This window comes from Pristiophorus japonicus, chromosome 12 (genome assembly GCF_044704955.1).
Source record: "Pristiophorus japonicus isolate sPriJap1 chromosome 12, sPriJap1.hap1, whole genome shotgun sequence".
Lineage (NCBI taxonomy): Eukaryota > Metazoa > Chordata > Chondrichthyes > Pristiophoridae > Pristiophorus > Pristiophorus japonicus.
In genome coordinates, this window is record NC_091988.1 from 61,692,849 (window position 1) to 61,837,027 (window position 144,179).

The 144,179-nt window shown below is 44.4% G+C and overlaps 3 protein-coding genes and 1 pseudogene across 8 annotated transcripts in view; 3 read left to right on the plus strand and 1 right to left on the minus strand.

Moving 5' to 3' along the window:
- Window positions 1-4,172: 4,172 nt before the first annotated feature.
- On the plus strand, window positions 4,173-67,197 carry LOC139277293 (transforming protein RhoA-like). The gene is made up of 5 exons (XM_070895569.1): window positions 4,173-4,331; window positions 61,065-61,222; window positions 62,068-62,188; window positions 63,232-63,362; window positions 66,027-67,197. Exons 2-5 carry the CDS (start codon window positions 61,067-61,069, stop codon window positions 66,198-66,200), a joined length of 582 nt encoding a protein of 193 aa, XP_070751670.1. The 5' UTR covers window positions 4,173-4,331; window positions 61,065-61,066; the 3' UTR covers window positions 66,201-67,197.
- A 29,698-nt stretch (window positions 67,198-96,895) lies between these two features.
- On the plus strand, window positions 96,896-99,281 carry LOC139277294 (glutathione peroxidase 2-like; annotated as a pseudogene).
- Window positions 99,282-100,157: 876 nt separating this feature from the next.
- LOC139276773 (uncharacterized protein C3orf62 homolog) lies at window positions 100,158-109,104 on the minus strand. Its single transcript, XM_070894778.1, has 4 exons — window positions 108,689-109,104; window positions 107,262-107,365; window positions 103,134-103,232; window positions 100,158-100,411 (listed from the first exon to the last, which is right to left on the minus strand). Exons 1-4 carry the CDS (start codon window positions 109,102-109,104, stop codon window positions 100,158-100,160), a joined length of 873 nt encoding a protein of 290 aa, XP_070750879.1.
- A 23,860-nt stretch (window positions 109,105-132,964) lies between these two features.
- The window catches only part of LOC139277295 (glutathione peroxidase 1-like), a 58,300-nt gene continuing 47,085 nt past the window's right edge, over window positions 132,965-144,179 (plus strand). For 2 of the 6 annotated variants that reach the window (XM_070895574.1, XM_070895575.1), the window contains exon 1: window positions 133,127-133,356. The gene's annotated coding sequence lies outside the window, so the exon portion shown is untranslated. The other 4 variants (XM_070895573.1, XM_070895570.1, XM_070895571.1 and 1 more) reach the window with 4 other exon arrangements.

Here is a 144,179-nt window from a genome sequence, read left to right on the forward strand (position 1 = left end):
TTGGAATGTGGGCAGTCACAGCAGGAGCGGCGAAATCGGGGCGAAGTAGCGGCGAGAGACTGTGGAAGGATGTGATCGGGGCCCAGGAGAGATGTGAGTTCGGGGCCAGGCACCCAGGGGCAGTACAGGCCAGCCCACACTGTGATATGTGTGCGCACTAGATCCATGCAGCAGAGCAGGTCTCCAGTCATCTTGGATAACCCTTGCCACTGGACCAAGACCTAGCTCTGTCAAGCCCGTGTGGTGGCTAGTATGCAACGGTCACCACACGTTAAAACAATTCACGCACAGGCATCTTCCACCCTTCAGGATGTAGTTCAGGACCTGGAATATTAGGTCCTTCATTGAAACATCTGTGAACTCATCCTCATTTCAAGGGACTGCCTATGATGATGATGATGACAAGACAAACAGATAAATTTGACACCGAGCCACAAAAGAAGAAATTAGAACAGATGAATAAATGCTTGGCTAAAGTGGTAGGTTTTAAGGAGCATCTTAAAGGAGGAAAGAGAGGTAGAGAGGCAGAAAGGTTTAGGGAGGGAGTTCCAGAGCTTAGGGTCCAAACAGCTGAAGACACGGCCACCGATGGTTGAGCAGTTATAATGAAGGATGTTCAAGAGGGCAGAATTTGAAGAGCGCGGACATCTAGTGGGGTTGTAAGGCTGAAAAAGATTACAGAGATAGGAAGAGGCAAGGCCATGGAATGATTTGGAAACAAGGATGAGAATTTTGAAATTGAGGCCTTGTTTAACCTGAAGCTAATGTAGGTCAGAAAGCACAGGGGTGATGGGTGATCGTGACTTGGTGCGAGTTAGGACACAGGCTGCTGAGTTTTGGATGACCTCAAGTTTACGTAGTGTAGAATGTGGGAGGCCAGCCAGGAGTGAGTTGGAGTAGTCAAGTCTAGAAGTAACAAAGGCATGAATGAGGGTTTCACCAGCAGAAGAGCTGAGACAGGGGCGGAGACGGGCAATGTTACGGAGATGGAAAAAGCAATTTTAGTTATGCTGCGGATATGTGGCTGGAAACTAATTTCCAAATATGCCACCTAGGTTGCAAACAGTCTTGTTCACCTCAGACTGAAACTTGGGAGAGAGATAGAGTCAGTGGTTAGGGAATGCAGTTTGTGGCGGGGACCAAAGATAATGGCTTCAGTCTTCCCAATATTTAATTAGAGAACCTTTCTGCTCATCCAGTACTGGATGTCGGACAAGCAGTCTGACAATTTAGATACCAAGCATGGGTTGAGAGAAGTGGTGGAGAGGAAGAGCTGGGTGTCGTCAGTGTACATGTGGAAACTGACTCCGTGTTTTCGAATGATATCTCCAAGGGGCAGCATATAGATGAGAAATAAAAGGGGGGCCAAGGACTGATCCTTGAGGTGCCAGAGGTAACGATTGGAAGAGACACCATTGCAGGAGATTTTCTGGCTACGATTAGATGGATAAGAATGGAACCACGCAAGTGCATTCCCACCTAGCTGGATGATGGTTGACGTGGACATGATGGGCCGAAATGGCCTCCTTCTGCACTGTAAATTTCTATGTTTCTATGGTTGAGAAGCATGGGAGGAGGATGGAGTGGTAACTGTGTCAAAGGCTGCAGACAGGTCCAGAAGGACGAGGAGGGATAGTTTACCTTTGTCACACTCACAAAGGATGTCATTTGTGACTTTGATGAGAGCTGTTTCGGTACTGTGGCAGGGGCGAAAACCAGATTGAAGGGATTCAAACATTGAATTCATGGAAAGATGGTCACGGATTTGGGAGGCGACAACACGTTCAAGTACTTTGGACAGGAAAGAGTGGTTGGAGATGGGGCGATAGCTGGCAAGCAAAGTGGGGGTCAAGGGTTGTGTTTTTGAGGAGAGGGGTGATTTGAAGGAGAGGGGAACAGTACCTGAGGAGAGAGAACCGTTAACAATGTCGGCTAACATGGGAGCCAAAAAAGGAAGTTGGGTGGTCAGCAGTTTAGTGGGAATAGGGTCAAGGGAGCAGGAACTGGGTCTCATGGACAAGATGAGTTTGGAGAGATCAAAAGGGGAGATCAAAGAGAAACTCGAGAAAGGTGAAAGTTTAGGACGAGGGCAGGTGGGAGCCTCAGATGAAGTTTGGCCCTGTGGGTTAGGTGAAGGAAGGGAACTCGCAGAGGCAGCTGATCGGATAGTCTCAATCTTTGAGACAAAGAAGTCCATGAGCTCCTCACACTTGTTGTTGGAGGCGTGTGTGGTGGAGACGGGAGAGGGGTTTAAGGAGACGGTTAGCAGTAGAGAATAGTAGCCGAGAGTTATTTTTGCATTCCAGAATGATCCTGGAATAGTGAGCAGTTTTTGTATACAAGAGTAGGAACCGATAATGTTTTGTGTGTTCGAGCCAGATCTGCCGATGAATGATTAAACCATTTGTCTGCCAGATCCGTTCAAGTCTGCGCACTTTTGACTTGAGGGAGCAAAGATGAGGGCTGTACCAGGAGAAATGGCCAGCATGGGAGAGAGTAATCTTTTTAATAGGAACTAGGGCATCAAAGGTGGTGGTGAGGGTGTGGTTGAGCAGATCGGTGGCTGTAGAAATGTCATTGTTAAAAGAGGGCCAAAGGTTGGACAGTTTTGAGTTGATAAGTGCACTTTTAAGTGAGTTTGGCGGGAATGTTTGTCTCACAACTTGAGCCTTCTCTCGGAAATTCCCTACGTGCCAATCCATTCTGCACAGTAGAATTTTCTGTACAAGTTCCTGCTGCACACTCTCTACTTCCTTGTCTACGTCTTCCATCTGGACATGCCTAACGTAACATCTTCCTGGTGAATGGAGGTGAGCATCCCCAATTGAAGGATCCTCCCTGTCACCACTGAGGACCTGGGTGGAGTGTTGCACAGCTCGTTGACCTCCAATATCTATCCGGCCTATTTTACAGATACCCAGGCCGCATGTACCTTTTTCGGCCAGGGTGAGACCAGCTTCCACACACACACACACACACACACACATATATATATATATATATATGCAGTGACAGAGGTTGCAACTCCTCTTCCATTACCTTGAGGGGCTGCTCCTCAATAATTGGCTTAATTTCAGCCTCACACTCCTCATCTTTGATCATCTGGTGCACAGAGGGGCAAGCAGGGATCTCCTGATGAATCTGTTTCCAGCTAAAATCACCGGTGGGAGGGTTACTCCGACTGCTTGTCACTTCTCTGAGACCTTGTGCACGCCCGGGTGACCTTGGAAAGAGATCTCGCAGTGTCCACCGGGTCGCTTGAAGTCTTCTGCAATCGGTGGGAATCACAAGATATTGGTTGAGTCATCAAACAGGAAGATCTAATTTTAATTTAACTCATACAATTTTAATTTAGATAGACCACTCATATTAGTGACATTATCCTCTTGGGGTTAGGGGGGTTGGCACTTCGAGTATGTATTGTAGTTTGGTGGCATTGGGTTGGCCCAGTGTCATTCCATTGATGTATCTGAAATAGTCCTGGGGGCACTCACTGAGTTGAATTTAATTATGTTTTGATGAATGGAACAGAATGAGGATTGAAGCTGGAACCTTCCTGGTGCGTATGACTCAGTTCTACACTACAGAATACATTTACCAACTGAGAGAGCTAATTGCCTCTAGTAGCATATTGGTGATGAATGCGTCGGCGTAAAATTACTTTTGTGATTTATTTCAACCCAGTCATTAAAATAGGCAGAGGAATTTTCTGTAAAACATGTGCAATACCAAAGCAATAAGAAAAAAAAAGAAAGACTTGCATTTATATAGCGCCTTTCATGACCACCGGACGTCTCAAAGGGCTTTACAGCCAATGAAGTACTTTTTGAAGTATAGTCACTGTTGTAATGTAGGAAACGCAGCAGCCAATTTGCGCACAGCAAGCTCCCTTAAAACACCAATGTGATAATGACCAGATAATCTGTTTTTTTTTTAAATGATGTTGATTGAAGGATAAGTATTTGCCAGGACATGGGGGATAACTACCCACTTCTTCGAAATAGCTCCCTCAGTGGGGTGTCAGCCTAAAATTATTTTAAAAAATCACACCTACTCCACCCTATTGCTAAATTCTCTCTCTCTCGCTCTCTGTGCAGTTTCTTCACATGATCCATTAGCAGCCTGCTAAGTAAAAAGAAGGTTGCCTTTGGAGAGAAGGGGCTGCTTGCATTGTTTTGAATTTGTGACTGCCACCCCCTCAGGCGTGGCCACGTTGATCGGGAGCGCGCTGTGTCTGACTGGAACCCAGAGAGAGAAGGGAAGAGAAAAAAAGGAAGCGGCACCGGAGAGAGCGAAAAAAAAACTACCACACACAAATAAAAATCCTGTTGGTAAGTCACCTTCCATCAACCTACCTATCATTCAGGAGATTCTTAAAATGTTTTTAAATAAATAAAAAAGGTCTAAAACCCTTTCTTTTTATCTCGATATCCTCCTTCCCCCTGTTTTTGTTTGGGGCGGGGGGTTCTTTTTTTTAACAAGAAACAGGTTCTGACAGGACATTTTTTGTGTCCTCAATTTAAAATCTTGACAGGATTTCAAGAGGGGGAAAAAAACATTTTTTCATTGTTTTTATATAGATGTTGGACTCTTACCGATGATATATTGTGCGTATTGCTCTCGGTGTTTTATGTATGGATTTTTGAATGTTTTTTTGGCCCATTTTCTCTCTCTTTAATCATCTGTTGCTGGCGGCCGCCATCTTGTGTCTGGAGGAGTTTTTATTTTATGTGGGGTTGACCCAACCCAAAGAAGCATCTTGAAGGCTGCTGGACCCCCTTAACATTGATAGAATAATATATATAAAAAAAAATATATATATAAACCCAAGAGATTTTTAAAACCAGATTAATTAACCCCTATCATCTCCTTCCCTTCAGTGCAAAAGTTGGATGTGGGTGTTTTTCTCCAAGTCAGTGTTGCTTTTCAGCAATTGGGGAGGGAGAAGTTTCTTGCTTAACGTGAAAACTTTTGTTGTTGTTGTGGTTTGTTAATTCCTCAGGTCGAATTGATTTGCTTCAGACTCCACTAGGTCTGAAATTCCAATTGAGAGGGAGGGGAAAAAACACAATTTTAATGACTTTTTTTGGGTTGCGTTGGGGAGTTGGAAACAATATTAAAATCGAGGCCCTTGTGTTTATGAAGGGAGGGGAAACTTTTTAAAACCGAGAAGACGAAGGTGTGTTTTTTTTAATTGTAAAAGCGTTGCGACGTGTCTTTGAAATGCTATCGTGCTTTGCACCTCTGAGGTATTGGCTGAATTTGAAGTATAAACGGTTTTTAAAATATATAAATACTTTTTTAAAAAAAACGGAAATATCAGGACATCTAAAATGAGGTAATCTATTTTAAAATGGCAACCGCCCTAAATTTAGATTTTCTTTGGCTTCAGTGTCTTCTGTGTTTTTGGCACACTGGTCATATTTTTGTTGAGATTTTTCGACCTATATTTGTGTTTTTTTAAAGGGGTGGGGGAGATGAGAGTTTTAATTTTTCTTGTTTTTTTTTGTGTAAAATGTTGCCCAGGTTAGAATAGTTTCTTAGAGAATAAAATGCCTAGCATTTGTTGTATTTGGTCTGTATTGTTTTTATGATTACTTTCTCTTCCCCCCCCCCCAATCCATATAACATCCCCAACAAAAGCGACATGTGAAATGTTAAGGCACTCGTCGTACGTGGTGTCATTTCTCTAGTTTTTAAAAAATCTGTTTGTTCTCGATTTTGAGTAACTAAAGCCATATTGATGCTATTTCATGACTGTAGCCTGTGTGTACCGCCCTTGTTTTGAAATGGCTATGGTGGCTTTTCTGTTTTCAAGCCACGTTGAGCTTTTTTTTAAATGAGACAAATGCTTTCAAAAGGCAATTAGATAAGTACCTGAAGGAAAAAACATTGCAGGGCTACTGGGAAAGGAAGGGGTGGGGGTGAGTGGGACGAACTGAAGTACTCTTGCAGAGAACCAGCACAGGATCAATGGGCCGAATGGCCTCCTTGATCTGTAACCATTCTATGATTTCTAAATAGAAAGATTCTTGAATGTTCATTTTTATAGTTTATAAATCAACAGAAGTAAGGGGGGAAAAAATGCTCAGTAGATACATCCTGGACAGAAATGATGTCTTGGCCAATGCCACATCTCTGGGGATGACATTTTCTCAATGAAGGAAGCTCTTATTGTTTCCCATACGTCGAAAAAGGGGAACTGCTTCTGATTCTATTGGGACGTCAAAAGGCATAATTTCGTGCGTACATAAATGTTGTAAATGTTTTCAGTTTTATTGAAACTGAATTAATGTTACTGATTCTCCAGTGAATTTAAAAAAATGTTGTTACTAAATTAGAAAGCACTGTGTCATCCAGTATTTCAAAATCTATTGTTGCCTTGTATCCTGATACTTCTTTAGGCATTAGTAATGAATTTCAGCAAAACTAATCTGGCCTCCTATAAATCTCAGACAATATGAGGTAAACCAATTTTATTTTTTGGAGGCTTCTCTGATTGCTCTGAGATGGTAATTATCTGAGACTGGGAAGATCCTTGGTTTAATCCTTAGTCTTCGCTGAGTTAGCTGATCTCAGTTGAGGCAGCAGTGGGTGTACAAATGGCTGTAGTGCATCTGGGTTCAGGCAGGGAGAATTGGCCATGGTTCTCGCGCCTGATGGTCATACAGACAATCCTGCTGGGTGTGCATGATGAGTTTAGCTGCGATGTCTTCCATAGTTGGATAGCTTGCTAATATCTGTAGTCAAGGCCTATGCTTGAATAATGGCCACTTTGAGTGTGATATCTGGTGATGTACAACCATACCCTGGTAAGAAATCAATACCTGCAGGAGTGGGAGAAAGTGTAAAAATGGTTTACTGCAAGGAGGCCAGTTACCGCATTCTAAGTTCATGCATCTTCCAGTCAAATTTAAGTGAGATGTAAATATATTACATAATTGTTTTGGTGAAGAAGATGGGCAAGGAAATGTTTAGCAGAATAAGGAATTATGTTGATCCTTCTAAAGATAGGCAGAAAAGTGTCTGATCAAGTTTTTAGTCATCCCTCCTAACAAAATCTCCTTTTGGCTCAGTGTCAATTTATATCAGATTACGCTTATATGAAGCGCCTTGGAATATTTTCCTACGTATATGGGACTATATAAAATTATTTTGCATGGATAACCAGGTGCACAATCCAAGTGAGGAATTCCTGAGGCTATAGACTTGACAACTTCCTGGTTTTAAAGCATGCATTTGCCATTAACTTGGATAAAGCTAATGTTTAACCAGCATCCTGTGTGAAAGGAGCCTTCATCAATATTGTGCCTTGGTTCTGGAAAATGCACAAAATCACCTACTTATCTGTATAATAGCAATGTTCTCACCAGGCATAGAGTATTGGTATCCATACACTACAAGTAAAATCACAATTGACCCTGTAGACTTTAATGTGTGATGTTTTTGGTTCACCTCAAAGTTATTCCCACACTACCACTAGAATTGACAGACCTGTACCTACCAGTTCTTCACCCTAGAGTTGTGTAGCTTAAAGACATAGCCTAAGTTTGGAAGTACAAAATCTGTAGTTGCATTGTTTTTCCACAGTTCAAATGAATATAATGAGAAAATATCCCAAAGAAATAATTCTGCTTATTTAAGTACTACATTACAACAGTGACTACACTCCAAAAGTACTTCATTGACTAAAGCGCTGTGAAATGTCCGGTGGTCTTGAACGGCGCTATATCATTGCAAGTCTTTTACTACAGACAACCAAACTAGGTTTTATAGAACAGTTGCACTTAAAATTGAAGAGGAGGAACAGCCAGAAGAATCTTGCTGTTTGCATTGTGGTGATGGTTTTGTGACTATTTTCAAATCATCACATCGAGAAGCAGTCTATTCAGCAGTTTCCTTTATTAATGATGCTGTGCAACTATGTAATTCCCTGGACTCTAGAAACACATCTATTTCTCTACTGTTTATGATAAAATACTACAAAAACAGGCTAGCTATTTTAAACAGGCCAGGTGCCCCAGTTGGAATGGAAGTGCCCTACATTTTTAAACTAAATGTAAGCAAAGTTATTTTTAAAGCATGCTTACGGTGTAGAATTATATAAATAGAGCAGAGAAGGAGGCTATTCAGATTGTGCCTGTATTCCTGTATAGCTCCAGGGATGCAGGAAGAGAGAGACCTGGGGGTATATATGCACAAATTGTTAAAGGTGGCAGGGCAGGTTGAGAAAGCGTTTAAAAAAGCATATGGGATCCTGGGCTTCATAGATAGAGGCATAGAGTACAAACACTGGTTGTCCCTCAACTGAAGTATTATGTCCAATTCTGGGCACTGCACTTTAGGAATGATGTGAAGGCCTTCAAGAAGGTGCAGAAAAGGTTTATAAGAATGGTTCCAGGGATGAGGGACTTTGGTTACCTGGATAGAATAGAGAAGCTGGGGTTGTTCTCCTTAGAGAAGAGAAAGTTGAGAAGAAATTTGTTTGAGGTATTTAAAATCATGAGGTGTCTGGACAGAGTAGATAGAAACTGTTCGAAGGGTTGAGAACCAGAGGACACAGATTTAAGATGATTGGCAAAGGTGACATGAGGAAAAACATTATTACGCAGCGAGTGGTTAGAATCTGGACCACACTGCCGGAGAGTGTGGTGGAGACAGATTCAATCATGGCTTTCAAAAGGGGATTAGATTAGTACCTGAAGGAAAAACATTTGCAGGGCTATGGGGAATGAGCGGGGGATTAGCTGAGGTGTTCTTGCAGAGAGCTAGCACTGGCTCGACGGGTCGAATGGCAGCCCCCTGTGCTGTAACCATCCTATGATTCAATGAAGAGCTATCACTGTAATCCTATTTCCCTGTATGCTTTTACAATTTTCATTTTCACATACCTATACAATTTCATTTTCAATGACAGTCTCTGCCTTATGTGATGAAGCATTTCAAGTTCTAACTACCTTCGTTTTGGGGCGGGGGGCGTGTAATTTTAACTTCTCTCATTCTTGTGATTATCCTCAGATTATGCCCTCTTCTAATTCCCCAACCAGCAAAAACAACCTTCCACTCAATGTTTCATAATTTTGAAAATTGCAGTTGGGTCCCTTTTAACTTTCCAGTTGGAAAAGCCCCAATTTTCAAGTGGTTCTTCATTACAATAACCACTCTTTTGTCAGGATCATTCTAATGTATCTATAGTATGCCTTTCCCTTGGCTCCCAGAACTGCATGCGGTACTCCAACTGTGGCTGTGAATCTTTGTACAAATTCACTATTACTTTCCTACTTTTATATTGAGTGCCCCTGGATATAAAATTCTGAATTACATTTGCCTTTCTTTGTAGCCTTTTTACCTGCATTCCAACCTTTAAAGATCTATGTATCTGCACCCCTAGATTCCTTGGTTCTTCTGTTCTGTTAAGAATCTTACCATTTAGCGTAATTCCTTTCATAGAATCAATAGAATAGTACAGCACAGAAGGAGGTCGTTCAGTCCAACCACTCCATGTCGGTGTTTATACTCCACTCTAGCCTCCTCCCATCCTTCCTCATCTAACTCTTATCCACATAACACTCTATTTACTTCTCCTTCATATGCTTGTCCAGCTTCCCCTTGAGTGCATCTATATTATCTCGTATTGATGGCCTCTAGTTTTGCTCTTCCATACAAGTGGATAAATAAATACTCTTAAGGTGGGATCCGAACCCATTCTTATGTAGAGAATAGAGCCTAAATCCAACGGCTTAGACTGCTTGATCATGATCATCTTTATCATTGACTCTGTTTATAATGTGACTCAAATTAGGGTATGGCCACTATTCACCAAAATGTTCTATTTGGAGGTTGCCTACTTGTCTGTACACAAGTTGACTGTACGAACTTGAACAAAAATCGCCAACTCATTGTGTATAATCAACCCCCAAAACAACAATAGTCATCTTTGCTCTTTAAACTTTACTTTCTTCCAAAATTCAAAACTCCACCCATTAACCTCCCCCCCCCCCCCCCTGCCAAATCATGTTTAGAATTGCTTGGTTTTCACAAAAATGAGAACGCTGATTGGCTAACTTTTGACTGCAATAGAATTTCTCCAATAAAAGCCAAAAATTCCAGTTTCTGTGTCTTGGGACCACGCTTAGTTTCTCACAAACTAGAACTGTTCTACATTTCAAAACTGTATAATGGTTTTTTGATTATCAAATTTCTGGAATAATTTCCATCCCAAAACAAGGTTGCAATTGTTTTTCTGAAAAATGCAGTATATTAAAAGATTTATTGTGCTGCAAGAATTCTTTTAATTCAGGTTGTTACTGGATAGATCTGATGTCAGCATCGTGGGTCAGTGTAGGCTGGTGGAGAGAAAAGAATCCATACTGGGGAGCAACTTAAAAACAATTTTAAAAAGTTGTAAGAGGGAAGGAAATTAAACCAAAACACACTTTTAATAAGAGTGATCATAAAAACAAAACCCAGAATCTGCTGGTTTTACCATAAATCATGCAGCAAGAAACCTAAAATGGTAAAATACAAAATGGCCCAAACTGTATTTTTAATGTGGGGAGGGGGTGGGGGATGCAGTGTGTACCATCTACAAGAGGCACTGCAGCAACTCGCAAGGCTTCTTCGACAGCACCTCCCAAACCTGTGATTTCTACCACCGAGAAGAACAAGGGCAGCAAGCGCATGGGAACAGCACCACCTCCAAGTTCCCCTCCAATCACACACCATCCTGACTTGGAAATATATCGGCCGTTCCTTCATCGTCGCTGGGTCAAAATCCTGGAACTCCCTCCCTAACAGCACTGTGGGAGTACCTTCACCTCATGGACTGCAGCGATTCACGAAAGCGGCTCACCACCACCTTCTCTAGGGCTATTGGGGATGGGCAATAAATAATGGCCGTGCCAGCGACGCTCACATCCCATGAATGAATTTTTCTTAAAGGAGGAAAAGTAATTCAAATAAATGCAAAATTAACAATGTTTTGCTGGCCCTGGAAACACAGAATGAGCTCTCCAATACAGCGACCCTGATTTAAACTGGCTCCTGTCCCCTGCCCACCCCCCACACCCGGCCCCATTTTCCCATGCCTGAAATTTTAATTTCTCATCCTTGTGTTTAAATCCCTGTATGACCTCACCATTTCTATCCCTCAGCTGGTGAATTAAAGAAATCTGAAATAAAATGCAAGTATCAATAATGGTGACCATGAAACTTGTCGTAAAAACCCATCTGGTTCACTCATGTCCTTTAGGGAAGGAAATCTGCCGTCTTTACCCGATCTGGCCTATATGTGACTCCAGACCCACAGCAGTGTGGTTGACCCTTAACAGCCCTCTGAGTTATACCAAATCACTACAAAGAAGTATCACCACACGGACTGCAGTGGTTCAAGACCACCTTCTCGAGGGCAAGTAGGGATGGGCAATAAATGCTGACCTTACCAGCGAGGCCCACATCTCGTGAACGCACTTTTTAAAAACTCCTCCGGTAGTATGAACTCCAAACTCTTCACTTATCTGACTCTGGTCTTCTATGCTTCCCTCCATTTGACCCAACCATTGGCGGCTCTGCTTTCAGCTGACATGGTCCCACACTCTGGTATTTTCTCCTTGAGAGACAGAGAGGCTTCAATGTCCCCCTCTTCCTTTGAGGCCTTCCTTTAAACCAACCTCATTGACCAAGCTTTTGGTCACCTCTCCCAATACCTACTTCTTCTTCTCAGTGACCATTTTTTCCTTGCACCTCTGAAGCACCTGTGGACATTTTTCTGCATTAAACGTGCTATATAAAACCTGTTGTTACAGATCAGCCAATTTAAGATTACCAATGTTTTCTTGCCACTGATTATATTCCTTTATTTCCTTCATCTCTCTATTTCAAGCTGTAATTGAGTGCTGTAGGGTAGCATTGGCCATATTTCATGGGTTGCAGCAAGGGGAAATGGCATGGATGTAGATAAGAATGACCATCAAGATGAGTTGTGTATATCTGATGCTCAGCTGCCTTTTGGCCGACAAGCATCTCTGCATTGCCTTTGCATCTATATTTTAGTGCTGATTGCTCATTTTACATGAATTGTTGATTAGCAATCTATCCAGGCTGTTATTATTGAACATGAAAGAAAAATGAACATAACATGTTACAAAACTGTAAAAACATCTGTGATGTTCAGATGATGGATTGAACTCACTAAAACTTTAAAACTGAGATGAGAAGGAATTTCTTCTGAGGGTTGTAAATATATGGAATTTTTTGCCCCAGAGAGCTGTGGAGGCTGGGCCATTGTCTATCTCCGCCTTAAATATATTCAGATTTTTGAGTGATAAAGGAATAAAGGGTTATGGGGAGCGGGCAGGGAAGTGGCGCTGAATCCATAAGCAGATCAGCCATAATCTTATTGAATGGCGGAGCAGGCTCGAGGGGTCAAATGACCTACTTCTGCTCCTATTTCTTATGTTCTTATGTAAAAAAAAATATATATATAAATCTTAAATCCCGGGCATACTTACAAATTTGGAATGATTTAAATTTAGCCATTACTTTTCTTCTTGTGTGACTTTTTTGTGGGATAGTAATGATAGTTATCACTGAAATTAAAATAATTTCAACAGTACCAGAACTTCATAGTATGTACTCTGCTGAAAGTTTTTAAAAACACAATTGCAGCATAATTTGATAGAACATTTTGAAGTACTATAATTGGTGGGGCGTTTTGAGTTAAACATTTCTGTGACATCAGTGCAACCCAAGGCTGTGGTATTGCGGTGATGTTTCACATACCTGATTGTCATTGGAATGCACAGATGGTCAACTTTTGCCAATCCATTACATTTACCTTTTATGTTTGTCTAGCAGTGCAGATAAAAGGGTGGATTATTACCTTTTTTTACTCGCAGGTGTGGAACACTCATCACAAGTTTAATCTTGATGAAGATCCTGCAGTGCCTTATAGTACAAATAATCACACCTTTTTGAAGTGCTGCTATGAATGTTTCTTGGGAAGATCCATTTTTTATTTTTTTTAAAGTGTTACAATCTTATGACTGTTACTTCACTGCTACAATGTTTAAAAACCTGATGTGAAGGTGTTCAATGGATACAGTCGTGTACTTTGGTATTATTACAATGTTAGATATTTTATTAGTAAAATGTTATGTTTTTCGTCTTTTGGGTGAGATGTTTCGGTACTTTATTTGTACTTTCTGTCTAGACTACTAGCTTTTAAATTTGAGATTTAGTTTGGAAGAGGTTCATAGACTAGAGTCTCAACAGATTATCTAGTCATTGTCACATTGCTGTTTGTGGGAGCTTGCTATGTGCAAATTAGCTGCCGCGTTTCCTACTTTACAACAGTGACTACATTTTAAAAAGTACTTCAATGACTATAAAGCGCTTCGGGACTTCCGGTGGTTGAGAAAGTTGCTATCTTGGATACTACCAGATATGCAATTGCAAGTCTTTCTCTTTTTTTTTGCTTTCTCAATATATAAAACTTCGATGTATTGCAGTTCTGGTATGGTCCCATTCCCTAAACACCAAATTATATTGAATTTTAACACTCGTATGGCTTGGATGCAAAATCTAGATGTATTAATGTATTTTGTAGCTCCACTTAACCTATCCTAAAAAGACCAAATGAATTGTTATGTATTCAACATGATGTTCTTGGTGCATCCTAGCAGTGCATTGCTTCATTTTTCAGCCATTATATTTCTCAAGACCCTCAATTTCTTGGTGTTCTATTACAAACCTTGCTGCTAAAAGTAGTACCTATGGCCCCAAGTTTCGTGCCACAGTGAAAACGGCGCACCTCCGAGCTGGGCGCCTGTTTTTCGCGCCGAAAACTGCGCCTAAAAAAAAAAATCCGATACTCAAGGAGCTCGATGTCTGCTTGGCGCGGCACACTCTTCGCAGCAGGGGGCGGAGCCTAACACTCGCGCCGATTTTCTAAGCAACAGGAGACGGGTACAATTTAAATTAGCCTTCGTGGTGCTGGCAACCCTGCGCGTGCACGTTGGAGCGTGCGCGCACGCGCAGTCTTACACAAACATTGGCACTCAGCCATTTTTAAAAATACTGCAGAAAAAGTGAAGATTTGTTTCTTGGACCCCTGCAAAGGCTTGTAATTTAATTTTTTTTGATATTTCTGTGTGTGAGGGAGTGCTTTTAGCAGCACTGCTGAATAAATCACCTGCTGAAATCAGTGAGTTCAGCTTTTCACTGCTAAACTTGCAGAACCGGTGCTGCATTGGTGCATGTAAATTAAGGACTGTGTGTTTGGAGAAATAAGAGTGCCAATTCAACTTTGCAATAATACGTGGTGTTGACAATGCAGCACCCATTCTGCAAATTTAAATATAAAACTGTCGATGTGGCTGCCTCTCCCTATCCAAGTGGCCTCAGTCCCCCTCACAGCTAGAAGGCTGCTGCTGTATCTTTGGCTGCTGGCCAGCCACTGACGCCGTTCCTAAAGCGTGGCCGAATGGCCTCAAGAACCTTAATGAGCTGCGTGTGTCCTGCGTTGATTCTTCGGCTGCCGGCCAGCCACTGACGCCGATGCTATCTCATGGCCGAATGGCCTCACATCGGTCCGCTGATTCTTCGGCTGCCGGCCAGCCACTGACGCCGCTGATATCTCATGGCCGAATGGCCTCGGGTCCGTCCGGTGCTGCTTCTTCGCGGCCAGCCACGAAGAGAATGAAGGCCTGCCTCAAGCACTGCAGCTCAGCTCAAAGCTTGCTGCCGCTGCCGTTGAGACACTGACGCCACACCGCTGTCTGTCTCCAACATGAAAGGCCTGCCTGAAGCACTTTCACACAGGTAGGAACATGGTTTATTTAATCTTTTCTTTGCTTATAAATTTTTATTCAGGTTGGATTTATTTGTATAAGTATAACTAAGGATTGATTGTAGAATTTAATGACTTCCCTTCCCCCCCCCCACCCCCCCCCCCCCCATCATTCCCTACGCCTAATTTGTAACCTAGGCTGATTTTCTAAAGTGTAGACAAGGTTTTTTCGAGCGTACAAAAATTTTCACTTACTCCATTCTAAGTTAGTTTGGAGTAAGTTTTCACTCACGAAACTTTGAAATCAGGCATAAGTGGCCGGACACGCCTACTTTTGAAAAAAAATTCTGTTCCAAAGTGAAACTGTTCTACCTGACTAGAACTGGAGCAAACTAAATGTGGAGAATTCCGATTTCTAAGATACTCCGTTCTACACCAGTTGCTCCTAAAAATCAGGAGCAAATCATGTGGAAACTTGGGGCCATATTGCTGTGACTTTACAGCCAGTCTGATTTGGATTGTTTCAGGGTGCTCTGTGAACTGGTTTGAGCCCCTGTGAGCTTGTAAGGCATAGCAAAGCAAAAACAAGTGGATGAAAATTTAAACACAACTAACTGCCACGGGCTTGGTCCGCAACAGTTTCCACAGAAAATGTAAATTTCTCGAGGTATGGTGTGCTGCCGAATGCGCTGTTGACATGGCAGCATGATGAGGCAAAACTGTGCCAGAACAAAGTCTATGTTGACTTCAAGCACGCACATGCAGAAATTAATTTCCATACTGGAAGTAGTACTGGTAAAATAGATTGCACAAATGCAAAATAAGCACTACCCCGTAAGTGTTTTTCTAGTGGAAAACACAGTGGTTTGCTGACTATTTCGAAGGCCATTTTGGTTGGCTTCACAATTTCAGACTGACGTGATAAAGTGTTGAATGTTAAATGTTGAGTCCAAGTCTGTCACATCTGAAATGCCACCATTGTTGGGTGATTGCCTTGCGGAGGATATTTTTGACACACACACGTTTGGACTGTTTTATAAACTCTTGCCAAATACTTGGGTTCAAAGAGGAGACGTGTTCATGGGCTGGGGAGAATATATGCACGCTACCAGGCGGTTGTGCACAAAAGCAACAAAATGGTTTGGATAACACCACAGCCTTTGTCGGAGTGGATCTGGTACTTCAACAGGGACACAGGCAAGGCAGAAGAGAAAGATCATCTACCTGTCTGTGGATCAAGGCATAATTCAAAATTTCAAAAGTGTCAACCTGTAACACATGATGGGCAATATGATTGCATGCATGGGGAAGGGATGAAATTTATTAACATTCACATACTGTAGGCCATGCAGATTGTTTGCCGTGTATAGAATGAGGGGAAGGAGCAGATGAGTACTGCTGAATTGAAGGAGTTAGGGAGAAAGGAAGAGAGACTTGCATTTATATAGCGACTTTCACAACCGTAGGACATCCCAAAGCACTTTACAGCCAATTAAGTACTTCTGAAGTGTACTTACTACTGTAATGTAGGTAGGAAACGTGGGTTTTACACACAGCCAGGTCCCACAAACAGCAATGTGATAATGACCAGATAATTTGTTTTGGTGATTGTGTTAAGGAATGACTATTAGCTAGGACACCGGGGATAACTCCCCAACTCCTCTTTGAAATAGTGCCATGGCATCTATTACATCCATCTGAGAGAGCAGATGGGGCCTCGGTTTCACCTCTCATCCGAAAGACGGCACCTCTGACAGTGCAGCACTCCCTCAGTACTGCAGTGGATTATGTACTCAAGTCACTGGAGTGGGACTTAACCCCACGATTCGGAGGCGAGAATGCTACCACTGAGCTATGGCTGACTTGAGGGAGCAAGGGGGAAAGATTAAATATTTACTATTACACATGTCTAGTGTAGTGAGGAATTATAGCAAAACCAAAAAATACAAAACTATATCAAGAATGTTTCATAAAGTAACTTCTGTGGTTTTACAGTGTAATTGAATAATCTGGCACTCCCTGTGCTAGCACATTATTCAGTCTTGCATCAAAAGCATTTGAGGGGAACAAAAACATAACTAGCCCAATATTTAATGGCGCTTCACTTGGCCATTATTCATCTATAAATCTAATTGGAAGCATCCAAAAGGGAAAATAAAAACTAGTTTAGTTGAACATTGTTAATGCTATTGACTGATTTGTATCTTGAACTCGTTTAGTAAGGTGACCTACAGATGCCCCACTTTCAAGCTCCAGACGTGGCTATAATGTCGATGACTGCCACCTTTTTTGATTGTTGCTATTACTATATTACATTACTATTTGGGATCAAATGAACTTCCAAGATATGTTCCAAAACACCTAGAATACTGCATACAGTTTTTTGTTTTTCATATTTAAGAAAGGATATACTTGCTTTGGAGGCAGTTCAGAGAAGGTGCACTAGGTAGATTCCGGAGATGAGCGGGTTGACTTAGGAAAAAAGGTTGGGCCTCTACTCATTGGAATTCAGAAGAATGAGAGGTGATTTTGTCAAAACATATAGATTATGAGGGGGCTTGACAAGGTGGATGCAGAGAGGATGTTTCCACTGATGGGGAGACTAGAACTAGAGAGCATAATCTTAGAATAAGGGGCCACCCATTTAAAACTGAAATGAAGAGGAATTTCTTCTCAGAGTTGTAAATCTGTGGAATTGCTGCCTCAGAGAGCTGTGGAAACTGGGTCATTGAATAAATTTAAGACAGAAATAGATAGTTTCTTAACCGATTTAAGGGAATAAGGGAGATTATAGGGAGAGGGCAGGCAAGTGGACCTAAGGCCATGATTGGATCGGCCATGATTGTATTGAATGGCGGAGCAGGCTCGAGAGGCCATATGGCCTACTCCTGCTCTTATTTCTTATGTTATGTAAAAGTTGGAAATCAGTACTACTATATTACTATGTAAACAGTAATATCAGAATTCCAGTCAGTTTTTGTTATAAAGCATCTTGAAACTCCATGTTGGGTTTCTACTGCAAATGTGTTTTTTTCAGTTTTCAGAGCAATCCATGAGTAATGAGGGATCCAGCCCAGCATGGATGGAGTGTTGTGTTGCCTTTTGAGTTAATATAATATTTTCGGTCCATCTCAAAATTACATGCTAAGAACAGTTATCTGTCATTTATAGATGTATTAGAGCACCCCACCCTCCAAAAGTGATAGATATTTTGTTGAAGATCTGCTGTACATAATTTGTGACAGGGTTGAAATGACGTAGATAAACCACTTGGCTTCAGTCTTACAATTTTGCATTATTTTAACCGTTCAAATTGCTAGTTTTATAATGTACTTTCAATCTGTTATCTTGTATCTGGTGCTGCGCTTCCCACCATTTTAGCCGTTGCTAATTCCTACATTCACAGTTCTGACTCAAACAGCAAGGGTTAGAGTTCTGATGAAGGGTCATCGACCTGAAACATTAACTCTGTTTCTCAGATGCTGCCTGACCTGCTAAGTATTTCCAGCATTTTCTGTTTTTATTAAGGGGTAGAGTTTCTGCTTTGGACACAATCGGGAAATTGTGCCCATAATGCACTCTAAATTGCACAGGTTCAAGTTTCTGCTAAAAATCATTTGCATAATCACAAACTTAAAATCTTCTATAAACCAATGCATTTGCATAGCGTGAAATTATTTAATTTGGTTCTTTTCTATTTAAGAAGTACTCTATGTATTGAAGAGTGTTAACCTGGTCCACTTTTATTAAAACACAAAAAAATGGGTTTATTACAAAAAATAAGCGTTTTTAATAAGTTTCCAGTCTTCCACCTATGAGTAAACGGATTTAAAATCCACTAAAAATAACTTGAAAAAACTCTAACCTGTACCATTTACTACTTTATTGGTGTACACTAATCAGTTTCTTAGTAAATTGAAAACTTTTTGATATGAATTTTTTTTGGAGGCAGACTCCGTGGCTTTCAAAAAGAAATTGGTTAAGTACCTGAAGAGAAAAAATTTGCAGGGCTACAAGGAAAAGATGGGCGAGTGTGACTAGCTGAAGTGCTCTTGCAGAGAGCCAGCACAGGCTCGATGAGCCAAATGGCCTCCTTCTGCGCTGTAATCATTCTGATTCTGAAATGCGCCTACTAGTACCTGTGTACCTAAGAACATTAGCACAATTTGAAGACCTTCCTGAACCAGCACAATCGGGAGAAGCTCGCAAGGTCGATGTGGAAATGAGGCCAGCCTGATTCCAGCAAATTGAATCTCGAACCGGTGTAAAAGATTACGGCAACTTGAGCACAAGTGTTTTTGGGGTGTAACTCAATTGCGTATTAAATTCCCCACTCTTTTGCACCGGTTCGACTGATATTAATGGCATAAATAAGAGAAAACCCCATGCTGTTTATTTTTAATGGTTTACTCTCCTGCCTTTTCTGATTTCTCCCACCCTTTCTCTTCTGAAGTCTTTAACTGGGGCTCAGTTGTCCTTTAGTATCTTGAGTGGTGGCGTTGAACTATGGAGGATATCGCAGCTTGAGCTGATCTATGGCTTCATCCGCCATGACACATACACTTCCAGCAGAGTTGTCCATAGTGATCATGAGTAAGAATCATGGCCTGTTTCCCACTCCCTAATGTAGGGACTTTGTTGCATTATCACTGCCCTACCTGAGATTAGCTAACTACTTTTCAAGTCTATATAGATCAGAGGTGGTGAATTTATATTTGAATCATAAGCTGAGCATATTGCAAGTATAATAACAGAAAATGCTGGAAATCTCTGAGTGGGTCAGGCAGCATCTGTGGAGAGAAAGAGAGTTAATGTTTCAGGTCGATGACCCTTCGTCAGAATTGGCAAAAGTTTGAAATGTAACAGATTCTTAAGGAGATGCATGGGGCTCTGAAGGGGGCAGGGGAGGAAAGAACAAAAGGGAAGGTCTGTGATAGGTTGGAAGGCAGGAGAGATTTGAGAGACAATGGGCTGAATTGAGATGGTAATGGCACAAGTTAGGAAACAAAAGATGAGTCTAGATAGAATGTGAATGGCAGAATAATTACCAGTTGCCGCGGGAAACCGAGAAAAAAAAAATTGTAAGTATGTTTAGCATTTTGAACATTATAGCATAATGAAGGGTAGGTGGGGGTGTCGACTCGGAACAGAGGAAGGGATGTGTTGAGTTCAGCAAGAAATGGGGTGAGTATATATTGACCTGATGGACTTTTCTTGTCCTAAGTACATAACAATACAGGCACTTTGTCCTGGCCAATATTTATCCCTCAATCAACATCACTGTAATGTCTGTAAGCTTGTAATGTTTGTAGCTCCACACTATGGACGTGATCGTATTGTGTACTGCACTTGCACAGTTAATAATAAACAGAACCAGGCAGATTTCCGAAGGCTTCCGAGAGAGCTGCCTGCCATGTAGGAAGCTGTGTGTGCTTGTGCTCTGAATATATCACATTTGGCTGCGAGATGGGATTTTTTCAGATGATTTAAAGCTTAAATTTTGTTGGGGAAGAATTCAGCCAGCCGACACAGAGACTTTGGAAGTTTCTGTCTTTGGAAAAAGCTACAAAAATCCCAGGTAAAATACAGCACACGATGTGAACAGCTAGAGATTAAAATGGCAGGTGTAATTAGACATTTGGGGGAATATAGACACGACCGGGAACATTTTAAAGCGTATGTGGATCAGCTAGAAATGTATTTCACTGCAAATAACATAAACAAAGTTCCAGACTATGCAGTCCAGTTCTGGGCTGTGTTGGAACGTAAGAAAGCGATCTTCTTATCGGAGGCAGGTCCGACATTGTAGGAGACCCGTGTAAATCTGCTTGTGCCTGACAAGCCAAAGGGCACAATGCTTAGAGATTTTAACGAAGCTGGAGCAGCACTATAACGCCAAACCGTTAGAAATTGCTGAAAGCTATCATTTTTGGGATTTGGAATCAAAAGACTGATGAAAGTATCAGTGATTACATCGTAGCATTAAAAAAGCTATCGATGCACTGTAATTTTGGAAACTTTCAAAACCGAGCATTACGGGATTGTTTTGTTTATGGGGTGAAAAATGTTGCGATCAGAAGGAAGTTATTGACGATGGATGACTTGACTTTTGAGATTGCTTGTCAGACAGTGAGGTCGATGGGCATGGCCGAACAATATTCCCGAGAATTAAATAATAATTGCGGTCATCAGTCAACCGAGGTAAATCACCTGCAGGTTCAAAGTAAAAGACGGTGGGGGCCCAAAGTCTCAGAAACTGGAAATTCTAACAGAGCATCAAAGTCGTGCTATAGGTGCCTGGGACAACACATTGCTAAAAGTTGTCCATATGTGAAGGCAGAGTGTTTCTTCTGCAGAAAGGCTGGGCATCTTGCGAAGGCATGACGACTGAAGAGTAATCCAGCTTTTAAAGCTATGAGTCCAGCGTTCAAAGCTATGAGTAGAAATCCCAAGAGACTACATAGCATGGAAGAACAACAACAGGACGAAGAGATGTTAGATTTACACGTCATCAGGAGCACGAGGTTAACGGACAGCGATTCGGAGAGCATCAAAATCCACATCGATGTTGCGGGATTCAAGATACCAATGGAAATTGACACTGGTGCATCCGTGAGTGCAGTACCGAAGTCGCTGTACCTCGACAAATTGCGTGATTTCCAACTGGAGAAATCCAAGATAGAGCTGCGAGGCTACTCGGGAGAGAAAATTCCTGTGGTAGGTTGTATCACTGTACCGGTGAAATATAAAGATCAATTTCAGAAATTGCCTCGAATAGTAGTGAAAGGAGACAAGTCTGCCTTACTTTGAAGAAATTGGTTGAGCTCACTGAAGCTGGATTGGAGTAAGATTTTCTGAGTGGAAGCAAGATTTTCATCAACGGATGAGGCTATCGAGAAGTAGCCGAAGGTGTTCTGCAAAACGGGCAGTCCGATTCAAGGCGAGTGTCAGGGTACAGAAGGACGCTAGATCGGTTTACGACAAGCCACGTTCCATACCATATGCACTCAAGGAGAAAGTTGAGCAAGAACTCAAAAGACTAGAGACTGAACATTATTTGTAAGATAGATCGATGTAGTTGGGCTACACCCATTGTTTTGTACCTAAGTCCGATGGTAAGGCAAGATTGTGTGGTGATTATAAAGTAACCATAAACCAGGTTCTAGAGGGTAATGTCCCCAATACATTGCTGAATATAGAAGATTTGTTCACAACACTGACAGGTGGTCAGATCTTCTCAAAACTAGATCTTACGAATGCCTACTTACAACTTGAACTAGATGAGGAGTGCAAGTCATGTTTGACTATAAATACTCATCTAGGCCTATATCAATTTAATAGGCTACCGTTTGGAGTGTCTTCCGCCCCTGCCATATTCCAAGGGATGATGAACCAGATTTTGCAAGGTATTGAAGGGGTAGTATGTTATTTGGATGACATACTAATTTCAACACCACATAGGCAAATTCATAATAACATATTGAATGAAGTCCTCAAATGGCTAGAGAAGCACAGAGTATGAGTGTCTGCTTGTAAGTGTGAGTTATTTAAAAACTCAGTGGAGTACTTAGGGTACAGAGTAGACAAAGATGGTTTACATCCAACCATGGAAAAATTGGATGCAATTAGAAATGCACCCACTTCCAGGAATGTCACTGAACTTCGTTCATTCTTGGGTCTTTTGAACTATTATGAAAAGTTCCATACAAATTTGGCTACAGTATTACATCTACTGAATGAACTTTTGAAAAAACAGATCCATTGGAAGTGGTCAAAAGAATGCGATACAGCATTCAAGGAGTGTAAAAGCAAGTTGGTAGAGAGCACCATGTTAGTTCACTATGACATATCTAAGGAGATTAAGCTAGCATGTGATGCCTTTTCGGGTTGGAAATCGGTGGTTAGTGGTGTGCCACAGGGATCGGTGCTGGGACCACAACTGTTTACAATATACATAGATGACCTGGAAGAGGGGACGGAGTGTAGTGTAACAAAATTTGCAGATGACACACAGATTAGTGGGAAAACGGGTTGTGTAGAGGACACAGAGAGGCTGCAAAGGGATTTAGATAGGTTAAGTGAATGGGCTAAGGTTTGGCAGATGGAATACAATGTCGGAAAATGTGAGGTCATCCACCTTGGGGGGGGGGGGGGGAAACAGTAAAAGGGAATATTATTTGAATGGGGAGAAATTACAACATGCTGCGGTGCAGAGGGACCTGGGGGTCCTTGTGCATGAAACCCAAAAAGTTAGTTTGCAGGTGCAGCAGGTAATCAGGAAGGCGAATGGAATGTTGGCCTTCATTGCGAGAGGGATGGAGTACAAAAGCAGGGAGGTCCTGCTACAACTGTAAAGGGTATTGGTGAGGCCGCACCTGGAGTACTGCGTGCAGTTTTGGTCACCTTACTTAAGGAAGGATATACTGGCTTTGGAGGGGGTACAGAGACGATTCACTAGGCTGATTCCGGAGATGAGGGGGTTACCTTATGATGATAGATTGAGTAGACTGGGTCTTTACTCGTTGGAGTTCAGAAGGATGAGGGGTGATCTTATAGAAACATTTAAAATCATGAAAGGGATAGACAAGATAGAGGCAGAGAGGTTGTTTCCACTGGTCGGGGAGACTAGAACTAGGGGGCACAGCCTCAAAATACAGGGGAGCCAATTTAAAACCGAGTTGAGAAGGAATTTCTTCTCCCAGAGGGTTGTGAATCTGTGGAATTCTCTGCCCAAGGAAGCAGTTGAGGCTAGCTCATTGAATGTATTCAAATCACAGATAGATAGATTTTTAACCAATAAGGGAATTAAGGGTTACGGGGAGCGGGCGGATAAGTGGAGCTGAGTCCACGGCCAGATCAGCCATGATCTTGTTGAATGGCGGAGCAGGCTCGAGGGGCTAGATGGCCTACTCCTGTTCCTAATTCTTATGTTCTTATGTTCTCTCCGTATTGAGTTGGGGCAATAATCTCTCATGTATCACGTAGTGGGGAGGAGAGACTAATTGCTTTTGCTTCACGCACTCTCAGTGCCAGTGAGAGTAATTGTGCGCAAATTGAAAGGGAAGCTTTGGCATTAATTTTTGGGGTCAAGAAGTTCCACAAATACTTGTATGGTCGTAAGTTTACCATCGTTACGGACCATAAGCTGCCAACAACAATCCTCCATCCAAAGTCCCCAGTTCCAACATTAGCTGCAGCCCGAGATGGGCTTTGATATTGTCAGCATATACATATGATATTGAATACAGACGATGAGCTGATCACAGTAATGCTGATGCAATGTCTAGATTGCATTCCCCATCACAAGTTACACCAGATAAATTGATGAACTGCCAGTCACAGCTGAAGAGATTGGTAGAGCAACCAAACGTGACCCAGTGATGTCAAAGGTGTATGATTATATTGCAAATGGATGGCCAAACCAGGTAACAAATAAAGATATTCATCCATTCTTCATTCGAAGGAATGAATGATCAGTCGATAAAGATTGTATCATGTGGGGTGCAAGAGTGGTTATAACAAATAAATTCGGGTCCAAATTATTAGGAGACCTCCATGACCAGCACCTGGGAATGTGCTTGACCAAGAGTTTTGAAGACAGTTATTTATGGTGGCCAGGTCTTGATAAAGATATAGAGTACATCGTGAGTCAGTGTATGACATGTCAATCGGTAGGCAATCAACCACCACCAGTACCATTACAGCCATGGAAATGGCCTCCCAGGGTGTGGCAAAGGATATATATTGATTTTGCTGAGTTAGAAGGACAACAATTGTCCATTGTGATTGATAGCCATTCGAAGTGGGTTGAGGTGTTTCCAATGTGGAAAATAACAACAAGTAAAACATTGGACATTTTGAGAAGTTTATTTTCTTCATTTGGCCTCCCCGAAGGGATTGTTTCGGATAAGGGACCATAATTTCGTTCAGAAGAATTTGCACAATTCACGAGCAAAAATGGTGTGAAACATACCAAGGTTCCACCATACCATCCTGCTTTGAATGGTGCAGCAGAGCGCACTGTACAAATTGTAAAACGTGCCCTCATAAAACAAATGTTAGATCCAAATCCAAAGAAACAACGTTTGTCATTGGATCACAAATTGGCTAATTTTTCGATCACATACCGAAATACTCCTCATACAACTACTGGTAGAACATCAGCAGAGTTGTTTCTCAAACAACAGCCACGAACCAGATTCTCGTTAAAACCAAATTTGGCACAGTCTGTAGAAGAGACTCAATTAAGACAGAAAGAGAATCATGATAGAAGTAGAGTAAAAGAGAGAAGTGTGAAATTAAACCAGAAGGTGAGAGTGAAGAACCATCTCCATAACTGGTTAAAGTGGTTACCAGGAAGAATGGTGAAGATATGTGGTCCTCACACATATTTGGTAAAAATGTTTGATAATGGACAGGTTAGGTTTGTTCACATTGATATTTTTCCTACAGACATGGAAGGAGTTGAAGGTGGGAATGATTCAATTATTTCTGACTCATCAAATAGTTTTGATACACCAGTAGCAAACCCTAAATCCAATGTACTGGAAACAAATCCAGGAGAGAATCAGAATGAAAGTCTGAGTCCGAGTCAGGAAAACAAAGAGCCTGAAGTTAGTGAGTTCAAATGAAAATCAAGGAAATTCGGTGGAGGAAAACGTTCATCAGGGTGAGCCTCGAATTAGTTTAGACTCGACGCCATGTTTGGAAGGTTCTGTTCGAGAGCAAAGGTATCCTCTTCGAAACAGAAAACAAGTGGTAAAGTTAAATTTGTAAATATGGAAAAAAAATAAGTTTATATCCTGTTATGTATAAAAATGGACGTTATGTATGATGTTTGTTAAAATAACTTCTTCATTAAGGAGGAAGAAGTGTAATGTCTGTAAGCTTGTAATGTTTGTAGCTCCACCCTATGGATGTAGACGTATTGTGTACTGCAATTGCACATAGAAACATAGAAAATAGGTGCAGGAGTAGGCCATTCGGCCCTTCGAGCCTGCACCGCCATTCAATGAGTTCATGGCTGAACATGCAACTTCAGTACCCCATTTCTGCTTTCTCGCCATACCCCTTGATCCCCCGAGTAGTAAGGACTACATCTAACTCCTTTTTGAATATATTTGGTGAATTGGCCTCAACAACTTTCTGTGGTAGAGAATTCCACAGGTTCACCACTCTCTGGGTGAAGAAGTTTCTCCTCATCTCGGTCCTAAATGGCTTACCCCTTATTCTTGGACTGTGACCCCTGGTTCTGGACTTCCCCAACATTGGGAACATTCTTCCTGCATCTAACCTGTGTAAACCCATCAGAATTTTAAACGTTTCTATGAGATCCCCTCTCATTCTTCTGAACTCCAGTGAATACAAGCCCAGTTGATCCAGTCTTTCTTGATATGTCAGTCCCGCCATCCTGGGAATCAGTCTGGTGAACCTTCGCTGCACTCCCTCAATAGCAAGAATGTCCTTCCTCAAGTTAGGAGACCAAAACTGTACACAATACTCCAGGTGTGGTCTCACCAAGGCCCTGTACAACTGTAGTAACACCTCGCTGCCTCTGTACTCACATCCCCTTGCTATGAAGGCCAACATGCCATTTGCTTTCTTAACTGCCTGCTGTACCTGCATGCCAACCTTCAATGACTGATATACCATGACACCTAGGTCTCGTTGCACCTCCCCTTTTCCTAATCTGTCACCATTCAGATAATAGTCTGTCTCTCTGTTTTTGCCACCAAAGTGGATCACCTCACATTTATCCATATTATACTTCATCTGCCATGCATTTGCCCACTCACCTAACCTATCCAAGTCACTCTGCAGCCTCATAGCATCCGCCTCGCAGCTCACACTGCCACCCAACTTAGTGTCATCCGCAAATTTGGAGATACTACATTTAATCCCCTCGTCTAAATCATTAATGTACAATGTAAAGAGCAGGGGCCCCAGCACAGAACCTTGCGGTACCTCACTAGTCACTGCCTGCCATTCTGAAAAGTACCCATTTACTCCAATGCTTTGCTTTCTGTCTGCCAACCAGTTCTCAATCCACGTCAGCACACTACCCCAATCCCATGTACTTTAACTTTGCACATTAATCTCTTGTGTGGAACCTTGTCGAAAGCCTTCTGAAAGTTCAAATACACCACATCAACTGGCTCTCCCTTGTCCACTCTACTGGAAACATCCTCAAAAAATTCCAGAAGATTTGTCAAGCATGATTTCCCTTTCACAAATCCATGCTGACTTGGACCTATCATGTCACCTCTTTCCAAATGCGCTGCTATGACATCCTTAATAATTGGTTCCATCATTTTACCCAGACCGATGTCAGGCCGACCGGTCTATAATTCCCTGTTTTCTCTCTCCCTCCTTTTTTAAAAAATGGGGTTACATTGGCTACCCTCCACTCTATAGGAACTGATCCAGAGTCTATGGAATGTTGGAAAATGACTGTCAATGCATCTGCTATTTCCAAGGCCACCTCCTTAAGTACTCTGGGATGCAGTCCATCAGGCACTGGGGATTTATTGGCCTTCAATCCCATCAATTTCTCCAACACAATTTCCTGACTAATAAGGATTTCCCTCAGTTCCTCCTTCTTACTCGACCCTCTGATCCCTTTTATATCCGGAAGGTTGTTTGTGTTCTCCTTAGTGAATATCGAACCAAAGTACTTGTTCAATTGGTCTGCCATTTCTTTGTTCCCTGTTATGACTTCCCCTGATTCTGACTGCAGGGGACCTACGTTTGTCTTTACATATCTATAGAAGCTTTTGCAGTCCGTTTTAATGTTCCCTGCAAGCTTCCTCTCGTACTCTAATTTTCCCTGCCCTGATGAAACCCTTTGTCCTCTTCTGCTGAGTTCTAAATTTCTCCCAGTCCCCGGATTCGCTGCTATTTCTGGCCAATTTGTATGCCACTTCCTTGGCTTTAATACTATCCATGTTTTCCCTTGATAGCCACGGTTGAGCCACCTTCCCTTTTTTATTTTTACGCCAGACAGGAATGTACAATTGTTGTAGTTCATCCATGCAGTCTCTAAATGTCTGCCATTGCCCATCCACTGTCAACCCCTTAAGTATCATTCGCCAATCTATCCAAGCTAATTCACGCCTCATACCTTCAAAGTTACCCTTCTTTAAGTTCTGGACCATGGTCTCTGAATTAACTGTTTCATTCTCCATCCTAAAGTAGAATTCCACCCTATTATGGTCACTCTTCCCTAAGGGGCCTCGCACAACGAGATTGCTAATTAATCCTCTCTCATTACACAACACCCAGTCTAAGATGGCCTCCCCCCCTAGTTGGTTCCTCGACATATTGGTCTAGAAAACCATCCCTTATGCACTCCAGGAAATCCTCCTCCACCGTATTGCTTCCAGTTTGGTTAGCCCAATCTATATGCATATTAAAGTCACCCATGATAATTGCTGCACCTTTTATTGCATGCACCCCTAATTTCCTGTTGATGCCCTCCCCAACATCATTACTATTGTTTGGAGGTCTGTACACAACTCCCACTAATGTTTTTTGCCCTTTGGTGTTCTGCAGCTCTACCCATTTCGATTCCACATCATCCAAGCTAATGTCCTTCCTAACTATTGCATTAATCTCCTCTTTAACCAGCAATGCTACCCCACCTCCTTTTCCTTTTATTCTATCCTTCCTGAATGTTGAATACCCCTGGATGTTGAGTTCCCAGCCCTGATCCTCCTGGAGCCACGTCTCTGTAATCCCACAGTTAATAATAAACAGAACCAGGCAGATTTCCGGAGGCTTCCGAGAGAGCTGCCTGCCATGTAGGAAGCTGTGTGTGCTTGTGCTCTGTGAATATATCACAATCACCAAAACAGATTGTTTGGTCATTGTCACATTGCTGTTTGTGGGAGATTGCTGTGCGCAAATTGGCTGTTGCATTTCCTACATTACAACAATGCCTACACTTTAAAAGGCTCACTTTGGGATGCCCAGTGGTCCTGAAAGACGCTATATAAAATGCAAGTCTTTCTTTCACGAGTGCATTTCAGTGCCACAGCACATTAAGGGGTTTAGATGACCTTTATTAACCATTTGCGTTATCTGCCCTTTAATGTATTAAAACCTGATCTGGCATTACAAAAAATAGCTTTAGAACAAGGCCAGTCTAAACATTGAAAAAGGAGCACAGTGCCATCTGAAGAAAAGCATCCCACTGGTCCCATATTTGAAGTTGAAAGTGGATAAGTTAAAGGTATCCTCATTTGAAGAGAGTTGAGATCGTGGGTATTTATAATTCTCAGTTACTTTCTCTGATCTCTCTCTCCCTAAGCTCCAAATGTGGAGATGTCTGTAAGCAGCTGCATTGATTACTCTTTTCACCCCATCAAAAGCAGTACAGATATTTCTTGTAAACCGTTTTTTTAAGTCCCACAAATACTGGATCTCTAATGGCAAATGCATTAAACATCATCATTTTAGTTAACTGAGTACTGTTGACTCTTTTGTCACGAGCGGTCATTCAGTTTATTAAACAGTTGAAGTATTGTTAATATAATTGTCTTGCTATTGCCATGTTGTGTCCATCCAAATGAATTGACTTATTTTACACCCTTGTGTCCTGTGCAAATGTGTTAATCATTTGAGCTAATTCATGAGCCGTTACAGGGGGTGCTATTGTTAATGAGTAGCATGGTGCTATTGTTAATGAGGAATAGCATGTTACTATTCATCAGAAATGCATGAAATTCTTTGCTGTGGGACTATTTTCATTAAGATTCTACTGTGTTTCCAATTTTCTGAAAAATTAAATTTTGAAAGGATAACCAGTTTTCAGACTGCAGCCCCGAGTGAAACTTAACCTCGGTTTAACTCTGAATGTTTTGAAAGAATGCTTTGAATTTCAGAGTCACCGGGATTCTGTTCAAGGTGCGTGCATAGCTCCTGGTTTAAAAAAATAAATAATTGCCACATTTATGAATAAGAATTACTTGCCTTTATGATTCCTAGGCAATGTATTTTTTTGAAGCACTGACCGCACTTGATCAGCTCTGCTGGACAGGCCACATAGTTCGCATGCCAGACACGAGTCTCCCAAAGCAAGCGCTCTACTCTGAATTCGTCCACGGCAAACGAGCCAAACGTGGGCAGCGGAAACGTTACAAGGACACCCTCAAAGTCTCCCTGATAAAGTGCGACATCCCCACTGATACCTGGGAGTCCCTGGCCAAAGACCGCCCTAAGTGGAGGATGTGCATCCGGGAGGATGCTGAGCTCCTCAAGTCGTATCACAGAGCATGCAGAAAACAAGCGCAGGCAGCGGAAAGAGCGTGCAGCAAACCAGTCCCACCCACCCTTTCCTTCAACCACTGTCTGTCCCACCTGTGACAGTGTGGTTCTCGTATTGGACTGTACAGCCACCTAAGAACTCATGCTAAGAGTGGAAGCAAGTCTTCCTCGATTCTGAGGGACTGCTTATGATGATTTTTTTTTTCCATTTATATCCATTTGCTTATTGTAAAGCTATGTAGAACTCTAGACCCTCAACAGCAGACTGCACGTGCTAGGATGGTGGTTCCCCTCATTGTTAGCTGTATTGTTTTATATCTGGAAATTGGTGGGCCTTTGTTTTCAACTATCTGCTGAGTACTTTATTAAACATGATTAACTGTGGCAAAAATATCTCTGATTTTAAAAGCAAAAATTAACTGTACATTGAATTTAAAAGGGTACGTCACTTAGTAAGGCGCCTCACACAATATTTTACCTAGTCTGTGAATATAAAGTTGAACAATAATGTAATTTCACTAACTGCTGGTACCAAGTTTTTTTTTAAAAGCCTGAAGTGAACACTTGCTAGTGTTGTTTCTACAGCAAAGATAGCATCTGCTATAGATCAAATTTAGTGTCCGCTTGACTTAGTTGTTAGCATCTCACCTTGGAGAGTAAAGGTTGTGGGATCAAGTCCACCTCGAGGTCTTTAACACACAATCTAGGCTGACACTTCAGTGCATTACTAAGTAGTGCTGCGTTGTCAGAAGCATCATTTGGATGAGCTATTAAATCGTGGATGTAAGAAAATCCCATAACCTATTTTAAAATTGAGGAGTAAGTGCTCTGGTGTCCTGGCCAACGTTCCCTCTAATTTTGTTTTTGCTGCACAGTCCCTTTAAATTTGTTGCTTGCCCGGGCATGTGCGGTATCTATTCCTGGTGATCTTCTGATTGGTGCGCGGCTGTGCTTCTTACGGGAGAACATTGGTCCTGATCCATATTTCTCTCAAAAAAAAAACACCACCTAAAAGCAGATCAACTGGCCATTCATCTAATTTGCTGTTAGTGGGATCTTGCTGTGCACATATTGGTTGTCGATGTTGCAGTATTGTCTGCACTTCAAAAACAATTCGCTAGCTGTGAAGTACTTTGGGATGTTCCGAGGATAACATCTGGCACAGCGTAGATGCAATGTCTGTCTTTTTGTTTCTTCCAGCAGCTGACATGGCAGATTTTTAACAGTTTTACAGAGCCCGCTTTTAAAATCAGCAGCCGAGTGTTCACCCATGATACAGTTTTGTGGTGTCGATTGTATGAAATGCTGAAACCCCACAAGCAGTGGCATTACTAATTGCACATGGCGTTGAGTTTAATTTGCTCTTTTTTTTTAATTTAAAAAAGTGAGGCCTTTTAACTTTTATTTTCAGTTTTCTTCCCTTGCCTCTCCCGAAGACAGTGGTTGAAGCTAGGGTGCGGCATACCTCTCCAATATTTCTACCGTGTGGATATTTTTTGGGTGTGCGCCTGGTCAGTATATGTCAGTGGACTGCCCAATTGTGGAGGCCATCACAGCCAATCTCCATTCTGTCCTCGCACAATGCCTACATACACATTTCCAGCAAGGGTTAGTGAACTGGAATAGGAATGCTTCTTCACAGCCCCCCGCCCCTAATCTCTTGGCCTGGGGCTAAGAAAAATTCAAAAGGCAATAACATAAATTCTTTTTACAGCTCTTTTTATATAAAAAAAAAAACTAGGCTAGAATATATGCTGGAACTTGTTTGCTGATGTCTCTGAATGAATTAAAATAGCTGAAAACAATGATGAGCTCAAGAAAAATGGGCTATATTTTACACTGGCCTTATGTCAGTATATAAAAGCCATTCAGTTGTAAAGTTTATTCGCAACCCAGACTACGTAATAATACTTGCATGAAATATGAATTTAAAAATAGCTTTCTGGTTTCAGATCCGACTCTAGTTATAAACAGGTGAGTGACGACTGGTATTAATATTCCAACACCCTGTTTAATTTTGTTTTGTGACTACACTGAGTGCATATTAAATGAAAATTCCCTGTCGTGTCTTACTATCAAGTGAAGGCAAGATGCTTTCTGTGATTTGTACCATCCACGCTGTATTGTTCCGCTGCTTGCTGGAAATAGCATTTAAAACGACACAAAATTTAAATTGAGGCTTCAACAGATGGAAACTGTTATATATGTAAACCTGTAAATATCTTGTTTAACTACAGAGGGCTCATCCCTTGGAGTCCCAAGGAATCCCACAATCGCTTGGGAGCACCTGTACTTAAGGAGGCCTCACAGGCCGGAGAGGCACTCTGGAGACCTGTAATAAAAGACTACGGTCACACTTTACTCTGAGCTCACAGTATCTGGTCAGACTCTTTATTCATACACAACAACTGGCGACGAGATACAGATGACAAACTCCACCGCAACGATGCAGAGAACAGTAGGCATCCTGGAGAAATTTTCGGAGGGAGATGATTGGGAAACCTTTGTGGGGAAACCTTTGTGGAGTAACTCGACCAATACTTCGTGGCCAACGAGCTGGAAGAAGAAGCAAACGCTGCCAAACGAAGAGCGATTCTCCTCACCGTTTGCGAGGAACCAACGTATGGCCTCATGGAAAAATCTGCTTGCTCCAGCGAAACCCACAGAGAAATTGTATGATGATTTGTGCATACTGGTCCGGGAGCATTTGAACCCGAAGGAAAGCTTTCTGATGGCGAGATACCGGTTCTACACGTATAAGAGGTCTGAAGGTTAGGAAGTGGCAAGCTATGTCACCGAGCTAAGACGCCTTGCAGGACATTGCAAATTTGGAGCACACGCTCAGGGACTTCTCTGTACTTGACATTGGCCATGAAGTAATACTTCGCAAATTTTTGACTGTAGAGACCCTAACCTTGAGTAAAGTCATAGCGATAGCCCAGGCGTCCATTGCCACCAGTGACAATATCAAGCAAATCTCTCAGCACATGATTGCTGCTACAAGTACTGTGAACAAAGTAATGTTGCTTTCGAATCGTAACGTACAAAGCAGGCCTCACATACCTGCAGCTGCACGTCCACGGATGTCTGAGTCCACCATCAAGGGTGATGAATGCTCGGACATTAACACCTTGTTGGTGCTGCAGGAGTGATCATCGTTTCCATTCATACCGCTTCAAAGGATACGTTTGCAAGGGCTGTGGAACAATGGGACATCTCCAACATATGTGCAGGTGAGCTACAAACCCTGCTAATCCTGCAAACCACCATGGTGCAGAGGAGGACAGATCCACGACGGATCACGACGAACCAGAGCCTCAGACCGAGGAGGCAGAGGTATATGGGGTGTACACGTTTATCACAAAGTGTCCCCCGATAATGCTGAAGGTTGAATTAAATGGACTCCCGGTGTCAATGGAGCTGGACACTGGCGTGAGCCAGTCCATTATGAGCAACAAGACTTTCGATAAATTGTGGTGCAGCAAGGCCTCAAGGCCAGTCCTGACTCCCATTTGCACTAAACTGAGAACTTGCATAAAGGAACTGATTCCTGTAATCAGCAGTGCTACCGTAAAGGTCTCCTATGAGGTGGTACCGGCCTATGGCCCCATGCTGCTCGGCAGGAGCTGGCTGGGGAAGATACACTGGAACTGGGGCGACGTCCGAGCGCTGTCGTCCGTTGACTACACACTTCGTATGCCCAGCTCCTAAACAAGTTCCCCTCGCTGTTCGAACCAGGCATCGGAAAGTTCCAAGGAGCAAAAGTGCAGAGCCACCTAATTCCGGGGGCGCGACCCATCCATCGCAAGGTGAGAGCAGTACCGTACATGATGGGAGAGAGGGTGGAGATCAAGCTGGACCGGCTGCAATGAGAGGGCATCATTTCGCCGATCGAATTCAACGAATGGGCCAGTTCGATTGTTCCAGTCCTCGAGGGAGACGGCACCGTCAGTTACTTTGTAATCACCACACATTCTATCAATCATTTCTCCCCGCAGGATCATTACCCACTACCAAAGGTAGACGACCTTTTTGCAACGCTGGTGGGAGGAAAGACGTGCACGAAGCTGGACTTGACCAGCCTACATGACGTCGGAGCTAGAGGAATCATCGAAGGGCCTCACCTGCATCAACATGCACAAAGGTCTCTTCATTTACAACAGATGCCCGTTTGGGATTCGATCAGCCGCGGTAATATTCCAGGGAAACATGGAAAGCTTATTTAAGTCAGTCCCGCGCACCATGATCTTCCAGGACGACATCTTGGTTACAGGTCGGGACACAGTCGAGCATCTGCAGAACCTGGAGGAGGTTCTTAGTCGGCTTAATCGCATGGGGCTCAGGTTAAAACACTCGGTGCGATTTCCTGGCCTGAAGTGGAGTTCCTGGGGAGAAGAATTGCGGCGGACGGCATCAGCCCCACGATTCGAAGATGGAGGCAATCGAACGCACCGAGGTCACAGAACGTGATGGAGCTGCGGTCATTTCTAGGACTCCTGAACTACTTTGGTAACTTCTTACTGGGTCTCAGCACACTGTTAGAACCACTGCACGCTTTACTGCATAAAGGATACAAATGAGTATGGGGCAAAAGCCAAGAAAATGCCTTTGTAAAAGCTAGAAAACTGTAATGCTCAAACACATTGCTTGTGTTGTATTATCCATGTAAGCGTTTGGTACTAGCATGTGATGTGCCGTCATACGGTGTTGGGTGTGTATTGCAACAAGCTAATGAATCTGAGAAATTGCAATTGGTTGCTTATGCATTCAGAAGTCTGTCTAAGGCTGAGAGCATGATTGAAAAAGAAGTGTTAGCGTGTGTTTATGGGGTAAAAAAAATGCATCAATATCTGTTTGGGCTCAAATTTGAATTGGAAACTGACCATAAGCCCCTGATATCCCTCTTTTCTGAAAGTAAGGGGATAAATGCGAATGCATCGGCCCGCATCCAGAAATGGGTGCTCACGTTGTCCGCATACAATTACGCCATCCGCCACAGGCCAGGCACAGAAAACTGTGCCGATGCTCTCAGTAAGCTGCCATTGCCCAACACGGGGATGGAAATGGCACAGCCCGCAGATTTAGTCATGGTAACGGAAGCATTCGAGAGTGAGCAATCACCTGTTACCGCCCGACAGATTAGAACCTGGATGAGCCAGGACCCCTTATTGTCCCTAGTTTTAAAAAAAACTGTGTGCTTTACGGGAGCTGGTCCAGTGTCCCATTAGAAATGCAGGAAGAAATAAAGCCATATCAGCGGCGCAAAAGTGAAATATCTATACAAGCAGACTGCCTTTTGTGGGGTAATCGGGTAGTGGTGCCAAAAAAGGGCAGGGACACTTTCATTAGTGATCTCCACAGTACTCACCCAGGCATTGTAATGATGAAAGCGATAGCCAGATCCCACGTGTGGTGGCCCGGTATCGATGCAGACTTGAGAGTCCTGTGTGCACAAATGTAATGCATGTTCACAGTTAAGCAATGCACCCAGGGAGGCGCCACTAAGTTTATGGTCTGGCCCTCCAAACTGTAGTCTAGGGTCCATGTTGACTATGCATGCCCCTTCGGAAAAATGTTCCTAGTGGTTGTAGATGCGTACTCCAAATGTTGGCAAGCACTTACGCTGCCACCACTGAAAGCCTGCAGGCCATGTTTGCCATGCACGGCCTGCCTGATGTCCTTGAGTGACAACGGGCTGTGTTTCACCAGTGCCGAGTTCAAAGAGTTTATGACCCGTAATGGGATCAAACATGTTGCATCTGCCCTGTTCAGGCAATGGTCAGGCAAGAGAGAGCAGTGCAAACAATCAAGCAGAGCTCGAAGAGGGTAACTGAAGGCTCACTGTAGACTCTCCTATTCCGAGTCCTGCTAAGTTACCACACAAGACCCCACTTGCTCACTGGGATTCCACCCGCTGAACTGCTCATGAAAAGGGCACTTAAGACAAGGCTCTCGTTATTCCACCCTGATCTACACAAACAGGTAGAGAGCAGACGGCTTCAACAAAGTACATATCATGATAGCACAAATGTGTCACTCGAAATTGAGATTAATGATCCTATATTTGATTTGAACTATGGACAAGGTCCCAAGTGGCTTCCTGGCACTGTCGTGGCCAAAGAGGGGAGTAGGTGTTTCGGGTCAAACTTTCAAATGGACTCATCTACAGGAAACACTTGGACCAAACCAAACTCAGATTCATGGACTATCCAGAGCAACCCATATTAGACCCTACTTTCTTTGACCCCCCAAAACACACATTAGTGGCAACCGATACAGCGGTTGACCATGAAGCAGAACCCATTACCCACAGCAACCCAGCAGGACTCACCACACCACAAAGCCCAGCAAGGCCAGCTGCACAGCAGCCCAATGAGGGCCCAACAAACGACTCACCAAAACCGGCGGCGGGGTGGGGAGTGTTGTTATATATGTAAACCTGTAAATACCTTGTGTAACCAATCAGAGGGCTCATCCCCTGGAGTCCCAAGGGATCCCACAATCCCTTGGGAGCACCTGTACTTGATCACAGGCTGGAGAGGCACTCTGGAGACCTGTAATAAAGACTACGGTCACACTTTACTTTGAGCTCACAGTATCTGGTCAGACTCTCTTCATACACAACAGAAACCTCCCAAGATGTTTTACTAGGCACAAGGAGAACAAAATGGATGGCAAGCTCAAGGAGCTCTTGTGATTGTGAAAGAAGTGATTTTTAAGGATAACTTGAAGGATGAGAGGGGAGGTGAAGAGGCGGCGTGACTTCAGGACAGCAACAACAAAAACTTGTATTTATATATTTTTAACGTAGTGAAACGTCCTAAGGCACTTTACAGGAGCATTATGAGATAAAATATTTGACCCCGAGCTGCATAAGGAGAAATTAGGGCAGGTGACCAAAAGCTTGGTGAAAGAGGTAGGTTTTTAAGGAGCGGCCTGAAGGAGGATAGAAAGTCGTAGGGGTTTAAGCAGGGAATTCCAGAGCTTGAGGCTAGACAACAGAAGACACGGCCACCAATGGTTGAGCGATTTATAATCAGGATGCTCTAGAGGACAGCCGACATCTCTGGGGGTGTGGAGAGGTTGTGGGGCTGGAGGAGATTAGAGATAGGGAGGGGCAAGGCCATGGAGTGATTTGAAAACCAGAATGAGAATTTTGAAATCGAGGCGTTGCTTAACTGGGAGCCAATGTAGGTCAGCAAGCACTGGGTGAGTGGGACTTGGTGACTCATCAGTAGCGGATGAGCTGAAGTAAGGGTGGAAACGATGTTAAGGAGGTGGAAATTGGCAGTCTTAGTTATGCTACGGATATGTGGTCAAATATGACCCCAAGATTGCAAACAGTCTAGTTCAGCCTCACAGAAGTTGGGGAGAGGGATGAAGTCAGTGGCGAGGAAATGGAGTTTGTGGCAGGGATCGAAAGCAATGGCTTTGGTCTTTTTTGTCGCTGCAAGCGAGCCCCAGGTGAGCAGAGGAAACGCTTCAAGGACACCCTCCAAGCCTCCTTGATAAAGTGCAACATCCCCCACCGGCACTTGGCAAATCCCTGGCCCAAGACCTCCCTAAGGGGAGGAAGGGCATCTGGGAGGGTGCTGAGCACCTCGAGTCTCATCGCCAAGAGCATGCAGAAACCAAGCGCAGACAGCAGAAAGAGCGTGCGTCAAACCAAGCTCCCCACCCACCCTTTCCTTCAACCACTGTCTGCCCCACCTGTGACGGAGACTGTAGTCCCGCATTGGACTCTTTAGCCACCTGAGAACTCACTTTTACAAGTGGAAGCAAGTCATCCTCGACTCCGAGGGACTGCCTATGATTCAAATTGGAGAAAATTTCTGCTGCTCAAGAATTGTATGACGGACAAGCAGTCTGACAATTTGGAAACCGTAGAGGGGTCAAGAGAAGTGGTAGTGAGGTAGAGCTGGATGTCATCGGCGTACATTTAATCGGAATTCCAGAGCATGGGCCTAGATGGCTTAAGGCACCACTGCCTATAGTGGGATGAAGGGAAGGGAGCAATGTCAAGTATAAGTGAGCTTAGTTAGTTTACCTGGCCTGTCAGTTTCACACACCTTGTTTAGTTTCTTTCTTCTCTCCTCTTGTCCTTGGCCAACATTTATCCATCAATCAACACCTAAAACAGATTATCCTGTCATTTATTTCATTGTCATTTGTGGGAGCTTGCTGTGCGCAATTTGATTGCCGCATTTCCTACATTACTTTTCAAAAGTACTTTATCGGCTGTAAAGCGCTGTGGGGCGTTCTGAGATCATGAAAGGCGCTGTAAAATGCAAATGTTTTCTTTCTCTTCACTTTCTCCCCCCCCCCCCCCCCCTACAAGAATAGTTCAGTTAGCTCACTCATGTTCATCATCATCAAAGGCTGTCCCTTGGAATCGAGGAAGAATTGCTTCCATTCTAAAAATGAGTTCTTAGGTGACTGAACAGTCCAATACAAGACTCACTTTCCCTGTCACAGGTGGGACAGACAGTGGTTGAGGGGAAGGGTGGGTGGGACTGATTTGCCGCACGCTCTTTCCGCTGCCTGCGCTTGGTTTCTGCGTGCTCTCGACGATGAGGTTCGAGGTGCTCAGCGCCCTCCCGGATACACTTCCTCCACTTAGGGTGGTTTGTGGCCAGGGACTCCCAGGTGTCAGTGGGGATGTTGCACTTTATCAGGGAGGCTTTGAGGGTGTCCTTGTAACGTTTCCTCTGCCCACCTTTGGCTCGTTTGCCGTGAAGGAGTTCCGAGTAGAGCGCTTGCTTTGGGAATCTCGTGTCAGGCATGCGAACAATGTGGCCTGCCCAGCGGAGCTGATGGAGTATGGTCAGTGCTTCAATGCTGGGGATGTTGGCCTGGTCGAGGACGTTAATGTTGGTGCGTCTGTCCTCCCATGGGTTATCAGCCTGTTAAACATACAGCCGGGAGGGAGGGGGGGGTGGGGGGGCTGGGCTGGGCTGGGTGATGGTTGTCATTTCAGACTAGGATTTTAAAACTTTTTTTTCCCCTCATTTTTCTGAAGGAATCCAGTTGTAGCTGCAAGCTATTGCAAACCTATTTGTTTTTTGTGGAAATTTATCTTCCCATGGGTACCAGATAATGTTTTTTTAAAAAACACAAGAATATGAAAGAACAAACCTAAAATTAAAAGATGCCTTTCTCAAGCTATACTTTTTGTAGTTTCAACAGATGTGAAGAATAAAAAAATCTATCCCTGATGTTCTGTACATGGACAAAATGAAATTTAGAGAAGTAGTCCAGGGACAAATGGAGGTCAAAATCTTTAATGTTCTTAATAGGAAGTATGTTTTACTGAATTACTATATAACCTTATTTAAAAAAAAAATTAAACACGTATGCTTACCCGCATTTCTCAGTCACCTGTCATTCTGTTCAGTGCTTTAAATGTGCTGATGAGAGCCACCCTATTGTTGGACAAATAATTGCCTTGAAGTGAGGACATATTTGGACATCATTGAGCTTTGAACAGGACTCCCTATTCGTAACATGTGGTGGAAGAAATTGCTAGACACATCAGTCCGCTGAACTGCCTTTGACCTTTTAAAGCAGGGTCTGTGATGTGAAGTACAGGTGCGATGTAGGTATATGTTCCATTTGTAATCTTTCAGTAGAATCTTGTTTCATTAATGATTGGATCATTTTGCTTGCGCATTGGAGATCATGTTTCGGGCAAAATATTAATGCAGGAGCTTGACTATAAGTTTATGCATTGGACTCACTAAATGCAGGATATTCAATGCAATTGAAAATATAGTTACTTTGGAAATCGAATGTGAGAAATTTTAACTCTGCATAACTGAAATTTGCTCTCAGCCATGCTATTAATTATTCTATAACTGGTTACCTTCCTATGTTTTGACTTGTGGGGAGGACTTATTGAGGAGTGGGGCCATGAAAGTAAGTTGCAGTCTATGTTTAATTCCCTTAGGTTTAGTCTGGGATAGAAACTGGAACATGGGTATGGGAATCTGAGTGTCGGCTTTGCTAGTAAGCTTTTGAGTTATTCTGGAAACTGGATTAATAGTTTTAAGTAGAACTGAACTACTTGTGTCAGCAGCTTGAATGGTATTCTGCATCTTTTAAAACCAAAGTATGTTAAGTTTGCATTATTTCAGCTTGTTTGATGTAGAATAGCAGAGTCTAAGGACCCAAATTTGGCCTACCTGTTTTTTTTGATGCATTCATGTGAGATGGGCCGACTTCCTAGGCTCAAAATAGCGCCAAAAAGATGTCCCCAGATTCTGGCCGCTCTGTCGACTCTCCCGGGGCTTGGTGCAGCATGGTGATTCCATTGCGGGGCGGAGCTAGGGCCCTGCGCGTGAAAGAGTGCCGGCAGCTGTCGGCATGCGAATTAGAGTGTTCGCGCATGCGCAGTAGCTCCTCCCATGATGATGCGTGCTGCAGCGTGGGACCCAATGCATCCCTCCCCTATCCAGGGCCGAGTGCCCTCTCGCACCGGCCGCCCGGCCCACTGTCCGTTGATTCCTGCAGCCAGTGTGTTGTGCGAGCCCAGCCCAGCCCAGCCTGCCTGCCTGCCTGTGTGTGTGTGTGTGTGTGTGTGTTCTGCGAACCTGTGGCCAGTTCCCTGTGCTCTCCTGCATGGTTGTCCCACCCGCACCTATCCCCGGCTGAGTGGCCTCTCGCACCGGCTGGCCCGCTGACTTCCCGGGCCGAGTTAGGAAGGTAGGACTTAAGTTTTTTTTATTTATTATGAATGGTTTTTATGTTTTTTGAATGCTGTTGTGAAGGTGTTCAGTGCTTTGCAAGGTCCTCTCCGCTTCCCTTCCCCTCCCCCCACCCCCAGCCCCCATCTCTGGCTACCTGCACTGATTTCTTAACTCTCCGCAAGGGTTTTCTTTGCAGCCACAAGTGGCCACGTACGCTGGCCTAAGTTAGTTTGGAGCAACTATTAGCTGTCCAAAGTGGCTTAAATTGCCAAAACGGGTGTAGGTGGCTGGTAACGCCCCCCCTCCCCCCTTTGAACAAAAAAAACATAAAAAATCCTAACTAACTCACTTACACTGGTGCAAATTGTGAATGTGCAAGATGGAGATTTTTAAGACACTCCAGAAAAATCAAGTTGCTCCAAAAAAAAACTCAGCAACTCTTGGGCAATTTTGGGCACTAAATTCTAACCAGAAATGTGATGCACTTTGATATTTTGGTTGTTCTATTCTACAAAAGACTAGTAACACTTGCAATTACAAAGTAAGCACTTCTATTTTTGGTGATGGTTAGAAAATATATTCATTGTGAAGGTGATAACACGATACTAAATACACACAATTAAACTTTCAATTGATTTTCTGTCTGTTTAGATAAGCCCAAAAGCACACTTATTGGGACAGGTAATGGCAGCCTTTCCCAGGGCTGTACCAGGACTCCTCTGGAGCTGATCAACGTGTGTACGAGTTGCTTGAGGTCACATCCCATTCCTTTTTTTATTTTATGATGTTTTCCTGATCTAAATAATCTCCTCTGACTAGAGACCTGCTTGCTGTCCTCCTAACACTCCAGTGCAGTACCGAGGGAGAGCAGCACTGTCGGAGCTGCCGTCCTTCTGTTGAGATACTGTACCGAGCCTCTGCCTGCCCTCTCAGGTGGACGTAAATGATCTCGTGCCATGGAATACCCAGTCTCCCTGGTATCCTGCCCAACATTAATTGATCCCTCAACCAAAGAAAGAAAGACTTGCATTTCTACTGCGCTTTTCATGACTATCAGACATTTCAAAGTGCTTTACAGCAAATTAAGTACTTTTGAAGTGTAGTCATTGTTGTAATGTAGGAAATCAACATCACTTAAAACTGATTATCTGGTCATTATCACATTACTGTTTGTGGGACTTTGCTGTGTACAAATTGACTGCTTTGTTTCCTACATTACAACAATAACTACACTTCAAAGGTACTTGTGTAAAGTGCTTTAAGATGTCCTGAAGTTGTGAAAGGCGCTATATAAATGCAAGTCTTTCTAAAAATACCACAGTAAAGTTGGTTGCTAAGTGGTGTGTGAGATGGCTATGGTGACTTGCCCTGTGAATTTCCTTTCTACCTTGCATGATCTACCAACTGCTAGCCCCAGTACGGCTTTCCAGCTCACGTTTGAAATGACTAAATTGTCATTCAAAATTAGAATGTGTAGGTGAAATTTGGCTACAAACATTTATGGAAATTGCCATGTATTCAACTGTCATTGTAACCCATATATAGACTGACCTAAGTTGTACACTGAGAACATTGACCACTAGGTGGTGAATTTGTGGAATACACTCCTAACCTGCCAGATTGATGTACGAGGAGGACAGGCCCGATGTAAGCCCTACGAGGCCAAATGGACACTGGGGGAAATTGCTGGAAACTGAGGTTCAGTGAGTTCATGTGGAGCACATATACAGTTCATACACCAGGACGCCACCGATAATGATGAAAGTGCTCCTCAATGGCATCCCAGTATCAGTGGAGCTAGACACGGGGGCCAGCCAGTCCCTGATGAGTATCAAACAGTTCAACAAGTTGTGGGCGTCCAAGGCCAGGAGGCCAAAATTATTGCCGAATGACGCACAGCTACGGACATATACAAAAGAGATCATTCCGGTGCGAGGCAGCGCCACGGTAGTCGTGACCCACAAAGATTCGGAGAACAGGTTGCCACTCTGGATTGTCCCGGGGGATGGTCCCGCACTGCTGGGGAGAAGTTGACTTGCTGTCATGAACTGGAGATGGGGCGATGTCAATGCAATTTTTTCTGTGGAGCGAATATCATGCTCACAGGTCCTGGACAAATTTGACTCACTATTTCAACCTGGCATTGGCACTTTCATGGGGGCCAAGGTAGTGATTCACATAAACCCGGACGCCAGGCCAGCACACCACAAGGCCAGAGCAATGCCGTACGTGATGCGGGAAAAGATAGAAGGCGAATTGGACCACCTGCTGAGGGAAGGCATCATCTCGCTAGTCGAATTCAGTGACTGGGCAAGCCCAATTGTGCCGGTGCTCAAGGCGGATGGGTCGGTCAGGATATGTGGTGATTACAAGGCCTCCATTAATCGGGTGCCACTCCAAGACCAGTAACTACTACCGAGAGCGGAGGACCTCTTTGCAACGCTATCCCGTGGCAAACTTTTTTCAAAATTGGACTTGACCTCAGCTTACATGACCCAGGAGCTGGCGAGCGAGTCGAAGAAGCCGACCACCATCACGACACACAAGTGGTTGTTTGAGTACAACAGATGTCCGTTTGGGATTCGCTCGGCCGCCGCGATCTTTCAACGAAATATGGAAAGCCTCCTCAAGTCGATTTCAAGGACAATGGTTTTTCAAGATGACATCCTCATCATGGGTTGTGATACTGAAGAACACCTCCGCAACCTGGAGGAGATGCTACGCAGACTGGACCGGGTAGGTCTGCGACTGAAAAAGGCGAAGTGCGTCTTCCTAGCTCCAGAGGTAGAATTCCTGGGGATGAGGGTAGCAGCAGACGGGATCAGACCTACGGCGTCCAAAACCGAAGCGATCCAGAGAGCACCCAGACTCCGTAATACGACGGAGCTGCGTTCGTTCCTGGGGCTCCTGAACTATTTTGGTAACTTTCTTCCCAAATTGAGCACGCTGTTAGAGCCGCTACACGTGCTCCTATGCAAAGGTCGCAAAATGGGTCTGGGGGGACAGCCAGGAAAGGGCTTTTGATAGAGCACGAAATTTGTTATGCTCCAACAATCTGTTAATGCTATATGACTCATGTAAGAAACTTGTTTTAACGTGTGATGCATTGTCCTGTGGGATCGGGAGTATATTGCAGCATGTTCATGCCAAGGATCAGTTACAGCCGGTAGCTTATACCTCCAGAAGTCTGTCCCAGGCAGAACGGGGCTACGGGATGGTAGAAAAGGAAGCGCTTGCATGTGTATATGCTGTAAAAAAAAAATAAAAAAAAAATTTAAAAATGCACCAGTACCTGTTTGGCAGGAAATTTGAGCTGGAGACAGATCACAAACCCCTAACGTCCCTTTTGGTCGACAACAAGGCCATAAATGCGAATGCATTGGCCCGCATACAGAGGTGAGCACTCACGTTAGCCGCCGATGACTATACAATTAGGCACAAACCGGGCACTGAAAACTGTGCCGATGCACTCAGCAGGCTCCCACTAGCCACTACCGAGGGGGCAACTGAGCATGCTGCTGAGATGATCATGGCTATTGAAGCTTTCGAAAGCGAAGGCTCACTGTGACAGCCCGTCAGATCAAAGTCTGGACAAATAGAGACCCGCTACTGTCTTTCGTCAAGAAATGTGTCCTGAATGGGGACTGGGTAGCCACGTACGGGGCATGCCCTGAGGAATTCAAACCATTTCACAGGTGCAAGGATGAACTCTCGATTCAGGCCGATTGCCTACTGTGGGGAAACCAAGTAGTCATGCCCTAGATAGGCAGAGAGGTGTTCATCAGGGAGCTCCACAATGAGCACGCGGGCATTGTGAAGGCAATTGCCAAGTAACACGTTTGGTGGCCAGGGATAGATGCAGACCTGGAACTTTGTTCGCAGGTGCAACACGTGTGCACAGCTGGGCAATGCGCCCAGGGAAGCCCCCCTTAGCCCCTGGCCCGCCAAGCCATGGTCACGCATCCATGTGGACTACACAGGTCCTTTCATGGGAAAAATGTTTTTGGTTGTAGTAGATGCCTACTCCAAATGGATCGAGTGTGACATTCTCAAGTCAACCACATCCTCTGCCATGGTAGAAAGTCTACGGGCAATGTTCGCCGCCCATGGTCTACCGGACATCTTGGTCAGCGACAATGGCCCATGCTTTACAAGCATTGAATTCCAGGACTTTTTTGGCAGGAAATGGTATCAACCATGTCAGAACGGCACCGTTCAAGCCGGCCATGGGGAACAAGCAGTGCAGATAATCAAACAGGGGATGCTCAGAATCCAAGGGGGTTCCCAACAAAGCCACTTATCACGCCTCCTGTTGGCCAATAGATCCCGACCACACTCGCTCACAGGGGTCCCACCCGCAGAGCTGCTAATGAAAGGGACGCTCAAAACCCGGTTATCCCTTATACACCCCACCATGAAAGAAATTGTTGAGAGCAGGTGCCTATCACAATGTGACTACCATGACGGGAATGCGAAGGCGCGATGTATTGATGTAAATGACCCTGTCTTTGTCCTCAACTACGCTGCAGGGCCCAAATGGCTCGCCAGGCACTGTGATTGCCAAAGAGGGGAATAGGATTCTGGTAGTTAAACTTGCCAATGGACAAATCTGCTGCAAACACGTGGATCAAACAAAAAGGAGGTTCAGCAACCCCATAGAAGAAGCAGAGGAAGAACACGTTGTAGAGTTCACTCCCCCACAGGTGACCGAACACCAGTCACTGTGGGCAGTCTGGACAGGCCTGAGGCACCGCAAACAGCAGACACTCAGGCTAGCGCCCAACAACCGGAGACCCAACTCCGGCACTCTGCAAGGGAGTGTAAACCACCAGAGAGACTTAACCTGTGATCCCAATAAGACTTTGGCGGGGAGGTGATGTCATGTATTCAACTATCATTGTAACCCATGTATAAACTGACCTAAGTTGTACACCGTGAGAATATTGACCACTAGGTGGTGAACTTGTGGGAGACACTCCTAACCTGGACTTTCAGGTATAAAAGGGGAAGCTCCACCCATCTTCATCACTTCAGTGCTGGCTAATAAAGTGACCTTCTCTCTATTTATACTGTATAGTAAGGACATATTAGAAATAATAATGTTTGATCATAAAACATTTATTATTCTTTGGCACTTATTAATTTCAAGCCTTGTGAAAACCGGATTCCTGCTTGCCCTTAAACATTAAAGGAACTATATGCCAGCAGTTAAGTTGGAATTGCTGATGTTAAAGCATAATGGTATACACAATTAGGCTGTGGCCAGTGACTTTCTATTCTAGGCTAGTTTTAAAATAAAGTTTTCTCTTAGCAAAGTCAGCAGCAGAACTAGGCACGTTATTTCATATCCACGTCATGTTAGGGCAGTTTTAATGTAAAGTAGTGTTTCAAGAAGATGAAAGTAGGACTGAAGAGGAGTTTTAAACAAGATTTAGTTATGGAGGAGTTGCTCTTGATGTGAGACTGTTGTAGGAAAATTTCATTGTATTGTATTGTGCATCTCCTTTTAAAAGTGAAGAAATTCCTCCTCAATCTCAGTCTTAAATGGCCTTCCCTTTATCCTGAGACTGTCCCTTAGTTCTAGACTCTCCAACCAGGGGAAACAACCTCTCAGCATCTACCCTGTCAATCCCCTTCAGAATCTTGTACGTTTCAATTAGATCGTCTCTCATTCTTCTAAACTCCAGAGAGTGTGGGCCCATTCTATACAATCTCTCATCACAGGACAGCCCCCTCATCCCAGGAATCAATCTAGTGAACCTAGCTGTATCAATCTAGTGAATTTAGCAGTATTGAATCCTTCTAGCAAGTTGTACTTTAATTTCCTGATAAAATATAAAGGTACTGCCTTTTGCAAGGGTTAATATACCTCAAAATTTCTGATATAAAAGCAGAAAATACTGGAAATAGTAGATCTGTTAATGCCTATAAAAGGGAAAAATCCATTATATAATAACCTTTCAAGTGGCAACTAGTAGATGGAGTTTTGGCACTTATGATTTTTGGACGTTGATGACGGCGGGGCAGTCCTGATACCGCCTGGAAAATATTTCGCCTCAATCAGCAAAATTGGGCAACTGGACCCTGAATATGGGACGGAGCGCTAAGGGAGGAGTTCTACACCTTTCTTGGGGTGCTAGGCCGGCTGAGCGTGCGTAAATGCCGAGCTAAACAGCTGACCTGGAAACACTTTGAGAGGTCTGGGGAGAAAAAAAACCCCAAAAACATTCCCAATACATAGCCCAGGCCACCACAACATAAATCACAAAAAAAAGAAAAAACAATCACACTTACCTGAGGTTGACATTACTTACCTCACTGCAGCCGCTACAGCTTGGAACGTCCGTTATCACGGGCATTACCAGCAGGGCATTCTGCGCAGCGCTAAGGGTTGGGCGGGAGTCAATAATCAAACCGGTGTCGCAACCAGGGGGGTTGCACACCAGCTTGCCTCTTCTGGGTGGTAATGCTCCGTGCCCTGCCGAAACCGGCTCCGAAAACCCCGGTGGGGCGCTGGAAACTGGCCGCCCGCCCAGAAGAGCTCACCGCCGCCCTGCGGGGCGAAAACAAAGGCAACCTGGAGCAGAAAATCCAGCCCCCTGTCTTTTCCAAGTGCTAGTGGGCCTGCTGTGTATTTTCTGACACTTTTTCTATTTTTAATTAATTTTCCAACATGTGCTTTCTTATCTCCACATTTTGCAATTTCTATTGTGTGTGAACTGTGACTGATATTGAGTGCAGTTACATAGAATTACATTATCATCATAGGCAGTCCCTCGAAATCGAGAGAAGAATTGCTTCCATTCTAAAACTGAGTTCTTAGGTGTCTGAGCAGTCCAATGCGGGAATTCCAGTCTCTGTCACAGGTGGGACAGACAATCGTTGAAGGAAAGGGTGGGTGGGGAGTCTGGTTTGCCACACGCTCCCTCCGTAGCCTGCGCTTGTTTTCGGCGACGAGACTTAAGGTGATCAGCGCCCTCCCAGATGCTCTTCCTCCACTTAGGGCGGTCTTTGGCCAGGGACTCCCAGGTGGCGATTTTGCAGTTTATCAAGGAGGCTTTGTGGGTGCCCTTGAAATGTTTCCTCTGCCCATCTGGGGCTCACGTGCCATATAGGAGTTCCGAGTAGAGCGCTTGCTTTGGGAGTCTTGTGTCAGGCATGTGAACAATGTGGCCCGCCCAATGGAACTGGTCGAATGTGGTCAGCGCTTTGATGCTGGGGATGTTGGCTTGATTGAGGACACAAACATTGGTGTGTCTGTCCTCCCAGGGGATTTGCAGGATCTTGCGGCGACAACGCTGGTGGTATTTCTCCAGCGACTTGAGGTGTCTACTGTATATGGTTCATGTCTCTGAACCATACAGAAGGGCATACATAGAATATACGGCACAGGAACAGGCCATCAAACCAACTTGTCTGTGCTGGTGTTCATACTCCACATGAGTCTCCTCCCATTCCATCTACCTTACCTCAACCTTTCAGCGAATCTTTCTATTCCCTTTACTCTCATGTATTCATGTAGTTTCCTTTTGAATGTTTCTAAGCTATTTGCCTCAACCATTTCATGTGGTCGCAAGTTCCACAATCTAACCACTCTCCAAATAAATACATTTCTCCTTATTTTCCTATTGGATTTATTAGTAACTATCCTGCGTGTACACGGGTTGGATCGCTTTCCGCAATTTTACATTTTTAACTTTCCCGCCCATCGTGGATGGGGGGTGGTTAATATAAACCCCATGATGACCGGTACCGTATGCATGCTGATAACACCTACCCCCCACCTCGCTTGACCCCTCCACTGCCTCCTTGTTGTCCGGCATACAATCCTGGATGAGCTGCAATTTTGTCCAGTTAACTATTGAGAAGCCATTGTCTTCAGGCCCTGTCACAAACTCTGTTCTCTCGCCACCGATTTCATCCCCCTCCCTGGCCACTCTCTGCAACCTCTGTCTCCTCTGATCCTGAACTGAGCTTCCAGTCCCAAATCCTCTACATCACAAAGATCACCTACTTCCACCTCCATAATATTGTCTGTCTCAGCATTTACCTCAGCTTATCTACTGTTAAAACACTCATCCATGTAGACTTGACTATTCCAATGCTCTGTTGGCCAGCCTCCCAGCTTCCATTCTGCATAAACTTGAGCTCATGAAAAACTATGCTGCCGATATCCTAACCTACGGCAAGTCCCCATCCCCCCTGTGCTCGATGACCTACATTGGCTCCTGATCCTCCAACATCTCGATTTTTAAAATTCTCATACTTGTGTTCTAATCCCTCCATGGCCTTTAATCTTCCCATCTCTGTAACCTCCTCCAGCCCCACAACCCTCCCAAGAATTTTGTGTTCCTCCAACTCTGGCCTCTTGTGAAGTCCACTATGGCCCTAAGTTCTGGAATTCCCTCCCTGAACCCTTTCTCGTTTATGACCCTCCTTGAAACCTATGTCTTTGACCAGGCTATTAGTAACCCCACTTCACATCTCCTTCTTTGGCTCTGTCAATTTTTGTCTGATTACTCTCCCTAAAGCACCTTGGGATGTTTTCCTACGTTAAAGGCGCTATATAATTAAAAGCCGTTGTTAACAGATGTGTGCAAAAGCATTGATGCCTAACTCCCTGTGCAGTTGGATAAGTTGGTATTTACTGTTGGTACTCACACACCGAGATGATGTACAGATGGGAGCACCTGACCGCCTTGGAACTGTACCACAAGGAGGCAGTGGAAGAAGATTAAGGGCTGGAAGGAAATGGGAGCGCGGGGAAATCGGCATCCATTTTTTGTGTACTACAGCTTGGATGTACTTGTATTTTAATAATTGGACCCGTGCAACATGCAGTTTCAGCACAATGATGTGAATGTCTTAAGTACCGGAGAATGGCCATCGGTGATCAAACAGAAATTGCGTCTTGGTAACTGATGCTCAGTTTGTAAATGCAGCGTGTATCTAAGCTTGATTCCTGTCCTCTGCTGAATTATCGGATTTATTTCAAAATAGTTAATGTTGATTTTGTTGTTTAGAAGCCTCATCCAGTGTCAGTTGATAAATCTGGTGAAAATATATTTTTTTCAAGTTGTTCTGGAATTTTGATAACATCTAGAAGAAAAATCTGTGTTCTTCCTGCATATGAACTTTTTTTCTACAAACCTGTTCCATCACAGTCTTTTAAATTGACTTGTTAGCCACCATTCACTTAGGCATGCCTTCATGGAATGTAGCAAGGGTTTGAAGATTACTGGTTCCCACAGCAAATAATGTTCTTGCGGGTAAAAGCAATGACTGTATTGGCTTCCCTATCACAGTCTATGACACAGCTACAGATGAAGACTTAGAGGTTACTATTTGCAATTTGCCTAGAGCGCTTGGCTCAAAATTGAAGTTAATTTCGTCACAGAAAATGACCAGAGATTTACCGTGCATCCAGGAGCTGTGGCATTGCATGTTAAAACATCATCCAGTAGCTCATGTATAAAAAAGGTAGGCACCTGTAGTTCAGCTACCTAGCCAGTGAGAGAGAAGATGTGTGCAATCATGTGTGTATTTATGCTAGGGCTGTTCTCCACGCGAGCCTCATTCCTTTCTATGTCATCTCGCCCTATCTTTGCATTCCTTTCTTTCTCACGTGTTTATCTAGTTTCTATGCTATTCTTCTCAACTACCTCATGTGGTAGCCAGTTCCACATACTAACCATTCTCTGGGTAAAGGTGGAGGAAATTAATGAGAAAATAGAGTGGGGGGGGGAATTAAGACACTTTTTTGGGGGAGTAAAGGGAGAGCACAGAAGGTTGAGAGGTGATTTGAGAGAGGTGTTCAAAATCATTCGGGGAGTAGATAGAGAGAAACTGTTCCCATTGGCAGAAGGGTCGAGAACCAGAGGACCCAGATTTAAGGTGATTGGCAAAAGAACCAAAGGCGACACGAGGAAGAACTTTTTTACGCAGCGAGTTATTAGGATCTGGAATGCACTGCCTGAAAGGGTGGTGGAGGCAGACTCGATCGTGGATTTTAAAAGGGAATTGGAAGTATTTGAAGGAAAGAAAATTGCAAGGCTATGGAAAGAGAGGGCGGAGGAGTCGGACTAGTTGAAGTGTTCTTGCAGAGAGCCAGCACGGGCTCGAAGGGCCGAATGGCTTCCTTCTGTGCTGTAACAATTCTGTGATTCTACTTTTATCCAGGAAACTGATGGAGATTTCCTTCATCATTAGTAATGGGGAACATGGAGATGGCAAAAATTCTGAACAAACATTTTGTATCAGTCTTTACGGAAGAGGACAGTTGGATAGTCAAGGGGCTATAAGGGGGGAGGAACTTAACACAATCACTAAGGAGGTGGTACTCAGTAAGATAATGGGACTAAAGGCAGATAAATCCCCTGGACCTGATGGCTTACATCCTAGGATCTTGAGAAGTAGTGGCAGGAATTGTGGATGCATTGGTTGTAATTTACCAAAATTCCCTGGATTCTGGGGAGGTGCCAGCAGATTGGAAAACTACAAATGTAACACCCCTATTTAAAAAAGGAGGCAGACAAAAAGTAGGAAACTATAGACCAGTTAGCCTAACATCTGTGATTGGGAAAATGTTGGAATCTATTATTAAAGAAGCAGTAGCAGGACATTTGGAAAAGCAAAATTCTGTCAGGCAGAGTCAGCATGGATTTATGAAGGGGAAGTCATGTTTGACATATTTGCTGGAATTCTTTGAGGATGTAACGAACAGGGTGGATAAGGGGGAACCAGTGGATGTGGTGTATTTGGACTTCCAGAAGGCATTTGACAAGGTGCCACCTAAAAGGTTACTGCACAAGATAAAAGTTCACGGGGTTGGGGGTAATATATTAGCATGGATAGAGGATTGGCTAACTAATAGAAACCAGTCGGGATAAATGGTTCATTCTCGGGTTGGCAATCGGGAACGAGTGGGGTGCTGCAGGGGTCAGTGCTATTTACAATCTATTTACAATCTATATTAACGACTTGGAAGAAAGGACCAAGTGTAACGTTGCCAAGTTTGCTGAGATACAAAGATGGGAGGAAAAGTAATGTGTGAGGAGAACACAAAGAATCTGCAAAAGGACATAGACAGGCTAAGTGAATGGGCAAAGATTTGGCAGATGGAGTATAATGTTGGAAAGTGTGAGGTCATGCACTTTGACAGAAAAAAATCAAAGAGCAAGTTATTATTTAAATGGAGAAAGATTGCAAAGTGCTGCAGTACAGTGGGACCTGGGGGTACTTATGCATGAAACACAAAAGGATAGTATGCAGGTACAGCAAGTGATCAGGAAGGCCAATGGAATCTTGGTCTTTATTGCAAAGGGGATGGAGTATAAAATCAGGGAAGTCTTGCTACAGTTGTACAGGGCATTGGTGAGGCCACACCTGGAATATTGCGTGCAATTTTGTTTTCCAAATTTATGAAAGGATATACTTTGGAGGCAGTTCAGAGAAGGTTCACTCGGTTGATTCCGGAGATGAGGGGGTTGACTTATGTGGAAAGGTTGAGTAGGTTGGGCCTCTACTCATTGGAATTCAGAAGAATGAGAGGTGATCTTATCGAAACATACAAGATTATGAGGGGGCTTGACAAGGTGGATGCAGAGAGGATATTTCCATGGATGGGGGCGACTAGAACTAGAAGGCATAATCTTAGAATAAAGGGACGCCCATTTAAAACTGAGATGAGGAGAAATTTCTTCTGAGGGTTGTGAATCTGTGGAATTTGCTGCCTCAGAGCTGTGGAAGCTGGGACATTGAATAAATTTAAGACAGTTTCTTAAACGATAAGGGGTTATGGAGAGCGGGTAGGGAAGTGGACCTGAGTCCATGATCGGATGAGTCCATGATCGGATGAGTCCATGATCGTATTGAATGGTGGAGCATGCTTGAGGGGCCGTATGGCCTACTCCTGCTCCTATTTCTTGTGTTCTTGTGTTATGAAGACTATATCAACTCATCCCAAAGTCTGAAATCCCCTTGATCAGAAGCCAGCATTCTATTCCATTACACATGACCCGTCTACTACAACACTAGGTCCTATTGCCTATATTTTCCTTACCTTTACTACCTGATATTCCTGGTGGCATCATGGTGCAAAAACAGTGTATTGTATTGCATTTTACATGGCAATTATAGCACAGAAACAGACCATTCGGCCCAACTGTGGGGCGTGCCGGTATTTATGCTCCATACGAGCTCCTTCCCTTCCTTTCTACGTCATCTCACCCTATCCTTGCATTCCTTTCTCATGTGTTTATCTAGCTTCACCTTAAAAGGCATCTATGCTAATCTCCTCAGCTATCTCATGTAGCCAGTTTCACATTCTAACCACCCTCTGGGTAAAGGTGGAGGAAATTAATGAGAAGATAGAAGGGGGGGAAATTAGGGCACTTTTTGGGAGAAAAAGGAGAGTGGTGTGTTGCAATCGGAGACCTGAGTGATCATTCATGATAACTGGGGGCTCCAGTGCCAGAGGTCGGGTTCTGTATATTAATAGCGATCTGTTGGTGGGAGTGAGCCCATCCATTCCTTCAATTACAAGCCCAGTAGGAGCTGATAACAGATAGAATACTTGCATTTATACAGCTAGTCACATTGTCAGAGCACCTCAAAGGCTTTTACATAGTAGTAGACTGATTTTTAAGTGCTTAAAAATCAGTCATCTGGATCGGTCCATAGAATTATAAACTACTTCAAGTCTACAGCACAGAAACTGGTCTAGTGAGTGGCACCACCGGCAGTAGAAGCGCCTGGAGGAGGCCACTTTATATTAATAATAATTCATGGTTGTGTTGGTTCCGCATGCCATTTCCTTCTGGTTCTGACATGCAGTCGACCCATTAGAGCAGGTATTCAGTCAGGGTTGGTTGGCAGTTACACGTATCCTAGAGGTCGTGGAAAAAACATAATAATATGAATAGTAAGTATATTTTAACCATTTCTTCTATTTCTTTTTGTTTCCTTTAATGTAAGTACTTAGTTTCGCGAGCTTTTGTGCCAATGTATACATTTATTTCCCCAGTTGCTATGCTGGCTTGAATGGGTTTTTCTGTGGGAACAACCCCTCCCCAACCCATATAAGAACATAAGAATTAGGAGCAGGAGTGGGCCATTCGGCCCCTCGAGCCTGCTCCGCCAATCAATAAGATCATGGCTGATCTTCTACCTCAACATCACTTTTCTGCACTGTCCCCATATCCTTTGATTCCCTTAATATCCAAAAATCTAGCGATCTCTGTCTTGAATATACTCAAAGACCAAGCCTCCACAGCCCTCTAGGGTAGAGAATTCTAAAGATTCACCACCCGCCGAGTGAAGAATTTTCTCCTCAATCTGTCCTAAATGGCTGAACCCTTTTTCTGAGACTGTGACCCCTGGTTCTAGACATATCTGACATGTCTGGAAGAAAAGGGGGCCCTACCTACCCAGGGCTGCCAGGCAGGTTGGGCTGCACCAAGGGGTACTGTGTGCCCTTCATTTGCTTCACTAGACCAGAGGAAGCTGCATCAGTAGAACTCAATGATAATGCTAAAATACAAGCAGCATTCTGCAAGTTTTGGAAAGTGTTACAGACACAAGGGAGTTGATGTGCAGAAAAGAAAATTACTCTTTTTAGGCATAAAGCATCAAAAGAAATCCAGTTCTAAGATCAATTCTGGGCACTTCGCCGACAAAATGACACTGATTTGTTGAGGGTTCAGGGAAGCATGACGAGGGGTTTTGAGGGACTTAACGTTAAGTAATAAAAACCGATTTATGCATTTGAAATTTTTTTTTCAGTAGGAATGGTTTGCAGAGAATAGGTGGAGATGATTTTTTTGGGGGGAGGGGTTTCCAGTAAACGTGGCAATCTGTGTATGAAAGGGCTTAATTTAAATTGTATACATGTTTGTGCTATCATGGTTTACGAATTTTCAATCAGCTTGTCTTTCCGGCCGAACGTTTGTATTCAGTTTTGGAAAGTGGAAAGATATGAAGGGACATTTCAGTTTTAGAAGGAATCATTTACGTATTTCTGTACAAAGTACAAAATCAAATCGCTGTCTCTTGCAAAATAGAAGGGAAATGTTCTAAGGCAAATCTTTTTTTTTTCTAACCTTGTGCCATACTCAGCTTGCATTACCTTCACGAGCGAGCAAGGAATACATTTGCGTGATATTTGGATATCTACATTTATTGCCTGACAAATGATCGGCATCAGAAATTTGCTACAAAGAAACAATTTTTTATAAGTGTGAACAATAACATTTGAGTAACTTTTTTGAAATGCTGGGAATGCCATTTTAAAAAAAAAAAATCCAAGTTTTTCCTGAATAATGCAGTATTGTTAACCTCGCTAATCTTATTGAGAGTGGATTGATTTTTTATTCTGAAGATTGTGTTTCAAGGTAGGACTTGGTAAAAGATCGACTTGCAAGAATGCTATTCTCTACCCACCCCCCTCCCCATCCTACTTTAAAAAAAAAATTGGGATTCCACAACATTGGGCTGGCTCTTGATGTCTCCATTGACTACCACTTTTTTTTAGAACTAGGAGCAGGAGTAGGCTATTTGGCCCCTCGAGCCTGCTCCGCCATTTAATATCATGGCTGATCTGATCATGGCTGATCTGATCATAGACTAAGCTCCACTTCCCTGCCCGCTCCCCATAACCCTTTCCTCCCTTATCGCTCAAAAATCTGTCTATCTCCGCCTTAAATATATTCGATGACCCACCCTCCACAGCTCTCTGGGGAAGAGAATTCCATAGATTTACAACCCTCAGAAGAAATTTCTCATCTCAGTTTTAAATGGACGGCCTCTTATTCTCAGTCCTCTAGTTTTAGTTTTCCTTATGAGTGGAAATATCCTCTCGCATCCATCTTGTCAAGACCCCTCATTATCTATCTTGTTTCGATAAGATCACCTCTCATTCTTCTGAACTCCATCAATGAGTATAGGCCCAACCTACTCAACCTATCTTCATAAGTCAACCCCCTCATCTCCGGAATCAACCGAGTGAACCATCTCTGAGCAACCTCCAATGCAAGTATATCCTTCCTTAAATATGGAGACCAAAACTATGCAGTACTCTCGGTGTGGCCTCACTAATACCCTGTACAGTTATAGCAGGACTTCTCTGCTTTTATACTCTATCCCCTTGCAATAAAGGCCAACATTCCATTTGCCTTCCTGATTACTTGCTGTACCTGCATACTATTTGTGTTTCATGCGCTTAGATCCCCAGGTCCCTCTGTACTACAGCACTTTTCAATTTTTCTCCATTTAAATTATAATTTGCTTTTCTATTTTTTCTGCCAAAGTGGATAACCTCACATTTTCCCACATTATACTACATGTGCCAAATATTTGCCCACTCACTTAGTCTGTCTATATCTCTTTGCAAATGTTTTTTGTCCTCCTCCCAGTTAGCTTTCCCACCCATTTTTGTATCATCAGCAAACTTGGTTACATTACACTCGGTCCCTTCATCCAAGTCATTAATATAGATTGTAAATAGTTGAGGCCCCAGCACCGATCCCTGTGGCACCCCACTAGTTACTGTTTGCCAACTGGAAAATAACTATTTATCCCGACTCTGTTTTCTGTTGGTTAGCCAGTCCTCTCTCCATGCTAATCATTGCCGAGAGCATGCAAAAATCAAACGCAGACAGCAGAAAGAGCGTGCGGCAAACCTGTCCCACTCACCTTTTCCCTCAACGACTATTTGCCCCACCTGTGACAGAGACTGTGGTTCTCGTATTGGACTGTTCAGCCACCTAAGGACTCATTTTTATAGAGTGGAAGCAAGTCTGCCTCGATTCTGAGGGACTGCCTATGATGATGATGATGATGATGATGATGATTACCCCCTACCCCATGAACTTTTATTTTGTGCAGTGACCTCTTATATGGCACCTTATCACGTGCCTTCTGGAAATCCAAATACACTACATCCATTGGCTCCCCTTTATCCACCCTGCTCGTTACATCCTCAAAGAATTCCAGCAAATTTGTCAAACATGATTTTCCTTTCATAAAACCATGCTGACTGCTTGATTAAATTATGCTTTTCCAAATGTCCTACTGCTTCCTTAATAATGGAATCCAGCATTTTCCCCAACGACAGATGTTAGCCTAACTGATCTATAGTTCCCTGCTTTCTATCTGCCTCCTTTTCTTTTTTAAATAGGGGCGTTACATTTGCGGCTTTTCAATCCGCTGGGACCTCCCCAGAATCCAGGGAATTTTGGTAGATTACAACCAATGCATCCACTATCTCTGCAGCCACTTATTTTAAGACCTTAGGATGTAAGCCATCGGGTCCAGGGGACTTGTCCGCCTTTAGTCCCATTATTTTACCGAGTACTATTTCTTTAGTGATAGTGATTGTATTAAGTTCCTCCCTCCTAAAGCCCTTTGATTATCCACTATTGGGATGTTTTTAGTGGCTTCTACTGTGAAGACCGATATAAAATATTTGTTCAACATCTCTGCCATTTCCCTGTTCCCCATTATTAATTCCCCAGTCTCATCCTCTAGGGGACCAACATTTATTTTAGCCACTCTTTTTTTCCTTTTTTATATACCTGTAGAAGCTCTTACTATCTGTTTTTATATTTCGTGCTAGTTTACTTTCATAATCTATCTTCCCTTTATTATTTTTTTTTGTCGTTCTTTGCTGGCTTTTAAAAGTTTCCCAATCCTCTGGCCTCCCACTAGTCTTGGCCACATTGTATGCCCTTGTTTTCAATTTGATACCATCCCTTATTTCCTTAGTTAGCCACAGATGGTTATCCCTTCTCTTACAGTCTTTCCTTCTCATTGGGATATATTTTTGTTGCGAGTTATGAAATATCTCCTTAAATGTCTGCCACTGCTCATCAACTGTCCCACACTTTAATCTCTTTTCCCAGTCCACTTTAGCCAACTCTGCCTTCATACCTTTATTGTAGTCTCCTTTATTTAAGATTAGGACATTGGTTTGAGATCCAACTTTCTCACCCTCCAACTGAATTTGAAATTCAACCATGTTATGGTCACTTATTCTTAGAGGATCCTTTACTAGGGGATTGTTTATTAATCCTGTCTCATTACACAGTGCCAGATCTAAGAGAGCCTGCTCCCTGGTTGGTTCTGCAACGTACGGTTCAAGGAAACTATCCCGGATACACTCTATGAACTCTTCCTCAAGGCTCCCCTGGCCAATTTGCTTTGTCCAATCAATATGAAGGTTAAAATCACCCATGATTATTGCTGTTCCTTTTTACAAGCCTCTATTATTTCTTGATTTATGCTCCGTCCAATAGTTAAGGGGCTTATATACTACGCCCACCAGTGACTATTTCCCCTTATTATTCCTTATTTCCACCCAAACTGATTCAACATCTTGCTCTTCTGAGCCAATATTGTTTCTCACTAACACACTGATCTCATCCTTTATTAACAAAGCTACCCCACCTCTTTTCTCTTTCTGTCTGTCCTTCCGAATTGTCAAATACTGAATATTTAGTTTCCAGCCTTGGTCACCTTGCAACCACGTCTCTGTAATGGCTATCCGATCATACCCATTTGTATCTATTTGTGCCGTCAACGCATCTATTTTGTTACCAATGCTACGTGCATTAAAATGTTTTTTTCCTTTTTTTTACTGCTTTAACCCCACTTTCTGATTCACTTTTATGTTTATACATTCTGTCCCTTCCTGGCAAGCTCTTGTTTTCATTTCCCCCAGTGCTACCCTGCTTTATTGCCTTCTCCTTATTCTTTGACTTTTAAAAATGTTTCGCTCACCTGACCCCACGCCTCCCCCGCCCCCATTAATTAGTTTAAAGCCCTCTCTACAGCCCTAGTTATTCGATTTGTCAGGACCCTAGTCCCAGCACGGTCTAAGTGGAGTCCGTACCAACGGAACAACTCCCTCTTACCCCAGTGCTGGTGCCAGTGTCCCACGAACCAAAACCCATTTCTCCCACACCAATCTTTGAGCCACATGTTTAATTCTCTGATCATATTTACCCTATGCAAATTTGCTCCTGGCTCAGGTAGTAATCCAGAGATTATTACCTTTGTGGTTCTGCTTTTTAATTTGGCCCCTAGCTGCTCATAATCCCTCAGCAGAACCTCTTTGTTTGTCCTACCTATGTCATTGGAACCCACGTGGTCCACGAGAACTGGATCTTTCCCCCCCCACCCTCCACCCCCACTCCAAGTTCCTCTCCAGCCCAGAGATGATGTCCCTAACCCTGGCACCGGGTAGACAACACAGCAACACAGCCTTTGAGACTCAAGCTCTCCGCTGCAGAGAATAGTATCTATCCCCCTAATGATGCTGTCCCTACCACTACTTTTTACTCTCTTTTTCTCCCACCCCCTACTTGAATGGCCCCCCTGTATCACAGTGCTGTAGTCAGTTTGCTCATCCTCCCTGCAGTCCCTGCTCTCATCCACAGGGAGTAAGTGCCTCGAACCTGTTGGACAAGATCACTCCATCCTGAGTCCTCATACCTTCCTCACTTGTAGTCATACCCTCCTGTCCCTGACCACGGATCGAATTTGAATTAATTAATCTAATTGTTGTGACTAGCTCCTCGATCGCGGTGTCCAGGTAACTCTTTTCCCCCCCCTCCATGATGTGTTGCAGTGTCTGCAGCTCGGATTCTAGCTCATCAACGCCGGGCCGAAGTTCCTCGAGCTGCAGACACTTGCTGCAGATGTGGTCACCGTGGACCTCAATGGTGTCCACCAGCTCCCACATGTTGCACATTGCCTGCCCTGCCATCTCTAATGTATTTAATTAATTAGTTTTAGTTTTTAATCCCGGCCCTTAATTTAAAGTAAGAAAAGAGAGAAAAACTCAATCACTTCCCTGCTTTCCTGTGACATCGAATGTAGTCGCCCTGTTCTCCTTTGTCGCCCTCTCTTACCTGCTCAGGCTGCTCCCTGTGGTGGCTGGCTGCTCGCACTTTTATTCTCCGCTGCTTCTCGGGTGTTCCCTCCCGGGGTGGGGGTGGGTGTCAGCACATTACAGGAGAGAAATGATTGCACTAGAGAGGGTACAGGGATGCCTGGACTATGAGGAAAGATTGGATAGGCTTGGGGTTGTTTCCTTTGGAACGGAGGAGACTTTATTGAGGTGTATAAAATTATGAGGGACCTAGACAGAGTAGATAGGAAGGACCCATTTCCCTTAGCAGAAGGGTAAACAATCAGGGGGCATAGATTTAAAGTAACTGTTGGAGGTTTAGAGGGGATTTGAGGGGAAACCTTTTAACCTAGAGGATGCTGTGGGTCTGGAACTCACTACCTGAAAGAGTGGTAGAGGCAGAAACCCTCATCGCATTTAAGAAGTACTTGGATGTGCACATGAAGTGCTGTAACCTGCAAGGCAATGGACCAAGAGCTGGAAAGTGGGATTAAGCTGGATAGCTCTTTGTTGGCCGGCGCGGACACGATGGGCCGAAATGGCCTCCTTCCGTGCTGTAAATTTCTCTAATTCTATGATATGCAGCTGAGAGGAGCAACTGGAAACTGTCTTTGGGTTTCTGCCAGCTGGTAGGATTTAATTTTCTCGCCTTCAGCGGTGCCTAGCCTTCACATACTAATTCTCGGGCAATTATACTGTCGAAATTGACAACTTCTCAAACAGAATCTGTAGGAACCTGCGTCCTCACCACAGTATGCTGGAACTCTGACGCACTGAGCTATTGTGCCGCCCACCTTTTTTCAAAGCAATTGCATCACTTAATGTATTGATGTGTAATTATGCGTCCTGAGAATTGCCTAAACCTGTAAACCAGGAGTTTAATTATTGGTCTTGGTAAGAAATGAACAAAAGTTCCTTCTAACTTGTGTTCTGTAAACATATGGGCAGCTATCTGACTTGTGACCTATTCATAGAATGGAATCATAGAAATTTAAGGCACAGAAGAAGGCCATTCGGCCCATCGTGCCCGTCGGCCGAAAAAGAGCTATCCAGCCTAATTCACTTTCCAGCACTAGGTCCGTAGCCTTGTAGGTTACAGCACTTCAAGTGCATATCCAAGTACATTTTAAATGTGATGAAGGTCTGTGCCTCTACCACCCTTTCAGGCAGTGAGTTTCAGACCACCACCACCCTCTAGGTGAAAAAGGTTCTCCTCAACTCCAGGAAAGAGGTCCCACCAGCTCAAAATCCAACTGAATTTTCAACTTCCCTAAATTTTTAATGAATTCACAAAATTAGATCTTGAATATCTGCAGCTTTTTAAAAAAAAAATCATCTCCTGACTGAATGGAATGTGTCTGAAAAAGAGAATCAGTTTCTCCTTCAGTTGGTTGTAACTGTAATATTTGTTCTTTTACAGTGATGGCTGCCATACGCAAGAAACTGGTTATAGTCGGTGATGGCGCTTGTGGGAAGACGTGTCTACTAATTGTCTTCAGTAAAGATCAGTTCCCTGAGGTGTACGTTCCAACGGTTTTTGAAAATTATGTAGCAGACATTGAAGTGGATGGAAAACAGGTTGGTAGTAAATGCAAGAAGCAGCTATTGTTTGGTACACTTTAGCTGTAACATCATTTGGAAGATTTTAAATGACCATATGCTGTTCCCTTGCTCCTGAAGTAGCTTCCCCTTAAATGCATCGATGCTATTCGCCCCAACCACTCCCTGTGACAGCGAATTCCACATTCTCCCCACTCTTTGGGTAAAGAAGGTTCCCCTGAATTCTCTACTGGATTTATTTGTGACTCTTGTATGTATGGCCTCTAGTTTTGGTCTTCCCCCATAAGTGGTACTGGAATTATATCAGGAATTATGAGGTTGGTGGGTAGAGGCACACTGGGAAGAATAAAAGAAAGCATTTCTGTGCTCCATCTGACTTGCGAGATCTTGATCCTAATATCAGATGCAAAAAAAGATGAATGTGTTCCACTCTAAAAGAAATAAAGACTTGCATTTATATAGCGCCTTTCATAACCACTGGATGTCTCAAAGCTCTTTACAGCCAATAAAGTACTTTTGGAATGTAGTCACTGTCGCTTTCAAATGTAGGCATCACCCTCGTGAGATTCGTTTTCCAACAACCTCCACTAATTAGGTAGCTCAGTAACTCTTGAGTAGAACATTCATCCACTGTTTTGAGTTCCTTAATGGTAGTTACACTTGCCTTTCCTTCTCAGCAGACTGGTTAGAGGGATTGCTCTAACATGGTGGAGTCTGTTTTCTTGAAGGAAGAAAAACCATTTGAACCAGTTTATGACCCATCTGTCGGGTGCATATTACCACAGGAGGTCATGGGGGAAGAGTTTAAAATAGTCCACATTGGAGAGGTCTGAAAATTGATGATTTTAATCTTTCTTCTCCAGGTTGAACTGGCTCTTTGGGACACAGCAGGACAGGAAGATTATGATCGACTTAGGCCTCTCTCCTATCCAGATACAGATGTTATTCTAATGTGTTTTTCTATTGATAGTCCTGACAGTTTAGGTAAGAATATATACCGGGTATACTTTATTATACTGGCTGAAATGAGCATTTAATCTCACTCCAGCAGTCTGTTGGTTACATATATTGGTGTTCCAAGCTGAAGTGTTTTTTGTTAGTTTTGAGACATCATTCAGGTTTGCTTCATTAGAAATGATTTCCATTTTTTTAAATGGAGGATAATTTTAACATTAGACAAGAGAATTAATAAATTAAAGCCTGCTAAATGGATGGATAATCAAGGTGAATTATGATGCCACATTTTCGAGAAGGATATATAAGCCATAGTTTTAACTATTTAAGGGTTTTACAATTGAAAAATGTTTTTGAATGAATTTGAGCCTGCCCACCTACCACCTATAAATTTCTTAAGGTCGTGAGATGGTGGAGGAGGAAGATTCAATCGTGGGGATTGGATAAGTACGGAGAAAGGGCAGGGGAGTGGGACTAGCTGAAGTGCTCTTGCAGAGAGCCAGCAAGGGCTCGATGGGCTGAATGGCCTCCTTCTGTGCTGTAACCATTCTATGATTCCATGAACAGACTTTATTGTTTGTTATCTTGTAAAGTAATATGTATGGTTAATGATTGGTGTGCTGACTAAAATCTTTTTAGCAACCCTTGTGGGCGGGTAGCAGCAGGAGTGCTTCCTCTCCGCCCTTCCCCTCGCCCCCTAACCCCCCCCCCCCCCAAAAGCTCCCTCACCATCAGCCTGCACCCCCAGGGTTGGTAATCCAAATCTCTTTTCTTCTCTTTTCCCCCCCCCCCCGGATCGGAAAACTTGTTTACACAACGAGTGGTTAGGATTTGGAATGCACTGCATGATAGGGTGGTCGATACAGATTTAATAGTAGCTTTCAAAAGGGAATGGGATAAATACCTGAAGGGAAAAAAAAATGCAGGGATATGGGTAAAGAGCAGCAGATATAAAACTGGCGCAGACTCGCTCTGCTATACTATTCTATGATTTGATGTTGAAAAGTAAAATGTACCTGTTTTAACTTTTTTCTCTCTCTCTCTCTCTCTCTCTCTCTCGCTCTCCAAATTAGAAAATATCCCAGAAAAGTGGACTCCAGAAGTGAAACACTTTTGCCCCAGCGTGCCCATTATCCTTGTTGGGAACAAAAAGGACCTGAGGAATGATGAGCATACAAGAAGGGAACTGGCAAAGATGAAGCAGGTACGTTGAGAATTATAGGAAGAAAAAGATCAGGCTCATCAGCATCTGACTTTTTTTTTAAAAGATAGCTTAACGCTTCAGGTTGAGAGTCTTGATCAGTTGTGATAAAGGGTGTGCACACAATACATCAACTTGTTTCTCTTTCAGACACGAGTTTTTTTAACATACAAGTTTCGGAAGTTGCAAAAACAAAAAAAAAGGCTTTGAGCTTGTTAATCCAATTTTTTCGCTAGCTGATTTTTCATAGAGAGAACACTTCTAAAGGCAAGTTGACTTTGGAGGGCCTCATATACCTGACCGTTTCACTGTAGCTCTGACATTGTTCTGGGAGCGGATTGCACACCCAGTGTCTCTTGTCCCAGGAATGATGCCAAGACGAGATTGCAGGGCTACAAAAGACAATGTGGGAGAATTGATCCAAACCAAATTTTCAGCATTCAAAATTCTAGTCTTTAAGAAAACTTAAATCAGTTTTGGCTTAAATCTACTCTAAAAGCAAAATACTGTGGATGTTGGAATCTGAAATAAAAACAGAAATTTCTGGAAATCTCAGCAGGTCAGGCAACATCTGTGGAGAGGAAGCAAAGTTAACATTTCGGGTCGATGATCCTTCGACAGAACTAGCGAATGTTCGAAATGAACAAAAGAGAAGGTCTGTGATAGGGTGGAAGACAGGAGAGACTTGAGAGACAAAAGGGATGATGGCCTGACTTGAGATGGTAATAGCAGAAGTTAGGAAAAGATTAGTTTAGATAGGGTGTGAATGTCAGGATAATTATCAGCTGCCATGGGAAACAAAGAGAAAAAATACACCTGAGCAAAATGTGGGCAGAGGTTAAGGTCTGAAATTGTTGAATTTTGTTGAGTCCAGAAGGCTGTGAATTGCCTAAACGAAAGATGAGGTGCTGTTCCTCGAGCTTGCGTTGAGCTTCATTGGAATAGTGCAGGAGTCCGAGGACAGAGATATCACTGTGGGGTGGAGAATTAAAGTGGCAGGCAACCGGAAGCTCGGGGTCACGCTTACGGACTGAACGGAGGTGTTTCGCAAAGCGGTCACCCAATCTGCATTTGGTCTCCCCAATGTAGAGGAGACCGCATCGTGCGCAGCGAATACAGTGTTCTAAATTGAAAGAAGTACAAGTAAATCACTGCTTCACCTGGAAGGATTATTTGGGGCCCTGAATAGTGGGGAGGGAGGAGGTAAAAGGGCAGGTGTTGTATCGCCTACGCTTGCATGGAAAGGTGCCATGGGAAAGGGAGGGTGACTGGATTGGACCAGGGTGTCGCAGAAGGAGCAGTCCCTTCGGAATGCTGAGACGGGGTGGGAAGGGAAGATGTGATTGGTGGTGGGATCATGGTGGGGGATGATCCGTTGAATGTGGCGGCTGGTGGGGGTGAAAGGTGAGGACAAGGGGAACCCTGTTATGGTTCTGAGAGGGAGGGGAAGGGGTGAGAGCAGAGGTGCGGGAAATAGAACAGACACAGTCGAGGGCCATGTTAACCACGGTGGAGGGGAATCTTCAGTTGAGGAAAAAGGAAGACATATCAGAGGTGCTAGTGTGGAAGGTGGTGTCATCAGTGCAGATGCGACAGAGAAACTGGGAGAATGGAATGGAGTCCTTACAGGATGCGGGATGGGAGGAAGTGTATTCCAGGTAGCTGTGGGGGTCAGTGAGCTTATAGTGGATATTTGTCAATAGTCTATCCCCAGAAATAGAGACCGAGAAGTCAAGGAAGGGAAGGGACGATTCTGAGATGGACCGTGTGAAGGTGAGGGAAGGGTAGAAATTGGATGCAAAGTGAATGAAATGTTCTAGTTCAGGGCGAGAACAGGAAACTGCACCAATACAGTCATCAATATATCGGAAAAAGAGGTGAGGCAAGGGACCCGGGTAGGACTGAAACAAAGAATGTTCCACATATCCCACGAAAAGGCAGGCATAACTAGGACCCAGGTTCCCATAGCAACACCTTTAATTTGGAGAAAGTGAGTGGAGTTAAAGGAGAAGTTGTTCAATGAGAATAAGTTCAGCCAGGCGGAGAAGGGTGGTGTTGGATGGGGACTAGTTGGGCCTCAGCTCGAGGGCGTAGTGGAGCGTCCTCAGGCAATCCTAGTGGGGGGTGGAAGTGTAGAGGGATTGGATGTCCATAGTGAGAAGGTGATGGTTGGGGTCAGGAAATTGGAAACCGTTAAAGTGGCGGAGGGCGTCGGAGGAGTCGCGGATATAGGTGGGAAGAGAGTGGACAAGGGGAGAAAAAATCAGTTCCGTGTGGCAAGAACAGGCTGAAACGATGAGTCTACCAGGGCAGTCCTGTTTGTGGATCTTGGGAAGGAGGTAGAAGTGGGCTGTGCGGAGTTGAGGAACTGAGGTCGGTGGCTGTGGAGGGAAGATTCCAGAGGAAATGAGGTCAGTGACCGGTCTGGGAAATGATGGCTTGATGTTCATTCCGTGGGGCAAGAACAGGCTGAAACGATGGGCTTCAATCTACCCTTCCAATGACTAAATTCGGTAAACCTTACCTACGGCAAGTCGGGAAAGTCTAGATAGTAACTAGAACTAATTTCAATTTTCCTTTATGCAGGTTAGAAAATGAGGGTGTGAATGCAATGTTTTTTGTATATTGGTTTTGAAGGAGTCCTTTCTCTTTGTCTCTCTCGTACAGGAGCCTGTAAAACCCGAAGAAGGCAAAGAAATGGTCACCAAGATTTGTGCATATGGCTACATGGAATGCTCAGCAAAAACTAAAGATGGAGTGAGAGAAGTTTTTGAGATGGCTACACGGGCTGCCTTGCAAGCCAAGCGCCCCAGGCATAAGGCCTTTTGCAGCGTTCTATAAAGAAAAAAAATGCAAGCCAAGTGCACCCTACCACACACTTAGTCACTTGATTTTTAAAAAAAATCTTGAATTGATGTTCATTAAACTTGGTATAATAGTGTCTTGATTTATACTGGCCTTTCATTTATCTGTAATACTGTTCCCAACAACTCAGTTTGCTACCAATATTTAAAAAGCCAGCCAAGATTGTTTATTTCCTAGTTCAGTGGTGTACTGATGTGTAGCTATGGTCGATTTTACAATATGCATGTATACATCTAAACTTTGGTTAGCCTTTACTGTAACTTTTTCTTTTGACCTATCTACTTTACACGATTGACAGATGCAGCCTTACATGGTTAGGAATTGGCACTCTGTCAGCCTGTATTTCTCAACATAGAACCAAACTTAAGTCAATTTGCCACCACTGTTTATAGATGTAGCTTAATTCAACTTTTGTATAATTGGATTTCTTAACGCTAATACAGTAGCCTGAACTGAAATTTTTAAAAGGGGGAGGGGGGAATAAATGAAAGTTGAATTCCTTTGTATAAAAAGCTTGGTAACTTTCTGAAACGGATAACTGATATAAACCAAATCGAGCTCTGACATATTTGTGTACAACATGGAGATTTTAAATTGGGGGAGGGGTGAGAGTTGGGGGGGGGGGGGTTAGGCAGGAGTTCCGTCTTGCTTCTAGGACACGGTTTTAAAAGTGGCCTTGCTGATTAAATGCGAGTTGCAGCTCAGCTTGCGAGATTTGAAGCTGGGCAGCTGCTCCGTGAGCAAATTGGCATAATCAGCAGCGCCCTGCATTCAATGCCTTTTATTTATCATATGTTAGTGTATGTACTGCCTGCCTTTACGTTTTTGATTTTTTTAACATTGGAGATATATCTGAGGTTCCGAATGTACCTCACTTGCAGTTTACTAGGTGTGTTGTTTTTCTTTGGCTGTGTCAGTGAATAGTTACCAGCAATACTAATAGCAGAATAAAAGCCAGTTTTTTAAAAAATAATTGTCTTGGGAGTCCATTCTTTACACTTTCTGTAAGTGTTGTGGGTGTGTTCTTAACAAAAAAAAAACAAAGCTCCAGTGTGACATTTTCTTTGCACCGTTCATTAAGAAAAACATTCTCCAAGTCGGTTGCTTTTCTTTCAGCTAATGCACTGACACGGAAATACAAATTGTAGTAAGGAAACTACTCAACGTCAGCAGTTGTATTACTTGAAAATATTTAAGCTTGAAACGAGCACTTAAAATACAGTTTGAAGAATGTTTTAACACTTCAATTCAGCACAACACTTTTTTAAAAACTTGAATCCTATATTTTTTTTTACTACATAGAAAATTTGCAGCATCGAAACAGGCCATTCGGCCCAACTGATCGATGCTCCACATGAGCCTCCTCCCATCCTACTTCACCTAAGTATATCCTTCTATTCTTTTCTCCCTCATATACTTGTCTAGCTACCCATTAAATGTTGCCCCTTAATCGCCTTTCTGTACCTTATTTTTCTATTTAAAAAAAAAAACTACTTTAAAACTTTTTATTTTCTGCAATTCTCTCCTCTCGCTTCCATGCTTTATTTTTGCCTTTTTTTGGGAGCCTATCCAGCAGGCTAGTAGGTTTTGAATCAATCGATCCGCAGAATTTAAAGATTGATGTGTTTAAATTATAGGTGCTAGTGAATCTTTTGACTGGAGAAGTATATTTGTTAGTGTCCCTGGACTTTGATCGTGCCCATTGATGAACTAACTGTCAGCTGTGGTCAGTGGGTAGCATCCTCGCCTCTGAAATCAGAAGGTTGTGGGTTTAAGTCCCACTCCAGGGACTTGAGCACACAAAAATCTAGGCTGACACTCCAGTGCGGTGCTGAGTGAGTACTGCACTGTCTGAGGTGCCGTCTTTCAGATGAGACGTTAAACTGAGGCAACATCTGCGCTCTCAAGTGGACATAAAAGATCCCATTGCAATATTTTAAAGAAGAGCAGGGGAGTTATCCCCGGTGTCCTGGCCAATATTTATCCCTCAATCAACATAACAAAAAAACAGACTCTCTGGTCATTGTCACATTACTGTTTGTGGGAGTTTGCTTGTACTGCTGTGTTTTCTACCTTACAACACTTCAAAAGTACTTCATTGACTGTAAACGCTTTGAGATGCCTGGTGGTAGTGAAAGGCTCTGTATATATCCAAGTCATTTCTTTAACTGCTTTGGGAAAGTCATTCAAGCAGCTAAAATTCTTCTCTTTGCTGGGTTTAGCTAAAAAGTTGTATTTCATCATGTCTAGGGGTTTTGGGGAACAAAAAAGGATAACCCATATCCAAATTGTAATGGTGTGTGCAGGGCTTTGATTTTACTTGGAAGTTACATTTTATAAGGTATCCCTTTCTCTTTTGAAAGCAACCGCCAGTGTAGGGGAAGATAGTGGCCTTCGTTCACTCTTCTTATGATAACACCATCTGTTTAGTATTACCATGGCTCACATTGGGAACTGGGCAGGTGGAAATGCATTAGTGTGCCATCAATTTGGCATGTTGGATTGAGGCTGTAACAATAGTGTTGCTTTAAAAGTGTGTATTTTTAAAATAATCCAACAACAACTTGTATTTATATAGCACCATTAACAGTAAAACATCCCAAGGCGCTTCACAGGAGTGTTATAAGGCAAAATTTCACACCAAGCCACATAAGGAGATACTGGGGCAAATGATCAAAAGCTTGGTCAAAGAGTAGGTTTTAAGGAGCGCAGGGCCTTGGCAGCTGAAGGCAGGGCCACCAATGGTGTTGTGATTTAAAATCGGGGGTGCTCAAGGCCAGAATTAGGAGCGTAGAGATCTCTTGGGGCCGGAGGAGGTTAAGAACATAAGAAATGGGAGCAGGAGTAGCCCATACGACCCCTCGAGCCTGCTCCGCCATCATGGCTGATCCGATCATGGACTCAGGTCCACTTGCCTGCCCGCTCTCCATAGCCCCTTATTCCCTTATCATTTAAGAATCTCTCTCTATCTTAAATTTATTCAATGTCCCGGCTTCCACAGCTCTCTGAGGCAGCGAATTCCACAGATCCACAACCCTCAGAAGAAATTTCTCCTCATCTCAGTTTTAAATGGGCGGTCCCTTATTCTAAGATTATGCCCTCTAGTTCTAGTCCCCTATCAGTGGAAACATCCTCTCTGCATCCACCATGTCAAGTCCCCTCATAATCTTATACGTTTCGATAAGATCACCTCTCATTCTTGAATTCCAATGAGTAGAAGCCCACCCTACTCAACCTTTCCTCATAAGTCAACCCTCCATCTCTGGAATCAACCTTTTCTGAACCGCCTCCAAAGCAAGTATATCCTTTTCGTAAATTTGGAAACCAAAACTGCATGCTGTATTCCAGGTGTGGCCTCACCAATACCCTATACAGTTGTAGCAAGACTTCCCTGCTTTTATAATCCATACTCTTTGCAATAAAGGCCTAGATTCCATTGACCTTCCTGATAACTTGCTGTACCTGCATACTAACCTTTTGTGTTTCATGCACAAGTACCCCCAGGTTCCGCTGAACTGCAGCACTTTGCAATCTTTCACCATTTAAATAATAACTTGCTCTTTGATTTTTTTTTCTGCCAAAGTGCATGACCTCACAATTTCCAACATTATACTCCATCTGCCAAATTTTTGCCCACTCACTTAGCCTGTTCTTTTGCAAATTTTTTTGTGTTCTCCTCACACATTACTTTTCCTCCCATCTTTGTATCGTCGGCAAACTTGGCTACATTACACTTGGTCCTTTCTTCCAAGTCGTTAATATAGATTGTAAATAGTTGGGGTCCCAGCACTGATCCCTGCGGCACACCACTGGTTACTGATTGCCAACCTGAGAATGAACCATTTATCCCTACTCTCTATTTTCTGTTCATTAGCCAATCCTCTAGCCATGCTAATATATTACCCCCAACCCTATGAACTTTTATCTTGTGCAGTAACCTTTTATGTGGCACCTTGTCAAATACCTTCTGGAAGTTCAAATACACCATAGCCACTGGTTCCCCTTTATCCACCCTGTTACGTCCTCAAAGAATTCTAGCAAATTTGTCAAACATGACTGGTTAGAGATGGGGAGGGGTGATGCCATGGAGGGGGATTTGAAAATCAGGATGAGAATTTTAAAATCGAGGTGTTGCTTAACCCGGAGTCAGTGTAGGTCAGTGAGTCTTAATGGGAGATCCAACAGATGGTGGCTAAGCACCGGTTCTGTAATTTGGCTGTTTGGTGTGTGTGTTTCCTTCCTCTTTGTACCTGAGCGGTGCTCTCATTATAATCTTTCTTTTGCAGCTTGTCTTGCCGCCCCCCACCACCACCACAATTCTGAGAATGTACATTTGCTCTACAGAGAATAGTGAATGACAAGTACCTTAGTAGATTGTGCTGCCACTCTTTAGTATTCCAATCTTGTGCCCAAGAAATGCATTATTTAGTGTAAAAAGATTTTGTTGCATTATTTTTCGCTGAGATTGTTTTTTGTTTAAACTTTTGTTGATTGTAGTAAACTGCCACTTAATCCATTTTGACTCAACAACACAGCGGATGGAATATTTTTTTTTAAATTCATTCTCTTCAAAGGAAGTAAATCTTTAAAGGAATACAGAAGTACCACCCTGGAATAACTGGGTACCATTAAAGATATTGGATCTGTTGCACATTTTAGGTGCTGTCAAATTTGACAGAAGATCTAGACAAAAGTAGTCACATTCTGTTTTGGCGAATTTCATTTTAATGTTTAAAATAAACCTTACAAAACTATTGTGCAGATGGTGAGGTGGAAGCAGGGTAGAGCGGAAAACTAGATGTACTCCCTCTCTTTAATTTCTTGCACAGGTTATTGCACAGCTTCTCTCCCATCTGCTTCAATTCCCAGAATTGTCCCTCATATTCCTCACTTCCCCAGTACTTATTTTTATATAGGATCGCGCTTCTGCATGGAAGAATTAATTTAGGCGTTGCAATTAAATAAAATGTGTTTGACTCCAAGAGTACGTACAGGATATGGTGCAGTGTAAACCGTGCGTAAAGCAAGTCGAGAGAGAGAAATGGAACATAGGACTGCATCGAAGGTGAAAGAGGTTGTAATTAAACTGGCTCTGTCAAGGTACTAAGCTCTGGAATTCCTTCCTAAACCTCTCGGCCCTTTGGCTCAGTCAATGTGGTTTGATGACATTTGTGGTTTGTGGTTTGTGGCTCCTATGAAGAGTCTTGGGATGTTTTACTACATCCGTCAACGTCAGTCTTGTTTTTACACAAGGAGTTTAGGATGCACTAAAAGCTGTATTTTCTCGCCGTTTAACGTCAAACGTAGAGCCACCCGTCAGTACCTTCTGCTCATTTTCTTGAACTTTTCGTAATAAATGCAAGTTATTTGGAATATTGCGTGACAGCAGGGAAGTAGAACCAGTTTGTTCTCTGGGTGTTCAATTTGGAAAGGATAAGGCTCTCTCCATCATGCTGGATTATATTAAATCAAGAAGGAATATTGTCTGAAGCCTCAGACAGGAGCACTCTTAATCTTGCCGTTTTTGGAAACATTTTCTACTGTCAGTTTAAATGTCTTGCTACAACCTTTCTGCAGGGTCCTGGTCCTGCTATTCTGCAATAGGTGGTGAATAATCCAGTATCTGAAAAGTAATCTCTCAACTTCTACATTTTGATAAAGCCTATTATGCCTTTTGGTATTGGTAGACATGGTGTTTATGTACAATGAGGTACATGTTCAAGGCTCCAAGTTCTGAATTCTTGAATTGGGTGCTAGGGAGAGTATGGTTCTAGGGATAGAGTACATATTGTTTCTTGCCACCACACTTTCTAAGAGATAGTTTTCTTTTATTTAAAAAAATCTGTAACGGTAGTACTTGCTCTTCAAGGATCAAACTGGAGAAAATGTACATTACATTTTAAACTGGAGAAGGGAACTACAATTTACTCTTCTATACCTTAATTTGAATTATCTGATGATTCATTTTTTTAAACACTAAATTCTCATTTTGTTGTGTTTGTTTTGAGTGCTAAAAAAACTTTCAGTTGTCAGAAATAAACTGCTGAATGCATTCAGGTACTGGATTGAGCAAATGAACAACTTGCAGAACAGTTTGAACAAAAAATTTAAGCTTTAACTGTTTGTCACATGCTAATTCCTAAATGACAAGTTTCTGATTTTGGTTAGTTCGTGATAGAGGGGCTGAGATATTGAGCAGGCTGAGAGAAAATTGAACAGGCAGGTTACCTGCGTCACTTTTGTACAACCTGTTCCTGATGCTTATACATGGTATTGTCTGGAGCTTGGGACCAAAATTGTTTGCCAATTGGCCAAGAGATGATGTGCACTACGCAGGGGAAATCCCCAAAAGGGAGAACAGAATCATAAGAACATAAGAATCAGGAGCAGGAGTAGGCCTTATGGCCCCTCGGGCCTGCTCTGCCATTCACTAGCATCATGGCTGATCTTTGACCTCAACTCCACTTTCTTGCCCGATTTCCATATCCCTTGATTCTCCAAGCATCCAAAATTCTCTCTCTCTCAGTCTTAAATATACTCAACTGTTCAGCATCCATAGCCATTTAGGGTAGAGAATTCCAAAGATCAAATAACCAAACTAAGGGGCACATAATTTTAAAAATAATCTTTTAGTCTTGATCACAATATACTTGGAGCAAACTTGATGGAGAGAAAATTACAACAGATGTTGTGGAGCCAAGGCAGGCTATCCATGAGTGTGTGTAGCAAAAGACTGTTGAAGATGCAGGAGACATGCCTTTACCTACTCTGGGCAGGTACTGGTGGATTAAAATCCTTATCTGTGAAGAGTAGCAAACAAAGGAGGCTGACAATCATTTTGATGTAAAACCTGAGATTCAAGTTCAGCAGATCCTGTTGTAATCCACAAACAATTAGGAAGTGCTAATTATAGAATCATAGAATGATACAGCACAGAAAAAGGCCATTTATGCCTGTGCAAATCAAACTAATTGTATTTGATTGAAGTTTAACCATATGTAAATCGCTAGGTTGACATGAACTATCTGCATGTAATGAATTTTCCCCTTTCATAAAGCTAAACAGATAAAGAAAGACAGACTTGCATTTATATTGCACCTTTCATGACCACTGGACGTCTCAAAGCACTTTACAGCCAATTAAGTACTTTTGGAGTGTAGTTACTGTTGTAATGTAGGCAAGACAGCAGCCAATTTGCACACAGCAAGCTCCCACAAACACCAATGTGATCATGACCAGATAATCTGTTTTTGTTATGTTGTTTGAGGGATAAATATTGGCCAGGACACCTCTGTTGCTATTCTTTGAAATAGTACCATGGGATCTTTTACGTCCACCTGAGAGAACAGATATCAGTTTAACGTTTCATCCCAAACACGGCAACCCGACAATACAGCACTCCCTCAACACTGCACTGGACTGGACTGTCAGCCTAGATTTTTGTGCTCAAGTTCCTGGAGTGGGACTTGAACCCACACCCATTCTGACTCTGGCAAGTGTGCTACCTACTGAGCCACAGCTGACAATGCAACTAATAAAAGGCCCCAGTTTTATACTTGGACAAATTTTAACTACTTGTTTTGCATGTGTTTGGAGGGTCTTCATAATTGCTGTTTTGTGATTAATGAAACCGTTCATCATTAAATATAAGATATTCTTTATTAGCTCCCTTGTGTAGATAAGAAATAATAAGGGTAGGAAGTCACTGGTGGGAGTGGTCTACAGGCCCCCAAACAGTAGCCACGCTATAGGACAGAGTATAAATCAAGAAATAATAAGGTTTGCAAGAAAGGTACGGCAATAATCATGGGTGATTTTAATCTTCATATTGATTGGACAAATCAAATTAGCAAAGGTAGCCTGGAGGAAGCGTTCATAGAATGTATGCGGGATGGTTTCTTGGAACTAACCAGGGAGAAGACTATTTTAGATCTGGTAATGTGCAATGAGTCTGGATTAATTAATGATCTCGTAGTGAAGGATGCTCTGGGGAAGAGTGATCATAGCACGGTAGAATTTCAAATTCAGTTTGAGGGTGAGAAAGCTAGTTCTCAAAATAGTGTCCTGAACTTAAATAAAGATAATTACAAAGGTATGAAGGCAGAGCTGGTTAAAGTGGACTGGGAAAATAGATGAAAGGGTGAGACGATAGATAAGCAGTGGCAAACAGTTAAGGAGATATTTCATAATTCTCAGCCAAAATATATTCCATTGAGAAAGAAAGACACTAAGAGAAGGATGAACCATCAGTGGCTAACTAAGGAAGTAAAGGATGGTATCAAATTGAAAACAAAGACATACAATGTTGTGAAGAACAGTGGAAGGCCAGAGGATTGGGAAATTTTTAGAAACCAGCAAAGAACGACCAAAAAAATGATAAAGAGAGAGAATATAGCTTATGAAAGTAAAATAGCAAGAAATATAAAAGCAGACAGTAAGAGCTACTACAGGTATATAAAAAGGAAGTTGAGTAGCTAAAGTAAACGTTGGTCCCTTAGAGGATGAAACTGGGAAATTAATAATGGGAACCAGAAATGGCAGAGACTTTGAACAAATATTTTGTATCGGTTTTCTCGGTAGAAGACACTAAAAGCATCCCAATAATAGATAAACAAGGGGCTATAGGGAAGGAGGAACTTAAAACAATCACCATCACTAAAGAAAAATTATTCGGTAAACTAATGGGATTAAAGGTGGACAAGTCCCCTGGACCTGATGGCCTGCATCCTAGGGTCTTAAAAAAGGTGGCTGCAGAGATAGTGGATGCATTGGTTGTAATCTACCAAAATTCCCTGGATTCTGGAGAGGTCCCAGCAGACTGGAAAACCGCAAATGTAACGCCCCTATTTAAGAAAGGAGGGAGACAGCAACAGGAAACTATAGACCAGTTAGCCTAACATCTGTCATTGGGAAAATGTCCATCATGAAGGAAGTAATAGCAGGACATTTAGAAAATCATAATGCAGTCAAGCAGAATCAGAATGGTTTTATGAAAGGGAAATCATGTTTGACAAATTAGCTGGAGTTTTTTGAGGATATAACGAGCAGGTTGGATAAAAGGGAACCAGTAAATGTCGTGTTTTTAGATTTCCAGAAAGCATTCGATAAGGTGTCACATAAAAAGTTGCAGCACAAGATAAGAGCTCACGGGGTTGGGGGTAATATATTAATGTGGATAGAGGATTAGCTAACTAACAGAAAGCAGGGAGTCGGGATAAATGGGTCATTTTCAAGTTGGCAAACTGTAACTAGTGGGGTGCTACAGGGATCAGTGCTGAGGCCTCAACGATTTACAATCTATATTAATAACTTGGAAAAAGGCACCGAGTGTAATGTAGCCAAGTTTGCTGATTATACAAAGATGGGTGGGAAAGCAAATTGTGAGGAGGACACAAAAAATCTGTAAAGGGATATAGACAGGCTAAGTGAGTGGGCAAAAATTTGGCAGATGGAGTATAATGTGAGAAATTGTGAGGTTATCCACTTTGGTAGGAAAAATAAAAAAGCAAATTATTATTTAAATGGGGAGAGATTACAAAATGCGGTGGTACAAAGGAATTGTACATGAAACACAAAAAAGTTAACATGCAGGTACAGTAAGTAATTAGGAAGGCAAGTGGGATGGAGTATAAAAGTAGGGAAGTCCTGCTGCAACTGTACAGGGCGTTAGTAACACCACACCTGGAATACTGCATACAGTTTTGGTCTCCTTATTTAAGGAAGGATATACTTGCACTAGAGGTAGTTCAGAGAAGGCTCATGAGGTTGATTCCTATGAAGAAAGGTTGAGCAGGTTGGGCCTATTCTCATTGGAGTTTAGAAGAATGAAAGGTGATCTTATTGAACAGAAACGTATAAGATTCTGAGGGGGCTTGACAGGGTAGATACAGAGAGGATGTTTCCCCTCGTGGGGGAATCTAGAACTAGGGGCATAGTTTCACAATAAGGAGTCGCCCATTTAAAATGGAAATGAGGAGGAATTTCTTCTCTCAGAGGGTCGTGAATCTTTGGAATTCTCTATCTCAGAGAACTATGGAGGCTGGGTCATTGAATGTATTTAAGATGGAGATTGACAGATTCTTGAAAGATAAGGGAGTCAAGAGTTATGGTGAGCTGGCGGGGAAGTGGAGTTGAAGCCAGGGTCAGATCAGCCATTGAATGGCGGAGCAGGCTAGAGGGGCCAAATGGTCTACTCCTGCTCCTATTTCTTATGTAACCATACAGCAGAGATTATGAAATGATTATAAAATTGAATTGCAAAGCATTCTTTTTCCTGGTCGTTGTGTGGATATGTGAAAATGTATAAGCAATAAAGACAGTGAAGTGAACTGGATATTAAATGTATACAGACATTAAAGTCGAGAAGTTGAGAACGTGTGAATTATATATGGACAGTATAAGCTAACAAAGAATTCATGGAGGAATAGCCATGAAAATCTCAGACTCGAGACTGCAAAATGTTACAATACTAACACATATTGAAACAAAACCCACAGCTTGCAGAAAAACCTCAAGGTCTTATTAAATCATGTTATTAACCTGAAATATTAACAGAAGGTCTTTGTTTAAAATCAGAACCATACTTAGGTCGGCTTATGAGTGGACAAAGGGAAAGAGGGATCAAAAGGGATAGGCTGAACTAGGATGTCACTCTAGCCCTATCTTGTTATCTTTTGCCGAAAATGTATAACCGTCGTCCCTTTACAATGTAACGTCGCTTTGTCCGTAGGAAGTGAGTGCGATCTATCAGAGTTGCATTCTTTCTGTCTGATAAGGTCCCCGATCGGGATTTGCTTTTTAAATAAAAGCTTGCTTTGTTTAAAGCACAATCGGTATTCGACTCAGTGATTTCACTGAACCAGATTGAGGGAAAAGAATCCACATTTACAGTTGTATTATGCTCATTTCATGAGTAGAAATTGCATCAAACTATTAAGGGTGATTTATATTTGCTACAAATGCATCTTTCTGTTTACCCTTTTAAGTTGTGTCTCCACTTTTTTTCCAAACCAATGGCAGGAGACCAGAATGGTTCAGAGGAAGCTAAAGCTGGGATCGGATGAAGGGCAACAGTTCAAAATCAGAAAATGCTGGAAATGTACGGAAGTTACATCAGAAGAGTCAGTGTTTTGAGTGCAACCCTTCATCAGGAATTGCCAGTGAAACATGAAGGGAAGCAGCAGAAGGTAAGGATTAAACTGACCCAATTTAAAATATTGAGACAGACCCCAATCATTTGTGATAAACAACAGATGTTAGAGATTGGGGAAAAAAAAAACATAACCTGCAAATGTGGGTCCCCAACCCTGAAATAGTTGGGACAAAGTGATATAATAGATACTGTTATCGGAAAATAACCTGGATTTTCTGGCTATCCAATTAGAGGACGTGATTTGCTGGCCAACTCGAGATTGAGTATCAGTTGTCGCCCATTTAAAACAGAAATGAGTTGTGAAAGGCGCTATATAAATGCAAGTCTTTCTTTTTCTTTTCTCCCACTCCTTGTGGCTGTGTATTAGCATACTGCACCATCTTTGAATATATTCATTATTGCCACTACTTATGTTTAAATATATAAAGCTGTACCATGAAAAGCCAACACTGCCACCAGCTGGGACTGTAACTAACTACAAGATAACTAGGAATCAGCATTCAAGATGTCTCACTACAATGAGTCATGCCATTCTTCACAAGCGATAAAAATATAGCACATTGGCAGGGTCAGTGGAAATCTAAGGTAGATGACACATTTGCAAGTTTTTACTGAAGTGTTCAGGCTTTCATATATATAAAAAAAAAACATGTGATAATCAGACCTGCCTCTAGACTTCGGTTTAGTTTTAGTGCTTCTTTGACAAGCTTGAAACAATAACAACTACAACTTGTATTTATATAGCGCCTCTAATGTAGAAAAACGTCCTAAGGCCCTTCACAGGAGTGCTTATAAGACAAAACAAATAAATTTGAAATGCACATCATTCCGAGTGTCCGGTTCAAACGAATGAAAGGCAAATCTAGAAGTGGTTTCAGGTTGTTCTTTTTCACAATGTGTTCTTCAGGATAGAGGAGTAGAGGCAAAAGAAATGCTGGGTGCTGTGACCGGGGGACTTTAGCTCCTTTCTGGATGCTTGAGCTAATAGAGGCTTTCCTCATCTGTGTGCTACTAATCATCAAGCAATTCTAAACACCCAACAAATTGTGTCCCAATTCTGTGACAGGATTAATTTTAAAAGACTTTTGCGGTCGTGCCTTCAACTGCCAAGGCCCTAAGTTCGGGCAGCGTGGCAGTGCCAACCTGCATGAGAACCCCAGCGGCAGGTAGGGGCCATAAAAAGGACAAAGGTACGGTGGCCCGGGAGCATACTACTTCAGGGAGCAGCGCGAGCTGGTGCAGGAGGGCGATAGCAGCGAAGAGTGACGTCATCAAGGTCCAGGTCGGTGATTGGAGTGTGGGCAGATACAGCAGGAGCGACGAGAGACTGTAGAGGGATGTGATGGGGCCCAGGAGAGGCGTGAGTTCGGGGTCAGGGGCCAGCCCACACTGCAATATGTGTGCGTATTAGGCCCGTGCAGCAGAGCAGGTCTCCAGTCGTCTTGCTTAAACCTTGCCACTTGCCCAAGACTTAGCTCTGTCAAACCAATGTGGTGGCTGGTGTGCAATGGCCACCACACATTAAAAAAATCCACGCACAGGCATCTTCCACCCTTCAGGATGTAGTTCGGGATCTGGAATATTAGGTTCTTCACTGAAACACCTGAGAACTCATCTTTGTTTTGGTGTGGAAACAAGTCATCCTCGTTTCGAGGGACTGCCTATGATGATGAAACTCGGGAATTCCCTCCCTAAACTCTCCGCCTCTCTTTCCTCCTTTAAGACACTCCTTAAAACCTACCTCTTTGATCAAATTGAATAGCCCATGTATGATTCCGTTAAACAACTCACAATCCAATTTGAGTAGCTGTGTATTGTGTATCAGTTTGGATCAGCTGGTAGCATTCTTGCCTCTGAGTTAGAAAGTTGTGGGTCAAGTTCCCACTCCAGGACACAAGCATGTAGTCCAGGTTAACACTTAATTGCATGTACTCAGGAATTGCTTTGGTTTTTTTTATTCATTCATTCAAGGGATGTAATGCAAGTTCCTTCTTTATGCGTTTAAATGTGGTGTCATGCCAGAAAATATCCTCGCTTTAAAAAAGAAAGTCCAGTCTCCTGCCATTCATCAACATTAGTAGGCATAACCTGTGCCATAACACAAGATAACAACTCACTAATGGACCATGTACAGTAGACTTCTCAAGTTCCTGGAGAAATACCACCAATGATGTCTCCACAAGATCCTACAAATCCCTTGGGAGGACAGACGCACCAACGTTAGCGTCCTCAACCAGGCCAACATCCCCAGCACTGAGGCACTGGCCACACTTGATCAGCTCCGCTGGGCAGGCCACATTGTTCGCAGGCCAGATACGAGACTCCCAAAGCAAGCGCTCTACTCGGAACTCCTTCATGGCAAATGAGCTAAAGGTGGGCAGCGGAAACGTTACAAGGACACCCTCAAAGACTTCCTGATCAAGTGCAACATCCCCACCTGGGAATCCCTGGCCAAAGACCGCCCTAAGTGGAGGAAGTGCATCGAGGAGGATGCTGAGCTCCTCGAGTCTCATCGCCGAGAGCATGCAGAAAACAAGCGCAGGCAGCGAAAGAGCGTGCGGCAAACCAGACCCCACCCACCCCTTCTCCCAATGACTACCTGTCCTACCTGTGACAGAGACTGTGGTTCTAGTATTGGACTGTACAGCCACCTAAGAACTCATGTTGAGAGTGGAAGCAAGTCTTCCTCGATTCCGAGGGACTGCCTATGATGATGAGGAAGGTGTGAGTCTAGGTGGGGGAGAGGAACAAAGGGATCTTGGAGTACAAATACACAAATCACTAAAAGTTGCGACACATAAAAAAAGCAAACCAAGCACTAGAGGGATAAAATTGAAAAGTAGGGAAGTTATGCTAAACTTCTATCGAACCTTGGTTAGACCACACTTAGAGTATTGCGTGCTGTTCTGGTCGCCATATTATAAAAAGGATATAGAGGCACTGGAGAGGGTGCAGAGAAGATTTACAAGGATGATACTAGAAATGCGATGGTAAACATGTCAGGAAAGGATGAACAGGCTGGGTCTCTTTTCTCTTTGAAAAAGAAATCTGAGGGGTGACCTAATAGAGGGCTTTAAAATTATGAAAGATTTTGATAGAGTGGATACAGAGAGAGTGTTTCCACTTGTGGGCAAGAGCATAACTAGAGGCCATCAATATAAGATAGTCAGCAAGAAATCTAATAGGGAATTCAGAAGAAACTTCCTTACCCAAAGAGTGGTGAGAATGTGGAACTCGTTTCCACAAGGAGTAGTTGAAGCAAATAGTATAGATGCTTTTAAGGGGAGGCTGGAGAAGCATATGAGGGAGAAGGGAATAGAGGGTTATGCTGATAGAGTTAGATGAGGAAAGAAGGGAAGGAGGCTCGAGTGGAGCATAAACGCTGGCATGGACTGGTCTGTTTCTGTGCCTTATATCCGATGTAAACTCAACAGTAGGCTACGTAACTAACCTACTAAACTCTTCCTTTAGTATATGTCTAGACTTGCAAATATTGTCAGAGTTTCCTAGTGAAGGTAAATATCTCTGAATGTTGAAGTGATGAATATCCCGTATTTAAAGACTCAGTGGTGTAATTAATTGGCAATCTTATCTTTCACCTTAAAGACCAGGTTTCAAATCCAGCCAGACTGAGGGAATAAAATCTCTTTCTGCTGACTGGAAGAATCCTATATGCAATGAGCTTCGGCAGTCTTGATGTCGTACCCAGTGGAAGTGGACCCATGGCACAAAAATTTCATTATTTTGGCAACCTGACTCAGGGAAGCCACAAGTTAGTTTGTGGAAGGTGTCCAGTATCGCAGTCTTCTTCGTTAACCCAAGATTCTTCCCTGCTCAGTTGAAGATGCTGATTCAGGTTCAATATGTTCGTGCATGTGATGTCCCTGCACCGTACTACAAACTCACACGAGGCATGTACTGTAGACACAGTCACTACGTGACCTTAACCTTTATTCCCAGGACCAAGGAGTGCTGACCCTGGGTGGGACCTCCCCTTTTATACCTGGAAACCCAAGTGAGGAGTGTCTTCCACAAGTTCACCCCCTGTGGTCAGGGTGTGCATTTCTAGGGTATAAGTACAGTGTACAGGAGTTGCATGAAGGTTACAGTTACATGAAGATTACCATTGCATGATGGTTACATACATGACAGTACACACTTAGACTTCAGTACCTTACCAAAGTGACAATTCCTTCTGTGTTGGCTTAGACAGTGAATGAACAACTTGCACTTTTCACAACCTTATGATGTCCCAAGGGGCTTTCCAATCAATGAAATGCTTTTAACGTATAGTTACTGCTGTAATATGGAAGCACTGGCAGGCTATTGAATTTTAGTAGGCCATTAAACAAACAGTTTTTCTGTTATTCAACACATGCACAGTCACTCGCTTTCCAGCAGGGGACACTAGAGATTTGTAAAGAGCAAAAAAGAAAGAAAGTCTTGCATTTCTATAGCGCCTTTCACAACCGGACGTCCCAAAGCGCTTTACAGCCAATGAAGAACTTTTCAGCGTAGTCACTGTTGTACTGTAGGAAATGCAGCAAGCCCCCACAAACAGCATGTGATAATGACCAGATAATCTGTTTTTGTTATGTTGATTGAGGGCTAAATATTGGCAGCGAGGAAGATTGAGAAGAGGGTTGGGGCGATGACGCAGCCCTGTTTGACTCCGGTCTGGACGTGGATTGGGTCTGTGATGGATCCATTGGTAAGGATCACAGCTTGCATGTCGTCGTGGAGCAGGCGGAGGATGGTGACATACTTTTGGGGGCATCCAAAATGGAGGAGGATGCTCCATAGACCATCGCGGTTGACAGTGTCAAAGGCCTTTGTAAGGTCGAAGAAGGCCATGTATAAGGCCATGTATAAGAGATCCAAGAACTAATAGATCGCAAGCGCAGAGCATTTCTGAGCCTCAAGCAACAACCCAGCTCTGGAGCAGCAAAACAACATTACAGACGGCTCAAGGCTGAGGTCCAACAAAAAATCTGGGACCTAAAGAGCAGGTGGTAGATGGAGAAAGCACAGGAGATACAACAACTGGCCGACAGCCACGATATGCAAGGATTCTTCATTGCAGTCAAGGCCACCTACGGTCCAAACTCGCAAGGTCCCAACCACTCCTGGCCAAGAACGGGGAAACACTCATCAAGGACACCGAGGCTGTCAGGGCCCGCTGGAAGGAGCACTTTGAAGATCTCCTCAATCGAGACTCTGCCTTTGACTCGATTGTTCTCGACTCCATCCCGCAGCATGCGACCCGCCACCAACTCAGTGAAACCCCAACATTGCATGAGGTAGGCAAAACCATAAAACAGCTCAAGAATAACAAGACTACGGCTGAGGCGCTAAAGTATGGCGGAGAGGCGCTGTTGGTGCAGATACATGACCTCATCTTTCTCATCTGGAGGGAAGAGAACATGCCGGGAGATCTCAGAGATGCAGTGGGTGACCATCTTTAAAAAGGGGGACAAGTCCGACTGCGGCAACTACAGGGGAATCTCCCTGCTATCCGCCACTGGGAAAGTTGTCGCTAGACTTTTCCTCAACCATCTTCTCTCTGTGACCGAGGAGCTCCTCCTGGAATCACAGTGCGGATTTCGTCCCTTACGGGGCACAACAGATAAGATCTTTTCAGCACAACAACTGCAGGAAAAATGCAGGGAGCAGCACCAACCCTTATACATGGCCTTCTTTGATCTTACAAAGGCCTTTGACACTCAATCGTGAGGGTCTATGGAGCATCCTCTTCTGTTTCGGATGCCTCCAAAAGTTTGTCAACATCCTTCGCCTGCTCCACAACGACATGCAGGCCGTGATCCTTACCAACGGATCCATTACAGACCCAATCCACGTCCGGACCGGGGTCAAACAGGGCTGCGTCATCGCTCCAACCCTCTTCTCAATCTTCCTCGCTGCCATGCTTCATCTCACAGTCAACAAGCTCCCCGCTGTACTGGAACCAGGCCAGGTCCAAGATCACCCCAACCTTTGTCGTTGAGCTACAGTACACAGACGAAGCCTGCGTCTGCACACATTCTGAGGCTGAGCTCCAGAATATAGTTGATGTATTCACCGAGGCATATGAAAGCATGGGCCTTAGGCTTAACATCCGTAAGACAAAGGTCCTCCACCAGCCTGTACTTGCCGCAGAGCAGTGCTCCCCCAGTCATCAAGATTCACGGTGCAGCCCTCGACAACATGGACCATTTCCCATACCTCGGGAGCCTCTTATCAACAAAAGCAGACATTGATGCGGAGATTCAACACTGCCTCCAGAGTGCCAGTGCAGCCTTCGGCCACCTGAGGAAAAGAATCTTCGAAGACAAGGCCCTCAAATCTACCACCAAGCTCATGGTCTACAGGGCTGTAGTAATACCCGCACTCCTGTATGGATCAGAGGCATGGACGATGTACAGAAGACACCTCAAGTCGCTGGAGATATATCACCAACGATGTCTCCGCAAGATCCTGCAAATCACCTAAGAGGACAGTGTCCTCGTCCAGGCTAACATCCCCAGCATTGAAGCATTGACCACACTCGATCAGCTTCGCTGGGCAGGCCACATAGTTCGCATGCCAGAGACGAGATTCCCTAAGCAAATGCTCTATGCGGAGCTCCTTCACGGCAAACGAGCTAGCGGAAACATTACAAGGACACCCTCAAAGCCTCCCTGATAAAGTGCGACATCACCACTGACACCTGGGAGTCCCTGGCCAAAGACCGGACTAGGTGGAGAAAGTGTAACCGGGAGGGCATTGAGCTCTTCGAATCTCAATGCCGAAAGCATGAAGAGGTCAAGCGCAGGCAATGGAAGGAGCATGCAGCAAGTCCCACCCACCCCTCCCCTCGACGAATGTCTGTCCCACTTGTGACAGGGCCTGTGGCTCTCGTATTGGACTGTTCTGCCACCAAAGAACTCACTTCAGGAAGTGGAAGCAAGTCTTCCTCGATTCCGAGGGACTGCCTATGATGATGATGATGATGATAAGGGCTGGCGCTGTTCCCTATCTTTTTCTTGCAGCTGTCGCGCTGCAAAAATCATGTCCGTTGTGCCCTGTGGGGGATGAAATCCGCACTGTGACTCCGGGAGGAGCTCCTCAGCCACAGGGAGAAGACGGTTGAGGAAGACTCTAGCGACGACTTTCCCAGTGGCTGATAGCAGGGAGATTCCTCTGTAGTTGCCGCAGTCGGACTTGTCCCCTTTTTTACAGATGGTCACGATCACTGCATCTCTGAGATCTCCCGGCATGCTCTCCTCCCTCCAGATGAGAGAGATGAGATCATGTATTCGTGCCAGCAGTATCTCTCCGCCATACTTCAGTGCCTCAGCAGGGATTCCATCCGCTACTGTAGCCTTATTGTTTTTTAGCTGTCTTATGGCTTTTTCTACCTCATGCAGTGTTGGGGTCTTACTGAGGTGGTGGCGGATAGCATGCTGCGGAATGGAGTCAAGGACACTCGAGTCAAAGGTAGAGTCTCGAATGAGGAGATCTTCGAAGTGCTCCTTTCAGTGGGCCCTGACTGCCTCGGTGTCCTTGATAAGTGTTTCCCTGTTCTTGGCCAGCAGCGGGGTGGGACCTTGGGTGTTTGGACCGTAGGTGGCCTTGACTGCGATGAAGTATCCTCGCACATCATGGCTGTCGGCCAGCTGCTGTATCTCCTGTGCTTTCTCCATCCACCACCTGTTCTTTAGGTCCCTGGTTTTTTGTTGGACCTCTGCCTTGAGCCGTCTATAATGCTGTTTTGCTGCTCCCGAGTTGGGTTGTTGTTTAAGGCTCAGAAATGCCCTGCGCTTGTGATCTATTAGCTCTTGAATCTTCTGATCATTCTCATCAAACCAGTCCTGGTGTTTCCATGCTCCACCTCACAGTCGACAAGCTCCCCGCTGGAGTGGAACTAAACTACAGAACCAGTGGGAAGCTGTTCAACCTTCGTGTCTCCAGGCCAGCTCTAAGACCACTCCAACCTCTGACGTTGAGCTACAGTAAGTGGACGACGCCTGCGTTTGTGCACATACGGAGGACATAGTCAACGTATTTACTGAGGTGTACAAAAGCATGGGCCTTACGCTAAACATCAGTAAGACAAAGGTCCTCCACCAGCCTGTCCTCACCACACAGTCCCGTCCCCCAGTCATCAAGATCCACAGCGTGGCCCTGGACAACGTAGATCACTTCCCTTATCTTGGGAGCCTCCTATCAACAAGAGCAGGCATTGATGATGAGATCCAACACCGCCTTCAGTGCGCCAGTGCAGCCTTCGGCTGCCTGAGTCAAAGAGTGTTTGAAGACCAGGCCCTCAAAACTATCACCAAGCTCATGGTCTACAGGGCTGTAGTAATACCCGCCCTCCTGTATGGCTCAGAAACATGGACCATGTACAGTAGACACCTCAAATCGCTGGAGAAATACCACCAACGATGTCTCCACAAGATCCTACAAATCCCCTGGGAGGACAGACGCACCAACGTTAGTGTCCTCAACCAGACCAACATCCCCAGCATTGAAGCACTGACCACACTTGATCAGCTCTACTGGGTAGGCCACATAGTTCGCATGCCAGACATGAGACTCCCAAAGCAATCGCTCTACTCAGAACTCCTTCATGGCAAACGAGCCAAAGGTGGGCAGAGGAAACGTTACAAGGATAGCCTAAAAGCCTCCCTGATAAAGTGCAACATCCCCACTGACACCTGGGAATCCCTGGTGGAAGAAGTGCATCCGGGAGTGTGCTGAGCACCTCGAGTCTCATCGTCGAGAGCATGCAGAAATCAAGCGCAAGCTATGGAAAGAGCATGCGGCAAACCAGTCCCACCCACCCTTCCCTCAATGACTATCTGTCCCACCTGTGACAGAGTCTGTGATTCTCGTATTGAACTGTACAGCCACCTAAGAACTCATGTTAAGAGTGGAAGCAAGTCTTCCTCGATTCCGAGGGACTGTCTATGATGATATGATGATGAAATATTGGACAGGACACCGGGTATAACTCCCCTGCTCTTCTTCAAAATAAAGCCATGGTATCTTTTACATCTACCTGAGAGAGCAGACGGGGCCTCGGTTTAATGTCTCATCCAAAAGACGGCACCTCCGACAGTGCAGCGCTCCCTCAGCACTGCACTGGCATGTCAGCCTAGATTTATGTGCTCAAGTCTCATGGAGTGGGACGTTTACCCACAACCTTCCGACTCAGGGGCGAGAATGCTACACATTGAGCCACAACTGAAAGCGCAGTCAGGTTTGCTCAGCTGTGGTCCTGGATGTTCAAAAAGAGGAACTCTCTGTCCTCAGCTACAATGTCCAATTCAGCGAATGTATGAAGCAGGTGAGATTGGTGTAATAAAGAGTCACACAAACTGGGAATATCCCAGGTTCGATTTCTGGTTTAAGCTGGTTTAGCTGACCTTTGCCGGGGTGGTGGAGTGGTTTTGTATTGATCGCCGCGTCAGTCCAGCACTGAACCCTTTCAAGGCTTGCGAAGGAGACAACATGAGCTTTGGCACTCCAAGTAACCCACCCCACAATCTGGCATCATGCCTGGAAAAAAGACCAGGGCACAAGCGTTAAAGGCAGAGGTGACCTGTCTGTACTGCAGTGTGGATGCAGATTATATTACAGCAGGACTTTGCCGCTGCCTCTCAGATGAATCAGGAGCTGCATTAGACAATTTTTAAAAATTAATTCTCAGGATGTGGCGTCACTGACAAGGCCCATCCCTAGTTTCCCGTGAGCAGCTGGTGGTGCCCCATCTTCTTGAACCGCTGCAGTCCGTGTGGAGAAAGTATTCCCGCAGTGTTATTCGGGAGGGAGTTCCAGGATTTTCACCCAGTGACGATGAAGAAATGGCAATATATGTCCAAGTTTGGGATGGTAAGTGACTTGGAGGGAAACTTTGGAGTTTGTGGTGTTCCCATGTGCCAGCTGCCCTTGTCTAGATAAGAACACCTGTGATGGTGTTTGAGGGTGGGAGGGTAATTGAGTGCGTACTAGAATGTCAACTCCCTGGCATCGTTCCTTTGCTCTTCCTGAAAACGTAGGGTTTACAAAGGATATACAGCACAGAACAGGCCATTTGGCCCAATCAGTCCATGCTGGCGTTTATCCTCCCGCTAAATCTATCAGCATAAACCTTCTATTCCTTCTCCCTCATATGCTTATCTAACCTCCCCTTAAATGCATCGATACTATTCGCTTCAACCACTCCCTGTGGTAGCGAGTTCCATATTCTCACCACTCTTTGGGTAAAGAAGTTTCTTCTGAATTCCCGATTGGATTTCTTGGTGACTATCTTATATTGATGGCTTCTAGTTATGCACTTCCCCACAAGTGGAAACATTCTCTCTGTCATCATCATAGGCAGTCCCTCGAATGAGGATGACTTGCTTTCACGAGAGTTCACAGATGTTTCGATGAAGGACCCGATGTTCCAGTTCTGAACTCCAATTGAGGGGGTGGAAGATGCCTGTGCATGAATTTTTTTAACGTGTGGTGACTGTTGCACACCAGCCACCACACGGGCTTGACAGAGCTAGGTCTTGGTCCAGTAGCAAGGATTAACCAAGACGCCTGGAGACCTGCTCTGCTGCACGGACCCAGTGCGCACACCTATCGCAGTGTGGGCTGGCCTGTGCTGTCCTGGGCCCTCGGCTCTTCTGGGCCCCGTACCCTCATCTGTCGCACCTCCGCCACAATCTCTCACCGCTCCTCCGCCATAAACATTCACCGCATCTCGCCACAAACACTCGCCGCTCATCCGCCCCGATCTTCTATAGGTACATTAGTGTATATAGGTACTTCTGTATACAGGTACATTAGTATATATAGGTACATCTGTATATAGGTACATTAGTGTATATAAGTACTTCTGTATACAGGTACATTAGTGTATATAGGTACATTAGTGTATATAGGTACTTCTGTATATAGGTAAATTAGTGTACATAGGTACTTCTGTATATAGGTACATCTGTATATCGGTATAAACAAGTGAATCTATTTCCCTCTGTCTTATTTTTCCTGTCTTATTGTCTATTCTGTTCAACCTATTTGGGAGGCCTTTTATTTTCCTACATTTATTTGGTGGGCCTATGTTCTTTGGTGGGCCTGGGGCTGCAGCCCCATCTGCCCCGTGGTTAATCTACCCCTGTCACCACCACCTTCTCAAGGCATCTAGAGATGGGCAATAAATGCCGGCCTTTCCAGCAATGCCCACATCCTCAGATTAAATTTTTTTATTTTTTAAATGTGCCCATCAACTTGGTCAAGAGGCAGTGTCCAGTCCCCCCCTCACCTCCCCCCCCCCCCCGCCCCCGCTGCGCCCCTCCCTCCCTCTCTGCCTGAGAAGCTCTTGCTTTCCCCGCCCGCACCCCCCCCCACCAAGTAAAGATCAAACTGTGCTCAATAAAGGGTTCTCTATACACACCCCACCCCCGCAGTAAACTTGGAGACGCAAGTCCTAACTCGCACCAAGTCCCGCTCACCCATCACCCCCTGTGTTCGCTGACCCAACATGTATCCACTTTATCAAAACCTTTCATAATTTTAAAGACTTCTATTGGGTCACCGCTCTGCCTTCTTTTTTCAAGAGAAAAGAGACCCAGCCTGTTCATCATTTCCTGATTATGTATACCATCGCATTTCTGGTTTCACCCGTGTAAGTTTTCTCTGCACCCTCCCCAGTGCCTCTATATCCTTTTTATAATATGGCGACCAGAACTGCACGCAGTGCTCTAAGTGTGGTCTAATCAAAGTTCAATACAGGTTTAGCATAACTTCACTACTTTTCAATTTTATACCTCTAGAAATAAACACTTCTGCTTTCACTTTCTTATTTGAGCTCCATTTGGAATTAGAGATTATATTATCGTTTTGTTGTACATTGAAGAGGAAAACAAAAACCTGGAGCAATTTCTTCTGCAGAGGCTTGAAAGAAAAAGGTTTTTAATGAACTTTTCACAAAAAATGAGTGTTAAAAACACTTCCCCCACACCCCCTTCCCCATCTCCCCCACGCTACACACACCTCCCCTCCTAAATTTCGATTATGATTCTGAAAGAAACCAACAAAAGTCAATTTTCCCCTCATCTAAACAAGTTTCAACTAGGTCTTGAAGTCCAAACACTTTTAAAGAGGTTTTGAAATGCTTAAACCATTTTAAAATTGAAATTTCTCAGAGGTTGAAATTCGGTTGTGGACACCGCCCGTTACCACCGGCTGTAGGCGTTAAACGGGCGTCAAAGGCCTACCGTCATCGTTAAGCGGCGTCCACGCCCTGGCTGAAATTCAGTCGGCTCTTTGGCAGAGGCACCAAGAGGCAACGCCTCTTGGCACCTCTGTCGCGATATGTGCTTTGTACGTCTGCCGTACCGGCAGGCGGCCGTACAACCTGAAAGAAGTGATGGATAAAAAACGGTTCTCGGGCAAAGTCGCCCAGAAAGGAAGAAAGCTTTTCTCTTAATTTATTTCTGCATCTTTTCATTAGTTTTAAGAGTGGGGAATTGTGTGCGTGGATCGGAGAAGTTTTGTTCTTTTTTCTTCCCTCTTTTTCCCGTTTTTATTCCTAACATGGCAGCCTCCTGATGTGAAATTCAGTCGGCCTCCTGACTCCCGCCCAAGGATGAGTGTGCAATGCCACTTTTTAGCACCGCTCTCTCAGCTTTGGGCATAAAAACTGAATTTGGCAGTTTGACCCTGCACCTAACACCTGCCGATAAAATCTGCACTCGGGCGGTGACACCGCCTCAAAAACAGCTGTACCGAATTTCAAACCCCTCAATGTTTGATTTTGAGCAATCAAGTGAAGCTTTGCACAAACATGCCACCATGCTGATGAGGGGGTAGAGTAGGGAAGGATTGGTAGGAGTTACATATTACTTTTTATTGACTTTTTAAAAACATATCATTAAGATATTTAGGAAGAGAACCAAAAACCAGGATAAATACAAACCATTTTATTTTGTCTGTTGTTCTATAGTTCGAACCGGAATAATGTAAATATAGATTTCCTCTTTAAACATTTAGTGAAGTGTTAATAGAAACAAGAGTTATGTAATGATGTATAAAAATTGCAGGAAGCTACTTTAGAAGAAACCACTATTTGTTTATTAAGAAAGACACAGAAAATACTTTGATTAAACTGATAATGTACAATTTCGATTTGGTATAAATGTTTGAAACATGAGATTGAAAACTGAGAATACAATGAAGTTTGTTTCCTGCTATTTAATTGCAAAATACCTAAAATAATTTGACACTTTTCGTGATATGAGCAGGGATTAATATTGTGGAGAATGTTTGAGAGAAAAACATTAGAAGCAAAATTCGTAAATTATCATCTGTACGCCAACATATTAAACATTTCCAAGTCAGTCTGATTGGTTCTCCTATCCAGGAAGAATGTTGAATGTTTATTTCTGTTAAATGATAGCTTTTCCTGCTTTTTGTTTTTAATTTGGTGATGCAAATTGTGTATGTTCTTACATTACAACAGTGATTACATTGCAAAAAGTACTTCATTGGCTGTAAAACGCTTTGGAATGTCTGGTGGACGCGAAAGGCGCTATGCAAATGCAAGTCTTTCTTTTAATTCTTTATATGTTTTTCTGCACTTATGAATCAGAGCTGAATTTCTGACATGCTACACGGGGGTGCTGGTTCAAGAAGACAACGTTTATCATGCTTTGCAGATGTTTCAAAGATAAGATAAACACTTCTCAGAAAAGGAGGAGCTACTTGCTCCCAACCAGTTACACTGTTTCTCAGAATTACTTGTGCCTTGCCTTCTCATTTGTTGTCACTGGGTCGAATCTGTAACTAACTAGTGTGATTCTCTTCTCCTTCGAATGGCCAATTCTTCCGCTTAGGAGATGGAGAGGATAATATTCCATCGACATCCTGCGAAGTGTTCTTTTAGTCGGTCTCATGGACTGTCACTTTTTCACTTTAGACTGGCTGCACTTATACCATTCTTGTTGACAAAATCAAGCTTTTCAGTAACTTTTCATTCTCTCTCTCCCATGGTTACAAAGATTGGGGCTACCAAACAGCACTCTGTTGGGCACAATCGATGATTTTGGTGCAAATATAGGGCCTTGACGAGATCAAACTTGGAGTATTGTGTACAGTTTTGACCTCCTTACCTAAGAAAGGATATACTTGCCTTGGAGGAAGTGTGATGAAGGCTCACTAGACTGATTCCTGGGATGGGGGGGATTGTCCTATGAGGAGAGATTGAGGAGACTAGGCCTATATTCCCTAGAGTTCAAAAGAGTGAGAGGTGATTTCATTGAACCATATAAATTCTTAAGGGGCTTGACAAGGTAGCTGCAGGGAGAATGTTTCCTTGGCTGGGGAGACTAGAACCAGGGGTCACAGTCTCAGAATAAGGGGTCAGCCATTTAGGACTGAGATGAGGAGAAATTTCTTCACTCAAAGTGTTGTGAATCTTTAGAATTCTCTATTCCAGAGGGCTGTGAATACTCAGTCGTTGAATATATTCAAGACAGAGATCAATAGATTTTTGGATACTAAGGGAATCAAGGGATATGGGGAAAGTGCGGGAAGGTGGAGTTGAAGTAGAAGGTCAGCCATGATCTTATTGAATGGCAGAGCAGGTTCGAGGGACCGAATGACCTACTGCTGCTCCTAGTTCTTAAGTTCTTATGTTCTTATTAATGAAAGTGATTGAAGTTGAAAATATGCATACCTGTTTTTGTACAGTTCTTTTTAATGCTGCAAACTAAAGAACTACAGCACTTTATATTTGTTGGTTGTCTGGTTGCATTGTGATTAATATTCTAATTACTTATGTGGACATACAGCACTATAGGAAAGCCGCTGCTCCTGCTGCTTGTGCAATGATTGGTGTAGTAACATGAGGGATGGCCAAATACGTTGAAAATATTAAAATTAATATTAACTGCATGAAAAGATCATCATCATAGGCAGTCCCTCAGAATCGAGGAAGACTTGCGTCCACTCCTGAAATGAGTTCTTAGGTGGCTGTACAGTCCAATATGAGAACCACAGTCTGTCACAGGTGGGACAGATAGTCATTGAGGGAAGGGGTGGGTGGGACTGGTTTACCGCACGCTCTTTCCGCAGCTTGTGTTTGATTTCTGCATGTTCTCGGCGATGAGACGCGAGGTGCTCAGCGCCCTCCTGGATGCACTTCCTCCACTTAGGGCAGTCTTTGGCCAGGGACTCCCATGTGTCAGTGGGGATGTTGCACTTTATCAGGGAGGCTTTGAGAGTGTCCTTGTAACATTTCTGCTGCCCACCTTTGGCTCATTTGCCGTGAAGGAGTTCCGAGTAGAACGCTACTGGGGATATTGGCCTGGTCGAGGACGCTAACGTTGGTGCGTCTGTCCTCCCAGGGGATTTGTAGGATCTTGTGGAGATATCGTTGGTGGTATTTCTCCAGCGACTTGAGGTGTCTACTGTACATGGTCCATGTTTCTGAGCCATTCAGGAGGGCGGGTATTACTACAGCCCTGTCGACCAGATTTGAGGGCCTGGTCTTCAAACACTCTTTTCCTCAGGCGGCCGAAGGCTGCACTAGTGCACTGGAAGCAGTGTTGGATCTCATCGTCAATGTCTTCTCTTGTTGATAGTAGGCTCCCGAGATAAGAGAAGTGGTCCATGTTGTCCAGGGCCACGCCGTGGATCTTGATGACTGGGAGGCAGTGCTGTGCGGCGAGGACTGATGTTTAGCATAAGGCCCATGCTCTCGTACGCCTCAATAAATACGTCGACTGTGTCCTGGAGTTCAGCCTTTGTATATGCGCAGACGCAGTCCACGTACTGCAGCTCAATGACAGAGGTTGGGGTTGTCTTGGACCTGGCCTGGAGATGGCAAAGGTTGAACAGGTTCCCACGGGTTCTGTAGTTTAATTCCACTCCAGCGGGGAGCTTGTTGACTGTAAGGTGTAGCATGGCAGCGAGGAAGATTGAGAAGAGGGTTTAGGTGATGATGCAGCCCTGCTTGACCCCGGTCCAGATGTGGATTGGGTCTGTGATGGATCCGTTGGTAAGGATCACGGCCTGCATGTCGTTGTGGAGCAGGTGGAGGATGTTGACGTACTTTTGGGGGCATCTGAAATGGAGGAGGGCACTCCATAGACCCTCGCAGTTGGCAGTGTCAAAGGCCTTTGTAAGGTTGAAGAAGGCCATGTATAAGGGCAGGCTCTATTCCCTGCCTTTTTCCTGCAGCTGTCGCGCTGCAAAAACCATGTCCGTTGTGCCCCGTAGGGGACGAAATCTGCACTGCGACTCAATGAGGAGCTCCTTGGCCACAGGGAGAAGACGGTCGAGGAGGACTCTACCGATGACTTTCCCAGTGGCTGATAGCAGGGAGGTTCATCTGTAGTTGCTGCAGTTAGACTTGACCCTTTTTTAAAGATGGTCATGATCACTGCATCTCTAAGGTCACGCAGCATGCTCTCCTCCCTCCAGATGAGAGAGATGGGGTCATGTATTCGCACCAACAGTGCCTCTCTGCCATACTTCAGTGCCTCAGCAGGGATTCCATCCGCTCCCGTAGCCTTGTTGTTTTTTAGTTGTCTTATGGCTTTTTCTACCTCGTGCAGTGTTGGGGTCTTACTGCGGTGGTGGCGGGTAGCATGCTGCGGAATGGAGTCGAATACACTCGAGTCAAAGGCAGAGTCAAGAATAGATGTGCCTCTTTCAGCTCACCTTGGTCTTTTGGATTGTTTGCCGATGCATTACTGTGTAACTGAGTGACGTTTCTGAACTGTTAACACATTATTATGCAGTTCTTTTATATCCCAGTCATTTCTGACAAGTCATTTTTTATTGGAGTTTGTATATGACGAACTAAAAGCTTTTAATTATTTCTACCGTAAACAAAATTGCAGAATGGGAATGTAAATAACAAATGAATTTCAATATAGTTAAGTGTGAGGTAGTGCATTTTGGTAGTAAGAGGAATAAGGAGGCTACCTTCTCTCTGGAAAATAAGAATCTAAATGGGTTGATCATTAAAAGTAGCAATGCAGGCTAAAAAAACATTAAAGTGTAAATAATGCACTGGGGGTTCATTTCTAGAGAAAAATAATTCAAAAGCAGAGAAGTTATGCTAATCTTGTATAGAACCTTGTCTGATTGTCTCATGATTTGAGATGGTGAGGTGGCAATATGACATTAATGTATGTATGTTTTTAAGCGTTGTTATACTCAGAGCTTTGACATGGCAAGTGGGCAGAGGAAATGCTTCAAGGACACCCTCAAAGCCTCCTTGAAAAAGTGCAACATCCCCACCGACACCTGGGAATCCCTGGCCCAATACTGCACAAATTGGACGAAAAGCATCCAGGAAGGAGCTGAACACCTCGAGTCTCTTCGCCGCGAGCAAGTTGAAGCCAAGCGTAGATAGCGGAAGGAGCGCGCGGCAACCCAGGCACCCCACCCGCCCGTTCCTTCAACCACCATCTGCCTCAACTGTGACAGAGACTGTAGGCCCCGCATTGGACTCTTCAGTCACCTGAGAACTCATTTTTAATGGTGAAGCAAGACATCCTCGACTCCGAGGGACTGCCTACGAGAGAGTTGTTGTGCTATAACGAAAACAGATTAACTGGTCATTATCACATTGCTGTTTGTGGGAGTTTGCTGTGCACAAGTTGGCTGTCACGTTTCCCACATTACAACAGTGATTACACTCCAAAAGTATTTAATTGGCTGTAACGTGCTTTGAGACGTCCAACGGTCGTGAAAGGCGCTATATAAATGCAAGTCTTTCTTTCTAAAAGTTGTTGTTGTTGTAAACATTGTTGTTGTTGTAAAACAGACAAAAAGGTTGCTCGAAGGAGAATTAGAGAGAACATTGTCTCTCAAGTGAGGTGGTTTTTGCAGGGTCGACTGGGCTGGGTGCTGCTGTTGTCATGTCCATAAGCGATAGCTAGGTTAATGCTGGGTGGTCTGTCCAGTTTTATTCTTATCATTGTTTTTCGTAGTGGTTTGTTGCAACGGAGTGGCTTGCTAAGCCATTTCAGAGATCAGTTAAGAGTCAACTACATTGCTGTGTGTCTGGAGTCACATGTAGGCCAGACCACATAAGGACAGCAGATTTCCTTCTCTAAAGGACATGGGATTTTACAACAATCCGGTAGTTTCATTACTGATACTGGATTTATTTGGCTAGCTGAATTTAAATTGCCCATAGTGGGATTTGAACTCGCGTCTCTGGATCATTAGTGCAGAATTACTAGTCCAGTAACATAACTTGGCCCAGAAATCCCGGCCTCCCAGGTCCGTACCGGGAAGGCATCGCAAAAGCCGGTTTTCAGTGCACAATGCGCATGAGCTGAAAACTGTCTTTTCCGATCTGTCAAGCTCCAGTTTGACAGATCCTCCGCATCTCGGGAGCGATGACATTCGCATGAGCAAGATTGCCCATATCTTGCCCAGCGGATGTTCTGAAATCTCGCGCCTGATAACACCATAATAAAAAATATAAAAACACTTCACATAATTTAAATTAATTGAAATTAAAGTTAATAAATGTCTTAGAAAAAAAAATCTGATTTTTAAAAAAGTTTTTTAAATTATGGTATTACACCTGTAAAAGTAGGCTATGTCGGCAGGTGTAATAGTTTTAAAACACACAAAAACATAATAAAATTACATTTAAAAACACATTTTATTATTAAAAACCCTGCCCACTATGGTAAGTTTATTTTAAATCATAATTTTAAAAACCTTTTTAAAAATCAGATTTTTTTTCCTAAGAATTAACTTTAATTTCAATTAATTTGAATTATGTGAAGTGTTTTTATATTTTTTATTATGGTGTTTCATGTGTTTGTTTTTTTCTTCTCATTAATAGCAATCACTATGCTACCTATTATATATGCAGACTATAGATATACTCTCTGTGTATTCACTGCATAGTTGCATAAGATGGAGACTTCTTACCTGATGTACTATCAATAAGGTTTACACTGTGTATATACTATGCTGGCACCACTAGAGGGTGCAACTGGTGAAGACGGGGTTTCCTGCCCTTGTGGCAGGGGCTGCCAACCAGAGGGCATTGCGGTGGGAGACCTGAGGGTCACCTGCATAGGTGTGCAGGGCCCAGTATAAAAGGCTGCCCACCATGCTAGTGCCTCACTCTGGAGTTACGAATAAAGGACCAAAGTCACGACAGTTTGAGTACAACACATTGCCTCCTGGAGTCATCCATAAGTGCATTACAGACATAACACTACCTGAACCCGCTGTGATGATTTCTGGTTAGTGACCCTGGGACAATTTATTGTTACCCTTGCTGGTTTATCAAAGAGGTTCAAGTCATACACGGCATTGAGTATGGGGCAGAACGTTCAAGTTGAAACTAAATCAAGCAAGCTGTACTCTACATTGCCTTGCCCAGTTAGCAAGAAATTGGGCAGCTCTCTGCTTTTCCCTCTCGGTGCTAGTCTTACGTCTACTCTGAAAACTGCCGACGCAAACAATCGACGTGATCATTTCCTGAATGCCTCTTTGACGTAACGTGACACTGAAGCAATCACAAAGAAACTACTCGACACACATATTTACCAGAGCAAAATACGGCGGAGGCTGTTAGTTACCAAACGCACGAGTCTACACGTTTTGGTTTAGATTTACTAGGGGTGTGAGTGTATTTTTTAAAAGTACGGTTTATTTAATAATATTCTATATCAGTACTTTCGGTCGAAGGTTTTTGTAATTCGATAAATTGTGGGACACGTGGTTCCGCTTGCCCTGACAGTCAAGAGACATCAGGAGGGGTGAAGCAGACTGGTTTAGAAGATGGCAAATCATTGTGGAAAGACATTTTATGGATTTTCGGCTACGCTTCTCAACGGCCAGGTCCTAAACTTCAACAAGCTCAAGGGAAAGGTGGTGCTGATTATAAACGTGGCTTCCCTATGATCCCAGACGAGCAGAGATTTCCACAACTTGAACGAGCTCCAGAAATGCTACAGCAGCCAGGAGTTTGTAGTTCTGGGATTCCCCTGCAACCAGTTCGGCTACCAAGTAAGTTTGACTTTTTTTTCTGAATGGTGTTTTTGTTCTGCCTTTTTAGATCGAGACACCCCCATCCTCCTGCTTATTTTAATTGGCTTCTGGAAAGGTCACTTTCTTCAAGTGGTTATCGGTTTCCAGAACTCCAATTTTGTGAGTTTCATGGGTTATTGCGGTTTGCGACAACCTCCCAATTCTTCTGTACTCTACATTGCCTTGCCCAGTTCGCAAGAAGTTGGGCAGCTCTCTGCTTTTACCTCTCGGTGCTAGTCTTATGTCTACTCTGAAAACTGCCGACGCAAACAATCGACGTGATCATTTCCTGAATGCCTCTTACGTTTGTATGTAACAAGCTGTTGGGCAGCTTTCTTGCTCTTTTCGTTTGGTTGCTTTAAGCGTCACACACACACTCAGTTGTAATAATGGCAGGATCAGTTCTTTATTAGAACTTCATACTACACAAAAATCGGTATGACAGTTACACTTCACAAAACCAGTGCATGCTCCCTGCTTGTGAAATCCACACACCAATTCTAGTGTTCGCTCACAACTCTTATACAAAATCAGGTCTTTGAACTCTATATTCCAAACATACTATCAATAAATCATGGTACATCAAAAGTACAAATACCAACAAACTGACATGTTAACTAAACAACCAGCAGCTACACAAGGTCCTGAAATCAACTCTTATTGCCGCAATAGACTCTTGCCATGAATGTTATTACTATGAACACAGAGGTGACCAAATTGGCACATTCGAATGGCTGAATGACTCTCACACCTTCTAGCATCTGTTTCTGTAGAGACGTTCTCTGCTTTGATCTAAACTTCAATTTACAATCCATGCTCATCAGAAAAACTGCTTGAACTTTTAACTCAGCATGTGTCATCTCAGACTACTCCGAAAGTGAACGGCTTTCGCTCCCACACAAGCCATTATTCAAAAAAGATATTGGAATTAACCAGGAAAATTGCCTAAAATGGAAATGTAATATTCACCATTCAACCGCTTGTCAAAATGCTGCCAATATGACCAAATATTTTTGGAGTTGACATTGTTTTACCATTGTTTTTGTTGTTGTAGGAAAACAACCACAATAATGAGATTCTTAACTTCTTGAAGTATGTCCGTCCAGGCAAAGGCTTTGAGCCGAATTTCCCTCTGTCCGAAAAGATCTGCGTGAACGGAGCAGACGCAAATCCGATCTTCACTTTTCTGAAAGAGGCGTTGCCTGAGCCCCACGACGAGCCCAATATCTTAATAACCAACCACGAGTTCATCGTCTGGAAACCGGTCTGTCGGTATGATGTCGGCTGGAACTTCGAGAAATTCCTCGTTGGAAGGGATGGAGAGCCATACAAGCGCTACAGTAAAGATTTCGCCATCACTGACATTGCAGCAGACATCAGAATACTTCTGCGAAAGGTCTAATAATAGTGTACTTTAAAACTGTAAAAATAGTATCTCTACCGTGTTAAATTGTGCTGGTATGTTACCATTAGCCATTTTATTATATGATTGTCATATATGTTTAGTCAAGAGTGCGTGTTTATAAGATGTAAGATCGCAACGCCATACAGCATTTATCATGTAAGAAACATTAGATACTCTGTATTGTTTCAGTACTAATCTAATAGGTCTGTTCCCCCTGTTTAGAAAAACATTTCTGATAAACGGAAAAGATCCAAACCTTCTACAAACTGCCAAAAGATGAAGGTTCGTCGCACATGCTGAACTAGTTTGCTGTTAGACATTTTACTGCATGATGGTGCTTTTTCAAAGTTTAACCGAAGAGTGCTTGATGCAACCAGTAAAAGCCTAACTTGTTATAAAACTACCTAATATAAATGAACGCTTTTCAAATAAACCTGTTTAGATGAAAAAATGGTCTCTCGCATCAATTCAATTGCACCTAGTTAGGCCGTATGTAACTGCCAGAGCTTTTTCTTGTGTTAGTAGGAAGTCGATACCTCAACTGAAAGTGTGTTTTCAGGCTGAGAGTGTTGCCCCTGTGCTTGGGAAATAACTTCTCATAAAATCCTACATGTTCAACCAACACTGTTTATTCCACAAAAACTAATCATTCAGCATGTACAACTGTTTTACATAGCTGCACTCCTCTTTGGAACAAATTGCATGACCTTTAATGTATTTCAGACATTTGTCTATGTCTTTAAATAGAGGGAGTGTCCATTGATGTACTGACCATGAGCTTGGACTACTTAAATTAAAAATTTCACCTACTCGCTTACCTAGTGTTGCTGGCCAACGTACTAAGTTTTAGTAAGAGACTATTAGGCAACTTGTGACAGTCCCTGCTTTTCCTTCCAGAGTTGTGTAAATTTGTACTGTCCACGAAGGTCGACAGTGACAATTTGAATATAAAACTGGAGGTCAAGGCTCTTACTTCATAATGACATCGTAACCAAGCGCTTTATGTATTCTGTTTCATCCTGGATGCCAAACATGTAACAACATTGCAATGGTACTTAGTTTTTTGGTTGTTTCCCACAGGCAGTGCATTACAGTTATATGTTCACTCAAGCATTCTCCAGTCCAATTGTTTACACTTTTAAAAAAGTAACTGGATCTTTCAGTAGCTGTTCGTTCTCTTATAAAAAGCTGGGAAAGAATTCCAGCTGGAAGACAAGTTTTAGCACGTGTCCTCTTAACTTCCAGGCCAGTCAAATGCAGTATCAGGATGTGCTCGGCAATAGGTGTTCCTTTTAAACGCTCCCGTTATTTATTTATTGATATCTATCTATAATTTCTTTACCAAGTTGTAATCCTCTTCCATGTCCAAGACAATATTAATCAGGTTGTCGTCATCTGAGATTCTGTATTTCCCAATGTGTGGCTCTTTCTTTATTGGGCTATAGGGTGGCTCCGCAAAGAAAAGGGCTAGTGTGTCTTCTGCAGATACTGACCCGGCAGATTGAGAGGGAGATAGGCAGGATTCGCTTAAAGGTTCCAGTTTTCCTGCCAAGGCTTCAAGTGTTCGAATACTGGTGCTCTCTTTATAAAATACAAGGTTAAATGCGGCAGAATAATGGCAAAACAATTCACCAAAGCTACCTACTTAAATATCTGTAAACCGATACACATTTTCAAGATGGGACAATCATATGCGCAGTCCCAGAACCTTAAATTAGTCTTTTTTGATTAGTACATATGTTTTAAATTTAAAATGAATATCTCAAGTTTGTAAATGTTTGATTTGTTAATACAAATTCGTTTGGATAGAACAATTGGAAAGACACTTAAACTACAGTGATTATTAAAAACTTAGGGAAAGCTGGCAAAGTGGTTTTAATGGAACAGGGGCCCTGTTCCCAAGACCAATCATTGAAGCATCGAAAATGAAGCATTTGCGTCACATGGCCACTAATAGTTTCATTGTCAGAACATCTAGGGACGGATGGTTCATAGAAAATAAACCACCTGTGTCTTCAGAAACTTAACTCGCCCATGATTAATACAATGGCGGCCACTTTTATGTAGGCTACTAGCCCCAGACGTTTCTTATCGGTTTATCAAGGTGGTCAACTTACTGAGGTTTGTGCTCCATTATTGATCAGAATGCAATCTTTGGACCAGCGAAGTTCTGATACAGTGGCTTAGAAATTGGATCACGCTCGATTTAGGCATGATCCCGTCGCGGTGCACGCTGTTCATGCCTAACGAGGCCAATGGCAGGACCACAGAAAATTGGTCCACCGACTGTGAGCTGCGGGCACCAGTCATTATCCCAGAGGCAGCTCGCTTGTCGGGATGGGGCAACAAAGTTGTCTGGCTCAGACACCAGCCAAGGTCGTTAGGGGAGTCCTGCGGGGGCGAGGGAGTGGACGATGGTCAGCAACTGCCCTTGGATTTAATGTGGAGCACACCCAGCACCACAATAAGGAAGACTTGCATTTATATACAGCCTTTCTTGACCTCAGGACTTCTAAGAACATAAGAAATAGAAGCAGGAGGAGGCCAAACGGCTCCTCGAGCCTGCTCCACCATTTAATAAGATCAGGGCTGTTCATCAATCTCAACTCCACTTTCTAGCCCGATCTCCAAATCCCTTGATTCTCCTAGAGTCCAAAAATCTATCTATCACTCAAAATATACTCAAAGGCTCAGCATCCACAGCCCTCTGGGGCAGAGAATTCCAAAGATTCATAACCCTCTCAGTGAAGAAATTGCTTCTCATCTCTATCTTAAATGGCCCTCCCCTTATTCTGAGACTATGCCCCTAGTCCTAGACACTCCAGCCAGGGGAAACAGCCTCTCAGCATCTATCCATTTAATCTCCTTCAGAATCTTGTATATTTCAATGAGAGCACCTCTCATTCTTCTAAACTCCAGAAAGTATAGGTGCATTCTACATAATCGCTCATCATAGGACAGCCCTCTTATCCCAGGAATCAATCTAGTGAACCTTTGTTGCACAGCCTCCAAGGCAAGTATATCCTTCCTTAGATAAGGAGACCAAAACTTTGCACAGTACTCCAGATGTGGTCTCACCAAGACCCTGTACAATTGTAGCAAGACTTCCTTACTCTTATACTCCAACCCCTTGCAATAAAAGCCAACATACCATTTGCCTTCCTTATTGCTTGCTGTACCTGCATGCTAGCTTTCTGTATTTCTTGCATGAGGACACCCAAATCTCTCTGAACACCAACATTTAAAAGTTTCTCACAATTTAAAAAATATTCTGATTTTTTTATTCTTCCTACCAAAGTAAATAACTTCACATTTCCCTACATTATACTCCATCTGCCACCTTACTGTCCACTCACTTAGTCTATCTATATGCCTTTGCAGACTCTTTGTGTTCTCCTCACAGCTTACTGCCTCACCTAGCTTTCTATCATCAGCAAACTTGGATACATTACATTTGGTCCCTTCATCTAGGTCATTAATATAGATTGTAAATAGCTGAGGCCTCAGCACTGATCCTTGCGGCACCCCACTCCTTACAGCCTGCCAACCTGAAAAGACCTCTTTATCCCTACTCTCTGTTTTCTCTCCATTAAGCAATCCTCTATCCATGCTAATATATTACCCCCAACCCCATGAGCCCTTATCTTGTGTAATGACCTTTTACGTGGCACCTTATCAAATGCCTTTGGAAATCCAAATATACTACATCCACTGATTTCCTTTTATCTACCCTGCTAGTTACATCCTCAAATAACTCTAATAAATTTGTCAAACTCAATTTCACTTTCATAAAACCATGTTGACTCTGCCTAATCATATTATGATTTTCTAAGTGCTTGATACCACTTCCTTAACAACGGATTCTACCATTTTCCTGATGACTGATGTCAGGCTAACTGGCCTGTAGTTCCCTGTTTTCTCTCTTCCTCCTTTCTTGAATAGCGATGTTACATTTGCTACCTTCCAATCTGCTGGGACCATTCTAGAATCTAGGGAATTTTGGAAGACCAAAAACAATACATCCACTATTTCTGCAGCCACTTCTTTTAGAACCCTAGGATGCAGGACCAGGGCATTTGTCAGCTTTTAATCCCCTTAGTTTCTCTAGTACTTTTTCTCTACTTATATGAATTACATTAAGTTCCTCACCCTCATTAGACCCTTGGTTCCCCACCATTTTTTGTATGCTATTTGTGTCTTCTACTGTGAAGACAGATACAAAATATTTGTTTAACGTTTCTGCCATTTCCTTATACCCCATAATAATTTCTCCTGTCTCAGCCTCTAAGGGACCAATATTTACCTTTGCTACTCTCTTCCTTTTTACACACTTGTAGAAGCTCTGACAATCTGTTTTTATATTTCTTGCTTATTTTCTCTACTATTCTATTTCTCAAGAAGCCTTACAACCAATACATTGACAAAGCAGTCACAGTTGTAATGTTGGAAATGCTGCAGCTAATTTGCACACAGCAAGGTTCCACAAACAGCAATGATATGAATGATCAGGCAATTTTTTTTAGTGATTCAGGATCCGGGGAGAATGCCCCTGCTCATCTTCAAAAATTGCCAATATTTCATGTCCATCTGAGGGCAGATGGGGACTTAATGTTTCACCCTAATGACAACACCTCCAACAGTGCAGCACTCCCCTCAGTACTCCACTGGAGTGTCAGCCTAGATTTTGTGTTCATGATGATAAAGAGAAACTGTTCCTGTTGGCAGAAGGGTCGAGAACCAGTGGACACAAATTTAAGATGATTGGCAAAAGAACCAAAGGCAACATGAGGAAAAACCTTTTTACGCAGCAAGTGGTTATGTTTGGGAATGCACTGCCTGACAGGGTGGTGGAGGCAGACTCAATCGTGGCTTTCAAAAAGTAATTAGATAAGTACCTGAAGGAAAAAAATTGCAGAGCTGTGGGGAAAGGGCAGGGGAGTGGGACTAACTGAAGAGAGCTGGCACGGGCTTGATGGGCCGAATGGCCTCCTGTGCTGTAACCATTCTATGATTCTAAGTCTCTGGAGTGGGGTTTGAACCCATGACCTTCTGACTCAGAGGCAAGAGTGCTAACCATTTTTACATGGATTTATTCAACATTTAAAACATTTACATCATGATCATTCCATTGTATCCATCACTCTGCACAGTCATTCCACCACCACTTATTAACATCAAAAACTGAAGCTGAGCCACAGCTGATACCAGGTAAATAAAAATATTCAAATATACCTTTAAGGACTGCTGGTTTGATTGCCAAACGCCTGAAGAAACTAATCGCAACATGCTCAGTACAGTCAAATTTTGCAAAGGGGGTCTCAAACAGAGTGTAGTCCCGATTTACATATGCAAAGGTCCTGGATGCCTATGGAGCAGACTTTACAAATAGGATGGGTGGCACACTTGTAATGTAGGAAACACCACCCACCATACTGGACCTATAGGCATCAATTTTATGTAAGACAGGCACAGCATGATCCAATTTCTAGGCCTTGTGTAGCTTTTTCCCAGAACCAGTCCCCCACCCAGAATACATTCTGTGCCCTTGCTACCCTCAGTGCTTCTTCCAAGTGGTGTTCAACATGGAGGAGACTTGTGCTCCAGAACTAGCCAAGCTGTTCCAGTACCGCTCCAACATGTGCATCTACCCGACTATGTGGAAAACTGCCCAGGTATGTCCTGTCCACAAAAGTAGGACAAATCCAATCCAGCCAATTATCGCCCCATCAGTCTACTCTCAATCATCAGCAAAGTGATGGAAGGTGTCGTCGACAGTGCTATCAAGTGGCACATTCACCAATAACCTGCTCATCAATTCTCAGTTTGGGTTTACCAGGACCATTTGGCTCCAGACCTCATTTCAGCCTTGGTCCAAACATGGACAAATGAGCTGAATTCCAGAGGTGAGGTGAGAGTGACTGCCCTTGACATCAAGACAGCATTTGACCGAGTGTGGCACCAAGGAGCCCTAGTAAAATTGAAGTCAATGGGAATCAGGGGGAAAACTCTCCCTGGCTGGAGTCATACCTAGCACAAAGGAAGATGGTTATGGTTGTTGGAGATCAATCATCTCAGCTCCAGGACAGCGCTGCAGGAGTTCCTCAGGTCATTGTCCTAGGTCAAACCATCTTCAGCTGCTTCAGCACTGACCCCACCATCATAAGGTCAGAAGTGGGGATGTTCGCTGATAATTGCAGTGTTCAGTTCCATTCACAACTCCCCAGATAATGAAGCAATCCATACAGCAAAACCTGGACAACATTCAGGCTTGGGCTGATAGGTGGCAAGTAACATTTGCACCACACAAGTGCCAGGCAATGACTATCTCTAACAAGCGAGCATCTAACCACTGCCCCTTGACATTCAACAGCATTACCATCGCTGAATCCCCCACCATCAACATCCTGGAGGTCACCATTGACCAGAAACTCAACTAGACAACCGCATAAATGCTGTGGCAAGAAGAGCAGGTCAGAGGCTGGGTATTCTGTGACGAGTGTCTCATATCCTGACTCCCAAAGCCTTTCCACCATCTACAAGGCACAAGTCAGGAATCTGATGGAATACTCTCAACTTGCCTGGATGAGTGCAGCTTAAGAAGCTCAACATCATTCAGTACAACGCAACCTGCTTGATCAGCACCCCATCCACCACCTTAAACATTCACTCCCTTCACCACCAGCGCATTATAGCTGCAGTGTGTACCATCTATAAGATGCACTGCTGCAACGCGTCAAGCCTTCTTTGACAGGTCCTTCCAAACCCACGACCTCTATCACCTAGAAGGACAAGGACAGCAGGTGCATGGGAACACCATCACCTCCAAGTTCCCCTCCAAGTTACACACCATCCTGACTTGGAAATATATTGCTGTTCCTTCACTGTCGCTGGGCCCAAATCCTGGGACTCCCTCCCTAACAGCACTGTGGGAGTACCTGCACCACACTAACTGTAGCGGTTCAAGAAGGCAGCTCACCACCACCTTCTCAAGGGCAATAAATGCTGGCCTTGCTAGCGACGCCCACATCACAGGAATGAATAAAAAAAAAAAAATTGTAATTCGATAGACATAGTAGTATTCAGATGAATGCCCTCTACATTTCCTATATACAACTAATGTATAAGTGAATTTAGTAAATTCAATATAACAGTTTCCCCAAGTTTGGATGGACATGGAGGCATTTCCCTCATCACCACCTCAATTATGGTATTACAGGTTGCCAATGCACCTTCCACGTATTGAAAATATCATCAAAAAAGAGCAACGAAAGAGTGAGAGTGTAATTCAAATCTTTGTTGTGATGCCTGTACAGATCATCCAAGGTTCACAATGATGTCTATAACATCGTCAGAATGCATTAATTGTTTGGCATTCTTGCAACATGCTCCCACCGATTTTTTGTTCTTATGCTTTGAAATAAAGCTGTTCTTCATGCATTTGTCTTAGATGCCTTGGTTTGGTAATATCATAGAATCATAGAATACAGCTCAGAAAGAGGCCAGAAAGAAGCTGGTGCCTTCGAAGAGCAATCCAGTTAGTCCCACCTCCCCCTCTGCCCCCCACCCCCGCTCTTTCCCCATACCTTGCAATTTTTTCTCCTTCAAGTGTTTATCCAATTTCCTTTTGAAGGCTACTATTAAATCTGTATCCACCACCCTATCAGGCAGTGCATTCCAAACCCTAACCACCAGTTGCATAATTTTTCTTTCCCATGTCACCTCTGGTTCTTTTGCCAATCACCTTAAGTCTGTGCCCTCTTGTTCTCGACCCTTCAGCCATTGGAAACAGTTTCTCGTTATTTACTCTAAATCTTTTCTGATTTTAAACACTTCTATCAAATCTCCTGTGTTCCAAGGAGAACAGCCCCAGCTTCTTCAGTCTATCCAGGTAACTGTAATCCCTCATCCTTGGAACCATTCTAGTAAATCTATTCTGAACCCTCTCCTAAGCCTTCATGTCCTTTCTAAAGTTTGGTGTCCAGAATTGGGTGCAATACTCCAGCTAGGACCAAACGCATAACTTCCTAGCTTTTGTATTCTATGCCTCTGTTTATAAAGCCCAGGATCCCATGTGCTTTATTAATTGCTTTGTTAACCTGTCCTGCCACCTTCAAAGATTTATGCACAAGCACCTTCAGGTCTCTCTTCTTGCACCCCCTTTAAAATTGTACCATTTAGTGTATATGGTCTCTCTTCATTCTTCTTACCAAAATCTATCACCTCACACTTCTCTGTGCTGAATTTTATCTGCCATGTGTCCGCCCATTTCACCAGCAATTTTAGCAGGTGCTAATCCCTGTGTTAATGCCTCACTTAAAATAGTGTACTAAGGACTTTTATAGGAATAGCTTTTGTATGTCAATATTCAAATAATCTAATTTCAAAACATGTTACTTAAATAATAGAGTAGTTCGGATTAAACAACTATTACCTATAACTTCCAGAAGATTCTTTGTCAATTCTTCACATGAATTGCTTGGAGAATTATTTCCCTGTGCTTCTTGACAGGCATAATTGTTGGTTTCTTGTGAAGGACTTTTGAAAAAAGGGAAATGCATTATTTTTTTAATTTAAATGAAACTATCGGAAAAAGAATGCTTATTTGAGTTCCTCAAATCTGGCTTTTGCCCTGCCCAGTACTGAGACTGCACTAATTCAAATCACAAGTAATATCCTGTGTGACAATGACCATGGCATGGCTCTTCTTTATCCTCTTGAACCTCTGCTGCTTTAGACACACCATTGGCCAGTCCATCCTCCTTGACAAGGTGTTGATGCCACAATGCTCAGTCACTATTTGGTTCTTTCAGTGTGCTCGGGTGTTCTTTGTCCTCTCCTTTTCACTACCTACATGCTACCCTTCGGAAACATTATCTGGAAATATGGATTCAGCCTCCACATGCAGGCTGATTACTCTCAGCTCTACTTCGCTGCATTCTCCATCGACCTCAAGATTGTTGCCATACTTTCAAATTGCCTGTTTGATATCAGGACTTGCATGAGTCAAAATGTTCTCTTTTTGAATGTCAGCAAAACCAAGGGCATCCTAGTTGGCTCTTGTCAACACCTCTGAGTTCTTGGCCGTGACTCAATCTTATGCTGAGTCAGGTGTGGAACCTTCACGCTGTGCTTGACTCCGCAATCAGCTCCCTCCACTCATCTCCATTACCAAGATTGCTTTATTCTATCTCCATGACATTGCCCATATCTTCCCCGTCCAGTGCTGAAACCCTAGATCATGCCTACATCACTTCAAGGTTTGACTTCTCTAATGCTTTCCTATCTCGCCTCCCCACCTCAATTCTTGAGAAGCTCAACTCCTACAAAACAACACAGTACTTAGGGACACAAAAGTCCCTAATTTCCAGCACCCTGTACTTTTCAAGCTCTGTAAGACTCCTCATGCCTCAGCATGTTGATTTCAAAATTGCCCTCGTTTTCAAATATCTTCACGGCCTCACCCCACTGAACCTTCACAATCTCCTCCTCTTGCCTTATGGTTGCTGCACACACCCTTTGGTTCTCTAATACAGGGCTTCTCACCTCTTGTCCCTCCACTCCACCTGTGTCAACCACTTATTTACTAAAATTGTGCCCAATGGAATTCTCTACCTTAGTCCACCCATTTCCCTCCACCTTGTCGCCTCCGTCCTTCCTTTCAAAAAATCTACTCTTATTTAATTTCCTTCTATTTCCTATCCTAGCTCTCTACTGTTTGCACGTTCTCCACGACATCCTTTTCCTCTGTATTGTAAAGTACTTTGAGACATCTTCCTGCATATGAAAAGCACTATTTAAAGGGAAGTTGTATAATCGGTGTTGGAAACTTACACAATTCCTAGCTTAGTTATTCAGTACCTGATGTATTCTTGTGTAAAATTATCTGTGTTCTCACAACCATTCTCAAAGGGACCATCAGACACTGGAACATTGGCATTCACAACAAAGCTTTCTGCGTTTCCAAAAACAAGCCGTTTTACTTTAAATGAAATATTATTGCAATCCATCAAGGCAAGTTCTGTAGGCACACAGTAATATGGTCCTCTCTCAGACAATACTTGCAGAACTGGTTGGGTGTAATGTGGAGAATTGAAAGATGGATACATTCTAGCAATGGGATGGTTAATGAATGCACCAGTGTTTGGTTGCAGCAACCTTGCTGATTCAAGCCACTCGGGGTCTGAAGAGAACACAGGAGATACAATGTTGTCCTCCAGAGCTCGGTCCAGAGCTGCTGCTAGGTCCTCCCTGCACTGCCTCAGTTTCTCAGACATTTTATTCCACTGCATAGGAAAACATAACAAAATCCAGTTTACTACTTCGCATTAGAAACACATACTGTAATGTGAAGCCACAGGGAACTGGTAACAGAAAATTCATATTGATGTGTAATGTTTTAACTGGTATAAACAAAAACTAGCAACATACCACAGAATGTTCACATTGAGAAGAATTGCTGTAAATTGTTTGATATTTTCACAACTTCATTAAGTCTCATAAACTGTCATTGTTCTAAAAGGGAATATTATTTGAATGGGGAGAAATTACAACATGCTGCAGTGCAGAGGGACCTGGGGGTCCTTGTGCATGAATCCCAAAAAGTTAGTTTGCAGGTGCAGCAGGTAATCAGGAAGGCGAATGGAATGTTGGCCTTCATTGCGAGAGGAATGGACTACAAAAGCAGGGAGGTCCTGCTGCAACTGTGCAGGGTATTTGAGGCCGCACCTGGAGTACTGCATGCAGTTTTGGTCACCTTACTTAAGGAAGGATATACTCGCCTTGAGACGATTCACGAGGCTGATTCCGGAGATGAGGGGGTTACCTTATGATGATAGATTGAGTAGACTGGGTCTTTACTCGTTGGAGTTCAGAAGGCTGAGGGGTGATCTTATAGAAACATTTAAAATAATGAAAGGGATAGACAAGATAGAGGCAGTGAGGTTGTTTCCACTGGTTGGGAAGACTAGAACTAGGGGGCACAGCCTCAAAATACGGGGGAGCCAATTTAAAACCGAGTTGAGAAGGAATTTCTTCTCCCAGAGGGTTGTGAATCTGTGGAATTCTCTGCCCAAGGAAGCAGTTGAGGTTAGCTCATTGAATGTATTCAAATCACAGATAGATAGATTTTTAACCAATAAGGGAATTAAGGGTTATGGGGAGCGGGCGGGTAAGTGGAGCTGAATCCACGGCCAGATCAGCCATGATCTTTTTGAATGGCGGAGCAGACTCGAGGGGCTAGATGGCCTACTCCTGTTCCTAATTCTTATGTTCTTATGTACCCGCTACCCAAGCCAGATGACCTATTTGCGACCCTGGCTAGAGGGAAGACATTCACCAAGCTGGACCTGACCTCGGCCTACATGACGCAGAAGCTGAAGGAGTCTTCGAAAGGCCTCACCTGCATCAACACGCACAAAGGTCTGTTCATCTATAACAGATGCCTGTTTGAGATTCGGTCGGCCGCGGCAATCTTCCAACGGAACATGGAGAGCCTGCTAAAGTCGGTTCCTCGCACTGTGGTTTTCCAGGACGATATACTGGCTACAGGTCGGGACACCATCGAACACTTGCAGAACCTGGAAGAGGTGCTTAGTCGGTTGGATCGTGTGGAATTCAGGTTGAAACGCTTGAAGTGTGTTTTCCTGGCACAGGAGGTCGCGTTCTTGGGAAGAAGAATTGCAGCAGACGGCATCAGACCCACCGACGCCAAGACAGAGGCCATCAAGAATGCATCGAGACCACAGAACGTGACGGAGCTGCGGTCGTTCCTGGGACTCTTTAAAACTATTTTGGTAATTTCCTACCTGGGTTAAGCACCCTGCTAGAACCCCTACATGCGCTACTGTGCAAGGGAGACGACTGGGTATGAGGGAATTCACAAGAGGCCGCCTTTAAGAAAGCCAGAAATCTGTTGTGTTCAAACAAACTGCTTGTCCTGTATAACCCTTGTAAAAGATTAGTGCTGGCTTGCGATGTGTCGTCATACGGGGTCGGGTGTCTGTTACAACAGGCTAACGAATCAGGGATTTTGCAATTGGTTGGTTATGCATCCAGGAATTTGTCCAAGGCCGAAAGGGCCTACAGCATGATTGAGAAAGAGGCTCTGGCATGTGTTTACGGGGTAAAAAAAAATGCACCAGTACTTATTTGGCCTCAAGTTTGAGCTTGAAACTGACCACAAGCCGCTCATACCGCTGTTCTCTGAGAGCAAAGGAATTAACACCAATGCCTCTGCCCACATCCAAAGATGGGCACTCACGCTGTCGGGATACAACTATGCAATCTGCCACAGACCGGGCACAGAGAACTGCGCAGAAGCTTTCAGTTGGCTGCCATTGCCCACCACCGGGGTGGAAATGGCACAGCCAGCGGACTTACTCATGGTAATGGATGCATTCGAGAATGAGAAGGCCCCCATCATGGCCCACCAGATCAGGACCTGGACCAGCCAGAATCCATGACTGTCCTTGGTTAAAAAACTGTGACCTCCATGGTAACTGATCCAGCATCCCAGCGGAGATGCAGGAGGCGATTAAGCAGTTCCACAGGCGCAAAGACGAAATGTCCCTGCAGGTGGACTGTCTGTTGTGGGGCAATCGCGTGGTCTTGCCCAAGAAAAGCAGAGATATGTTCATATGTGAACTGCACAGCACGCACCCAGGCATTGTAATAATGAAAACTGTTATGTAATGATGTGTGTATCGTCCCAGTACCTTAAATGTAATGTAAGCACTATGCCACACCACAGAGGGCGCTGTGGTGGGAAACCCTGGTAGTACCTGCAACAAGGACTATATAAAGCTGACCACCACCTGGGAGGCACTCTGGAGCTGAACAATAAAGGACGAAGGTCACAGCAGTTAGACTTACACCAGACCGTGTGGAGTCAGTGATTTGTGTGCTACATACACCACATTGGCAACGAGGAAGCGGACGAACTGCACGCAACCATGGCTACTCTGGGCTCGCTAAAGGATTTTACCGTGGGCAATGATTGGGAGGCCTTTACAGAAAGGCTCGAGTACTACTTCACAGCAAATGACCTGACGGAGGACACATACGCAATGAGAGAGAAGCGTAAGGCGATATTGCTCTCCAGTTGTGGAGATGAGGTTTACTGTCTCGTCAGGGAATTGCTGGCACCTGGGAGCGCCAGGGACAAGTCGTACGAGGAGCTGACTGAACTCATTCGTGACCAGTTGAAACCGAAGGAGAGAATCCTCACGGCCAGATACAAATTTTACCATCACTGCAGACCTGAGGGCCAGGATGTCACCAAATATGCTGCGGACCTCAGGAGACTCGCGGCGCCGTGTGATTTTGGGGCACACCTTGACGAGGCTTTGCGGGACATTTTCGTTATGGGGATTGGCCATGAGGGCCTCCTGCACAAGCTGCTGGCCACGGAACCCACAGTCACTCTGACAAAGGCCATCGCCATCAGCCGGGCATATATGACCTCGACTTGCAGCACCAAGCAAATAATCCACACAGTCTCGAACACGGCAGGCACTGTCCACAGGATAGTGCCCACCACGGACAAAACTGCAGAATGTGGCTCTGCCCGGGGCAGAGAGCACGGACCTCGGGATCCTGGAGCTCAGAGTCCGCCGAGGGGGGCCAATCAAGCAGCACCATGCTGGCGTTGAGAGGAAGCCATGGGGCTCACCGGTGCAGGTTTGCGGAGTACACGTGCAATACCTGCCACGTTAAAGGCCACCTTCAGCATATGTGTAAAAGAAATCAGACTCACCATGTGGCTGAGGAGATGGGGGATGATCCACTGTTCAGCGAGGAGCAGGTAGAAGAAGATGAGGTGCTTGGACTGTATACGTGCACCGACGATTCGCCCCCAGTGATAAGGGAAGTAAAAATCAACGGAGTCCCAGTGAGTATGCAAGTGGACACGGGCTCGGGTCCGTTGTTGATGAGTCGGAGAACTTTTGATAAACTGTGGATTAACCCAGCTGCACGACCCAAGCTGGTCCCGGTCACGGCGAAGCTGCGTACCTACACCAGGGAACTGATACCTGTTCTTGGCAGAGCGATGGTGCAGGTATCCCACGGGGACGAGACGCACGCTTTACCTTTGTGGGTCGTTGCAGGTGATGGGCCGACGCTCCTCGGCCAGAGGTGGATGGGGACGGTCCGTGGGAGCTGGGAAGACTTCACCACTCCACAGGCTGCTGCTCCCCGGGGTGCTGCTGTGCCCCAGGTCCCCAGAGAGCAGCGCCGACCGAGCTGGAGCTGCAGCCTCAATCCACCCACAGGCAAGCCCCAGCCCCAGACCTCACACAGAGACCCTGCAGCCTCAATCCCCACAGGCAAGTCCCAGGCCCAGATCTCACACAGAGACCCTACAGCCCCAGCCCCCACAGGCAAGCAGCCCTGCAGAGAGGGCTAGTGGGTGGGGGGGGGTGAGCTGGTGGGGCGCTGCGGGCGGGGCGCCGAGGGATCTGGGGCCAGCGGTTCGGAAGAGCCCCGCAGAGGAAGGTGCCGTTGGGCGGGCCCCGCAGAGGAAGGTGCCGTCGGGTGGTCCCTGCAGAGGAAGGTGCCGTTGGGCGGGCCCCGCCGAGGAGCTGGTAGCGTCGGGCGGCGGCAGCCGCAGGGGAGGCCGCTACGGAGGCCGTGGGGGACGCGGCAAGTGTGGCCGCTGGAGAGGCCACGACGGCCGCAGGAGAGGCGGCAAGTCAGGTAGCAGCGGAGGGGAGCGGAGGCTGCGACGGCGGAGGGCATCCGGAGCGGCGGAGAAGAAGATGGCGGCGGCATCGTGTCGGAGCTGCAGAGCATCAAAGATGGCAGCGCCCAAGGAGAAGCCTTGTGGAATCCTCCTGCATCAAAGATGGCGCCTTAAAAAGGAAATGCACCCGGGAGTCTTAAAAGGGCCTTACAAAGAGGTGGTCCCCACAAAGGACTTCTGTTAGGCAGAGCGAGTCTAAAATGAGCAATGTTAATGTGAGATAGTGAATTTATAATAAGAATTACTTTTTTAATGCTGAATGGTCACTGTATTTGTGTAAAATAATGGATGAAGTACAATTAATGATAACGGCTAACAAGGAAATCAAGGATCCGCTACCAGTCAATAACCAGTTAATGTACCAGATAATATGTACCATACTAACGCACTGTCTATGCCCACCTGCTTTCCGTTGGACAAGTGTGATGTTATGTAATGATGTGTGTATCGTTGTCCTGCATCCTGGTGGGGGGGGAAGGTGATGTTATGTAATGATGTGTGTATCGTCCCAGTACCTTAAATGTAATGTAAGCACTATGCCACACCACAGAGGGCGCTGTGGTGTGAAACCCTGGTAGTACCTGCAACAAGGACTATATAAGGCTGACCACCACACCTGGGAGGCACTCTGGAGCTGAACAATAAAGGACGAAGGTCACAGCAGTTAGACTTACACCAGACCGTGTGGAGTCAGTGATTTGTGTGCTACATACACCACAAAAACCATAGCCAGATCCCATATATGGTGGCCCGGCATCAACTCAGATTTAGAGTCATGCATGCGCCAATGCAACGCTTGCTCTCAGCTGAGCAATGCACCCAGAGAGGCACCGCTAAGTTTGTGGTCGTGGCCCTCCAAACCATCCACGTGGACTATGCGGGCCCATTTCTAGGCAAATTGTTTTTGGTTGTCGTGGATGCTTACTCAAAATAGATTGAATGTGCAATAATGTCTGTAAGCACGTCCATGGCCACTATTGAAAGCCTACGAGCCAGGTTTGCCACGCACGGCCTGCCTGATGTCCTGGTCAGTGACAATGGGCCAGGTTTCACCAGTGCTGAATTCAAGGAATTCATGACCCGCAATGGGATCAAGCACGTCACATCTGCCCCGTTCAAGCCCGCATCCAACGGCCAGGCAGAACAGGCAGTTCAGACCATCAAGCAAAGCTTGAAATGTGTGTTGGAAGGCTCCCTGCAGACCCGGCTGTCCTGAGTGCTGCTCAGCTACCGCACCAGACCCCCCTCACTCACCGAAGTTCCCCCAGCCGAGCTGCTCATGAAAAGGACGCTCAAAACAATGCTCTCTCTTGTCCACCCTGATCTCCATGATCACGTGGAGGGCAGGCGGTATCAACAAAGTGTGTACCATGACTGCGCAAATTTGTCACGCGATATTGAGATCAATGATCCTGTGTTTGTACTCAATTATGGAAATGGTCCCATATGGCTCGCTGGCACGGTCACAGCTAAAGAGGGGAATAGGGTGTTTCAGGTCAAATTGGCCAATGGACTAATGTACAGAAAACATTTGGACCAAAACAAATTGCAGTTCACCAACAGCTACGAACAAACCGAAGAAAACACCACCAACTTTAACCCTCCGACACACACACAAGTGGCAACTGACATCACGAAGCCGAACTCACCATCCCCAGCAGCCCGGCAAGGCCAGCTGCCCAGCAGCCCAGAGAAGAACTAACCAACTCACCCACATTCACATTTGTACCGAGACAATTGACAAGGGAGCAAAAAGCCCCAGATCGTCTCACCTTGTAAATAAGTGTACTATTGACTTCATGGGGGAGTGAGGTTATGTATTTAACCCCTTGCAGCCTGTATTACACTACCATCAGAAGGCCTTCCTGTTGGAGTCCCAAGGGATCCCAGCATCCCTTGGGAGCATGGTATATAAGCAGGCCACCCACGAGGTACCTGCATTCTGGAGTCTCATTAAAGGACCTAAGGTCACACTTGCTCATTGTACACAGTACTCAGTTTCATCCTTTATTATGAGCTTATCACAATCCACGTCTGGACCAGGGTCAAGCAGGGCTGCATCATCGCGCCAACCCTCTTCTCGATCTTTCTCGCTGCAATGCTCCACCTCATACTCAACAAGCTCCCCGCTGGAGTGGAACTAAACTACAGAATCAGTGGGAACCTGTTCAACCTTCGTCAGCTCCAGGCCAGATCCAAGACCGTCCCATCCTCTGTCGTCGATCTACAGTACACGAATGATGCTTGCACCTGTGCACATTCAGAGACTGAACTCCAAGTCATAGTCAATATCTTCACTGAGGCGTACGAAAGCATGGGCTTTACATTAAACATCCGTAAGACAAAGGTCCTCCACCAACCTGACCCCACCACACAGCACTGCCCCCAGTCATTAAGATCCATGGCGCGGCCCTGGAAAATGTGGACCACTTTCCATACCTTGGGAGCCTATTATCAGCAAGGGCAGATATCGACGACGAGGTTCAACACTGCCTCCAGTGCGCTAATGCGGCTTTCGGCTACCTGAGGAAGAGAATTTTCGACGGTCAGGCCCTCAAATCTGGCACCAAGCTCATGGTCTACATGGCTGCAGTGATACCTGCCCTCCTGTATGGCTCAGAGACGTGGACCATATACAGTAGACACCTCAAATCACGAGAGAAATACTAGCAATGATGTCTCCGCAAGATCTTGCAAATCCCCTGGGAGGACAGAAGCATCAATGTCAGTGTTCTCGATCAGGCCAACACCCCCAACATCGAAGTACTGACATCAACATTCGACAAGCTCCGTTGGACGGGCCACATTGTTCGCATGCCTGATACAAGACGCCCAAAGCAAGATCTCTACTTGGAACTCCTACACAAGCAAACCCCAGGCGGGTAGAGGAAACATTTCAAGGACACCCTCAAAGCCTCCTTGATAAAATGCAACATCCTCACCAACACCTGGGAGTCCCTGGCCAGAGACCGTCCTAAGTTGAGGAAGAGCATCCAGGAGGGCGCTGAGCACCTCGAGTCTTGTTGCCGAGAGCATGCAGAAAGCAAGTGCAGGCAGCGGAAGGAGCGTGCGTCAAACCAGACTCCCCATCCACCCTTTCCTTCAACCACTGTCTGTCCCACCTGTGACAGAGACTGTAATTCCCGTATTGGACTGTTCAATCACCTAAGAACTCACTTTTAGAGTATAAGTAAGTCTTCCTCGATTTTGAGGGACTGTCTATGATGAACCTCCCTGCTCTTGTATTCTATGCCTCGGCCATTCCGTATGCCTTCTTAACCACCTTATCCACCTGGCCGGCTACTTTCAGGGATTTGTGGGCAAGCACTCCAAGGTCCCTTTGTTCATCTACACTTCTAAGTGGCCTATCATTTAATGTGTATACCCTTTCCTTATTAGCTGTCCCCAAGTGCATTACCTCACACTTCTCTGAATTCAATTCCATTTGCCACTGTTCTGTCCATCGGACAAGTAGATTGATCATCATCATCATAGGCAGTCCCTCAAAATCGAGGAAGCCTTGCTTCCACTCCAAAAGTGAGTTCTCAGGTGACTGAACAGTCCAATATGAGAATTACAGTTCCTCTTCATTATTAACCACACAGCCAATTTTAGCGTCATCTGCAAACTTTTTAATCATACCCCCTATATTCAAATCTCATCATCATAGGCAGTTCCTCGTAATCGAGGAAGACTTGCTTCCACTCGTACCATGAGTTCTTAGGAGAACCACAGTCTCTGTCACAGGTGGGACAGACAGTGGTTGAAGGTAAGGGTAGGCGGGGAGCCTGGTTTGCCGCACGCTCCTTCCGCTGCCTGCACTTGATTTCTGCATGCTCTCAGCGACGATACTCGAGGAATTCAGCACCCTCCCGGATGCACTTCCTCCACTTAGGGCGGTCTTTGGCCAGGGACTCCCAGGTCTCAGTGGGGATGTCGCACTTTATCAGGGAGGCTTTGAGGGTGTCCTTGTAATGTTTCCTCTGCCCATCTTTGGCTCGATTGCCGTGGATGAGTACCGAGTAGAGCGCTCGCTTTGGGAGTCTCGTGTCTGGCATGCGAACTATGTGGCCTGCCCAGCGGAGCTGATCAAGTGTGGTCAGTGCTTCAATGCTTTGGATGTTGGCCTGGATGAAGATGCTAATTTGGTGCATCTGTCCTCCCAGGGGATTTGTAGGATCTTGCGGAGGCATCGTTGGTGGCATTTCTCCAGCGACCTGAGATGTCTACAATACATGGTCCACATCTCTGAGCCATACAGGAGGGCGGGTATTACTACGGCCCTGTAGACGATGAGCTTGGTGACATTTTTGAGGACCTGGTCTTCAAAGACTCTTTTCCTTAGGCGACCGAAGGTTGCACTGGCGCACTGAAGGCGGTGTTGGATCTCGTTGTCAATGCCTGCTCTTGTTAATAGGAGACTCCCGAGGTAAGGGAAGTGGTCCATGTTGTCCAGGTCCACGCCGTGGATCTTGATGTCTGGCGGGCAGTGCTGTGTGGTGGAGGACCTTTGTCTTACTGATATTTAGCGTAAGGCCTCAGTAAATATGTTGACTATGTCCTGGAGTTCAGCCTCTGCGTGTGCACAGACGCAGGCATTGTATAGAGGTTGGAGTGGTCTTGGACCTGGCCTGGATACGGCGAAGAATGAACAGCTTCTCACTGGTTCTGTAGTTTAGTTCCACTCCAACGGGGTGCTTGTCAACTGTGAGGTGGAGCATGGCAGCGAGGAACATTGAGAAGAGGTTTGGGGCGATGACGCAGCCCTGCTTGACCCCGGTCTGGACGTGGATTGGGTCTGTGATGGATCTGTTGGTAAGGATCACGGCCTGCATGTCGTCGTGGAGCAGGTGGAGGATGGTGACGTACTTTTGTGGACATCCGAAACGGAGGAGGACGCTCCATAGACCCTCGTGGTTGACAGTGTCAAAGGCCTTTGTAAGGTCGAAGAAGGTCATGTTTAAGGGCTGGCGCTGTTCCCTGCATTTTTCCTGTAGCTGTCGCGCTGCAAAAATCATGTCCGTTGTGCCCCGGAGGGGATGAAATCCACACTGCGACTCCGGGAGGAGCTCCTTGGCCACGTAGAGAAGATGGTTGAGGAGGACTCTAGCGACGACTTTCCCAGTGGCCGATAGCAGGGAGATTCCTCTGTAGTTGCCTCAGTCGGACTTGTCCCCTTTTTTAAAGATGGTCACGATCACTGCATCTCTAAGATCTCCCGGCATGCTCTCCTCCCTCCAGATGAGAGAGAAAAGGTTGTGTATTCGTGCCAGCAGTGCCTCTCCACCATACTTCAGTGACACAGCAGGGATTCCATCCGCTACCGTAGCCTTGTTGTTTTTTAGCTGTCTTTTGGCTTTTCCTACCTCGTGCAGTGTTGGGGTCTCACTGAGGTGGTGGCAGGTAGCATGCTGCGGAATGGAGTAAAGAACACTCGAGTCAAAGGCAGAGTCTCAATTGAGGAGATCTTCGAAGTGCTCCTTCCAGCGGGCCCTGACTGCCTCGGTGTCCTTGATGAATGTTTCCCCGTTCTTGGCCAGCAGTGGGGTGGGGCCTTGGGTGTTTGGACCGTAGGTGGCCTTGACTGCGATGAAGAATCCTCACACATCATGGCTGTCGGCCAGCTGCTGTATCTCCTGTGCTTTCTCCATCCACCACCTGTTCTTTAGGTCCCGGATTTTTTGTTGGACCTTAGCCTTTAGCCATCTGTAATGCTGCTTTGGGTTGCTGTTTAAAGCTCAGAAATGCCCTGCGCTTGCAATCTATTAGCTTTTGAATCTCCTGATCATTCTCATCAAACCAGTCCTGGTGTTTCCTGGTTGAGTGACTGAGCGTCTCTTTGCAGGCACTGGTTATGGAGGCCTGGAGGGCAGACCAAGTGCTGTGGGCATTCTGTGTCTCGGAGTCATCAAGGCATGCCAGGTTAGCTGTGAGGCGCTGACTGTAAAGGGCTCTCTTAGCTGGGTCCTTAAGTGCCCCGGCATTGACTTTTCTGCGACAATGCTTCTGCTGTCCCCTTCGCTTCCCATTCTTGCGATCCCTGGCTCGGACAATGACATAGTCGAGTAGGTGCCAGTGTTTGGAGTGAGGGTGTTGCCACGATGCCTTGTATTTGTCCCTCTGGCGGAACAAGGTGTTGGTGGTGACAAGTTCATGCTCTAGACATTTCGTCAGGAGTAGGGTACCGCTGGAATTGGCTTTCCCTACCTCCTCTCTGGCAATCACACCTCCCCAGAAGTCTATGTCCTTGCCGACCCTGGCGTTGAAGATGCCGAGGAGGATCAGTTTGTTGCCTGTGGGGAGGGAGGTCAGGGATTTTTCAAGTTTGGTGTAAAAACCCTCTTTGGCCTCATCTGTTGCATTGAGTGTTGGGGCGTAAGCACTGATGACTGTGGCGCACTGGTTCCAGGATAGGGTGAGTCGAAGCTTCATGAGGCGTTCGTTAGACCCGCAGGGGGAGTCTTTGAGGTGGTCGACCAGCTCGTTTTGGATGGCGAAGCCGACTCCGTGGAGGTGGCATTCTGCCTCTCTTTTCCCTTTCCAGAAGCAGGTGTAACCTCCACCTTGTTCCTTGAGCTGGTCTTACCCTACCCACCGGGTCTTGCATAGGGCGGCGATGTCAATATCAAATCATCTAAGTTCCCAGGCAACTATGGCGGTGCCGCGTCCGGTCTGTCGCTGTTGGGGTTGTCCATGAAGGTCCTGACGTTCCAGGTCCTGAACTTCATGTTAGAAGATGGGAGATGCCTGTGCGTGATTTCTTTTAACATGGTCATTGCACACCGGCAATGCTGAGCAAGGTCTTAGTCCAGTGTAAAGGGGGTCCAAGACAACTGGCGACCAGGCACTGTTGTATGGGCCTAGTTGCCCATGGCGAGATGTTGGCTACAGGCTTGGCGCTGGGTACCGCCCTTGATGGTTGGGGGCAGGCATTGGGGAGGCCAGTGGTGCACTGGGGTTGAGAATGGGGGGTCACAGCCATTGTACTCACCACGTGCTGGAAGAGGAGGAGGCCAGGTCATCAGTGGGGAAGGAGAGGTCCAGATTGGGGGGGGGGGGGGAGGGAGTGGGAGGAGGTGGAGGCCTGATCGGCAGGTCCAGCCACCCAGTCGCCACAGGAGGTCTAGCCGGGAGGCCCAGGTCACGCCGAGTCACCGCAGGAGGTCCAGCCAGGAGGCCCAGGTTGTGTCGAGTCGCCGCAGGAGGTCCAACCGGGAAGGATCGGGACTTGTCGCCTGTTGAATCAAGATGGTGGAGCGTTGAATCTGCCTTCCTGCACCACGATGGCCACCATTAGCCTGGGCCTGTGACCGGGAGAAAGCCCCGAATCTGCAACCGCCGATATTCCAGTTCTTATTCTGGGCTTGCGGTGAGCACCAGTTGTTTATGAAGCCTCCCCGTTACCGGCTCGTCCATTACTACCGTCTGCCCCGCTGAAATGAGCGCTTCTGCAGAGCCGATGCTTCGCGTGTCTTCGCCGCCATCATTGATGTATAGCACAAAAAAAAGAGTCCCAGGATTGAGCCCTGCGGAACCCCACTGGAAACATCCTTCCAGTCACAAAAACATTCATCAACCATTACCCTTTGCTTCCTACCTCTAAGCCAATTTTGGATCCAACTAGTCACTTTGCCCTGGATCCCATGGGCTTTTACCTTCGTGACCAGTCTGCCATGTGGGACCTTATCAAAAGCTTTGCTAAAGTCCATGTAGACTACATCGTACGAACTACCCTCATTGACCCTCCTTGTTACCTCCTCGAAAAATTCAATCAGCTTAGTCAAATACGATCGTCCCTTAACAAATCCGTGTTGACTGTCCCTGATTAATCCTTGCCTTTCTAAATATAGATTTATCCTGTCCTTCAGGATTTTTCCCAATAATTTTCCCACCACTGAGGTTAGGCTGACAGGCCTGTAGTTACTCGGCCTATCCCTTTCTCCCTTCTTAAACAAGGGTACAACATTAGCAATCCTCCAGTCCTCCGACACCATGCCTGAATCCAGAGGTCTGGAAAAATGATAGTCAAAGCCTCTGCTATTTTCCCTCTTTCTTCGCTCAAAAGCCTGGGATGCATTTCATCTGGGCCTGGGGACTTATCCACTTTCAAAGCTGCCAAACCTCCTCTCTCACTATGTCTATTTCGTCCAGAATTTCACACTCCTCCTCGATAGCAGTATCTGCATTGTCTCTTTCCTTTGTAAAAACAGACGCAAGGTATTCATTAAGAAGCATACCCACATCTTCCGCCTCCACACACAGATTATCATCGTGGTCTCTTATACGCCCTACCCTTTCTTTAGTTATCCTCTTGCTCTTATATTTATCGAACATCTTTGGGTTTTCCTTGATTTTACTTGCCAAGAATTTTTCATGCTCTCTCTTAACATTTCTAATATCCTTTTTAATTTCACTTCTGAACTTCCTATATTTCTCCAGAGATTCTACAGTATTTAGCTGTCGGTATATGACATAAGCTTCCCTTTTTTCTTTAGCCTCCCCTACAAGTCCCTAGACATCCAGGTGGCTCTAGAATTGTTATTCCCATCTTTTTTCTTTAAGGGCACATGTTTGGCCTGAGCCCTCCGGATCTCCTCCTTGAATGCCTCCCATTGTTCCAACACTGATTTACCTTCAAGTAGCTGGTTCCAGTTCACTGTAGCCAAATCACTTCTTAACTTAGCAAAGTTAGCGTTTCCCAAATTTGGGACTTTTATTCCTGGTCTATCCTTGTCCTTATCCATGACTATCTTGAATCTGACTGAATTATGGTCACTGGCACCCAAGTGCTCTCCCACTGATACCCCTTCCACCTGCCCAGCTTTATTCCCCAAAACTAAATCCAGAACCGCCCCTCCCGTGTTGGGATTGTTACATACTGACTAAAAAAGTTTTCTTGACCTTCTGCAAGTGCCACAGCCAACATTACATCATTTCACAAGCAGCCTGGCATCAGAGAATTCATTCCTCCACATGATTCATCCACTCCATCATGGCACCTGATGTATTCCAGCACCAGCCCAAGTACATCCACTTGGTTGGAAGGGACTACTGAGACAGAGGGTATATCACTGAGTGTGTTGTGTATCTGTAAAGCATGAACTCCCATGTTCCGCCACTAGGGAGCTCATCCCCTGAAATCCCAAGGGATCCCAGCATCGCTTGGGAGCACTGTATATAAGCCAGCCCCTAAGGCCTGTTCCTCACTCTGGAGTGTCTTATTAAAGACTGAGGTCACTGTTACTTTAACCTCCCTGTGTGCAGCCTCATCTGTGTTAGGAACACAATAGAGTGAATCACAGAACATCAGTGAGCAGGGGGAGCTGGGAAGATATGATGAGGAAACCGCCTTTTCTTCCAGGAAGGGACACAAATGACAGTACTTGGTTCAGGACCAAGATCTCAGGGGCTCAGTCTTTAAAAGATCTGCAGTATTTTGCTTTTGTGTTGTGTGTGTTGTTTTATTTAAAATATCTATGATTTGCAAGCATAGATCTCACATGCAGGCTGTGCAACAAGTCTCATCCATGTTGCATATGGTTGATAAATTGGAGAAGTTCACAACCCACATTGGCAACGCACTGTTGGAAGTATGGCATCACGTGAAGAACACTCTGGTGACTGTGGCAGTCCGGGTATTAAAATGTCAGGAAGAAGCCCTAAGGGCAGTTATTATTTACAGAGTGAAAAGAAAGCAGTACATTTATATTACCTTTCACAAACTCAGGACACCCCAAAGTGTTTCACAGACAATTAAGTATTTTTGAAATGTAGTCACTGTTGTGATGTAGAAAAAACAATTTGCTCACAGTGAAGTTCAGCTGTAAGATAAATGACCACATAATCTGTTTTTAGTGATGTTGGTGGAGGGGTGAATAATGGCCTGGGCAATACTCTTGCTATTCTTTGAATAGTGACATGAGATCTTTTATATCCACTTGAGAGTACAAACGTGGCCTCAGTTTAACATCTTATCCAAAAGGTCCCACAGTATAGGATTCCCTCAATACTGCACTGAAGTATCGGCCTGGATTATGCGCTCAAGTATCTGGAGTGGAACTTGAACCCATAACCTTCGGACTTAGAGACGAGAGTGCCACCCATGACACCAGTGGTAGCAATAACTGCTTCCGTAGATACCCTGAAGAGGAGCCCCTCCTCAGGACTTAATTAGGACTATTCAACCCACTCTCATGTAGACCAGTAGCATAACTGAGCGCCCGCCCAGCTCTGCTGGGCTCCAAGGAGTGATCACAGATGTCACAGTGACAGTGCACATGCATCAATGCAGTCACCTTCAATGTTAGCATAGGAGACAGCTTCTCATCTGGTAGACATTCTATGTACCAGGAAAGTGACACCACAGGCAGGTCCTGCAAGAACATCATGTCACTGAGACACAATCTCAGCTCTTCAGGACTAAATCGGTACAGTCCCAGTTCCAAAACTCATAACCTCCTGACACTGAGGTTGCATCACATAGGTGTAAGAGGTTAGAGTCATGAGTGAAGAGTTTGTGGTACGAAGGGTAGTCACGGTGCTAAGTAATAGCATCAGTAGTAGGGCATAATGAAGGGACAAGATGGTAGTAAACATATACATATCTGGCAATTTGGTTTATTTATATATTTTTTCCAGTGAGGCCTCCTGTTAACTCTTGAATATGGTAATTCATGTTTGTTACTGTCCTTGTCCAGAGAGAATATTAGAGATATTACAGATTTGATGAATGGTTGTCTGAGAGCAAGGCAAAGGATCATGAAAGACTTTATTCTGTCATGCTGATGGAAGGCACCCTCTTTATTGAAAAATATTGATCTCCTGCCTGATGGCATGCGCCGTTCGCTCACAGCAGGGTGTCCAGGCCCACCTCCTCTTGCTCCTCAGTGTCTTAACTTTGAGCAGGGGATTGATCTCCATTACCCTCATCCTCTCACTTTTTGTGCTTTGTGATGGCTAAATTATGGAGGATGCAACAAGCCACTTCAATTCTGAAGTGTACTCCAGTGCTCCCATGACTGCCCAGGCAACGAAAGCAGGACTTAAGAATTTCAATGGTCTGTTCCATCTTGATCTCATAGCACCCAAAACCTAATTGAACTTGTTTTTGGCCTCTGTCCTCAGGCTGAAAAGGAGCTATCAGCCAAGGCTGAAATTGATACCTGATCTTCTCCTATCAGCTGTCCTTTCATATTACTCTGGCTGAGGAGTGCAGGTATCCTAGAGTAAACAAATCTTGGCTATTCCCTGGGTAGCATGCATTGACATACAGAATAGGATGGCTTGCACCACTCACTATCTAGACATTAAGGGAATTAATTCCTGTTAATGAAGTTGGTGGAGCTATCAAACGGAGCTTCTATAGCACTTGTGAGTAGCAAACCACTCGGAAGAAGTTGATGGCATTCTGTCTCTGCTTTGCTGGCTCCATGTGGAACTGTATAAACTCAGAGGTGTCCCTGAATAGGGCATCCAGGACCTGTCTAATGCAGTGATTAACTGCTGACTGACTAATATCCAGGGACTATCTGGATACATAAACACTAAGAGGTGTTGTCACCTTCATAGTCACAGACTAGTCTGTGCACCTGGTGGAACGAGGCTGGAAGTCAGCTTCCCGCAGCTGGCATATCGCTGTCGGGGAAAACACAGCCTTCTCAGGCAATGCCTATAGTAAAAATCCAGATAGGTCCACTGTGGTCTGTAGACCCTATGGCGTGGCATGAATAGCTGTGGATTGGGGTTGCCTGCATGCATGATATCACACACTCTTGACTTCCAACCTTTCCTCATCCATGTTGGCGTTATCCTCCTCCTCAAAGCACAGAAACAATGGAATCATCAGAGGAAAATTCAGTAGGCTGGAATTTGGTGAGCATTTCTGCCGGGTTTTTGGGTGGTATTCTTTGTTTTTGGCGGAAAACCACCTGGTGAGAATTTCATTGAAGTGCTCCGCCGGCGGTTTTGAAATGCCACTGGGGAGCGGACCGCTGGCATGCATCACCGGAAAAACCGCTACCGCCAAAGTTTGGTCACAGCGTAGGTGAGGAGAAAAAACTGCCCATGAGAAACCAACCAGAACTCGGCGGTAGGTATGAAACTCTGCAAAAAAAGGTAAAAGTTAAAGTTTAAAAACAAATTATTTTGCAGCGATACAGTGGAAAAGGGGCCTGTGAATGTTTTACAATTTTTTATTTTTTGTTTTATTGAAAAATATTTTTTGTGTTTTACCCCCTACTTAGGCCCAACTTGCAGCCTTGGTCTAAATTTGATGAGGCTCGCGTTTCCCACCGAGAATCCGCATACAACGCCGATTTTTCCTGCTGGGTGATTTCTTTCTGTTTTTTGATTAATTTTCCGCCGGCCTTAATTTAATAATCTTAGCGTTTTTTTGGGCGGTATACTGACGGTGGCGTTTTTTGATTAATTTCCAGGCCATTATTTCACTATGTACTGTTCACTTTAAGCTCTCAGCAGGTATCATAAAGTATTTTTAAATGCTGAGATAGTGCACCTTCTAAGTATTGGAAGTGACTATAAGCTAAGACAGTGTTGGAGAATCGCATTGTTATATGACGTTTCACCTTCCTGATCTCTTCCCACCTGTGGAACAATGTACAGGCTCAGCACTACCACCGTAATAGTAATGGTGATTTTCAGTGGTGGTAAGTGGGCAGAAATCAAAGGAAATCCCGGGAGCACTTGGCCACAACTCCTCCTTCATCTGTATGTGACAGGGTTGGCTGCTCAGGGACATTCCTCTTTCTCTTCTCTCGATGGTCGGCTCTCCACAGTGGGGTCACGAGCAAGAAATTATGGGGGAGTTTTTATTGATGGAGTTTTGGCAGAAGGCCTCCCTGTCCCATTTTATTTGTTTGGTCAGGCCTCTATACTGCTTGAAGTTAAGTGTGTTTGCTCAAGGAAAAATCCACGCCGATTCCTACAACAAGTGAGGAGCACAATAGAAATCCAAGTTGTGAGATAATCATGATTTAAGGCTTGGTGACTGGGTAAAAATGGACAACTGGGATATCCATGAGTCTTGATACCCAGTGGAGCACTGACCAGTTTATTTTTTTCACCAGGAACGGCAGTGCTTTTTTTAGTCTATAATATCTTTGCAACAGCAGCCATGGAAGAAAAGGTAGGGAATGGGTCTGGACACTGGCTTAACACAGATAAAGGGAACTGAAGTGGTTATACAATGCACAGCAGGAAACCTGGATTAGAAACATACTAGGAAAGAAGTGCCAATAGTAGAAGTGTAAAGCGAGCAAAAGGTCTGCTCAAGTAAAAAGTTATAGCCACTTGTAATAATTAAAAAAGGCTTTCAACTTACCCTGCGCATGGTATTGGGGGTAATATACTGATGTGGATAGAGAACTGGTTGGCAGACAGGAAGCAGAGAGTTGGGATAAACGGGTCTGTAAAGTCCTGTCCCCTCAGTACAGATTCACACGAGGCATGTAGTGAAGTCAAGGTCCCTCTGGACCTGCACCTTTATTTCACAGCTCTGGAATGCTGCACTTGCCTGAGACCTGTCCTTATATACCTGTCTCTTGCAAGTACACCGCTGGTGGTAAGGTATGCTGGTGGTTACAGGTCATATCTTATTACAGTCATGTATAGCATGTTAGGATACAGTTATATATAATAATGTAAGATACATGACAGGGTCCTTTTCAGAATGGCAGGCAGTGACTAATGGAGTGCCGCAGGGCTCAGTGCTGGGACCTCAGCTCTTTACAATATACATTAACGATTTAGATGAAGGAATTGAGTGTAACATCTCCAAGTTTGCGGATGACACTAAACTAGGTGGTGGTGTGAGTTGTGAGAGGGACGCTAAGAAGCTGCAGGCTGACTTGGACAGGTTAGGTGAGTGGGCAAAGGCATGGCAGATGCAATATAATGTGGATAAATGTGAGGTTATCCATTTTGGGGGGCAAAAATACAAAGGCAGAATATTATCTGGATGGCGGCAGATTAGGAAAATTGGAGGTGCAACGAGACCTGGGTGTCATGGTTCATCAGTCATTGAAAGTTGGCATACAGATACAGCAGGCGGTGAAGAAGGCAAATGGTATGTTGGCCTTCATAGCAAGGGGATTTGAGTATAGGAGCAGGGAGGTCTTACTGCAGTTGTACAGGGCCTTAGTGAGGCCTCACCTGGAATATTGTGTTCAGTTTTGGTCTCCTAATCTGAGAAAGGACGTTCTTGCTATTGAGGGACTGCAGCGAAGGTTCACCAGACTGATTCCAGGGATGGCTGGGCTGTTATATGAGGAGAGACTGGATCAACTGGGCCTTTATTCACTGGAGTTTAGAAGGATGAGAGGGGATCTCATAGAAACATATAAGATTCTGACGGGACTGGACAGGTTAGATGCGGGAAGAATGTTCCTGATGTCGGGGAAGTCCAGAACCAGGGGACATAGTCTTAGGATAAGGGGTAGGCCATTTAGGACTGAGATGAGGAGAAACTTCTTCACTCAGAGAGTTGTTAACCTATGGAATTTCCTGCCGCAGAGAGTTGTTGATGCCAGTTCATTGGATATATTCAAGAGGGAGTTAGATATGGCCCTTACGGCTAAGGGGATCGAGGGGTATGGAGAGAAAGCAGGAAAGGGGTACTGAGGGAATAATCAGCCATGATCTTATTGAATGGCGGTGCAGGCTCGAAGGGCCGAATGGCCTACTCCTGCACCTATTTTCTATGTTTCTATGTTTCTGTGCTAAAGACACAATTCCAGTTAAGTCCAGTGGGAGATATATTGTAAAAAAACACTAAAGAACACAATATGCCCTCCTAGATTGTTCTTCATCTTTTAAGTACCAACTTAAAAAATTGCTTCCAACTAATTGGGTTAGAACAGACTCACTGTTTAGTTTTTTTTTTAGACAAATATACACCGTGGGTAACTATTAATGGGACCATTTGTATCCTTGCAGGGAGGTCCAACATACAAAACTGAATTTGATTTTGGGTAGTTACTGGTTTGGCTTTGGATCAAGCTGGATTTTTCAGTGAGTTTACTGGGACGGCGCAAACTGGGTGCAGGGATCAAGGCCTGCACCCGAACAGGTAGGTCAATCAATATTGGTCCTTGGGCCTCATTTTAATGTCTGGAGAGGTGGTCAATTTCCGGCCACTACAACGCTGGCTGTGATGCTCAGGTAAGTGCTGCGGTAGGAGGAACATAAGAAATAGGAACAGGAGTAGGCCATACGGCCCCTCGAGCCTAATCCGCCATTCAATTAGATCATGGCAGGTCTGATTTTGCCCTCAACTCCACTTTCCTGCCTTTTCCCCATAACCCTTGACTCCCCTATAGTTCAAGAATCTGTCTATTTCAGCCTTGAATATATTCAATGGCTCAGCTTCCACAGCTCTCTGGGGTAGAGAATTCCAAAGATTCACCACCCTCTGGGAGAAGAAATTCCTCCTCATCTCCGTCTTAAATGGGCGACCCCTTATTCTGAAACTATGCCCCCTAGTTCTAGATTCCCCCATGAAGGGAAACATCCGCTCAGCATCTACTCTGTCAAGACCCCTCAGAATTATATATGTTTCAATAAGATCACTGCTCATTCTTCTAAACTCCAATGAGTACAGGCCCAACCTGCTCAACCTTACCTTATAAGCCAACCCCTTCATCCCAGGAATCAACCTAGTGAACCTTTTCTGAACTGCCTCCAATGCAAGTATATCCCTCCTTAAATAAGGAGACCAAAACTGTACATGGTACTCTAGGTGTGGTCTCACCTACACCCTGTACAGACTTCCCTACTTTTAAACTCCATTCCCCTTGCAATAAAGGCCAACATTCCATTTGCCTTCCTAATTACTTGCTGTATCTGCATGTTAACTTTTTGTGTTTCATGTACGAGGACACCCGGATCCCTTTGTACTGCAGCATTCTGTAGTCTCTCTCCATTTAAATAATATTTTGCTTTTCTATTTTTTCTACCAAACTGGATAACCTCACAGTTTCTCACATTATACTCCATCTGCCAAACTTTTGCCTACTCAATTTACCTATCTATATCCCTTTGCAGACTGGGAATTGGCCGATTGCAGGCCAGCAGTGGCCCTCAGAAGTGTTGTGGCGTCAGCTCTTCCTGGCTCTACACAATGGTTTATTAAAAAAGAAAACCTTACCTATCCGGAAGTTACACTCGCATACTCTAGGGGGAAGATAGAATGGGAAATATAAAGCATACATGTTGTCAGGATGAGCTGAGATTGGTGGAACTGGGGAACGTTTGAGCCTGAAGACTGCTGAACATTTGAGTAGTGGTTACTGCAGCTGGAAATGTCATTTTGGAGTAACTGTTTTGCTTTGAATCTGGACAGCATTGGACCTGCTTCTGACTGTCTGCGGAACTGGAAGACCTGCAAATACTTCCACCCTTGCCCCAAAGAGTGAGCTTCTCAGGAGCAGGTATGGGATTCCCAATGGGCAATCCTAATATGCCATTATGATGGTGGAGTAGGAGGAGATGGAGAGGATGGAGGATTGGAGAAAGGGATAGCATTTAAGAAGGATGCCCCCCAAAATTATTACCTACCTCCAAAAGAACATAGACAATGTGGGTCTTATGAAGACCTTAGTTAGAAGCATTGTATAGGAAGAGTGTGGTTCACAGCAATAGGGGAACTGTGCCAGCTGCTCAAGCCAAGATCACCTGCCCAAACTGCCCTGTCACACCCATATTCAACTTTGATAGCATCGGGTCATTTCAGAGTGGGTGTGTATAATAAAAACCAGGGTTCCATCTGGGCATGTGTTCATCAGGTGACTGACAAAGTTTTAGACAAAGCTGGGGCATTCATCCAGTTTGGCATGACAGCAAGGCATCAGCGAGATAGGGACAGCCTATTTTGGGGTTTGCTGACTTTCCCACAGTCCAGGTTGCTAGATAACATCCATGTTGCTTTGTGAGCTCCCATAGTCTACTCCCTCAATGTTCAGATTGTGTGTGACAAATGCAATGAATCCTGCACTTCAGCATGAAATTTACTGGAAGTTCCCACAATGCAGTCGTTCTTTGGTCCCCGAGCTTTACATGAAAGAAAATAATGTCAATGGATGGTTTGTGAGTAACAAGATGTATTCTCCGTTTCCATACATAATGACTCCTCTAAGAGTTGCAAGAACAACTGCAGCGGAGTACTACAACAAAGCACATGCATCTATCAGAGTCATCTTTGAGAGGACCCTTAAGGAATGATTTACTGCCTTGACAGGTCAAGAGGAACTCTGCAATATGCTCAGTTTATGTGTTATACATAGTTGCCGCTTTCTGTGCCCTGCTCGACTTTCCATCCAAAAAGGCCTGGACATGGCCGTTCCTGTGGAGGTGACTCCCCCGATCAACAGTTCAAGAAGATCCACCAGCAACTTCTTAGGGCAACTAGGGATGGGCAATAAATGCCAGCCTTTTCAGAGACACCCACATCCCGAGAATGAATTAAGAAATGGGTGCGCATAACCCCCTTGGGATTAAGTAGATAAAGTTGTGGAAGCTTGTGACTGTGTGATGCTTCAAATACATGCCACGGTGATTGCGTAGATGTAGACCCACTAACCTGGTGCCAGCACTGTGCTACCAACCTCGCCATCTCCCACGGCTAGAGCAGGGAACCTCCCCAGCAGCTCCATGGCCTGTTTCTCATCGGGAATGAATTATGCGGGGTGTCCCCTCCTATGTCCTGCCTTTCATGAGCACTATGCACAAGTTTCTCCTGCAACAAGATTAAGTGAATTAGGTAAAGGTCAACATGAGTGCTGTCTTCCAAATGGCATCAGACCAGATAATGTGAGATCTAGTGCTATCATCCAATTAATGTGGAAGAGGTGTTAAGATTCTGCATGCAAGTAATTGCTTTTCGGCGAGATGGCAAATGCAGTGTGAAGTGTTAGTTGTACAACTCAATTTTAGAAGGTGAAGAGTGGGCTGGTGCCCAAGGAAGAAAAGGGAGAGTGCGCTATGTGTTACCTCGCCTGTCTTCATCACATAGAATCATACAGCACAGGAGGCCTATCATGCCTGTGCCAACTCTTTGAAAGAGCTATCCAATTAGTCCCACTCCCCTGTTCTTTTCTCATAGCCCTGCAGATATTTCCTTTTCAAACATATAATCCAAATCCTTTTTGAAAGTTATGATTGAATCTGCTTCCACCACCCTTTCAGACAATGCATTCCAGATCATAACAACTAGGTGTGTAAAAGAATTCTCATCTCCTCATTGGTTCTTTTGCCAATTATCTTAAATCTGTGTCCAATCATCCTGCCAATGAAAACAGTTTTCTTCCCAATGGAAACCTCATTGAACTTTTTCTGGGGGCGAGAGTTGGCCAACTCCCTCCAGGTGGCATGAAACACATTTTTCTTTTGCAGATTCTTCCCATGGAGACCCAACAATCTTTCTCTGCTGATCCTCCTCAAAGAGGAAGTGGCTCTCATTTAAATTGTGTGCGCTTCTTTGGCTCCTCTTTCCAATATCCTTGGTTGCTGGTGCCAGATCTTCCAGTAGAAGGCATTCTCGAAAAGGGAGACAAAATCACAGGAACAGCTATGTGACAGTGAACTCAGTGACCCAAACACTTACCTACTCATCTGTTGCATGCTCCCACCCCCAGTCTGCTGTTGCTGCAATCTTCAGCCAGACTTGACATTTGAAAGGTTGCCCTCTCATTCCCTAACACAATAATAATACTGTTTTGCATTGCATTTGAATATTTAAATAAGTTGACGTTGCAAATTATTGCTGATTTGCGCAGCATTGACGGGCACAAATCTTGATTTATTGGCTGAAAATCCGGCACAATTGACCATGTGGAATTTTTGGGGACCCGTCTGTATACGAATTTCAAGGACGTCGAGCCACCAAACTGCATTCAAAACCATTTCTATTTAAGAATTTATGTTGATTTAAACATTACCGCGAAAGCACACACAAGAAAAACTTGCATTTACATAGCGCCTTTCACGAGATCCCAGATGCCCTTTACAGCCAATGAAGTGGGCAGCCAATTTGCGCACAGCTAGCTCCCCACAAAACAGCAACGTGATGATGAGCAGATCACTGTTTTGATTGAAGGGGCGAATTGGTCAATGAGCCAGGGGGCTGACACGACAAGGTGTGAAAAGGCTCACGTTTTCGAGGAGGGGTGAAAAAAGTGGCCATTCTAGGGGGGGGAAATGATTTAATATAAATACAATAATAAACTTTTTTGTCGTTTAAGTTTTGTTTTGACACTGTGACAGTATGGGGGGAGGTTTGCCCGTTACTCACCGGTCCCCTTTTTTGTGTTGCGGTGAATAAATCGCTCGAGCGTTTGAAGCTCCCGACCGCGCGTTTAGTGGGAAATCTGGCGCTCGCGAGCAACGGCAGCGGCGGCACGCGGCCAATCAACGGCTGCCGGGGGCTCGCGGATAAGGCGCGCTCAGCACCAGAGCGGCTGCGGCTCGAGTCCCGGCGTGGCGTCGTTAACAGGTTGTGTGTAAGAGAGAGAGAGAAAGTAAATAAATAAATAAATTAAGTAAGTAAGTGCGAGCAGGACCATCCCATAATTGTGAGCTTTCTTCCTCACCGACGTGGAAAATTATATATATTTTATAACCTCCAACGTGGAATCGGTAAACCGGGGACATTTTACTCGAACTTTCTGCGGCGGCTTGCGGGAGATTGTCGGCCAGTCAGCGGTCTTTCCCACAGTGTTGGTGACACCGAGCGGTCATCAATCGGTGAAGGGGAAGAAAACAACCAGGGGAATGGGTGAGTTTATTTAATTGTCAATGAGACATAAAGTCCAACAAGGGTGAAAAAGTACAGCTCAATGATGAAATGGTCGTCGACCGTGCAGCGTTGACTCTGTTTTTCTCCCCAGTGTTTCCAGCATTTTCTGTTTTTAGTACAAAATCCACCGGTTGTGCTTTTAAAAGCCTCTGGATTGTGGGTGAAGGGGTTCTTTGAAAGGACGAGTTAGGTTAGGAAAGAAAGACTTGCTTGCATTTATATAATGCCTTTCTTGACTAGCAGACGTCCCCAGTGCGCTTTAGAGACAATGAGGTACTCTTTGAAGCATAGCTGCTGTTTGTAATAAGAACATAATAGTGGGATGCTGCAGGGATCAGTGCTGGGACCCCAAATATTTACAATCTATATTAATTACTTGGAAGAAGGGACTGAGTGTAATGTAGCCAAGTTTGCTGACGATACAAAGATGGGAGGAAAAGCAATGTGTGAGGAGGTCACAAAAAATCTGCAAAAGGACATAGGCTAAGTGAGTGGGCAAAAATTTGGCATATGGACTATAATGTTGGAAAGTGTGAGGTCATGTGTGGCAGAAAAAAATTAAAGAGCAAGTTATTATTTAAATGGAGAAAAATTGCAAAGTGCTGCAGTACAGCGGGACCTGAGGGTACTTGTGCATGGAACACAAAGTTAGTATGCAGGTACAGCAAGTGATCAGGAAGGCCAATGGAATCTTGGCCTTTATTGCAAAGGGGATGGAGTATAAAAGCAGGAAAGTCTTGCTACAGTTGTACAGGGTATTGGTGAGGCCGCACCTGGAATACTGCGTGCAGTTTTGGCTTCCATATTTACGAAAGGATATACTTGCTTTGAAGGCAGTTCAGACAAGGTTGATTCTGGGGATGAGGGGGTTGACTTATGAGGAAAGATTGAGTAGGTTGGGCATCTACTCATTGGAATTCAGAAGAATGAGAGGTGATCTTATCGAAACGTAATAAGATTATGAGGGGGCTTGACAAGGTGGATGCAGAGAGGATGTTTCCACTGATGGGGGAGACTAGAACTAGAGGGCATAATCTTAGAATAAAGGGCTGTCCATTTAAATCAGATGAGGAGAAATTTCTTGGGGTTGTAAATCTTGGAATTCGCTGCCTCAGAGAGCTGTGGAAGCTGGGACATTTGAATAAATTTAAGACAGACATAGCCAGTTTCTTTAAACGATAAGGGGTTATGGGGAGCGGGTGGGGAATTGGAGCTGAGTCCATGATCAGATATTGAATGGCGGAGCAGGCTCGAGGGGCCGTATGGTCTACTCCTGTTCCTATTTCTTAAGAACATATCTCTTGATTCCCCTAGATTCCCCAAACCTATCAATCTCAGCCTTGAATATATTGAGACTCAGCATCCACAGCGCTCTGGGGCAGAGAATTCCAAAGATTCACAACCCTCAGAGTGAAGAAATTCTTCCTCATCTCTGTCTTAAATGGCCTTCCCCATATCCTGCGACTATGCACCCTAGTTCATAAGATTATGCCCCCTAGTTATAATCTCCCCTATCATTGAAACATCCTCTCTGCATCTACCTTGCCAAGCCCTCCTCATAATCTTATTACGTTTCGATAAGATCACCTCTCATTCTTCTGAAATCCAATGAGTAGAGGCCTAACCTACTCAACCTTTCCTCATAAGTCAACCCTCTCATCTCTGGAATCAACCTAGTGAACCTTCTCTGAACTGCCTCCAAAGCAAGTATATCCTTTCATAAATATGGAAACCAAACCTGCATGCAGTATTCCAGGTGTGGCCTCACCAATACCCTGTACACCTGTAGCAAGACTTCCCTGCTTTTATACTATTATGATACGCAGCTCCTGTTTGTGAACTTGGGGGGTGCTAGGACCGCCCTCCGGGAGCTGCCTGTCTTTTACAGGGAACTCATCAGGGTCTGGAACAAAGTCTCCACCAAGCGCAGCTCTCCGCCGGCTGGAGTGGCGGCCGTCCTGCAGGAGCCGCTGCTCGGGAATCCGTACCTTCACGACCGAGGTTTTACGTGGCGGTCGGAAGAGAGGGCTGTGGCTGGTAAGGTGACCAGGATCAGGGACCTGCTCGATGGCGGAGGAGCGGGCTGGATGGCGCCAGAAACGCTGGCGCGGCGCCTAAATTCTGCCAACGTCCGCCACGCGGCCGATGCCATCGAGTCGCTAAAAACAGCTCTGGGCCCTGACTCCGTTAGGTGCATCGAGGAGGCTCAAGCACGTGGGGAGATCCCGTCCGAACTGACCCCCCTCCGGACGGAATTCCTCATCGGCGCCAAATCCCGGAACCTCCCTCGGGGGCCGGCGCCTCACAACTTGAGCCGCCTCGGGGAAATCCCCTCCGTGCCTTTCAGTTCCGCGCGGAGGGGTTTCATGTACGGGCTGCTCCTGCACACTCTCAACTTTGCCATCCTCGCCTGCCGTCCGGACACGCCATGGCGTACCATCTTGCCGTCCGGAGGAGGCGGGGGTCCCCGATGGAGGGCACTCTACGCAGGGGTCCTCCCACTATTCGTCGGGGACTTGGCCTGGAGGGTGGTGCACGGAGCAGTGCCGTGCAACAAATTTTTAAGCCGGTTCACGGACTCCCAGGCCGCCTGCAATTTCTGCGGTCTGGAGGAGTCCGTGTTCCATGTTTTTATTGAGTGCACGAGGTTGCAGCCCCTGTTCCATTATTTGAAGGGGCTGCTCCTGAAATTCTGGCTGCACTTCAGTCCCACTCTCCTGATCTTTGGGCACCCTGTGCGGAGGGGAGCGGGTAGGTCCGAAGGCCTCCTCGTAGGACTGCTCCTGGGCACGGCCAAGGGTGCCATCAGCCGGTCCAGGCAGCGGGCGGTCGAGGGGGTCGTTCAACCTGACTGCCTGCCTCTCTTCCGCTCTTACATCCGGTCCAGGGTGTCCTTGGAGATGGAGCACGCGGTGTCCACCGGTACGCTCGCGGCCTTCCGCGAGAGGTGGGCACCGGAGGGACTGGAGTGCATCATCACGCCCGGCAACCAAATTTTAATTTGGTTTTACGTTTTAAAGTTTAATTTGTTTTAATTGCCGGTGTTTTTAGTGTCCCCTTCCCTTTTATAGGGGGCACTGGGGAAAAATTGTGATTTTAGTGCCCAAAAAAAAAACCAAAAAAAAGAAGGAAAAAAAAAAACCCCCAAAAAAAACCAAAAAAAAGAAAAAAAGGGCCTTGTAAATGTCTGGTGTGTCACCCAGGTCGGGTGGCACGGTTTAATGTGTGTTGTTTTGCAGATAAACTCCAAATTTTTTTTTTTTTTTTAAATACTCCATTCCCTTTGCATTAAAGGCCAAGATTCCATTGGCCTTCCTGATCACTTGCTGTACCTGCATACTATCCTTTTGTGTTTTATGCACAAGTACCCCCAGGTCTCGTTGTACTGCAGCACTTTAATAACTTGCTTTTTGATTTTTCCTGCCAAAGTACATGACTTCACACTTTCCAACATTATACTCTATCTGCCAAATTTTTGCCCACTCACTTAGCCTGTCTATGTCCTTTTGCAGATTTTTGTGTTCTCTTCACACGTTGCTTTTCCTCCCATCTTTGTATCGTCAGCAAACTTGGCTACGTTACACTCACTCCCTTCCTCCAAGTCGTTAATATAGATTGTAAATATTTGGGGTCCCAGCACTGATCCCTGCGGTACCCCACTGATTACTGATTGCCAACCCGAGAATGAACCATTTATCCCTACTCTCCTAGACTGGGTCTTGTGTAATGAGAGAGGATTAATTAGCAATCTTGTCGTGCGAGGCCACTTGGGGAAGAGTGACCATAATATGGTAGAATTCTTCATTAAGATGGAGAGTGACACAGTTAATTCAGAGACTACGGTTCTGAACTTAAAAGAAAGGTAACTTCGATGGCATGAGATATGAATTGGCTGGGATAGATTGGCGAATGATACTTAAAGGGTTGATGGTAGATAGACAATGGCAGACATTTAACGATGGACGAACTACAATAATTGTACATCCCTGTCTGTCGTAAAAAATAAAACTGGGAAGGTGGCTCAACCGTGGCTAACGAGGGAAATTAGAGACAATGTTAAATCCAAGGAAGAGGCATATAAATTGTCCAGAAAAAGCAGCAAACCTGAGGACTGGGAGAAATTTAGAATTCAGCAGAGGAGGACTGGGAGAAATTTAGAATTCAGCAGAGGAGGATTAAGGGTTTAATTAGGAGGGGGAAATAGAGTACGAGAGTAAGCTTGCAGGGTATATAAAAACTTCTGTAGATAGGTGAAGAGAAAAAGATTAGTGAAGACTAATGTAGGTCCCTTGCAGTCAGAATCAGGTGAATTCATAATGGGGAACAAGGAAATGACAGACCAATTGAACAAATACTTTGATTCTGTCTTCACCAAGGAAGACACAAATAACATCCCGAAAATACTGGGGGACCGAGGGTCTAGCGAGAAGGGGGAACTGAGGGAAATCTTTATTAGTCAGGAAATGGTGTTGGGGAAATTGATGGGATTGAAGGACGATAGTACTTAAGGAAGTGGCCCTAGAAATAGTAGATGCATTGGTGGTCATTTTCCAACATTCCATGGACTCTGGATCAGTTCCTATGGATTGGAGGGTAGCTAATGTAACCCCACTTTTTTTTTTAAAAAGGAGGGAGAGAGAAAACGGAATTATAGATCGGTTAGCCTGACATTGGTAGTGGGGAAAATGCTGGAATCAATTATTAAAGATGAAATAGCAGCGCATTTGGAAAGCAGTGACAGGATTGGTCCAAGTCAGCATGGATTTATGAAAGGGAAATCATGAGGATGTAATTAGTAGAGTGGACAAGGGAGAACCAGTGGATGCGGTGTATTTAGACTTTCAAAAGGCTTTTGACAAGGTCCCACACGAGCTCAAACAAACAAACAAATAAACAAATAAACAAATAAACAAATAAACAAATAAACAAATAAATAAATAAATAAATAAATAAATAAATAAATAAATAGAGTATGAACACAACATGCTTTTCCCCTCTTTTTCAAACCACAGTCCTTGAGATAGCCAGGTGATGTACTGATACTCTGAGACCGGCGTGGAGCTTGCGGTGTTTGATTGAGGTTTTCGGTTGGGAAACAGAACGGTACCTCTGTTCCATCCTGCTGGTCTGCTGGGATCAGTCTACGAGTGTTCCATCATTGAGCATTAGGTGTGAGGCCTGAACTTTCGCCTGATCTGTTTTGGAGGTGAAAGTGAAAATGCGAGCTTATGACTACGGTTTCGGCGCTTAACTCTGACCCGATCTCTGTTCTTTAGTTGGGGTTTTTGAACGCATCGTTTTGTGTCAGTGTACGACTTCACTTTTCGTTGGCATTCTGAAATCTGGGATGCGAGTGTGGTTATCTTCACACTAGGTTTGCGTGGGGATTTGAGAATGTCCAGTAGCCAGCGATGATTCCATCCAATCATGAGCTCAGCGGGTGTCTTCCCCATTAGCGAGTGCTTTGTCGAACGGTATGTGCGGAGAATAGTTTGAATCGCTTCGTCGAATGTTTGGCCTACTGTGGGGTTGGCTTTCAAACTTTTTGACGCGGTTAAAACGTTCAACACCTCCGTTGCTATGAGAATTGTACCGAGCAGTAAGGCAATGCTCGATAGCATGACAAATGAGGAAATCCGCGAATTGATCGGACACAAACTGTGGTCCATTGTCAGTGATTATGACAATGGCGGTGCCTGATGCACCTCGTGAAAATACGTTGCAGAATAGTGACGATTGTTGATGAGGTCACTGAACTTGTAGTGATTTCTGGCCATTTGGAATGCATGTCATTACTACAATAAGGAAATGCTGGTGCTGTGGAGTTGCTTCAACTGGAGCGAAGATCTCCAACTGAAGTTGTTGCCATGGTCTTTGTAGCCATGGTTTGGGCTTCATTGGCGTTGGTCGGATGTTTGTGGCCTTTTCGCTAAGACTGTATGCTTCGCAGTGTGAGACAAACTCCTCGATGTGAGTGTCAATCCCAGGCTACCAAACTGAATCTCACCATCTCTGCTTCATGCGGACAATGCCAGGGTGTCCATCGTGTGCCAATGAGAGAACGCACTGTTAGAACAGTAATTCCCAAGTTGCTTCATCACCATGAGCTAGGCAGCCATAGTTCCAAACGGAAAATTCATTGCGAAGTCCATGGAATGTTTTCAGCTCTTCTGGAATTTGCTTAGGCCACTCCGTCTGTAGAAGCGGTGGAGTGTAGCATCACTGTGGTTCGGTTTTGAGTTCGTCGCAGGAAACGAGGTTTCTGATGGACTGAGCGATGATCGACGTGACATATGTATCGTAATCTGACAGGTGTCGAGCGGCTGGGCATGTTATCTACGTGGTTGCGACTGCCAGCAATGTCCTATGCATCAAAGTTATACTGATGAAGGCGATCTGACCATCGGCTGATTCGTAGTGGTCTGTGCCCAGATCCAGTTGTAGCAAGTAGCGTAGTTAGCGCTTGGTGATTCGTACGGAGTGTAAATTTCCTGCCATAGAGGTAGATTTGCTAGCATTCACATGCGTAGATGCAAACAAGTGCTTCACGTTCCCCTGTAGAGTATTTATGTTCTGCAGACGAGAGCTTGTGAGAGGCGAAGGTGACTGGGCGTTCCAGGCCGTCAATCCATTGCGAGAGCACAGCACCCATGGCGGTACCTGATGCATCCGTGGTGACGTATGTAGTGGCATTTGGATCAAAGTGCGAGGATAGGGGATGTGATTTTTTTTTTCCTTAAGCTTTCTGAGCCTGGGAATCTGTCTATTCCCAAGGGACGACCTCGCATAGCAACTTGCAAAATGGTTCGGCAATGTGCGTGTAGTGCGGGATGAACTTCAGATAGTTGCATGTGCCGACGAATGAAGAAAGTTCTTTTGACGTTGGCAACGTCCTGTATTTGCTGGATCATGTCAATGTTGTCCAGCATCGGCTTGACACCTTGTGCTGTGACTCTATAGCCCAGAAAGTTTATTTCTCCAGCAGCGAATGTGCGCATCGGCATTAAGTGTCATGTTATGTGTTGCAAGTCTAGCCATAACTGCGTGAAGTCGCTGGTCATGTTCTTCCATTGTCCATCCATGGACGTCTATGTTGTCAAGCAGATTGAGGGCTCCCTCTATGCCTGCTAGCATAGTAGTGACAATCTTCTGAAATGCACCTGGTGCAGAAGATAGTCCGTTGGGCATGCGTCGATACTGATACAGACCATCATGTATCGTGAATGCCGTGAGTGGTTTGCTGTCCTCCGCTAGGGGTATTTGCAGGTAACTGTTTCGTAAAGACTATTGAGCTGTGGAATTCTGAAGACAGTTCGTCAATGGTAGGAAGAGGGAATTTGTTGGGGATGATGGCCTTGTTGATCTCTTTCAGGTCAATGCATAGGCGGATCTCCCCATTTTTAGCCAAGCAAGGACTAAGTTCGAGATCCAGAGTGAGGAGTCGATGCTCTCAATGATTCCCTGAGATTCGAGTTGCGTTAATTCTGCGGATACTTGGTTGCGAACCACGAATGGGAGACGGCGAAGTCGCTGCGTAACCGTTTTGATGGAAGGGTCAACACGGGGATGATGGCAGAATTTTGTTGACCCTCCAAACCCTGTGAAGATTGAGGGATACTGCTTGTCAAAGTCTACTGTGTACACAGGTGTGTCGGTTGTGTCGTAAACTTTGAACCCAAGCTTGTCAAAAAGGTCAAAACCCATGAGGCTTTGTCCCTTCGATACATATAAGGAAAAGTTCTCCAATGTTATGTCATTGGGATCATATCTGTCCTGATATACTACAAGTATTTCAATTTTGGAGTCTGAGTACACATGTAGAATGGAAGTTGCGGGCTGCAGTTGACAGTGCGTGAAGTGGGTTTTGTACACAGCCTCACTCAAAATGGAGACTTTGGCTCCAAGGTTTTGTATCAGTCTTTATGGTCGACGACACTAACAATATTCCAACAGTGGATAATCAAGGGGCTATGGAGGTGGGGGGAGGAACTTGAAACAAGCACAATCACGAAGGAGGTGGTACTCAGTAAGATAATGGGACTAAAGGCAGATAAATCCCCAGGATCTGATGGCTTACATCCTAGGCTCTTAAGAGAAGTAGCGGCAGGGATTGTGGATGCATTGATTGTAATTTACCAAAATTCCCTGGATTCTGGGGCGGTCCCAGCAGATTGGAAACTACAAATATAATGCCCCTATTTAAAAAAGGAGGCAGATAAAAAGCAGGAAACTATAGACCAGTTAGCCTAACATCTGTGGTTGGGAAAATGTTGGAGTCCATTATTAAAGAAGCAGTGGCAAGACATTTGGAAAAGCAAAATTCGGTCAGGCAGAGTCAGCATGGATTTATGAAGGGGAAGTCATGTTTGACAAATTTTCTGGAATTCTTTGAGGTTGTAATGAACAGGGTGGATAAATGGGAACCAGTGGATGTGGTGTATTTGGACTTCCAGAAGACATTTGACAAGCTGCCACCTAAAAGGTTACTGCACAAGGTAAACGTTCACAGGGTTGGGGGTAATATATTAGCACGGATAGAGGTTTGGCTAACTAACAGAAAACAGAGAGTCGGGATAAAAGGTTCATTCTCTGGTTGGCAATCAGTAACTGGTGGCATGCCGCAGGGATCAGTGCGGGGACCTCAACTATTTACAATCTATATTAACGACTTGGATGAAGAGACCGAGTGTAACGTCGCCAAGTTTGCTGACGATACAAAGATGGGAGGAAAAGCAATGTGTGAGGAGGACACAGAAAATCTGGAAAAGGACATAGACAGGCTAAGTGAGTGGGCAAAAATTTGGCAGATGGAGTATAATGTTAGAAAGTGTGAGGTCATGCACTTTGGCAGAAAAAAATCAAAGAGCAAGTTATTATTTAAATGGAGAAAGATTGCAAAGTGCTGCAGTACAGCGGGATCTGGGGGTACTTGTGCATGATACACAAAAGGATAGTGTGCAGGTACAGCAAGTGATGAGGAAGGCCAATGGAATCTTGGCCTTTATTGCAAAGGGGATGGAGTATAAAAAAAGGAAGTCTTGCTACAGCTATGCAGGGTATTGGTGAGGCCAGACCTGGAATACTGCGTGCAGTTTCCATATTTACAAAAGGATATACTTGCTTTGGAGGCAGTTCAGTGAAGGTTCACTAGGTTGATTCCGGAGATGAGGGGATTGACTTATGAGGAAAGGTTGAGTAGGTTAGGCCTCTACGAATTGGAATTCAGAAGAATGAGAGGTGATCTTATCAAAACGTATAAGATTATGAGGGGGCTTGACCAGATGGAAGCAGAGAGGATGTTTCCACTGATGGGGGAGATTAGAACTAGAGGGCATAATCTTAGAATAAGGGGCCACCCATTTAAAACTGAGACGAGGAGAAATTTCTTCTCTGAGGGTTGTAAATCTGTGGAATTCGCTGCCTCAGAGAGCTGTGGAAGTTGGGACATTGAATAAATTTAAGACAGAAATAGACAGTTTCTTAAACGATAAGGGGTTATGGGGAGCAGGCAGGGAAGTGGCGCTGAGCCCATGATCAGATCAGCCATGATCTTATTGAATGGCGGAGCAGGCTCGAGAGGCCGTATGGCCTACTCCTGCTCCTATTTCTTATGTTCTTATGTTTTTATGTCAATGAGGAGGCAGCAGGGCGTGCTGTCAACGTTTACCTCACAGTCCTTGAATTTGCCCGAACCAATGTGCGAAATGTCACTAACGGTGTAAACCATACTGGGTTCATCACTATCGGGGTTATTCACATGTCGAATATGCTGCAATGAGTGACAGACACTAGCAAAATAGTTCATTTTACCACATGCAGAGCATTTCTTCTCATGTGCAGGGCAGTTAGGACTCTTTGCTGAGTGTGATTTGTCCCCACCGTTAAAGCAGTGGAAGTTAAGCCCGCGATCAGTAGTGGGTGGCTTATTACTAGCCCTGGGTCTCTGCTGTGATTTCTGCTTTGGACGAACGCCTTGCACAAGGTGCAGTCTACTACGCAGGGGATATGATCGCTTTTGAATTGGAAAGCGCTGATTCGATTTGGATGGCCAAATTAGTTGCTTTGTCTAATGTCAATTTTGCAAGTGTTTCCGTATACAGGGGATTGTTTTCTCAATCATTTGATCCCTAATCATTTCCTCTAAGTGCTCCAAAGTTACATGTAGCAGCCAGATCAGTGAACGAAAGATGTACTGTTTGGTTCACTGTTCCCTTTCCTCCTTTGATGGAATTGGAATCTCTTCATCACGATACTTTTCTTACACCCAAAATAGTCCTCGAGGGCGCTTACTGTTTTGTCGTAGGACTCTGTCTTCGATTTGGCCAAAGATGCATTGGCCGTGGGTGCCGAGGCAGTGGATGATGTAATGTCTGTGAGCTTGTAATGTTTGTAGCTCCACACAGTGGATGTGGACATATTGTGTACTGCAACTACAGAATTAATAATAAACAGAACCAGGCATGTTCCGGAGGCTTCCAACAGAGCTGCCTGCCATGTTAGAAGCTGTGTGTGTGCTGTGCTCTGTGAATATATCACATTTGGTGATGAGATGGGATTTTTTGGATGATTTTAAAGCTGAAATTTTGTTGAAGGATTCAGCCAGCCAACAGAGACTTTGGAAGCTTCTGTCTTTGGAAAAAAGCTACGAAATCCGAGGTAAAATACAGCACACTGTGAACAGCGAGAATTTAAAATGACAGGTGTAATGGGACATTTGGGTGAATATAGACATGACCGAGAACGTTTTAAAGCGTATGTGGATCGGCTAGAAATGTATTTCACTGCAAATAACATAATTGAAG

Excerpts from the sequence above, each read along its gene's own strand:
- LOC139277293 (XM_070895569.1), top strand. The coding sequence starts at position 61,067 with ATGGCTGCCATACGCAAGAAACTGGTTATAGTCGGTGATGGCGCTTGT. Across the intron at positions 61,223-62,067 it reads TTGAAGTGGATGGAAAACAG|GTTGAACTGGCTCTTTGGGA; the intron begins GTTGGTAGTAAA and ends TTTCTTCTCCAG. Across the intron at positions 62,189-63,231 it reads TGATAGTCCTGACAGTTTAG|AAAATATCCCAGAAAAGTGG; the intron begins GTAAGAATATAT and ends TCTCCAAATTAG.
- LOC139276773 (XM_070894778.1), bottom strand. The coding sequence starts at position 109,104 with ATGTCTGAGAAACTGAGGCAGTGCAGGGAGGACCTAGCAGCAGCTCTG. Across the intron at positions 107,366-108,688 it reads TTTACACAAGAATACATCAG|TCCTTCACAAGAAACCAACA; the intron begins GTACTGAATAAC and ends TTTTTTCAAAAG. Across the intron at positions 103,233-107,261 it reads GAATCTTCTGGAAGTTATAG|GCTTCTTGAGAAATAGAATA; the intron begins GTAATAGTTGTT and ends ATTGGTTGTAAG.